This window comes from Urocampus carinirostris, chromosome 16 (genome assembly GCF_059441175.1).
Source record: "Urocampus carinirostris isolate Australia breed hairy pipefish chromosome 16, RoL_Ucar_1.0, whole genome shotgun sequence".
In the NCBI taxonomy this organism is placed as follows: Eukaryota; Metazoa; Chordata; class Actinopteri; order Syngnathiformes; family Syngnathidae; genus Urocampus; species Urocampus carinirostris.
In genome coordinates, this window is record NC_142364.1 from 9,698,389 (window position 1) to 9,821,722 (window position 123,334).

Consider the following 123,334-nt stretch of genomic DNA (forward strand, 5'->3'; position numbering starts at 1 on the left):
GCAAGCTGTTTGGATGTATTTTCATTTTGTTTCTGTCGCATTTTATGTTCGTTTTGCCGGAGATCAAAGAGATCAAAGCCAGGAGAGAAAGCTTACCATGTGTTGTGAGTCATCATTTGATTCATATTTAGTTTCTTTTGTCTTTTATTAGCATATTTGCTATTGGGAGTAATACAAAAGTAATTGAAAGTAATCAAGTCAAAGTAACCCTACCCAACCCTGTTTATCTCAGTTATCGCTAGTCTGGTCAGTGCAGTGGTTGATTATCAACCACTGGGCTGTAAATCGAACAAGTAGTTTTTAATTGAAAAGCAGATTAAGCCATAGAGTAGACCATGGGATAAGGCCTATCCGCCTTACAACCTTTGGACTTTATAGTGTGGAATAAGAAGTTGTTTCAACCCCTCATTATGGCATTTTCACCACGATTAAAACATCAAGCATTAATTATTCCCTGTGCAACTGGTCAACATCATATACAATCAGTGTTCTGGTTTGCCCGCGTCCCTGCGTCCTAGACGCATTATTTTCGCTGGGGACGCATCGTGTCAAATCAACTATTTTGACACGAAATTGTCATTATCATTTTTTAACAAAGATTTACCGCACTCCAAACTTTTTGTCAGGCAGATCCGCCATTGTTGTTTTGGTCTCACGGTTCGAGTTTTGTCATGGAGCACACTAAATTTTGGGGACCCATAGATCTCTGTTGGGACCCATAGATTTTTGAGCATGCGAGTAGAATAATACATTTTCTTATTCGAATTATTTATTCATTTTCTGCATTAAATTATTGTTGGTAACATACCGATTAAAAGGGATCACCACGAACCTGTCTTTTTTCATTTTCTCCTTTTATACTTCCTTTTTTTCTTAACTTCTTTATACAACAATCATTCGTAATATAATGCATCAAAGCAAGTGAGCCGTTTGAGAGCCGGCTCTTTTTAATGAGTTGAGTCGAAAAAGCCGGTTCTCTAAAAAGAGACGGACTTTCACTGCGCAACTCGAACTCGAGATCGGCGTGCAGACGAAAACTCGAACCGCGAGACCAAAACAACATCTGCCGGATCTGCCCGACGAAAAGTTTGGAGTGCGGTAAATCTTTGTTAAAAAATGATAATGACAATTTCGTGTCAAAAAAGTTGCGTCCCGGGGACGCACGTTGATTTGACACAATGCGTCCCCAGCAAAAATAATGCGTCTAAGACGCAGGGACGCGGGCAAACCAGAACACTGGGTTCATTAAACGCATGGATAGATGTTGACAAAGTCAAAGAAGCATTCCTATTCTTAGTCCCACCTGTAGTATTTTATTGACTGGTGTTTTATAAAATAAGTGCTGTGTAAATTGGACTTATTACCCATCAATCAGAGGGAAAATGGACAAACAATTCACACAAGAAACGTGAGACAGGAAAGGTAATACTAATCCGGCACTCTGCCAAACTTGAAAAAGACTTTGTGGTGCTTATCAAAGTCTCTTGTACTTCCTATTTCCCACATAGTGTAGCTCTAAAAAGCCCAACTTCGCACAATGATAAAGCCAATTGAAGATGAGAGACCTCCACGGTCTCGCTTTGCCTGAAAAAAATGACAAAAAATAAACTCAGGAAACACCTGCAGATGCGTGAAATCCAGCGCTCGACCAAAATAGATCCCCCTTGCCGGCGCGACTGGACCTTTCTGACCTTGCACCGAGCTGTCTGGTATTGCATAGTAACGGCAGAATGTCTGGCTGGCAAGAGATCATCTACGGTGGGCTCTTGAAGGCGCAACTCAAAAGAGATGTTCCTCTGTCCCTCTCAAAGAATACCGCACCTTATTTGTACTCCTATAGGATTACCAGCACGGTGCCGGCTCAGCTCCGTGCGAGCCTAAGCCTATCAGATGTTTACAAGTATGCATCAATGAGTCAACCTTATTTAAGCTCCAAGGCCTTCGCCAAAGAACGGAACCCGTTTTCTGGATGCCGCCATTCCTTGGGCATGGAGCAGTCAATGTGTCTATAGCTGATCCAGTTCTGGATCAGAGCATAGAGTGAGTACGATTGCAAGACAATTGCTAATGTGTGAATAAAAGAAAGTTTTATGCCATTGACCAGTTTCTTGTTTGGAAATGAAAATATTTTTGCCAGACACCAGACTAGCAACTAAAAACCTAGTAATGAAGAGTAATTACATACATTTTTTTGCCTTTTTTGCAAAGCTGAGAATCAGCAAAAGCAATTAAAGTGGATCTTAAGTAGAATTTTTTATAGAGCTTTTAAAAGTCGACCTCAATTCTTTCAATGCCCCTTCCTTGACCAGTTGTTGAGTCCTGATTATACTCTCATTAAATAAATCAAACCAATCAAATGAATTGAAATAAAAACACCATTTTGAAGTGGTAATTCTAAAATGGTTAATAGATTTTCGCTCACTTTGGCCTCATAATTTTGTCCAGGAAGATCGGTTCCCCTTTTGTAATCTGTATTGAAATTCATATAAAATGTTTCTGCAAAGTACTTTGATTCGTTGAGTACATAAATTACAAATGTGTATGCAAGTTGGAATAGAATGCATTTTTTTGGTCTTAACTATAAAAGTTATGTACTCTGTTAAGGGCACAAGTCTAGGAAAATTACTATTAATATTGTGAGAAAGTTATTTCGTTTCTATAAGGTAATTTTAAAAAAGGCCATGCATTCAGGAATCATTAGAAATCAACTGAAATATTAAAATCCTTTTATTATTTTTTTAATATTTCCAATTTTGTACTTTCTACTAGTGTACTTTTTATGATATTCTAAAAATTTGAGATGAGTTGATTTCCAGACATTTTGACATTCTAGTCTTTAATTGAATTACAGGGAAAAAATTAACTATCACATTCTAATTTTCTCAGACAGTTCTGTATACATTTGGAGAGGGGAAGAAATCAACTACCTAAAGAAATGTATATTTTTATCATGTTCAGTTCATCAAGATTGTTCAGATTGGAACATGTTTTTGGGAGTGACTGTCATGTAGCCGAAATAGCTGAATTTTCAGGACAAATAAAAACGGTCTACATAGATAAAGCATGTCAATCCGGCCCGCCATGGATTTCTGAGAATGTCCAAAAAATGAATAGAGTCTCTAGGTCATTTTTATCAAAAGTAATGATTTTTTAAAAGCGGTGTATAGTTTGTATAGCCTGGTGAGTTGGTTCAGGTGAAAAACTGAGTACACTGAACTGTTGAACTAAACCAGTTAAGTGTAAAACTGAAAAACAAAGCTAAAAATTTGGAGTCGGCATTCTTTTACAGTTCCGGCCCGCCTGAGAAACCCAGAGCCAAACTGAGTTTGACATCCCTGGTATAGATGATGACCTAAGTTCAGCTTCTGCCTGATTCTCACCCAAACTATGAGACTCCAGCTCACCTAACGAAGAACACAAATAGGGAATTTCACAATTCCTAGATGGAGGGGGTCTCGATACGGGAGACATAATCACAGTACAAAAAAACAAAAAGACATCTGATTACCGGTTTAAGCCCACACTAAGCTGCCGAGTGAATTCACGATCCGTTCTCACGCCTTGTGGTAACCCAAAGAGGATTTTGATCTCTACCCCTTTCAACTGTGTCACCATATGCTTCCAGGATAGCGTGGAGGTAGGATTCTCCCGATTCTCAGTCACGCTGATGGCTGAGCTCCCGGCGCTCTCTGACTGATGGCTGCTTGTCTCAGGGTGATTAATAGGCAGGAAGAGGAAAAACGTGGGCAGGGACGGCATCCTGTCTGTTTTTAATCGGGGCTGACCTCAACAGTAAACTCTTTGTAAACACGGAGGACGTCCGTGTACACGCGAGCATATGCACACGTGTGCATTTGGGAGGGGGTTGTACAGATTAGATACTGTGAATTAATGGCCCCGGGCTAGTAGCATCCTCAATGCTACCCTTTTGTCCCCACAGACCAGTAGAGGCGCCCGCCGCGACCGCATGCCCCGAGGGGGAGATGACGGGCCACCATGAAGCCACAGAAGAGAAAGAGACTCCTCAGAGAGAAGCAAGAGATGATTTTGAGATCGTTTAAAACTTAGATCGGTGTGTAAAATGGACAGTCGGAAGATCCATGGTGATAGTTGATACAGTGATCCTTCGCTATGATGCGGTTTTCTTCTCACGGTCTCCATCCGTCACTGATGTGTATCACACATTGTGTCTCTCAGCTAATAAGCAGGGTTGGGTAGGGTTACTTTGACTTGATTACTTTCAATTACTTTTGGATTACTCCAATACCAAATATGCTAATAAAAGACAAAAGAAACTAAATATGAATAAAATGATGACCCACAACACGTGGTAAGCTTTCTCTCCTGGCTTTGATCTCCGGCAAAACTAACATAAAATGCGACAGAAACAAAATGAAAATAAATCCAAACAGCTTGCCAACATCATTTTTGCCGTTCCGTGTATTCTGTTACTCCCCAAGCCTGCACAAAATTTAGTCATTTTATTCATATTTAGTTTCTTTTGTCTTTTATTAGCATATTTGGTATTGGAGTAATCCAAAAGTAATTAAAAGTAATCAAGTTGAAGTAACCCTACCCAACCCTGCTAATAAGTAAAGCAAAATGTACATTTATAGGAAATGGAAAAAAAATACAGGAAGTAACAACAAGACATGGATTCTTGCTTAAGGCCAATAATCACCATTTGGGTTTATTGCTCTTTCAGCGCCGATAATGACGACAATAATTTTTGGCATGGAAGAAGGTGAGGCTTGGTTTTAGGGTAAAAGAAGAGAATGCAAATTTTGGGGTGTAGAACAAGATGTGAATTTCCAGCATAGAAGAAAAGTGTCACGTGCAGATACAAAATATTTTTCATACATTCTTCATTAAGAAGCAATGTGTACGATGCAGCTTTTAATTTGAAATCTGATTTATCCAGTTTGGATGGAATGAAGCTTTAGGGAATCAAACTTGATATAAAAATGAATGTAACTATATTAGAGTCTAGAAAATACTGTAATTTTAGGGATCGGTTCTGACTAATCGATCGTAAATCTATTACAAAGGTGGAATTGACTGCCAAGACGTTTCCAGTTACTGAGTGTAGTGTACGTTTTCTGTGCGGGCTGGCTGGCAAAATTGTCGTGCACGTTGCCTGACTGCTGCACACTGTTGTACCAGGCATTGAATAAAACATGAGCATCTGCTGGAAAAAATAAGCATCTGTTGGTACAGGTGGACTTGAGTTGAGCAGTTCGAAAGTCACATGTTACTTATTTGGGCTTTGCCTAACAACAGTGTTCTGGTTTGCCCGCGTCCTTGCGTCCTAGACGCATCATTTTTGCAGGGGACGCATAGTCTCAAATCAACGTGCGTCTTTTTTGACACAAAATTGTCATTATTACTCGATTACATTTTTTTTTTTAAACAAAGATTTACCGCACTCCAAACTTTTGGTCAGGCGGATGTTGTTTTGGTCTCGCGGTTCGAGTTTTCGTCTGCACACCGATCTCGAGTTGTGTGGTGAAAAGTCCGTCTCTTTTTAGAGAACCGGCTTTTTCGGCGCAACTCAAGAGAACCGGCTCTCAAACGGCTCACTTGCTTTGATGCATTATATTACGAATTATGATGTTGTATAAAGAAGTTAGGGCAGCACGGCGGCGCAGTGGTTAGCGCTTGTGCGGCACAGTTCATGTCATGGGAACCTGTCGTGGGTTCAAATCCAGCTCCAGACTTCCTGTGCGGAGTTTGTATGTTCTCCCCGTGCTTGGGTGGGTTTCCTCCGGGCACTCCGGTTTCCTCCCACGTTCCAAAAACATGCATTTCAGGTGAATTGGCCGGTCCAAATTGTCCCTAGGTGTGAATGAGCGAACGAGTTGTCTGTCCCCGTGTGCCCTGCGATTGGCTGGCAACCAGTTCAGGGTGTCCCCTGCCCACTGCCTGGAATGGGCTCCAGCCCCCCCGCGACCCTAATGAGGATAAGCGGTACGGCTGAGATGAGATGAGATGAGATAAAGAAGTTAAGAAAAAAAGGAAGTATAAAAGGAGAAAATATTAAAAAAAAGGTTTGTGGTTATCCCTTTAATCGGTATATTACCAACAATAATTTGATGCAGAAAATGAATTAATAATTTGATGATTAAAACTGAATGAATATAAAGATTTTTATTATATATTTGTCACCGATTTACAATTTCAACCTCGATAACACTAAATTTTGGGGACCCATAGATTTTTGAGCATGCGAGTCTCCGGGACTCATCACTTTTCAGAGGTAAAATGAACACTGTAACAATGTCCTCTCCTTGTTTTTATGGGGATACGAGGTATCCCTAGCGATGATTGAGTGTTGATACATAACAATTGAAATTTGAAATCTCAGATCCGAACCACAGAAATCTGATAAATATGCACATTCACTTCTCCAACCCCCAGCCTGTGTTTACCTTCAAATTTCAGCACTTTATCCAATCAATCTCACTCCGCCGACATCTAAACCAATTAGATTTCACAGCCATCTGGTCTTCTAATGGAGATCGCACACGAAAGATGCAAAGGCTTGAGGTCGGAGGGGGGTGGGCTTATCTATTCAGCGAGCGGGAGACAAGCCTTTTGGATGCGAGGGCGGGGTGGCCAGGGAGGGGTTTACGCCAGAGGTTTGGTGAGTGTTTAGGGTGTCTGTGGCACGATGGGAAGGCCCACTCCCATTAGTCACACAGCATTATTCCCGACGGTACAACAATGGGCGACGGGCGGCGGGCGAACCCCAGCTGTCGCCCCAGTGAAAGAGCAGAAAAACAAGATTTAGGGCTGGACGCGTACGCGCACTCTGCTTTTGGGGGGGGGGTCCTGCACTCATTAATAGGGCAGCGGGCAAAGAAGAGGAGGGGGTTTTCCCCCACTGGCCCTTCCGCACATTTCCAGGCTGGTTGAGGCCTTTTCTTTCTCTTATTTCCAGGGAACCGTTGGCTCCTGTGGCGTAACGCTAAAAAGAGCACACCGGAGCTAGAGGAGGGACCCGGGCCACTGGTTGCCGGGTGCGGGGGCTGCTCAAAGGATGGAATTGAAATGGGGAAATATGCGGTGGACCCTCTTTCGAGCATGAAAATTGGGCAGGGTTTAAAAAGATGAGAAGTGCGTGGAGGAGTTGTTCTTCTACACTGTACAACCTAACAAACGTTCGAAGTCAGTCAAAACAGTACTGTGTTTCAGTAAACCGCAGGATGCACCAAACACACATACACCTTGGGGTAATTGCACGAAACCAAGATAAGGGATTAAGCCGGGATATGTTTGTTATTTTGGCGTTTAGCCTCAAATCAGTTGGATGAAAGCAGGTTCAATTTAGCTTGGCTCAGCTACTACGTTGATTTTTTTCTCTATAACCAGGCTAAGACTGGCAATTGTCTGAAAAATGAATGGGTTTTATAGCATTTCAATTACCTTTCTTAATATGTTGCATTATTATTAATTATCCAGCATTACATTTTTGCATATCAGCTAAATTGTCACCTCATTACGCAGTTGACTGTATAATTGCAACTTTTTATAGCCCTTCATGTAGTAAAATGTATTCCTTTAATGGAATGTGTTTGCTATGCCAACTAAGAATGCTTGTCAAATGGTCATCAGAGCTTTGATGACTACTTATATTATAGCTGTTCTAAAAAGAGACAGAAAAACTTGCAAAGATGGTATCAATAAAGGCTTCGACAAGTGTAGAAGAGTATGTAGAGGTCCAATTACCATGAATTGATTCCCTCATTTAAGAGAGAAAAGTTGATTCTGTATGAAGGATTCATGACATAAAACAAAAAAGTACTCCCGCCTGCGCAAACTACCCTGACAGAGATGTGCCCCCTGCACAATAGCATTGCCCTATATACATTGGTTGACTGCTGTTAAAAGTGTCGATAAAAATTGTTCAAACCTCATATTGTTAGAATATGATATAATGAAATTGTGAATGTATTTAATTGCTGTTAAAAGTGTCGATAAAAACTCTTATCGTTAGAATATGATATAATGAAATTGTGAATGTGTTTGATTGCTGTTAAAAATGTCGACAAAAATGGTTCAAACCTCATATTGTTAGAAAATGATATAATGAAATTGTGAATGTTTAATTGTTGTTAAAAGTGTCAAGAATTTTTTTTTCAAACCTCACATTGTTTATCTGCTGTTAAAAATGTCAATAAAATTGTTCAAACTAAAAAAAAAAAAAAAAAAAAAAAAAAAAAACTGTTTTTAATTCAAACACACAGCCTCAAACGCCCGGGTCACTATGCAAAATCTCACAAACACCCTGAATCTACACAATTCACATATAGGCAGTGTTGGGTAGGGTTACTTTAACTGGATTACTTTCAATTACTTTTGGATGATTCCAATACCAAATATGCTAATAAAAGACAAAAGAAAAGAAACTAAATATGAATACAATGACTAAATTTTGTGCAGGCTTGGAGAGTAACGGAACACATGGAACGGCAAAAATGATGTTGGCAAGCTGTTTGGATTTCTTTTCGTTTCGTTTCTGTCGCATTTTATGTTAATTTTGCCGGAGATCAAAGAGATCAAAGCCAGGAGAGAAAGCTTAACACGTGTTGTGAGTCATCATTTTATTCCTATTTAGTTTCTTTTGTCTTTTCTTAGCATATTTGGTATTGGAGTCATCCAAAAGTAATTGAAAGTAATCTAGTTAAAGTAACCCTACCCAACCATGCATATAGGTCACCTTCTTCACCTCGCTGTGGCTAAAATCGCCAAAAGATGGGAGACCTTCATCCCTGCCCCTTTGTTTCTACTCCCAAAATAAATGTTTTGATCCACTTACTTGCAGTCACCATTCCCGTTTGGGGCGGCTTCGCATTTCCCTCCATTTAAGCAGGACTCGGTGGGCAGTGAGCATTTAAGACCTGTTGAATGCACATAAAAACTTTATTTGGATTGAAAATATTATTTTACAATCAGTAAAAATCTTCACAGAAACACTCATTTCGCACTAATTATACAGTAATGCAATCAATTTAAAGTGTGGTGGAAGGTAAAGGACACAGGTGGGAGATAAAGGTGATGATGCGTGGCTTTTCTTATGGAGGGACCAGGGGCCACACTTTGGAGGGGGTGGGGGGGAAGTGGAGGTCTAAAAGCGCGCAGCAGCTGCTGGATTCAAACAGGGTACAAAAGAAATCAGTCCAGCACGAGCCATAAAACATTCTCCTCGTGCATTGTTTACCCCTCCACGCACACGCACACTCTCCCACACAACGGACAAAAGATGCCCCCCCCCGTCTCCCTCCCCCAAAGTCCCCTTTGGCGTCCCTCTGGCCCCAACACACACGCACCAACTTCTATTATCTTGCTCGTTATTCAAAACCGTTTCAATTCAAGACACTTTCAAAGACTTTCGCACACAGTAGTAAATACGCTTGTTGTATTATTTTAAAGCAAAAACTTCCCTTTTTATTGGTTAGTCGTTAGTGGGCACAAATGTGCTTTAATGAAATATGAATTGTGCACTTTTTGGTCACTTTTAATCACTTTTAAACGCGTTTCGTGAAGCAATAATGGCCTACTTGAAAAGTGCGCGTTGTAAGGTGCACCGACGCCCCTCGAACGCACCACACGCTCACCTGGCTTGTAATTGTATACAAATGGGGGGGGGGGTAGTTGATAAAAGAACCATTTTTTACCTTGTGAAACGATGAAAACGACTGAAAGGAGAAATGTTATCCTCGCAAAGAAGCGATACATTCCTCCTCTTCTACTTCACAAACTGCGCTTGAATTTCCCGTTGGGTTAGCATAGATCCAAGAGGGCGGGCGATGTGGGGGGGGGGGATGAGACTCCAGGTGAACGGAAAAGAAAACCGAAATAAAAAGTCCAAAAGTTCTCTTAAAATTTGCTCTTTTCCTCCCAGTAAATCCTCGAAGAGCAACGGAGTCAGGTCATTGATGTTAACTTTGAGAGAGCAAATCTTGTAATGAAGTGTCGAAACTGCTCCGTGCTGGCGGGCCCTCCCACTTAACCCCCCTCTTTTCCCCCCACTTAGCAGCTGGTGGGGTTTGAAGGGGGGTGTTGGGGGTGCTTCAACGTACAACCACTTGTTCGATTTTAAAATATATATTTTTTTTAATACCGATTATAATATTGTATTAATAACAATATTAAGTCCTGTCATGTTTATTTGTGACGCCCTTGATCGCAAGAAGTCTCAAAGGACTGCAAACTACAGACTATTATTACACCATCCCCTGATCTAAAACCTACATGAGGGCAAGGGAAAACTCAGTAAGCTAAAAATGAGGAAACTGTCATGATTACTCATGAATTCCACCTGTTCCCGCTCGATTGGCGCCAGCCGCGGCTGGCTTTCTGATTGGTTCCCCTGTCCTTCTTAAGCTCAGTCCTTTCACTTGCCTCTTGTCAGTCCGTCAGCAAACCTCTGTTGTTACAAGGCAAGCATTTTGAACCTGTGTCCCGCCTGTCCTGTTTTTTTCACCCGTTTTCCCACCTGTCCGTTCCTGATTTCCCAGTTTTCCCTTTTTTTGATCCTGACCACGTCTGCTCTCCCGTCCCGGCTTACGACCCGTTTTTGATCCTGTTAGGAATTTAATGTTAAACTGTACCATTTACCAAATCTTTCGAATTTGTTATCTGACTCCATTAAGCAAACACAACCTACATTCGCCCGTTTTTTGATGGAAAAATGAACCTGCATTTCCACGCGGGGGAAGATTTAATTTCTTAAACAATTTAACTAAGTGAACTCTATCGAATTAGCGGAATTAGAGTCGCTCGAGTCTCTGTCAAGCCTCCTCTCTCGATCTTCTGCTACTTTCTCTCGGCCCACGTTTTTTCCTGCAAGCTGATGTGCCGGATCCTCCCATGGGCGTGCCAGGAAAGCCCCCCACGTGCGCTCCATCATCTCGGAGAAGAGCGCCCTGATGTCTGAAAACTCCTAACAGCAGAGCGCTTATCAAAACAACTTCTCCAAACAATGCCAGCCGTCCTGCGTCAGAGCCCTGTTATAAACAGAACTAAACAAAACATTCCGCATTCGGATCAGCGTGACCTGAAGCCCACTCAGTGAAAATCTTCATTGCATTCAATACATGTAACTTGTATTTAATCGTATAAAATCCTTTATAGTAAAATGTATAAAATCCACGTTTTGCTCTCCTGTCCCAGCTATCGACCTGTTTTTCCGTCCCTGACACCGCCATCCCACGCTACAGAAGAACCACTTACGTATTCGGATCAAGATCTGATTGTGTAAGCGGCTTTCTTCCCGCGTCCAGCAAGCACTGAATCGCGGGCGCTGCCTGCCCTCTTTTTATCAATAAAACTTGTGGTCAACGTTACGCAGTTGGGTCCTGATTCTGTTCTGGTCCTAACAGAAACGAAGAAACCTTGAGAGGGGGCACATGAGGTAGTCCCTATTCAAGGAAATGAAAGTTGCAAGGGCTTTAACAAATAATAAACAGATATTGTCAACAGGAAATATAGGTCATTCATAAGCTATAGAATAGAAGTGTGTTTTAAGCCTAGATTTAAAGATTTCCTCTTGGCTCTTGGGATCCTTAGCTGAGCAGTATTTTCCAAGTAATTGCTCTGAGCAGGAACATAGGGGGGTATTAAGTCTGTAAGTTATGAGGGGGCAAATACTTGCATCATTTTGTATAATACCAACAGTGTCAGGACCAGAACGGGAACAGAACCCACTTGCGTGACGTTTACCACAAGTTTTATTGAAAGAGAGAGGAAGTGCTGCGCCCACGATCCAGTGCTGGGAAGCAAGTCGCTCTCGTATTCGGATTGTGATCCGAACACGAAAGTGGATCTTCCGTAGCGAGCGATGGCGGTGTCGGGGGGCGGAAAACTGGTCGGTAGCAGGACAGGAGAGCAAAAACGTGATCGGGGTCGGAAACGAGTCGTAAGCCGGAACGGGAGAGTAGACGTAGTCGGGATCAAAAACGTGTCGTAAGTCGGGACGAGAGGGCAGACGTGGTCGGGATCAAAACGGGTCATAGTTGGAGACAAACGGGAGCAAAAACGGGACAGGCGGGAGTCAGGGGTCGAAAAAGGCTTGCCTTGAAAAACAGAGGTTCGCAGACGGACTGACCACAGGGGATTGACAGGACTGGATTTAAATAGGGACAGGGAGCCAATCAGAACCCGCGGCGGTTGGCGCCAAATGAGCGGGCACATCATGACAAACAGAACACAATAAATAATCATAAAAAAGAACATTTTCAAATAGTAATTGTTGTCATGACTTAATTGAACTGAATTCAGAGAAAATTTTGAATTATAACCTAGTTTATTGCAGTTAATTTCAAATACCTACCAAAGAAATTGAAGGGACTTTAGCGCTTCCTAGTGGTAAAGAATTGTAATTTATTAAGGGAAAAAAAACATTTTGATTCAGGAACATGCATTTTTTTAATAGTCGTAGGTTGAGAAATTTGCATTTATTTGTCGAGAGGCTCATCTAGTAGGAGATGACATTACTGTACGCCATCTTGCTGCTACGGGTGCACAAAAGAATAAAATACCCGTCTTTTTTTCCTCTTCTTGCTTTTTTTCTTCCGACCTTTGTTCTCCTATTATATTTTTCTGTTTTTTTTTACTTCTTTTTTTTCTTTCTTTGGTCTTTCTTTCCCCCTTAATTCATATTTTCTTATTTCCTCTTTTTCATCTTTTTTTTCTCTCATTTTTCTTTTCCCCCCTTTTTATTTCTACGTTTGTCTTATTTCATTTGTCTTTCTTTTTCCTCTTGTCTCCATTTTATTTTCTCTCTCTCCAAACCATTTGTGCGTTGTGCTTGCTTCTAATACACTTTATAGCACAGGTGTCAAACTGGCGGCCCGCGGGCCAGATCAGGCCCGCTAAGCGATTGAATCCGGCCCGCGAGACAACACTCAGAGAAGCGCAAGATAAAAACAAGCTGCAGGTTGAAATATGTCAACTTGATGTTGCTAAAGAATGGTGCTTCTCACAAAGACACTGCACTTGTACTTATTTATCTCTCTCTGTCTCTCTCTCTCTCTCTCTTTCCACTCCTTTTTCTCCCACTCTCTGTCTCTTTCACTCTGTGTCTCTCTTTTTCTCTTCCTTTGTTGCTCTTTGTCTCTTTCTCTCTCTCTCTTTTTAACTTTTTTGCTCTAATTTCCTTTTTTTCCTTTTCTCTCTTTTCTCTTTCTCTCTTCCTACCCTTTGCGCTTTCTTTTCTCTTTTCTCTCCTTCTGTCTTTCTATTTCTTTTAGATTTCTTTCTTCCTCTCCCTTTCTTTCCCCCTCTCTCATGACTTCTCTTTTTATCTCTTTTGTTTCTCAGGCTCTCCCCCTCTCTCCCTTTCTTTGTCCCCCCTCTTTCTCTTATTTCTTTATCTCTCTTTTTCTTTCTCTTTAATCTACTGGTCCGGCCCCCAACAGAATGTTTGTTCTATCGTGTGGCCCCCGAGTTAAAATGAGTTTGACACCCCTGCTTTATAGTCATGGAAATGTATTTGTTCTCAAAATAGTAATAATGTCACCGACCAGGAACAGAGATGGGACCCAATAGCGTTTGTTTTACTCAATTTTTATTAAGAAAGAGAACATCCGATGATCGTCGGTCACGGGTATCAGATTGCAGGAACGTGTCGAGCGAAGGTAGTCGTTGACAGCGAGAAAACAGGTCGGTGGCCAGGACGGAGGAGGAAAACAGAAACAGGTCCAGAAAAGAGGTCAGCAACAGGTACCAGGCAGGAAACAGGGCAAAACAGGTCGAGGGCCGGGACAGAAGAGCAGGGCAGAAACGGGTCCAGAAACAGGTCAGCAACAGGTATCAGGCAGGAAACAGGGCAGGATAATGTCGGAGAATACAAAAGCTTGCCTAGCTGAGAGCATAGGTTTGCAGACGGTCTGACGGGTTCCTTTCGGAAGACGGGAGTTTAAAAAGAGTCCAACAGCCAATCAGGTCCTGTGGCTATATAGTTTTTTTTTTTTTAAATACAAAATGTATTTATCTATTTAAAATCTGATTGTAGTTCAGTTTAAGAGACCAAGCATCCAACAATATTTTTTTCGTCATGTTTATTTTAATGGCCCAGGGAGGCAAAAATATTATTCAGTACGAGGCCGGGGCCTGTGTTTTGGTACTTGTTGGCATGACTGCCCACTGGAGTGACGCCAATTTGGGGCAAGATTTGACATGACCCAACAAACTTTAGAATAACTCAGACATTAGTAAGGACTAGAATGTGGAAAAAGGATCAGATTACAATAGCTACTTAATGAATCCCTGTTACACTTTCCTAAATTTGAGAAACAATAAATTAGAATTTGCGACTGTGAGAAAATGACCTTGTGCAAACTTAGATCTAGAGCACAGGTGTCAAACAGGGGGCCCGTGGGCCAGATCAGCCCCGCTAAGGGATCGAATCCGGCCCGCGAGACAAGACTCAGAGAAGCGCAAGAGAAAAACAAGCTGCAGGTTGAAATAGGTCCACTTGATGTTGCCAAAGCCAGGTGCCTCGAACAAAGACACTGTACTTGTATTTCTTTCTCTCTCTCTCTCTCTCTCTCTCCCTCTCTCCCTCTTTTCCACCCCCTTCTCCCACTCTCTGTGTCTGTCTCTTTCACTCTCTGTGTCTCTCTTTTTCTCTTCCTTTGTTGCTCTTTGTCTCTTTCTCTCTCTGTGTCTTTTTAACCTTTTTTGCTCTAACTTCCTTTTTTCCTTTTCTCTTTCTCTCTTCCTACACTTTCTTTCTTTTCTCTTTTCGCTCCTTCTGTCTTTCTATTTCTCTTTGGATTTATTTCTCTCTCTCTCTCTTTCTTTCTCTCTCTCTCTCTTTCTTTTCCACCCCTTTTCTCCTACTCTCTCTCCGTCTCTTTCACTCTCTGTGTCTCTCTTTTTCTCTTCCTTTGTTGCTCTTTGTCTCTTTCTCTCTCTGTGTCTTTTAACCTTTTTTGCTCTAACTTCCTTTTTTCCTTTTCTCTTTCTCTCTTCCTACCCTTTCTTTCTTTTCTCTTTTCGCTCCTTCTGTCCTATTTCTCTTTGGATTTATTTCTCTCTCTCTCTCTCTTTCTTTCTCTCTCTCTCTCTCTCTCTCTTTCTTTTCCACCCCTTTTCTCCTACTCTCTCTCCGTCTCTTTCACTCTCTGTGTCTCTCTTTTTCTCTTCCTTTGTTGCTCTTTGTCTCTTTCTCTCTCTGTGTCTTTTAACCTCTTTTGCTCTAACTTCCTTTTTTCCTTTTCTCTTTCTCTCTTCCTACCCTTCGCACTTTCTTTTATCTTTTCTCTCCTTCTGTCTTTCTATTTCTCTTTGGATTTCTTTCTTCCTCTCCCATTCTTTTCCCCCTCTCTCACGACTTTTTATCTTTTGTTTCTCACGCTCTCTCCCTCTCTCTCTTTTTCTTTCTTTGTCTGACCCTCTCTCCTTTTCCCTCCCTCTTTCTCTTATTTCTTTATCTCTCTTTTTCTTTCTCTTTAATCGACTAGCACGGCCCCCGACAGAATGTTTGTTCTATCGTGTGGCCCCCGAGTTCAAATGACTTTGACACCCCTGACCTAGAGGTTATTCCTTATCATCGTCAACGTTTGTTACGAAAAAGAGAAATCTCAATGGGAGATGATTCAAACGGGTTTCTGAAAAAAACTCAGAATTACACAAATATAATGTTAATACACACAGTGAACCTTTCTATTGTTATTCGAAATGCAAACAGGGATTCAGAATCTACTTGTGTTTGTGGGAAAACAGCCCAATTCTAGATAAGAGAGTGAGAAAGTGCTCTTGGCTTTTATCAATACAGCCGTTGAGGCTTGGCCTGGGGCAAGCCTCCCCTGTTTGTTTTGTCTCAGGAGCCTAGATGCTTCAGAGGTTCTCAGGTGTGTCAGTTATCACCTTTGTCCATTGTGTATTGCATTTAAGCTATTTGCGTTTAAAACACTTTTGTTTTTTTGACCTTTTTGTCAAACATGCCCGGGCATTGCTGCGGCAAAGTCAGCCCCACGCGAGTAGTAATAAACAAATCAGAATCGGGATCACCTTTATTTTCATTGTATTTCTACAATGAGATTGCAGTTGCACTCTAGTTGCATGGAGAAAAATATATATAATGTATTCACCTCTAGTGTCAAGTACAGCGGAACCTCGGTTCTCGACCATAATCCGTTCCAGAACCCTGTTCGAAAACCGATTTGTTCAATCGCCGAAATTGTTTTTCCCATTAAAAGTAATGTAAAATCGTTTTAATCTGTTCTAACACCCTGAATGTTTACCATGAACGTAAACATGAAGCTAACCCAGGCTAATCGTACATTCGCGTTAGCGTAATCTTCCGTACAAAAGATTACGCTAACATGAACGTGTAAAAGTAAAAAAATCAGGTCGTTTCCACGTCATTTAGCACCCGGGTCTCCACAAAAAATGGTGAGCGGTTAAAGGATAAAGAAAAGAATTATGAATAGGATTTCTTACCTATGTGGTGGTCTGCAGAAGCCATGCTCTATTCCCTCGAAAGAAGGGAAACTCGCACACCTTCTTCATATTTTGCTATTATTTCTTTCTTAAGTGCAATAGTTGTACGCACTACTCATCTTTTTTCACCTGTAGCAACTTTGCTGCCTGCACCGACCTTCTTCGGAGGCATAATTAGGGGCTAAGACACTCCGTTCACCGATATTGAAAGCGAAAGCGAAAAGAAGCAAGTCTGCACGTGATAACAGTTCTTCACGAGGGGTGGGGGCAATCTACACCCGTACGCCGCTCAGCATCGCACCCTAGCGTACCGGCGTTCAAACTCCGATTTTTTTAAACAAAAAGCGAAGCAAGAATTTTTCGAAATTTTTGGTCGAGAACCAATTTGTTTGAACTGAGAGGCGTTCAAAAACCGAGGTTCCACTGTATCTCATCTCATCTCATCTCATTAGCTGCACCGCAGGGGGGTGCTGGAGCCCATCTCAGCAATCATCTGGCAGTGAGCAGGGGACACCCTGAACTGGTTGCCAGCCAATCGCAGGGCACACAGGGACAGACAACTCACTCGCTCATTCATACCTAGGGACAATTTGGACCGGCCAATCCACCTGAAATGCATGTCTTTGGAATGTGGGAGGAAACCGGAACGCCCGGAGGAAACCCACGCAAGCACGGGGAGAACATACAAACTCCGCACAGGTAGGCTGGTAGCTGGATTTGAACCCACACAGGAGGTTCCCAAGACCTTAGAACTGTGCCGCACACGCGCTTACCACTGCGCCGCCGTGCTGCCCACTTTCAAGTATTTACATCTGAAATAAGAACTACCTAAATTGTTAGGAATTAAGTATTAAAATGGATCGTTAACCAAATTGTTCGAATTAGTTATCTGACTCCATTAACCAAACACAACCTACATTCACCTAACAATGCGCGCTCATTTCTTCATGGAAAAGATGAACAAGAAAAGCCGACATTTTTACATAGGGGCAGATTTAATTTAATTAACAATTGAACTAAGTGAACTCCATCGAATACGGTCAAATTAGTGTCGTTGGAGTCTCTGGGCAGCCTCTTCTCTGAAGTCATCTCGCTTCTCCTCTCGGCCCACGTTTTTTCCGCAAGATGGTGTGCCGGCTCCTCCCATGGGCGCGCCAATGAAGCCCAATGTGAGCTCCACTACCTCGCCGCGATGTCTGGAAAACTCAAAACAGCGGAGAGTGTTTCTCAAAACAATGCCTGCCGTCCTCAGTCATCAGGGCCTTTCTGCGTCTGGATGCGCTGATTATCTTATCAGCCCTTCGTCCCGTTCCCGTTGTTCCTGTAAACATCATTCTCCACTAGGTTGCACTGACCTCGCACACCATCCCAGCCAGTGAATATCTTTTGCATTAAATGTAATTTGTATTTGATCGTACAAAAATCCTTAGTCAAATGTATAAAATCCTTTACTGTATAAATAACTGGGATACTGAACTTGAACCGGGTGAAATTGCAGTTAAAACTGTAACTGTCAATTTGACAGCAGAAGAATCTTCAATTGCTGTCAAGAACCAGAACTGGATCAGGACCCAAACGCGTGACGTTTCTCACGCAAGCCTTTTATTTCACAGGAAATGGGGAGTCATGCACATTAGACAACGGTCTGGCGTGGAAAGACAGGAAGCCAGAGACCGACGGGATCGATTCCAATTGCCCGAGTCGATATCGGACAGATGGGGTCGATACCGGACAGGATGGGACAGATCAGAATGCGGCTTTTTGCCTCATCATATTTTCTATTTACTGTGGCTTTTTGCCTTGCTTCATAGTTTTTTTTTGTGTGTATTGAGGGTGGACACTTTCCTTGAAAAGAACAATACTGTATTGTAAGGAGAGGAGTGTGTTATGAGCAGGGTTGGGTAGGGTTACTTTAACTTGATTACTTTCAATTACTTTTGGATTACTCCAATATCAAAAATGCTAATAAAAGACAAAGGAAACTAAATATGAATCAAATGATTACTCACAACACGTGGTAAGCTTTCTCTCCTGGCTTTGATCTCCGGCAAAACTAACATAAAATGCGACAGAAACAAAATGAAAAGAAATCCAAACAGCTTGCCAACATCATTTTTGCCGTTCCATGTATTCCGTTACTCCCCAAGCCTGCACAAAATTCTGTAATCTTATTCATATTTAGTTTCTTTTGTCTTTTATTAGCATATTTGGTATTGGAGTAATCCAAAAGTAATGGAAAGTAATCAAGTTAAAGTAACCCTACCCAACCCTGGTTATGAGAAACAATATGTTTCTAATTGTGTGTGTTTGTGTGTGTCTGTCTGTCATGGCAGGTCAGTGCTTGGCGTTGGCTCTTTGACTCTCACAGTTAAAAATTTCGGCTCTTTGTGTCAGACTTGTTCGCCTCCGCTGGGATAGATAATGGAACAGCATATCGAAAATAAACAGGACAAACAAGAAGGGAACGAAAACTGGAGAGAATAATAAACAGGACAAAAATAGAGGGGAACGAAACTGGAAACCGATATTAAACAGGACAAAAATAAACGGGAACAATACCGGACTGGAAATACCAACAGGAAAACAGGACCGAGTCAGAACCGACATCTTGTGGGGCAGAGGTTTGTTGACGGACTGACAAAGTAAGAGAGAGCGCACTGAGCTTAAAACGTCGGATAGCCAATCTGTTAATGAGCCGCAGCTGGCACCACATGGGCGGGGCCAATTGGGCGCCATGGCAACCGTGACAATTGCTCAAAGTTATGGAAATAAAGTCAAGTGTAAATAAGCAAACAAAGCAATGTAAAGCCTTTAGCTGTACAAAAATAAATGAAGTAAAGAAGTTTTCTGCGATAAAACACTGCTTCTGCCTGTTTTAGAATGAAGTCAAGAGTATCTAAAGTAGAACTAAACATAACTGGAATTACATTTGAATTAACCAAGAGCAATAACCAAAGTTTGGGTACAACGTGGACCAATCTGCTACTTGGGTTAATTCAGTGGTTCTCAAAAAGTGGGGTGGGGCTCCGTCAAGGCAGGAACTTTTTTTTTTTTTTAAATTTTCACAGAATAAAGTGCAATCGTACCTTCACTACAATAGTACTATTCTAGTACTGTTTCATGTAACTGAAACGAGAGATTAGGATCAAACATGACACCTTAGATTTTTGACCAAGTCACTTTGTGTGATTTTAGATTCGTCAAGGAATACTTTAAGTGACTTCCTCAATCAGAAAACTTCAGATGTCTCATCTACAATCCAATGGAATTTGCAAACGCTTGCAAAAAAACCCAAAAACTTAGCTTCGGCGTGTTTGCATTTGTATCTGTCCATAAAAGACAAAGAAGCACAGGAAGGCCCGTCTCCTTAATGTCCTCCGACACGCTCAAGCGCACCCTCTCACACTTTTAAAGGCGGCGGTGAGAAAGTGCAGGAAACGGGCTCTAATTCACAAGCCGGTGACAAGTGGCACGGAGAGGACAACTGGAGAAACACAAGATAAAAATGTCCTTTAAGCGTTTCCGCTTGGCGGGTCAGTTAAACTTGGAATATCGTCTGTAGCAGCCGTGTTGTTAGGCAGAGGGAAGAAACGCTACTGAAGTAGTTTTAGGTTAGGTGAGTGGTCAAATAAATAGAAGAGTTTAAATTAATTTGAACTAAACCTGGTCATTTAATCAACTTGAAACATTTAAGAGGTATTAGAGTAAAAGAACACTCTTATTTGATTTAAATCTGGGGTCTCAAACTCCATTGAGTTTGGGGCCGCTGAAGCTGTGATCCGGGTGAAGTTGGGCCAAATGCCGTTTTCCACAAAAACAGCGCTAATGAAAACATTCAGTGTTCTTAAAGGGACAGTGTAGGAAGACTTCAAACTACGGAGACTGAAAGTGAGCAAAAAGCACCCCTTTTCTTCCAATTTTTAGCCAGTCTTTCTCAAAGAGAGACAAAAGTAGGGAATTTTTTTAAAAGGACTGAAAAATAAGGAAGAAGAAACAAGAATAAAAAAGAAAAAAGGAAAGAAAGAAAAGAAAGAAATCAAAGAGAAAAAAAGACAAAAATAGGAAAAAAAATGATATGGACTTTAGTTTTTCTTTTCTTTTCCCTATTTTTCTCTTTTTTATTTATTTCATCTACATTTTCCTTTTTTCTTGAGTTTTTCTTTTCGTCTTTTTTTCTTTTTCTCTTTTTTGTTGTTGTTTTTTTCTTTTTCTTATTTCTCTTCTTTTCTAGAATAGAATAGAATAGAATAGAATAGAATAGAATAGAATATACAGTACCTTTATTGTCATTGTTACAAAAATGGGTTGAACATATTGTGACAACGAAATTGGGCGTGGCACTCCAGTTTCACATTTGACAGTGAGGATGAAAGAAAATAAAGAAGATAAAGTTATGATTTACACAATATTTACACAAGAAATGTGGGCATGTAGGATGTTACATACAGCTTTGGGATCGTATTAGTGCAATATGCGTTAAGTGCAAAAACATTCAACATTGTGCCAAAAATAGTCAACATTGTGTTCTAAAGTAATAATGTGCGTTTTAGTCACTTAGAGTCTCTGTACTTTAGTGCTTTTAGCACTCATTTTCGGTGGCAAGAGAACACAGCAACATCTAGTGGGAAAATAATACACACTGTCCTTTTAATTTTCATATCAAGGCGGGGTCCTCAAAACACCATCCTGGGGGCTGCAGGGGACACCCTGAACTGGGACCCCTGGTTCAAAGTGTTGAATGCCAAATCCTAATTTTGGTTGATATTGAAAGCCAAAAGATTCAAACCAAAAAAAAAGCAAGAATGTTACAAAAATACAAATATTACTGTAAAATAATGTGAACTAGAGAACTAAAAAACGTTCCACAATATTTTAAAAATAAAGCCTGGAATTCAAATAAAATGTCAATTGTCTCTCATTGGCTCTCTTGTCACATCAACAACCCAATTACAGGTTGTTTTTTTTAGAAACAGCAACATGTTTACATTTTTGGTCGAGCGATTTATTTAAGTTTATGTAAATTGTTGGTGTTGCCACAGTAGCAAACACAGATTAAACCTGGCATTGTCGTAGCAGCAAGATGGCCGACAATTAGAGTATGTCAGCACCCTCTAGGTGAGGCTCATATTATGTAAAATAAATGCAAATCTCTCAACCTAAGAATGATTAAAAGAAAGCATGTTTATAGTATAGTTCATGTACCGCATTTTCCGCACTATAAGGCGCACCTAAAAGCCTTTATTTTTTTCAAAAGCTGACCATGCGCCTTATAATACAGTGAGCCTTATATATGGATCAATATTAAGTTGCAAAGTCTTGCAACTAAGGCAAGCAGCCGCCGACTCGATTTTCCCCTGAAGGCGAAGTAGTCCGCGGTGTATGCTGGGATTTATATACCGGTGTTTCATTTCCTAACCAATGTGTCAATCATCATTTGAATCAGTCACTATTGGCTAAAGTTATTCGGAGGTAAAGGGGGCGGATCTTTTTTATCATTTACATGCTGGCATAGGCTAAAGGGGCGAAACAAAGCCTGCAATTGGCCGAAAAAGATGAATGTGAATAGCATGTTGGGTTGACGGCATAGAGAAAACAGTATTTTACTATTCTGTACTGTATTTGTAAATATTTTACTCTCCTGGATTTACTACACTTACGGATATAAGAGGACCATGGTTGCACATTATTTTTGAACACAACGACTTTGGTGAGCTACTCCGGCTATATATTTTCCCTGTATCTTGTTTCAGACTGAACTCGATGTTTCTGTGATAAGCGGTGCAGATAATGGATGGAATGGAGTGTCTATTTTTAAATTCAACTCAATTCCAAGTGTTTATTGTCATATGCACAGTAAAGTTGCGAGCGAAAAAGAAAATAGAAACTAAGGAATGGTTGGCATTTCTTGAATCCCAAGACCTTCCGAATGATATTTGGAACGATGCATTTGAGTGATTGGTGACATCGTACAGACACTGCGTCCGAACATGTCTGAGACACGTATTTGCTTCTTTGCAAGCTTTGTGAATATTAAGGGGGTAATAAGTTGGACTGAATTATGTCAACGTTCCCATTGTAGCGCCTTATAATCCGGTGCGCCTTATGTATGGAAAATATAGGACCAAAAACTATTTTTTTGGGGGTGCGCCCTATAACCCGGTGCGCCTTATGGTGCGGAAAATACGGTATTATTATTGAAATCTATGTTTTAGTTTTTAATAAATCAAGTTTATTTTAACACTAAGAATCGCTAAATAAAACACTGTGTCTCCATAATGGAAAATACCAAAAAGGGGAGAGGGGTTGAAAGGGGGGTTTACCCTCTATCAAGAGCACATGGCCCATAGATCGTATTTGACCAGATGGACTCCAATCACGGGCTATCTCATGTCCTCATCTTGTTTCGCTATTGTTTATTTTAAGAGTTATCTGATAGGAGGCCTGACTAGGGAGGTCAAGGCGGGCGTGGCCCACTACGGGACTCTTGGGGTGATGCCGGAGCGTGCCTGAGGAGGGTGAAATGGTGCCTAAGATTAGTGGAGTTTGGGGGGGCTTAATACCACCTCAGGAATCTCTCGTCGTGACCAATGTTGGGTGCGCAGGGTTGGGTAGGGTTACTTTAACTGGATTACTTTCAATGACTTTTGGATGACTCCAATACCAAATATGCTAATAAAAGACAAAAGAAACTAAATAGGAATAAAATGATGACTCACAACACGTGGTAAGCTTTCTCTCCTGGCTTTGATCTCTTTGATCTCCGGCAAAACCAGGGTTGGGTAGGGTTACTTTAACTGGATTACTTTCAATGACTTTTGGATGACTCCAATACCAAATATGCTAATAAAAGACAAAAGAAACTAAATAGGAAAAAAATGATGACTCACAACACGTGGTAAGCTTTCTCTCCTGGCTTTGATCTCTTTGATCTCCGGCAAAACCAGGGTTGGGTAGGGTTACTTTAACTGGATTACTTTCAATGACTTTTGGATGACTCCAATACCAAATATGCTAATAAAAGACAAAAGAAACTAAATAGGAATACAATGATGACTCACAACACGTGGTAAGCTTTCTCTCCTGGCTTTGATATCTTTGATCTCCGGCAAAACCAGGGTTGGGTAGGGTTACTTTAACTGGATTACTTTCAATGACTTTTGGATGACTCCAATACCAAATATGCTAATAAAAGACAAAAGAAACTAAATAGGAATACAATGATGACTCACAACACGTGGTAAGCTTTCTCTCCTGGCTTTGATATCTTTGATCTCCGGCAAAACCAGGGTTGGGTAGGGTTACTTTAACTGGATTACTTTCAATTACTTTTGGATGACTCCAATACCAAATATGCTAATAAAAGACAAAAGAAACTAAATATGAATAAAATGATGACTCACAAAACGTGGTAAGCTTTCTCTCCTGGCTTTGATCTCTTTGATCTTCGGCAAAACCAGGGTTGGGTAGGGTTACTTTAACTGGAATACTTTCAATGACTTTTGGATGACTCCAATACCAAATATGCTAATAAAAGACAAAATAAACTAAATATGAATAAAATGATGACTCACAACACGTGGTACGCTTTCTCTCCTGGCTTTGATCTCTTTGATCTCCGGCAAAACGCACATAAAATGCGACAGAAACAAAATGAAAATAAATCCAAACAGCTTGCCAACATCATTTTTGCCGTTCCGTGTATTCCGTTACTCCCCAAGCCTGCACAAAATGGAGTCATTTTATTCATATTTAGTTTCTTTTGTCTTTTATTAGCATATTTGGTATTGGAGTAATCCAAAAGTCATTGAAAGTAATCCAGTTAAAGTAACTATCAGGGATTGACATTATTAAGACTATTTAGTGGCTATATTTGCACAGATAAAATACATGTATATAGTTTAATTCTACATGACAAGAACTTACGTCCGTTCAGGATGGATTCCAAACCGAGAGAGGGAGTGGTTTATTTTTCGTCAGAGAAATCAGTACAGACAAGAACACGACTTGAAATAAAAGAATCCAAGATTGATAAACGTACAAGAGATATAATTACACTCATTGTTGAAATGTTGCTTTATGTGTGTGTGTGTATGAGAAACATTGTTTTTATATTTAGTAATATAAAAACAAGCTAATTACCTTGAGACAGAAATTCAAGAGATTTACATTGAAAACCTGAAAGTAACCCTACCCCACCCTGGGCACAGGTGATCCAATTCAGTCATCATGACACCATGCTATCAAGGCCACTTAGTTTGAATTTGTGATCACAAATCACTTCCTCCTCTCGAGTCCTCACGAATAAAATATGACATTTCAAGTTTTCTTCGGGCTCCGTCCCGCAAAACACGTTACTCGGTCGGGCTCGGGCTGGATTTTTTTAGGCCCGATCTAAGCTCTAATATTTACAGATGCGAAACTGAAGCTTTAAGGGTATTGGGTGCATGCTACATGCAGGGTTGGGTAGGGTTACTTTAACTTGATTACTTTCAATGACTTTTGGATGACTCCAATACCAAATATGCTAATAAAAGACAAAAGAAACTAAATATGAATAAAATGATGACTCACAACACGTGGTAAGCTTTCTCTCCTGGCTTTGATCTCTTAAATCTCCGGCAAAACTAACATAAAATGCGACGGAAACAAAATGAAAATAAATCCAAACAGCCTGCCAACATTATTTTTGCCGTTCCATGTGTTCCGTTACTCCCCAAGCCTGCACAAAATTGAGTCATTTTATTCATATTTAGTTTTATTTTGTCTTTTTTTTATCATATTTGGTATTGGAGTAATCCAAAAGTAATTGAAAGTAATCAAATTAAAGTAACCCTACTCAACCCTGTCCAGGATGCGTTACTAAAAAAGTCATTGGTTTTAGTTACGAATTATTTTATTTTGAAAGTAATTGTGTTACCGCCATATTACTGACACCTAGAAGTAGTACATAAAAGGCCTGGTGCTATGCAAATGCGCAACACCTAATTCTTAGTTAAAGAAGAAGAGGCAATGAACAATGACGGGTGGATTGTAAAAAATAAAGTTAAAAATGTAAAAAACAAAAAATTTAGGTCAGCGAGAGAGAGGCTCGGCCTGACCCCAACGTGACTGTCATGATTGCTGATTCAGGGCACCTGCGACTGCCCTGTTGGCGCCAACAGCCACGGGACCTGATTGGCTGTTGAACTCCTTTTAAACTCCCGTCTTCAGAAAGGAACCTGTCAGACCGTCCGCGAACCTATGCTCTCAGCTAGGCAAGCTTTTGTACTCTCCGACACTATCCTGCCCTGTTTCCTGCCTGATACCTGTTGCCGACCTCTTTTCTGGACTGGATTCTGTTTTGCTCCCCCGCCCAGGCCATCGACCTGTTTTCTCGCTGTCAACGACTACCCTCGCTCGCCATGGAAGTGCCACTTCCACGTTCCTGCTATCTGCTACCCGTGACCGACAATCATCGGATCGTGGACGCAAGCACTGCTCTCTTTCTTGATAAAAACTGAGTAAAACGAACGCTATTGGGTCCTGTCTCTGTTCCTGGTTTGTGACAGTGAAACCCCGACCCACATTTCGGATAGGGTCAGGTCGGGCTTAGGCTTAAGATCTTACCTCTAGGCTGAAAGTGGCAGACAAAACTAGAGGGCTTTCAGATGCGAACTCGGAATCTGATTTACTAAACACATAGCTTTCAATCACTTTAGTAGATTACCGCCCCTAGCCAGTCAGTTTGTGAAACCGGTGATGTTTCTCAAGGCCTTCTAGAGGGCTTTCAGACGTCAACTCGGAATCTGATTTACTAAACACATAGCTTTCGATCACTTTAGTAGATTACCGCCCCTAGCCAGTCAGTTTGTGAAACCGGTGATGTTTCTCAAGGCCTTCTAGAGGGCTTTCAGACACCAACTCGGAATCTGATTTACTAAACACATAGCTTTCGATCACTTTAGTGGATTACCGCCCCCTAGCCAGTCAGTTTGTGAAACCGGTGATATTCCTCAAGGCCTTCTGGAGGGCTTTCAGCTTTCAGACACCAACTCGGAATTTGATTTCCTAAACACATAGCTTTCGATCACTTTAGTAGATTACCGCCCCTAGCCAGTCAGTTTGTGAAACCGGTGATGTTTCTCAAGGCCTTCTAGAGGGCTTTCAGACACCAACTCGGAATCTGATTTACTAAACACATAGCTTTCGATCACTTTAGTGGATTACCGCCCCCTAGCCAGTCAGTTTGTGAAACCAGTGAAATTTCTCAAGGCCTTCTAGAGGGCTTTCAGACACCAACTCGGAATCTCATCTCATCTCATTAGCCGTACCGCTTATCCTCAGTAGGGTCGCGGGGGGCTGGAGCCCATCCCAGCAATCATCGGGCAGTGGGCAGGGGACACCCTGAACTGGTTGCCAGCCAATCGCAGGGCACACAGGGACAGACAACTCACTCGCTCATTCACACCTAGGGACAATTTGGACCGGCCAATTCACCAGAAATGCATGTTTTTGGAATGTGGGAGGAAACCGGAGTGCCCGGAGGAAACCCACGCAAGCACGGGGAGAACATACAAACTCCGCACAGAAAGTCTGGAGCTGGATTTTAACCCACGACAGGTTCCCATGACATGAACTGTGCCGCGCAAGCGCTAACCACTGCGCCGCCGTGCTGCCCCCAACTCGGAATCTGATTTACTAAACACATAGCTTTCTCAGGCAGTACGCCGGCGCGGTGGGTAACGCGTGTGCGGCACAGTTCTGAGGTCACGGGTTCAAATCCAGCTACCAACCTTCCTGTGCGGAGTTTGCATGTTCTCCGCATGCTTGCGTGGGTTTCCTCTGGGCACTGCAGTTTCCTCCCACATTCCAAAAACATGCATGTCTGGTTAATTGGCCGGTCCAAATTGTCCCTAGCTATGAATAAGCGAGCGAACTGTCTGTCCCTGTGTGCCCTGGCAACCAGTTCAGGGTGTCCCCTGCCCACTGCTCGGAGATGGCTGGGATGGGCTCCAGCACCCCCGCGACCCTGCTGTGGATAAGCGGTGCAGATAATGGATGGATGGATAGCTTTCTCAAAGACTGTTTCTGCAAGCAAGGGCCTTCAGAATTCTTTGTGAAGGCCTCCGGGTTGATTTCTGAGCCTGGCACTAACTAATGGCTGAAATGTGATGGGTTAAACGCTTAAATATGAAAGCACACATCAGGAGAAGTCGACGGGCAATTTTCATTTATTAAGTAAATATTGATGGAAAAAATATAATTAACATCACACGATTGAGATATTCTTCAGATAGGTTCGTCGTGGATGCTGAGACTCGGACTTAGCCTCTATTTCCACGATCATTAGCGGGTGAATGTTAAGACGCTCTAAATGAGAGATCCAGGCGGCCTCAGCTGTCCGTCGTATCACTTTCCGTCCAAATTGCGAGCGTGAGGACCCGACAACTGTCAGCTTGACCTTGCCTTTCCCTCCAGCGCCCTCACAACTCTCCCTGGACTCCGGAGGCAGGTCGGGACACATGGCCGCCGTTCACACGCTCACGGACTAAAAATAAGCACTAATTGAGGCTTAGGAGTAGATGCTCACCAAATGCATCCTCGATGGTTTGACTTCTAAGTCAAGTCATGTTGATGTGTGTAGCCCGGGGGTGTCAAACTCATTTTAACTCGGGGGGGGCACACGATAGAACAAACATTCTGTCGGTGGCCGGACTAGTAGATTGAAGAGGAAGAAAAAGAGAGATAAAGAAATAAGAGAAAGAGGGAGGGAAAAAGAGAGAGGGCGGGACAAAGAAAGAAAAAGAGAGAGAGCGTGAGAAACAAAAGATAAAAAGTCGTGAGAGAGGGGAAAAAAAATGGGAGAGGAAGAAAGAAATCCAAAGAGAAATAGAAAGAGAGAAGGAGAGAAAAGAGAAAAGAAAGTGTGAAGGGTAAGAAGAGAGAAAGAGAAAAGAGAGAAAAGGAAAAAAGGAAGTTAGAGCAAAAGAGGTTAAAAGAGTAAAGTCGGTAGAGTTTTTCGAGAACCGGCTTCTTTGGCTCGGCTCACTAAAAAGAACCGGCTCTTTCGGGTCCCAAACGGCTCCTCAGGTTGTTTTTGCTTCTTTAATCCCCATGTGACCAAATATTATGTCAAATTGTGCAAACAATTATTTAAAGGAAGGAGGGGAGGGAGTAGAACAAAGAAAAAAATACCAAAATGAAAAAGTATTAAAAAGCAGAGGAAAAAACGAAACAAAAGGAGAGAAAAAGAGAAAAAAAGAGCAGGTAAAATTCCGAAAAAAGGCCACAAGAAAAGAAAGAAGCAAATAAAGGGAAAAAAGGTAATAGAGAACAAAAAAGCAAGAAAAAACGGCTAGGAAAAAATAAACACTATGAGATTTTTTTTAAAAAGGAATTTTTAAAAAAGGAGAAAAAACAGGGAAAAAGAGGAAAAAGTTTGTGTTGCATTCAAATAATTTCCAATTATACCAAGTCAATCTTGTAGCCAACATTGTACTTCCACTAAAAAATGTGATTAAATACAGTTGTGTATCGTGCAACCGACAAAATAAGCCCCCAAAAATGTCAGTATTATGCGACAAAATAATATCAGGAATAAAAAAGAAATTTAAATCTTGTGCAAGAATTTTTGAGCAAACAAATGACGTTTGTAGTCCATAAAACCTTTTCAATAATACATTAGTCATGCATTGCCGGAAACTCAGCAAAACGTAACGTGATGTCAAGTTTTGGACATGTTTGATGATAATTTAGTTGCCACACTTGGGATTGCTGTTGCTCACTGTTGTTTCAAGCGTTGCTCACCGACTTTGTGTGAACGCTCAGACCCCTGGAAAATTACAGGGAACATTGTGGGTGTCATCAGCGTAATTATGGAAGTTGACTCTGTGTCTCCTGATGACATCCCCAATGGGAAGCATATACAGTTTAAAAAGTACTGGGCCTAAAATTGAACCTTGGGGAACCCCAGATGTCGTTTTATGGGTTGTGGAAGAGAATGCAAACTATACCTACAAAGAAAAAAACCATTCATCCATCCATCCAACCTTTATCTGCACCGCTTATCCACAGTAGGCTCGCGGGGGTGCTGAAGCCCATACCAGCTATCTTTGGGCAGTGGGCAGGGGACACCCTAAACTGGTTACCAGCCAGTCGCAGGGCACACAGAGACAGACAACTCACTCGCTCATTCACACCTAGGGACAATTTGGGCTGGCCATGCATGTTTTTGGAAGGTGGGAGGAAACCGGAGTACCTGGAGGAAACCCACACAAGCACGGGGAGAACATGCAAACTCCACACAGGAAGGCTGGTGCCTGGATGTGATCCTATTACCTCAGAACTGTGCCACTGTTCTGTCCAAAACCAATTTGATTGAATTAGTTTTATACTGACCAAAAATGGCTATGACCCATCCATCACTGGTGAGCTATTCAGATGTTTTTAGGGGGTTACCTGGTTCCCGCAGGAACCACGTTAAGTTCCATACAGTAACGTGATATTTTCCCGGAGTTAACAAACCAAATGCGACCTGCCAAAAAGGATTAGTGTTTCCTTTACTGTCGGCCCTCCCAGAACAGCGACCACCATGCTTTAATCAGATGCTCCTCAGGGGTCAAGGTTACCTTTCTCCACGGCGTCAGCTGGGTCGACCTCCTAACCCCATCTTCACCCCCGGCTCCCTGGTCGGCATGTGTCAGGCCCGGTTTTGTTTACTGGGCCGAGCATTTAGGGAGGTTAGGGTTTCAGCCGGGCAGCTGTTGGCACCATGTGCCTCATGCCGGCGTGGCAGGCCGACAGCACGCCAGGCAAACGCTTGGCACACCCCTCGGGGGATCCCCTTAAGGATCTTTGCTGGGGAAACTAGTGATATCACACTTCAACACTTTGACAGGAAGGAATGGTAAGAGTACTCATAAATTGCGTGATTATGTTTGCAGTTGAAAAAAAGACCAAGCCCATTATATATATATATATATATATATATATATATATATATATATATATATATATATATATATATATATATATATATATATATATATATATATATATATATATATCCAGCTCTGGAACCAGGGTTGGGTAGGGTTACTTTATCTTGATTACTTTCAATGACTTTTTGATTACTCCAATACCAAAATTGGGAAAAGGTTTTGTCTGCCACTTTCAGCCTAGAGGTAAGATCTTAAGCCTGAGCTTAAGCCTGACCTGACCCTATCTGAAATTCGGGCCAGATTGTCATATTAGGGTCAGGCCGAACTTCTTTCTCGCTGACTTTATTTTTTAATTTACTTTTTTGACTTTATTTTTCACTATCCACCCATCATTGTTCATTGTCCCTTCTTCTTTAACTAAGAATTAGGTGTTGCGCATTTGCGCAGCGCCAGGCCTTTCGTCTACTACTACTAGGTGTCAGTAATATGGCGGAAACACAATTACTTTCTGAATAAAATAATTCGTAACAGTAACCAATGACTTTTTTAGTAACGCACCCTGGACAGGGTTGGGTAGGGGTACTTTAACTGGATTACTTTCAATTACTTTTGGATGACTCCAATACCAAAAATGCTAATAAAAGACAAAAGAAACTAAATATGAATAAAATGATGACTCAAAACACGTGGTAAGCTTTCTCTCCTGGCTTTGATATCTTTGATCTCCGGCAAAACTAACATCAAATGCGACAGAAACAAAATGAAAATGAATCCGAACAGTTTGCCGACATCATTTTTGTTGTTCCATGTGTTAGGTATTGGAGTCATCCAAAAGTCATTGAAAGTAATCCAGTTAAAGTAACCCTACCCCACTCTGGGCACAGGTGATCCAAATCAGTCATCATGACACCATGCTATCAAGGCCACTTAGTTTGAATTTGTGATCACAAATCACTTCCTCCTCTCGAGTCCTCACGAATAAAATATGACATTTCAAGTTTTCTTCGGGCTCCGTCCCGCAAAACACATTACTCGGTCGGGTTCGGGCTAGATTTTTTTAGGCCCGATCTAAGCTCTAATAGTTACAGATGCGAAACTGAAGCTTTAAGGGTATTGGGTGCATGCTACATGCAGGGTTGGGTAGGGTTACTTTAACTTGATTACTTTCAATTACTTTTGGATTACTCCAATACCAAATATGCTAATAAAAGACAAAAGAAACTAAATATGAATAAAATGATGACTCACAACACGTGGTAAGCTTTCTCTCCTGGCTTTGATCTCTTAAATCTCCGGCAAAACGAACATAAAATGCGACAGAAACAAAATGAAAATAAATCCAAACAGCTTGCCAACATCATTTTTGCCGTTCCATGTATTCCGTTACTCCCCAAGCCTGCACAAAATGGAGTCATTTTATTCATATTTAGTTTTATTTTGTCTTTTATTAGCATATTTGGTATTGGAGTAATCCAAAAGTCATTGAAAGTAATCCAGTTAAAGTAACCCTACCCAACCCTGCCTGGAACTCACTGCCACCTGACCTTTGTATTTCTGTCACACAGTCCATTATTCCAATCCCAAAACCCACATTTTCAGACCCTATCCCAGGGGTGTCAAACTCATTTTAACTCGGGGGCCACACGATAGAACAAACATTCTGTCCGGGGCCGGACGAGTAGATTAAAGAGAAAGAAAAAGAGAGATCAAGAAATAAGAGAAAGAGGCGTTGACGTATAATACTAACATTTTAACATTTAACTTTTTCTTCTTTTTCCCATTTTTTTTTTCTATTTTTTTTAAATTCTTTTAAAAAAATCTCATTGTGATTATTCTTTCCTAGCTGTTACTTTTTTCTTTGTGTTCTCTACCGCCTTTTTTTCTGGCTTTTTTCTGAATTTTTCCTTCTTTTTTTCTCTTCCTTTTGTTTCTTTTGTCTCAGTTTTTCACTACTTTTTCATTTTGGTATTTTTTTCTTTTTCGTTCTATTCCCCCCCCTTCCTTTAAGTCATTTTGTGTGCAATTTTACATTATATTTGGCCGTGTAGGGATTAAAGAAGCAAAAAAAACCTGAAGAGCCGTTTGGGACCCGAAAGAGCCGGTTCTCTTCAGTGAGCCGAGCCGAAGAAGCCGGTTCTCGAAAAACTCGACTGACTTTACTTTTCAACTTCGTTCGACATTGACTTCAAAATACCGCATTTAGAACACAGCGTCAGGGGAACCCTTGTATTTTTACCTTCATGCACTGTAACTTTGACTTAATTCGCTTCTTAATGAGCAATTTCGAGCCCTGATTTTTGTGAGCCGGCTAGATTTTCTTGTGCGCTGAGAATGTGCAGGCAGTGCGCCATTGCATGATTGTTGTATGCTAAATGTGTTTATACAGCACTTTGAACGGCAATTTTTTGCATGAATAGTGCTTTATAATTTGATTTGATTTGATATATAATACTTAAAAGAGGTAAATAGCAAGAACAGGATAGAGTATTATGAAAAATCCATAGATGAGGGAAATTGGATCACTGTCAAGTTCGTCTGGATTTATTTGTTAAGAGTGCTTCTCGGAAATTAAGATGATATTCAGCCTAACTCAGTATTTAACGGTTGGTTTAAGATTGTAAGTTTTTGACACAGAATCACTAAAAGGCATATCTTGACTTCTTCTCAAACCGCCCACTGAACACGGGCCCCCCCCAAGGTTGTGTACTGAGCCCCCTGCTTTTTACTCTCTACACCTCCGACTGCTCACCGACCCACCCCACGAACACCATCATTAAGTTCGCCGACGATACCACCTTGATCGGCCTCATCTCTAAAGGCGACGACAGGGATGAGGCGGAGTCACTGTCAACGTGGTGTTCGGAAAACCACCTCATACTGAACACCACAAAAACAAAAGAACTGATACTGGACTTCAGAAGGAATGGCAGGAATCCAGCACCACTCATCATAAAAGGAGACTGTGTAGAGAAAATCCACTCCTTCAAATTTCTGGGTGTGCACATCTCCGACGACCTCTCCTGGTCTGCCAACTCCAGAGCGGTGGTAGGAAAGGCCCAGCAGCGACTGCATTTCCTGAGAGTGCTCAGGAAAAATCATCTAAAACAGCAGCTGCAGGTGTCCTTTTACAAAGCCACAGTGGAGAGCATTCTAGCGTACTGCATTACAATATGGTATGCTGGTTGCACAGCAGCAGACAGGAAAACGCTCCAGAGGGTCATCAAAACAGCCCAGAAAATCGTCGGTTGCTCTCTGCCCAGTCTGGAAGACATTGCCTGTTCTCGCTACCTCAGCAGAGCAGAAAACATCATCAAGGACTTTTCTCACCCCGACCACCACCTCTTCGACCTGCTGCCTTCCGGCAAGCGCTACAGGTCACACAAAAAAAAAACCAGACTCAGAGACAGTTTCTTCCCCAGAACCATTACCACCCTAAACAGACACCGCACAAAAAAACTGAAAAACTCTTGAAAAAACACTACCTGATACGAAGGTAAAATGGTACTCATGTCTATGTTTCTTGCACATGTTGACTGCACTGTGTTTACTGCTTACCTTGCACAATGTTTGACTATTTTTTTCCACTATGGTGACTATTCTTTGCACCAAATGCATATGTTGACTATTTTTTTGCACTATGATGACTATTTTTGCACCAAATGTATAATTGCACAAACCCTTACGATACAAAACTGTATTATGATACCAAACTGTATGTAACATCCTACATTTCTTGTGTAAATATTGTGTAAATCATAACTATAACCTTATCCTTCTTGTTTTATAACCTTATCTTCTCTGTTCCTTTACCTTCTTGGCTTTTTTACCTCACTGTGAATGTGTGAAACTGGAGTGTCATGCCCAATTTCATTGTCACAATATGTTAACCCATTTTGTAACAATGACAATAAAGGTATAGATAGATAGATAGATAGACAGATAGACAGATAGACAGACAGATAGACAGATAGATAGATAGATAGATAGATAGATAGATAGATAGATAGATAGATAGATGGATGGATGGATGGATAGATAGATAGATAGATAGATAGATAGATAGATGGATGGATGGATGGATAGATAGATAGATAGATAGATAGATAGATAGATAGATAGATAGATAGATAGATAGATAGATAGATAGATAGATAGATAGATAGATAGATAGATGGATAGATAGATAGATGGATAGATAGATAGATACTTTATTCATCCCCGTAGGGAAATTCACACTTCCAGCAGTCTACCCCGTTGTTTATTAACATGATGCCCTAGGGGTGCTTGTAGCGGAGTGGATGACGTCACGCCAGTCCAAAAGTTCGACATCCCTGCGGCAGATGGAAATCTTCTCTTTGTGAAAATCCAGGGATACACCACCTCGTGTTAGCAAGTCCGCCTCCTCTCCGATTCCCCCCGGCTTTCTAGTCTCTGTTTAGCGTCGTTGAAGCCGGATAGCTCCGGGTAGCTCCGGGTGGCTACACGTTAGCGTCCGGAATGCTAAACGTAAGCCACGTTTCCGCAAGACACAGCAACTGCGCTCCCTGTGCGCTTCGATGTTTTCCACCAGCACTCGATGATCTTATTTGGTCGTGAGTTCGCATTTACCATGATTACGGATGGTACCGAAGACTTCGCTAGCTCCGGCTCTTCTTCCACGATAGGCCCCTTCATCACGCCGGCACGAGAATTCTTCAGGGCAAGGAGTTGAAATTCCTTGAATACACGCATTTTTGTGCGCTAAAACCCATGTCCCATAGGATAGAAGTAATCCATAGTGTAGTTGTCAAAACGGGAAGAAAAAACACCGAAGATAGGAGCAGACAATAAAACAATAGGGCAGCTGCTGGAAAAGGCTTTTTCTATTCTATTCTATTCTATTCTAAAAACCAAGGGATCAAATGATAAAATATTTTCTATTTTCTTCTCACTGTCCACCTATTAGCAGTTATGGAGCGCCTGCAAGCAATCTGAGGCCGAGGATTTATTTTGGACCCCTCTGTGACAGAGTTGTCAGTGAAACAGGCAAAGCCACAAATGCCTTTCTGCGAGCCTCAAATCCTTTTCTTGACAGACGTGACATTATCTGCTGCTGTATGATGACTGAAGCACGTGCACGGACGTGGGAGTTCCTTGTCCACAACCGAGGACGCCAATCCAATTTCGGGCTACTGCTGAGCGCCAGCCGCCGGCCATCGAACAATGTCACAGTATCCATTTCCTGTCCGAATGACCTGAGGAGTAAACTAAATACCGTATTTTCCGCACTATAAGGCGCACCTAAAAGCCTTCATTCTTTTCAAAAGCTGACCATGCGCCTTATAATACAGTGCGCCTTATATATGGATCAATATTAAGTCGAAAAGTCTTGCAACTAACTTGCAGCCGCCGACTCGATTATCCCCCGAACGCCAAGTAGTCCGCGGTGTATGCTGGGATTTATTTACCGGCGTTTCATTGGCTAACCAATGTGTCAATCATCATTTGAATCCATCACTATTGGCTAAAGTTATTCGGAGGTAAAGGGGGCGGATCCTTTTAATCATTTACAGGCTGGCATAGGCTAAAGGGGCAAAACAAAGCCTGCAATTGGCCGAAAAAGATGAATGTGAATAGCATGTTTGGTTGACGACATAGAGAAAACAGTATTTTACTATTCTGTACTTTATTTGTAAATATTTTACTCTCCTGGATTTACTACACTCACGGATATAAGAGGACCATGGTTGCACATTATTATTGAACGCAATGACTTTGGTGAGATACTCCGGCTATATATTTTCCCTGTATCTTGTTTCGGACTGAACTCGATGTTTCTGTGATAAGCGGTGCAGATAATGGATGGAATGGAGTGTCTATTTTTAAATTCAACTCAATTCCGAGTGTTTATTGTCATATGCACAGTAAAGTTGCGAGCGAAAAAGAAAATAGAAACTAAGGAATGGTTGGCATTTCTCGAATCCCAAGACTTTAACCTTCCGAATGATGGAACGATGCATTTGAGTGACATCGTACGGACACCGCATCCGCACGTGTTCTCGACACGTATTTGCGTCTTTGAAAGCTTTGGGAATGTTAAGGGGGTAATAAGTTGGACTGAACTATCTGACTGTTTTGTCCACGTTCGCATTGTAGCGCCTTATCATCCGGTGCGCCTTATGTATGTCAAAAATAGGACCAAAAACTATTTTTTCGGGGTGCGCCCTATAACCCGGTGCGCCTTATAGTGCGGAAAATACGGTATGTTATGCATATTTGCATCGGCTCGCTACAGTTTAACTGTACGGGTCAGGTGTATCGACATTTCGTTCTGTGTGCATGGTTACAAAGAATGACAATTAAAGTCAATTCTATTTTATTCTATTCTCCTATTTACAGGGCCCATGATTCTGGACTCACCAAAGACTTCTCTTCAGCGCCATTCATCCCAATTGATGGAGTAGGGAAGATGTTTCTGCACAGGGTTCCCATGCTCCCTACACCCTGGGGAGTGGCAGGAACAGATGTGACGTCTGCAACTCCCACCGACAAGCTTCCAACCCCTCGCTTGTGTCCCTCGCCTTCTACTCGTCTCCCCGTTCTGCAGCTTGTAAAACAATCAATCTTCCGTATGGGAAAACGGGGCTTTCCGCCGCTGCCGACTTGCTCGAGAACTGTCTTTAATCGATAAGAAATGTGTCACGGAATGGAAGGGGTGACCGGACCAGAACGGAGGCAGGAGGCAGGAAGGGAGAACTCAATTGCGTGACGATCCAAAACTTTTATTTACCAAAATAAAAGTTGTCCATAACTCAGGGACAAGACAGAACAAACAGGTTTTAACAAAACGTGCAAACACAGGCTTCTTCCAACTCAACAAAACAGGACAAGGCATAACAGAACGGACAATGTGTATATAATGAGCCAGCACCCGCAAAGCCCACAATCCAGCCTTAAATAGCAGACACGCGATTAGTTGAACTGCTTCAGCTGGTGCCCAGGGGGCGGGGCAGACAAAATGAGATTATTGGTCATTTTGAGGTACATGTAATGTTCCCTCTAAGCTGCGCGCGTGCGCCATGGCGCACTACCCAGAGCATTTCTGCGCACAAGAAAACCTAGCCAGCTCACAAAAATCAGGGCTCGAAATTGCTAATTAAGAAGCAAATTAAGTCAAAGTGACAGCGCATGAAGGTAAAAATAAAAGGGTTCCCCTGACGCTGTGTTCCAAATGCGGTATTTTGAAGTCAAGGTCGAAGTAGAACGAAGTTGAGTAAAGTCAGTAGAGTTTTTCGAGAACCGGCTTCTTCGGCTCGGCTCACTAAAACGAACCGGCTCTTTCGGGTCCTAAACGGCTCTTCAGGTTGTTTTTGCTTCTTTCATCGCAACATGACCAGATATTATGTAAAATTATGCACAAAATGACTTAAAGGAAGGAGGGAATAGAACAAAAAAGAAAAAAAAATACCAAAATGAAAAAGTAGTGAAAAGGTGAGAAAAAAAGAAACAAAAGAAAGAGAAAAAAGAAGGAAAAATTCAGAAAAAAAACAAGAAAAAATAAATAAGCAAATAAAGGGAAAAAAGGTAATAGAGAACGAAAAAACAAGAAAAAAGTAACAGCTAGGAAAAAATAAACACAATGAGATTTTTTTTTAAATTGAATTTTAAAAAAGGAGGAAAAAACAGGGAAAAAGAGGGAAAAGGGTTGTTGCATTCAAATAATTTCTAATTAAGTCAATCTTGTTGCCAACATTGTACTTCCACTAAAAAACGTGATTAAATACAGTTGTGTATCGTGCAACCGACACAATAAGCCCCCAAAAATGTTCATATTATGCGACAAAATAATATCAGGAAAAAAAACAAAATGGATATCTTGTGAAAGAATTGTAAAAACAAACGACATTTGTAGGCCGTACAACCTTTGCAATCGTACATGAGTCAATTCATTCCAAAGTGAAAAATAATTTTGCATGGCCGGAAACTCAGCAAAATGTAAGTTGATGTCAAGTTTTGGACATGTTTGATAATGATTTAGTTGCCACACTTGGGATTGCTGTTGCTCACTGTTGTTTCAAGCGTTGCTCACCGACTTTGTGTGAACGCTCAGACCCCAGGAAAATGACAGGGAACATTGATTATAATCGGTTTTTCGTTAAAGTGCCTTCAACGCAAAAATAGCCTAACTCCTCTCTTTAATTTAAACCCCCCTTGATAAAAATGTTTATTTATTGTGTTGAGTGACGTACAGGGGCTTCCTTGGAAATGATTCAATGCCAAAAAGTGAAAACAAACTTCTCCTTTAAAAAATCTAAGTATTATATGATAATCGGGGTTGGGTAGGGTTACTTTAACTGGATTACTTTCAATGACTTTTGGATGACTCCAATACCAAATATGCTAATAAAAGACAAATGAAATTAAATATGAATAAAATGATGACTCACAACACGTGGTAAACTTTCTCTCCTGGCTTTGATCTCTTTGATCTCCGGCAAAACTAACATCAAATGCGACAGAAACAACTTTGGTGCGCGAGCCCCCTCTAGCGGTACTCAAAAGAATCGAGATATTTTGTTTATGGAGGATTTTCGATCGTAAGGTATATATATATATATATATATATATATATATATATATATATATATATATATATATATATATATATATATATATATATATATATATATATATATATATATATATATATATATATATATATATATATATATTTAAAAACTTTACAGATGTGAATCACTGCAGGGATCGGGTTATGTTATAGTTCAGAACCACAGTAAGAAATAATATACTTATAATAATAATATTTGAAGGGTGCGTCTTATAATCTGGCGCGCCTTATAGTCCAGAAAACAAAACAAAAAACTAAAAAAACTTCAGTAACCCGAAAATCTCGCGAGAAAAACGAGACGTGACTTGATCATAAGTCAGTGGACAAGAATACTTGCATCTTCGTGGGGCCCTGAGTAAAATTAGATTAAGGGCCCCCAATTACTTAGTAATTCGCATATCTACTAGTACTTGTTCCATGTTCTACTCCATGTAATTCTATACTTCTTGTACTTCCTTTGAAATCGATTTTCTAAAAAATTGGTTTTGAAACAATTAGAGCAAAAATAATATATTGGGACCCTGTTTTAAGTACTTTATTTGGTATTTAGTTTTAAAGTATTACTGTAGTTTTTTTAGTTTTTTTATTTTGTTTTCTGGATTATAAGGCGCACCAGATTATAAAACGCACCCTTTAAATATTATTATTATAAGCAGGGTTGGGTAGGGTTACTTTAACTTGATTACTTTCAATGACTTTTGGATGACTTCAATACCAAATATGCTAATAAAAGACAAAGGAAACTAAATAGAAATGAAATTATGACTCACAACACGTGGTTAGCTTTCTCTCCTGGCTTTGATCTCTTTGATCTCCGGCAAAACTAACATAAAATGAAAAGAAATCCAAACAGCTTACCAACATCATTTTTGCCGTTCCATGTATTCCGTTACTCCCCGAGCCTGCACAAAATTGAGTCATTTTATTCATATTTAGTTTCTTTTGTCTTCATTAGCATATTTGGTATTAGAGTAATCCAAAAGTCATAGAAAGTAATCCAGTTAAAGTAACCCTACCCAACCCTGCTTACAAATATGAGACACATTTATGGGTTTTGTAAAGCGAATGAGCAAAAAATGAGTAGTGTTTTTTAGCTAGCTATGTGGCTAGCTTTTTAGCTTTTTAGCTAGCTATCATCCTACATTTTTAGCTATTTAGCTAACTAGATACCTAGCTTTTTGAATGCAATCGAGCTAATATAATATATAGCTAATATCATCTTTTTCTGCTACTTATCAAGCTGAATTTTGGCCTCCTTTCTAGCTAGCCATCGAGCTTTGGTCTGGTTATTTTGACGGATTTCACTCTTTTAGCTAGCTAGCTCCCCTATTGTTTTTTTTTTTTTTTTTTACCAGAGTATGAACTTGACATTATTATTGTAATTTATATACTGTAAATTCCGGACTATAAGCCGCTACTTTTTTCCCTAACTTTCAACCCTGCGGCTTATTCAGTGATGCGGCTATTTATGTCATTTTTCTAGCGACCGCTAGCGGCGCTCGAGTGTTGCTACCATTAACTGCCCTGTCAAAGCTATATTATGATTATTAAAACTTTGAAAACTCTCTCTGTGTACCGTCTTTCTTTGTAAATATGTGTAACCCATGTATAATATGTATTTGCAACTGTATATTTTTCTCATGTATTTACTTTAGAGACTTATTCTCATATGTTTTCCACGTGTGAACGAAAAATGAGGGGCGGAACAAACGCGGGGGGCCGAGTTTAAGTGGGGATCTCTAAAGGTGAGGGACAGACAAGGAAAGAAGAGGGGGTAAAAAGTTGGTTAAATAAAAAGGAGTTGCGTGAGTAAATGTGTTCATCTGATATATTTTTTCCACCCTTAACTTTTGGAAATATACACTTTTTTCCTTTTTTCAACGGGACCCGGACTCTGCAGGTCTGCATCAAACCTTAAGTACAGGTATCATTTTCCGTTCATATTGCAGGCTGTGATTCTTGGACTGTGGACTTTAATGAAGGACATTTAGTTTTAATCGCGGGACTTGAAGTCGGGTTTGGGTTCATGCGGCTTATATACAGGTGCGGCTTGTGTATGTACGGTTTTCCTCTTAAAATGTGGTGGGTGCGGCTTATAATCAGGTGCGCTGTATAATAAATTCCGGAATTTACGGGTAATCATATTTGGCATTTGGATTCTATGTAAAACAAGTTACATATTTACATTTTCCATATTTTGCTTAAAATATTCCCGTTCCCACAAAAGTATTTGATATGGCTGATGTTGTGTTTTATTTGTTATTTTTTGCTGTCTTTGAGCTCCGTACAGCCCTTTGAGACTTTTTGTGATGAATACAAATAAATATCACGTGACTTGTTTTTCTGAAGACATTCTTTTTCCGAAGTTCTGTAGTTTTTTTGTAGTGTTACTGTAGTTTTATTTTTGTATTATTTTTGTAGACATCCCAAGGTCATTTTTAAGTAGTATTTCTAGTATTTCTTTAGTACTTTTGTACTAAATAAACGGGAACAGTACCGGACAGGGAATACCAACAGGAAACAGCACCGAGTCAAAACCCACGTCTTGCGGGGCAGAGGTTCATTGACGGACTCACAAGAGCACTGAGCTTACACAGACGGAAAGCCAAACTGTCAATGAAACTGGCGCCACACGGGCGGGGCCAATTGAGCGCCATGGCAAACATGACAGTTATTGTAATTTTATTTTTCTAGTATTTTTGTAAACCTCCCGAAGTCATTTTTAAGTAGTATTTCCATAGTAGTATTTTTTTTCAAGTATTTCTTTAGTACTTTTGTTGTATTTCACAAGTAGATTTGTTGTAAATCTGTAGTATTTTTGTATTATTACAGTAGTTTTATGAATATAGTATCTTTGTAGTATTACTGTAGTATTAGTTTTTTTTAGTATTTTGTACTATTTCTGCTGTATTTTGTAGTACTTCCATATAAGAATGTTTGTTGTATATCTGTAGTATTTTTGTAGTACAGTGTTAAGTAGATACGGGCGGGGCCGATTAAGCACCATGGCAACCGTGACAGTTATTGTAGTTTTATTTTTGTAGTATTTTTGTGATATTTCCATAGGAGAGATTTGCAGTATTTCTGTTGTAAACCTCTTGTAGTGGTATTTTTGGAGTAATATTTCTCTCGTAGTTTTTTATATTATAGTATTATGTATGGTATTTTTTTTTTAGTTTTTCAGTAGAAGTATAATTGATGTATTTCCAAAGCAGTATTTTACAAGAATTTTTGTCGTATTTCTCGAGGAAATAATTCTGTAGTAGTACTTTGTGATATGGTATTACTGTACTATAGTAGTATTTTTGTAGTAATTCTATACTATTTTTATTTTCGGAATGAAAGCAAAATAATATATGAGATCCTGTTTTTAAGCACTATATTTGATATTTAGTTTTATAGTATTGTGTAGTATTTCTATAGTAGTATTTTTGTCATATTTAATTGGAATATTTGTTTGTATGTAATATAAAAAGGCAAAATCCATTTTTTTCTCATTTTTTTTCTATAGTTTTCAAAAAAACCCAAATTTCAAACTCAGTGCTTCATGTGAGGGTTGAACTCTCGACCTTCAGATTAGGACAATGACGTGCTACCTGCTGCGCCATTGAAGCTGTGACTATTTTGAAAAACTTCTAAAGTGAAATCCATTTTTTTCTCATTTTTTTTCTATAGTTTTCAAAAAACCCAAATTTGGAACTCAGTGCTTCATGTGAGGGTTGAACTCGCGACCTTCAGATTAGGACAATGACGTGCTACCTGCTGCGCCATTGAAGCTGTGACTGTTGTGAAAAACTGCTAAAGTGAAATCCATTTTTTTCTCATTTTTTTTCTATAGTTTTCCAAAAACCCAAATTTGGAACTCAGTGCTTCATGTGAGGGTTGAACTCACGACCTTCAGATTAGGACAATGACGTGCTACCTGCTGCGCCATTGAAGCTGTGACTATTTGGAAAAACTGCTAAAGTGAAATCCATTTTTTTCTTATTTTTTTCCTATAGTTTTCAAAAAACCCAAATTAGTAACTCAGTGCTTCATGTGAGGATTGAACTCACGACCTTCAGATTAGGACAATGACGTGCTACCTGCTGCGCCATTGAAGCTGTGACTATTTTGTAAAACTTCTAAAGTGAAATCCATTTTTTTCTCATTTTTTTTCTATAGTTTTCAAAAAACCCAAATTAGTAACTCAGTGCTTCATGTGAGGATTGAACTCACGACCTTCAGATTAGGACAATGACGTGCTACCTGCTGCGCCATTGAAGCTGTGACTATTTTGAAAAACTTCTAAAGTGAAATCCATTTTTTTCTCATTTTTTTTCTATAGTTTTCAAAAAACCCAAATTTGGAACTCAGTGCTTCATGTGAGGGTTGAACTCACGACCTTCAGATTAGGACAATGACATGCTACCTGCTGCGCCATTGAAGCTGTGACTGTTGTGAAAAACTGCTAAAGTCAAATCCATTTTTTTCTCATTTTTTTTCTATAGTTTTCCAAAAACCCGAATTTGAAACTCAGTGCTTCATGTGAGGGTTGAACTCACGACCTTCAGATTAGGACAATGACGTGCTACCTGCTGCGCCATTGAAGCTGTGACTATTTTAAAAAACTTCTAAAGTGAAATCCATTTTTTTCTCATTTTTTTTCTATAGTTTTCAAAAAACCCAAATTTGGAACTCAGTGCTTCATGTGAGGGTTGAACTCACGACCTTCAGATTAGGACAATGACGCGCTACCTGCTTCGCCAATGAAGCTGTGATTATTTGGAAAAACTGCTAAAGTGAAATCCATTTTTTTCTCATTTTTTTCTATTATTTTCAAAAAACCCAAGTTTGGAACTCAGTGCTTCATGTGAGGTTTGAACTCACGACCTTCAGATTATGAGACTGATGCGCTACCTGCTTCGCCAATGAAGCTGTGACTATTTGGAAAAACTGCTAAAGTGAAATCCATTTTTTTCTCATTTTTTTCTTATAGTTTTCAAAAAACCCAAATTTGGAACTCAGTGCTTCATTTAAGGTTGAACTCACGACCTTCAGATTATGAGACTGACGCGCTACCTGCTACGCCAAGGAATCTCTGACTATTTGGAAAAACTGCTAAAGTGAAATCCATTTTTTTCTCATTTTTTTTCTATAGTTTTCAAAAAACCCAAATTTGGAAATCAGTGCTTCATGTGAGGGTTGAACTCACGACCTTCAGATTAGGACAATGACGTGCTACCTGCTGCGCCATTGAAGCTGTGACTATTTAGAAAAACTGCTAAAGTGAAAACCATTTTTTTCCTCATTTTTATTTATAGTTTTCAAAAAACCCAAATTAGTAACTCAGTGCTTCATGTGAGGATTGAACTCACGACCTTCAGATTTGGACAATGACGTGCTACCTGCTGCGCCATTGAAGCTGTGACTATTATGTAAAACTTCTAAAGTGAAATCCATTTTTTTCTCATTTTTTTCTATAGTTTTCAAAAAACCCAAATTAGTAACTCAGTGCTTCATGTGAGGATTGAACTCACGACCTTCAGATTAGGACAATGACGTGCTACCTGCTGCGCCATTGAAGCTGTGACTATTTGGAAAAACTGCTAAAGTGAAATCCATTTCTTTCTCATTTTTTTCTATAGTTTTCAAAAGACCCAAATTAGGAACTCAGTGCTTCATGTGAGGGTTGAACTCACGACCTTCAGATTATGAGACTGACGCGCTACCTGCTGCGCCATTGAAGCTGTGACTATTTGGATAAACTGCTATGGTCAAATCCATTTTTTTCTCATTTTTTTTCTATAGTTTTCAAAAAACCCAAATTTGGAACTCAGTGCTTCATGTGAGGGTTGAACTCACAACCTTCAGATTAGGACAATGACACGCTACCTGCTTCGCCATTGAAGCTGTGACTATTTTGAAAAACTTCTAAAGTGAAATCCATTTTTTTCTTATTTTTTTCCTATAGTTTTCAAAAAACCCAAACTTGGAACTCAGTGCTTCATGTGAGGGTTGAACTCACAACCTTCAGATTAGGACAATGACACGCTACCTGCTTCGCCAATGAAGCTGTGACTATTTGGAAAAACTGCTCAAGTCAAATCCATTTTTTTCTCATTTTTTTCTATTATTTTCAAAAAACCCAAATTTGGAACTCAGTGCTTCATGTGAGGGTTGAACTCACAACCTTCAGATTAGGACAATGACACGCTACCTGCTTCGCCAATGAAGCTGTGACTATTTGGAAAAACTGCTCAAGTCAAATCCATTTTTTTCTCATTTTTTTTCTATTATTTTCAAAAAACCCAAAATTGGAACTCAGTGCTTCATGTGAGAATTGAACTCACGAGCTTCAGATTATGAGACTGACGCGCTACCTGCTTCGCCAATGAAGCTGTGACTATTTGGAAAAACTGCTCAAGTCAAATCCATTTTTTTCTCATTTTTTTCTATTATTTTCAAAAAACCCAAATTTGGAACTCAGTGCTTCATGTGAGGGTTGAACTCACGACCTTCAGATTAGGACAATGGCGTGCTACCTGCTTCGCCAATGAAGCTGTGACTATTTGGAAAAACTGCTCAAGTCAAATCCATTTTTTTCTCATTTTTTTTCTATTATTTTCAAAAAACCCAAAATTGGAACTCAGTGCTTCATGTGAGAATTGAACTCACGAGCTTCAGATTATGAGACTGACGCGCTACATGCTTCACCAATGAAGCTGTGACTATTTGGAAAAACTGCTCAAGTCAAATCCATTTTTTTCTCATTTTTTTTTGTATCATTTTCAAAAAATCCAAATTTGGAACTCAGTGCTTCATGTGAGGATTGAACTCACGACCTTCAGATTATGAGACTGACGCGCTACCTGCTGCGCCATTGAAGCTGTGACTATTTGGAAAAACTGCTAAAGTGAAATCCATTTTTTTCTTATTTTTTTCCTATAGTTTTCAAAAAACCCAAATTAGTAACTCAGTGCTTCATGTGAGGATTGAACTCACGACCTTCAGATTAGGACAATGACGTGCTACCTGCTGCGCCATTGAAGCTGTGACTATTTTGTAAAACTTCTAAAGTGAAATCCATTTTTTTCTCATTTTTTTTCTATAGTTTTCAAAAAACCCAAATTTGGAACTCAGTGCTTCATGTGAGGATTGAACTCACGACCTTCAGATTATGAGACTGACGCGCTACCTGCTGCGCCATTGAAGCTGTGACTGTTGTGAAAAACTGCTAAAGTCAAATCCATTTTTTTCTCATTTTTTTTCTATAGTTTTCCAAAAACCCGAATTTGGAACTCAGTGCTTCATGTGAGGGTTGAACTCACGACCTTCAGATTAGGACAATGACGTGCTACCTGCTGCGCCATTGAAGCTGTGACTATTTTAAAAAACTTCTAAAGTGAAATCCATTTTTTTCTCATTTTTTTTCTATAGTTTTCAAAAAACCCAAAATTGGAACTCAGTGCTTCATGTGAGGGTTGAACTCACGACCTTCAGATTAGGACAATGACGCGCTACCTGCTTCGCCAATGAAGCTGTGATTATTTGGAAAAACTGCTAAAGTGAAATCCATTTTTTTCTCATTTTTTTCTATTATTTTCAAAAAACCCAAGTTTGGAACTCAGTGCTTCATGTGAGGTTTGAACTCACGACCTTCAGATTATGAGACTGATGCGCTACCTGCTTCGCCAATGAAGCTGTGACTATTTGGAAAAACTGCTAAAGTGAAATCCATTTTTTTCTCATTTTTTTCTTATAGTTTTCAAAAAACCCAAATTTGGAACTCAGTGCTTCATTTAAGGTTGAACTCACGACCTTCAGATTATGAGACTGACGCGCTACCTGCTACGCCAAGGAATCTCTGACTATTTGGAAAAACTGCTAAAGTGAAATCCATTTTTTTCTCATTTTTTTTCTATAGTTTTCAAAAAACCCAAATTAGTAACTCAGTGCTTCATGTGAGGATTGAACTCACGACCTTCAGATTAGGACAATGACGTGCTACCTGCTGCGCCATTGAAGCTGTGACTATTTGGAAAAACTGCTAAAGTGAAATCCATTTCTTTCTCATTTTTTTCTATAGTTTTCAAAAGACCCAAATTAGGAACTCAGTGCTTCATGTGAGGGTTGAACTCACGACCTTCAGATTATGAGACTGACGCGCTACCTGCTGCGCCATTGAAGCTGTGACTATTTGGATAAACTGCTATGGTCAAATCCATTTTTTTCTCATTTTTTTTCTATAGTTTTCAAAAAACCCAAATTTGGAACTCAGTGCTTCATGTGAGGGTTGAACTCTCGACCTTCAGATTAGGACAATGACATGCTACCTGCTGCGCCATTGAAGCTGTGACTATTTTGAAAAACTTCTAAAGTGAAATCCATTTTTTTCTTATTTTTTTCCTATAGTTTTCAAAAAACCCAAACTTGGAACTCAGTGCTTCATGTGAGGGTTGAACTCACAACCTTCAGATTAGGACAATGACACGCTACCTGCTTCGCCAATGAAGCTGTGACTATTTGGAAAAACTGCTCAAGTCAAATCCATTTTTTTCTCATTTTTTTCTATTATTTTCAAAAAACCCAAATTTGGAACTCAGTGCTTCATGTGAGGGTTGAACTCACAACCTTCAGATTAGGACAATGACACGCTACCTGCTTCGCCAATGAAGCTGTGACTATTTGGAAAAACTGCTCAAGTCAAATCCATTTTTTTCTCATTTTTTTTCTATTATTTTCAAAAAACCCAAATTTGGAACTCAGTGCTTCATGTGAGGGTTGAACTCACAACCTTCAGATTAGGACAATGGCGTGCTACCTGCTTCGCCAATGAAGCTGTGACTATTTGGAAAAACTGCTCAAGTCAAATCCATTTTTTTCTCATTTTTTTTCTATTATTTTCAAAAAACCCAAAATTGGAACTCAGTGCTTCATGTGAGAATTGAACTCACGAGCTTCAGATTATGAGACTGACGCGCTACCTGCTTCGCCAATGAAGCTGTGACTATTTGGAAAAACTGCTCAAGTCAAATCCATTTTTTTCTCATTTTTTTCTATTATTTTCAAAAAACCCAAATTTGGAACTCAGTGCTTCATGTGAGGGTTGAACTCACGACCTTCAGATTAGGACAATGGCGTGCTACCTGCTTCGCCAATGAAGCTGTGACTATTTGGAAAAACTGCTCAAGTCAAATCCATTTTTTTCTCATTTTTTTTCTATTATTTTCAAAAAACCCAAAATTGGAACTCAGTGCTTCATGTGAGAATTGAACTCACGAGCTTCAGATTATGAGACTGACGCGCTACCTGCTTCGCCAATGAAGCTGTGACTATTTGGAAAAACTGCTCAAGTGAAATCCATTTTTTTCCCATTTTTTTTTGTATTATTTTCAAAAAACCCAAATTTGGAACTCAGTGCTTCATGTGAGCGTTGAACTCACGACCTTCAGATTATGAGACTGACGCGCAACCTGCTTCGCCAAAGAAGCTGTGACTCTTTGGAAAAACTGCTCAAGTCAAATCCATTTTTTTCTCATTTTTTTTCTATTATTTTCAAAAAACCCAAATTTGGAAGTCAGTGCTTCATGTGAGAATTGAACTCACGACCTTCAGATTACGAGACTGACGCGCAACCTGCTTCGCCAATGAAGCTGTGACTATTTGGAAAAACTGCTCAAGTCAAATCCATTTTTTTCTCTTTTTTTTTTCTATTATTTTCAAAAAACCCAAATTTGGAACTCAGTCCTTCATGTGAGAATTGAACTCACGACCTTCAGATTATGAGACTGACGCGCTACCTGCTTCGCCAATGAAGCTGTGACTATTTGGAAAAACTGCTCAAGTCAAATCCATTTTTTTCTCATTTTTTTCTATTATTTTCAAAAAACCCAAATTTGGAACTCAGTGCTTCATGTGAGGGTTGAACTCACGACCTTCAGATTATGAGACTGACGCGCTACCTGCTTCGCCAATGAAGCTGTGACTATTTGGAAAAACTGCTCAAGTGAAATCCATTTTTTTCTCATTTTTTTTCTATTATTTTCAAAAAACCCAAATCTGGAACTCAGTGCTTCATGTGAGAATTGAACTCACGACCTTCAGATTACGGGACTGACGCGCAACCTGCTTCGCCAATGAGGCTGCGACTATTTGGAAAAACTGCTCAAGTCAAATCCATTTTTTTCTCATTTTTTTCTATTATTTTCAAAAAACCCAAATTTGGAACTCAGTGCTTCATGTGAGGGTTGAACTTACAACCTTCAGATTAGGACAATGACGCGCTACCTGCTTCGCCAATGAAGCTTTGACTATTTGGAAAAACTGCTCAAGTCAAATCCATTTTTTTCTCATTTTTTTTCTATTATTTTCAGAAAACCCAAATCTGGAACTCAGTGCTTCATGTGAGGGTTGAACTCACGACCTTCAGATTATGAGACTGACGCGCAACCTGCTTCGCCAATGAAGCTGTGACTATTTGGAAAAACTGCTCAAGTCAAATCCATTTTTTTCTCATTTTTTTTCTATTATTTTCAAAAAACCCAAATTTGGAACTCAGTGCTTCATGTGAGAATTGAACTCACGAACTTCGGATTATGAGACTGACGCGCCACCTGCTTCGCCAATGAAGCTGTGACTATTTGGAAAAACTGCTCAAGTCAAATCCATTTTTTTCTCATTTTTTTCTATTATTTTCAAAAAAACCAAATTTGGAACCTAGTGCTTCATGTGAGGGTTGAACTCACAACCTTCAGATTATGAGACTGACGCGCTACCTGCTTCGCCAATGAAGCTGTGACTATTTGGAAAAACTGCTCAAGTCAAATCCATTTTTTTCTCATTTTTTTTCTATTATTTTCAAAAAACCCAAATTTGGAACTCAGTGCTTCATGTGAGAATTGAAATCACGACCTTCAGATTATGAGACTGACGCGCTACCTGCTTCGCCAATGAAGCTGTGACTATTTGGAAAAACTGCTCAAGTCAAATCCATTTTTTTCTCATTTTTTTCTATTATTTTCATAAAACCCAAATTTGGAACTCAGTGCTTCATGTGAGGGTTGAACTCACGACCTTCAGATTATGAGACTGACGCGCTACCTGCTTCGCCAATGAAGCTGTGACTATTTGGAAAAACTGCTCAAGTCAAATCCATTTTTTTCTCATTTTTTTTCTATTATTTTCAAAAAACCCAAATTTGGAACTCAGTGCTTCATGTGAGAATTGAACTCACGACCTTCAGATTACGAGACTGACGCGCAACCTGCTTCGCCAATGAAGCTGTGACTATTTGGAAAAACTGCTCAAGTCAAATCCATTTTTTTCTCATTTTCTTTCTATTATTTTCAAAAAACCCAAATTTGGAACTCAGTGCTTCATGTGAGAATTGAACTCACGACCTTCAGATTATGAGACTGACGCCCTACCTGCTTCGCCAATGAAGCTGTGACTATTTGGAAAAACTGCTCAAGTGAAATCCATTTTTTTCTCATTTTTTTTTGTATTATTTTCAAAAAACCCAAATTTGGAACTCAGTGCTTCATGTGAGAATTGAACTCACGACCTTCAGATTATGAGACTGACGCCCTACCTGCTTCGCCAATGAAGCTGTGACTATTTGGAAAAACTGCTCAAGTCAAATCCATTTTTTTCTCATTTTTTTCTATTATTTTCAAAAAACCCAAATTTGGAACTCAGTGCTTCATGTGAGGGTTGAACTCACGACCTTCAGATTACGAGACTGACGCGCAACCTGCTTCGCCAATGAAGCTGTGACTATTTGGAAAAACTGCTCAAGTCAAATCCATTTTTTTCTCATTTTTTTTCTATTATTTTCAAAAAACCCAAATTTGGAACCTAGTGCTTCATGTGAGGGTTGAACTCACAACCTTCAGATTATGAGACTGACGCGCTACCTGCTTCGCCAATGAAGCTGTGACTATTTGGAAAAACTGCTCAAGTCAAATCCATTTTTTTCTCATTTTTTTTCTATTATTTTCAAAAAACCCGAATTTGGAACTCAGTGCTTCATGTGAGGGTTGAACTCACGACCTTCAGATTATGAGACTGACGCGCTACCTGCTTCGCCAATGAAGCTGTGACTATTTGGAAAAACTGCTCAAGTGAAATCCATTTTTTTCTCATTTTTTTTTGTATTATTTTCAAAAAACCCAAATTTGGAACTCAGTGCTTCATGTGAGGGTTGAACTCACGACCTTCAGATTACGAGACTGACGCGCAACCTGCTTCGCCAATGAAGCTGTGACTATTTGGAAAAACTGCTCAAGTCAAATCCATTTTTTTCTCATTTTTTTTCTATTATTTTCAAAAAACCCAAATCTGGAACTCAGTGCTTCATGTGAGAATTGAACTCACAACCTTCAGATTACGAGACTGATGCGCAACCTGCTTCGCCAATGAAGCTGTGACTATTTGGAAAAACTGCTCAAGTCAAATCCATTTTTTTCTCATTTTTTTTCTATTATTTTCAAAAAACCCAAATCTGGAACTCAGTGCTTCATGTGAGAATTGAACTCACGACCTTCAGATTACGAGACTGACGCGCTACCTGCTTCACCAATGAAGCTGTGACTATTTGGAAAAACTGCTCAAGTCAAATCCATTTTTTTCTCATTTTTTTTCTATTATTTTCAAAAAACCCAAATTTGGAACTCAGTGCTTCATGTGAGAATTGAACTCACGACCTTCAGATTATGAGACTGACGCGCTACCTGCTTCGCCAATGAAGCTGTGACTATTTGGAAAAACTGCTCAAGTCAAATCCATTTTTTTCTCATTTTTTTTCTATTATTTTCAAAAAACCCAAATTTGGAACTCAGTGCTTCATGTGAGAATTGAACTCACGACCTTCAGATTATGAGACTGACGCGCTACCTGCTTCGCCAATGAAGCTGTGACTATTTGGAAAAACTGCTCAAGTCAAATCCATTTTTTTCTCATTTTTTTCTATTATTTTCATAAAACCCAAATTTGGAACTCAGTGCTTCATGTGAGGGTTGAACTCACGACCTTCAGATTATGAGACTGACGCGCTACCTGCTTCGCCAATGAAGCTGTGACTATTTGGAAAAACTGCTCAAGTCAAATCCATTTTTTTCTCATTTTTTTTCTATTATTTTCAAAAAACCCAAATTTGGAACTCAGTGCTTCATGTGAGAATTGAACTCACGACCTTCAGATTATGAGACTGACGCCCTACCTGCTTCGCCAATGAAGCTGTGACTATTTGGAAAAACTGCTCAAGTGAAATCCATTTTTTTCTCATTTTTTTTCTATTATTTTCAAAAAACCCAAATTTGGAACTCAGTGCTTCATGTGAGAATTGAACTCACGACCTTCAGATTACGAGACTGACGCGCAACCTGCTTCGCCAATGAAGCTGTGACTATTTGGAAAAACTGCTCAAGTCAAATCCATTTTTTTCTCATTTTCTTTCTATTATTTTCAAAAAACCCAAATTTGGAACTCAGTGCTTCATGTGAGAATTGAACTCACGACCTTCAGATTATGAGACTGACGCCCTACCTGCTTCGCCAATGAAGCTGTGACTATTTGGAAAAACTGCTCAAGTGAAATCCATTTTTTTCTCATTTTTTTCTATTATTTTCAAAAAACCCAAATTTGGAACTCAGTGCTTCATGTGAGGGTTGAACTCACGACCTTCAGATTACGAGACTGACGCGCAACCTGCTTCGCCAATGAAGCTGTGACTATTTGGAAAAACTGCTCAAGTCAAATCCATTTTTTTCTCATTTTTTTTCTATTATTTTCAAAAAACCCAAATTTGGAACTCAGTGCTTCATGTGAGAATTGAACTCACGACCTTCAGATTATGAGACTGACGCGCTACCTACTTCGCCAATAAACCTGTGACTATTTGGAAAAACTGCTCAAGTCAAATCCATTTTTTTCTCATTTTTTTTCTATTATTTTCAGAAAACCCAAATATGGAACTCAGTGCTTCATGTGAGGGTTGAACTCACGACCTTCAGATTATGAGACTGACGCGCTACCTGCTTCGCCAATGAAGCTGTGACTATTTGGAAAAACTGCTCAAGTCAAATCCATTTTTTTCTCATTTTTTTCTATTATTTTCAAAAAACCCAAATTTGGAACTCAGTGCTTCATGTGAGAATTGAACTCACGACCTTCAGATTACGAGACTGACGCGCTACCTACTTCGCCAATAAACCTGTGACTATTTGGAAAAACTGCTCAAGTCAAATCCATTTTTTTCTCATTTTTTTCTATTATTTTCAAAAAACCCAAGTTTGGAACTCAGTGCTTCATATGAGAATTGATATCACGACCTTCAGATTATGAGACTGACGCGCAACCTGCTTCGCCAATGAAGCTGTGACTATTTGGAAAAACTGCTCAAGTCAAATCCATTTTTTTCTCATTTTTTTTCTATTATTTTCAGAAAACCCAAATCTGGAACTCAGTGCTTCATGTGAGGGTTGAACTCACAACCTTCAGATTATGAGACTGACGCGCTACCTGCTTCGCCAATGAAGCTGTGACTATTTGGAAAAACTGCTCAAGTCAAATCCATTTTTTTCTCATTTTTTTCTATTATTTTCATAAAACCCAAATTTGGAACTCAGTGCTTCATGTGAGGGTTGAACTCACGACCTTCAGATTATGAGACTGACGCGCTACCTGCTTCGCCAATGAAGCTGTGACTATTTGGAAAAACTGCTCAAGTCAAATCCATTTTTTTCTCATTTTTTTTCTATTATTTTCAAAAAACCCAAATTTGGAACTCAGTGCTTCATGTGAGAATTGAACTCACGACCTTCAGATTATGAGACTGACGCCCTACCTGCTTCGCCAATGAAGCTGTGACTATTTGGAAAAACTGCTCAAGTGAAATCCATTTTTTTCTCATTTTTTTTCTATTATTTTCAAAAAACCCAAATTTGGAACTCAGTGCTTCATGTGAGAATTGAACTCACGACCTTCAGATTACGAGACTGACGCGCAACCTGCTTCGCCAATGAAGCTGTGACTATTTGGAAAAACTGCTCAAGTCAAATCCATTTTTTTCTCATTTTCTTTCTATTATTTTCAAAAAACCCAAATTTGGAACTCAGTGCTTCATGTGAGAATTGAACTCACGACCTTCAGATTATGAGACTGACGCCCTACCTGCTTCGCCAATGAAGCTGTGACTATTTGGAAAAACTGCTCAAGTGAAATCCATTTTTTTCTCATTTTTTTCTATTATTTTCAAAAAACCCAAATTTGGAACTCAGTGCTTCATGTGAGGGTTGAACTCACGACCTTCAGATTACGAGACTGACGCGCAACCTGCTTCGCCAATGAAGCTGTGACTATTTGGAAAAACTGCTCAAGTCAAATCCATTTTTTTCTCATTTTTTTTCTATTATTTTCAAAAAACCCAAATTTGGAACTCAGTGCTTCATGTGAGAATTGAACTCACGACCTTCAGATTATGAGACTGACGCGCTACCTACTTCGCCAATAAACCTGTGACTATTTGAAAAAACTGCTCAAGTCAAATCCATTTTTTTCTCATTTTTTTCTATTATTTTCAAAAAACCCAAGTTTGGAACTCAGTGCTTCATATGAGAATTGATATCACGACCTTCAGATTATGAGACTGACGCGCAACCTGCTTCGCCAATGAAGCTGTGACTATTTAGAAAAACTGCTCAAGTCAAATCCATTTTTTTCTCATTTTTTTTCTATTATTTTCAAAAAACCCAAATTTGGAACTCAGTGCTTCATGTGAGGGTTGAACTCACGACCTTCAGATTATGAGACTGACGCGCTACCTGCTTCGCCAATGAAGCTGTGACTATTTGGAAAAACTGCTCAAGTCAAATCCATTTTTTTCTCATTTTTTTCTATTATTTTCAAAAAACCCAAATTTGGAACTCAGTGCCTAATGTGAGAATTGAACTCACGACCTTCAGATTATGAGACTGACGCGCTACCTGCTTCGCCAATGAAGCTGTGACTATTTGGAAAAACTGCTCAAGTCAAATCCATTTTTTTCTCATTTTTTTCTATTATTTTCAAAAAACCCAAGTTTGGAACTCAGTGCTTCATATGAGAATTGATATCACGACCTTCAGATTATGAGACTGACGCGCAACCTGCTTCGCCAATGAAGCTGTGACTATTTGGAAAAACTGCTCAAGTCAAATCCATTTTTTTCTCATTTTTTTTCTATTATTTTCAGAAAACCCGAATCTGGAACTCAGTGCTTCATGTGAGGGTTGAACTCACGACCTTCAGATTATGAGACTGACGCGCTACCTGCTTCGCCAATGAAGCTGTGACTATTTGGAAAAACTGCTCAAGTCAAATCCATTTTTTTCTCATTTTTTTCTATTATTTTCAAAAAACCCAAATTTGGAACTCAGTGCTTCATGTGAGAATTGAACTCACGACCTTCAGATTACGAGACTGACGCGCTACCTACTTCGCCAATAAACCTGTGACTATTTGGAAAAACTGCTCAAGTCAAATCCATTTTTTTCTCATTTTTTTCTATTATTTTCAAAAAACCCAAGTTTGGAACTCAGTGCTTCATATGAGAATTGATATCACGACCTTCAGATTATGAGACTGACGCGCAACCTGCTTCGCCAATGAAGCTGTGACTATTTGGAAAAACTGCTCAAGTCAAATCCATTTTTTTCTCATTTTTTTTCTATTATTTTCAGAAAACCCAAATCTGGAACTCAGTGCTTCATGTGAGGGTTGAACTCACAACCTTCAGATTATGAGACTGACGCGCTACCTGCTTCGCCAATGAAGCTGTGACTATTTGGAAAAACTGCTCAAGTCAAATCCATTTTTTTCTCATTTTTTTTCTATTATTTTCAAAAAACCCAAATTTGGAACTCAGTGCTTCATGTGAGAATTGAACTCACGACCTTCGGATTATGAGACTGACGCGCCACCTGCTTCGCCAATGAAGCTGTGACTATTTGGAAAAACTGCTCAAGTCAAATCCATTTTTTTCTCATTTTTTTCTATTATTTTCAAAAAAACCAAATTTGGAACTCAGTGCTTCATGTGAGGGTTGAACTCACAACCTTCAGATTTTGAGACTGACGCGCTACCTGCTTCGCCAATGAAGCTGTGACTATTTGGAAAAACTGCTCAAGTGAAATCCATTTTTTTCTCATTTTTTTCTATTATTTTCAAAAAACCCAAATTTGGAACTCAGTGCTTCATGTGAGGGTTGAACTCACAACCTTCAGATTATGAGACTGACGCGCTACCTGCTTCGCCAATGAAGCTGTGACTATTTGGAAAAACTGCTCAAGTCAAATCCATTTTTTTCTCATTTTTTTCTATTATTTTCAAAAAACCCAAATTTGGAACTCAGTGCCTAATGTGAGAATTGAACTCACGACCTTCAGATTATGAGACTGACGCGCTACCTGCTTCGCCAATGAAGCTGTGACTATTTGGAAAAACTGCTCAAGTCAAATCCATTTTTTTCTCATTTTTTTCTATTATTTTCAAAAAACCCAAGTTTGGAACTCAGTGCTTCATATGAGAATTGATATCACGACCTTCAGATTATGAGACTGACGCGCAACCTGCTTCGCCAATGAAGCTGTGACTATTTGGAAAAACTGCTCAAGTCAAATCCATTTTTTTCTCATTTTTTTTCTATTATTTTCAGAAAACCCGAATCTGGAACTCAGTGCTTCATGTGAGGGTTGAACTCACGACCTTCAGATTATGAGACTGACGCGCTACCTGCTTCGCCAATGAAGCTGTGACTATTTGGAAAAACTGCTCAAGTCAAATCCATTTTTTTCTCATTTTTTTCTATTATTTTCAAAAAACCCAAATTTGGAACTCAGTGCTTCATGTGAGAATTGAACTCACGACCTTCAGATTACGAGACTGACGCGCTACCTACTTCGCCAATAAACCTGTGACTATTTGGAAAAACTGCTCAAGTCAAATCCATTTTTTTCTCATTTTTTTCTATTATTTTCAAAAAACCCAAGTTTGGAACTCAGTGCTTCATATGAGAATTGATATCACGACCTTCAGATTATGAGACTGACGCGCAACCTGCTTCGCCAATGAAGCTGTGACTATTTGGAAAAACTGCTCAAGTCAAATCCATTTTTTTCTCATTTTTTTTCTATTATTTTCAGAAAACCCAAATCTGGAACTCAGTGCTTCATGTGAGGGTTGAACTCACAACCTTCAGATTATGAGACTGACGCGCTACCTGCTTCGCCAATGAAGCTGTGACTATTTGGAAAAACTGCTCAAGTCAAATCCATTTTTTTCTCATTTTTTTTCTATTATTTTCAAAAAACCCAAATTTGGAACTCAGTGCTTCATGTGAGAATTGAACTCACGACCTTCGGATTATGAGACTGACGCGCCACCTGCTTCGCCAATGAAGCTGTGACTATTTGGAAAAACTGCTCAAGTCAAATCCATTTTTTTCTCATTTTTTTCTATTATTTTCAAAAAAACCAAATTTGGAACTCAGTGCTTCATGTGAGGGTTGAACTCACAACCTTCAGATTTTGAGACTGACGCGCTACCTGCTTCGCCAATGAAGCTGTGACTATTTGGAAAAACTGCTCAAGTGAAATCCATTTTTTTCTCATTTTTTTCTATTATTTTCAAAAAACCCAAATTTGGAACTCAGTGCTTCATGTGAGGGTTGAACTCACAACCTTCAGATTATGAGACTGACGCGCTACCTGCTTCGCCAATGAAGCTGTGACTATTTGGAAAAACTGCTCAAGTCAAATCCATTTTTTTCTCATTTTTTTCTATTATTTTCAAAAAACCCAAATTTGGAACTCAGTGCCTAATGTGAGAATTGAACTCACGACCTTCAGATTATGAGACTGACGCGCTACCTGCTTCGCCAATGAAGCTGTGACTATTTGGAAAAACTGCTCAAGTGAAATCCATTTTTTTCTCATTTTTTTTCTATTATTTTCAAAAAACCAAATTTGGAACTCAGTGCTTCATGTGAGAATTAAACTCACGACCTTCAGATTACGAGACTGACGCGCAACCTGCTTCGCCAATGAAGCTGTGACTATTTGGAAAAACTGCTCAAGTCAAATCCATTTTTTTCTCATTTTTTTTCTATTATTTTCAAAAAACCCAAATTTGGAACTCAGTGCTTCATGTGAGAATTGAACTCACGACATTCAGATTATGAGACTGACGCGCTACCTGCTTCGCCAATGAAGCTGTGACTATTTGGAAAAACTGCTCAAGTCAAATCCATTTTTTTCTCATTTTTTTTTTGTATTATTTTCAAAAAACCCAAATTTGGAACTCAGTGCTTCATGTGAGGGTTGAACTCACGACCTTCAGATTATGAGACTGACGCGCAACCTGCTTCGCCAATGAAGCTGTGACTATTTGGAAAAACTGCTCAAGTCAAATCCATTTTTTTCTCATTTTTTTTCTATTATTTTCAAAAAACCCAAATTTGGAACTCAGTGCTTCATGTGAGAATTGAACTCACGACCTTCAGATTACGAGACTGACGCGCAACCTGCTTCGCCAATGAAGCTGTGACTATTTGGAAAAACTGCTCAAGTCAAATCCATTTTTTTCTCATTTTTTTTCTATTATTTTCAAAAAACCCAAATTTGGAACTCAGTGCTTCATGTGAGGGTTGAACTCACAACCTTCAGATTAGGACAATGACGCGCTACCTGCTTCGCCAATGAAGCTGTGACTATTTGGAAAAACTGCTCAAGTCAAATCCATTTTTTTCTCATTTTTTTCTATTATTTTCAAAAAACCCAAATTTGGAACTCAGTGCTTCATGTGAGGGTTGAACTCACAACCTTCAGATTAGGACAATGACACGCTACCTGCTTCGCCAATGAAGCTGTGACTATTTGGAAAAACTGCTCAAGTCAAATCCATTTTTTTCTCATTTTTTTTCTATTATTTTCAAAAAACCCAAATTTGGAACTCAGTGCTTCATGTGAGGGTTGAACTCACAACCTTCAGATTAGGACAATGGCGTGCTACCTGCTTCGCCAATGAAGCTGTGACTATTTGGAAAAACTGCTCAAGTCAAATCCATTTTTTTCTCATTTTTTTTCTATTATTTTCAAAAAACCCAAAATTGGAACTCAGTGCTTCATGTGAGAATTGAACTCACGAGCTTCAGATTATGAGACTGACGCGCTACCTGCTTCGCCAATGAAGCTGTGACTATTTAGAAAAACTGCTCAAGTCAAATCCATTTTTTTCTCATTTTTTTCTATTATTTTCAAAAAACCCAAATTTGGAACTCACGACCTTCAGATTAGGACAATGGCGTGCTACCTGCTTCGCCAATGAAGCTGTGACTATTTGGAAAAACTGCTCAAGTCAAATCCATTTTTTTCTCATTTTTTTTCTATTATTTTCAAAAAACCCAAAATTGGAACTCAGTGCTTCATGTGAGAATTGAACTCACGAGCTTCAGATTATGAGACTGACGCGCAACCTGCTTCGCCAAAGAAGCTGTGACTCTTTGGAAAAACTGCTCAAGTCAAATCCATTTTTTTCTCATTTTTTTTCTATTATTTTCAAAAAACCCAAATTTGGAAGTCAGTGCTTCATGTGAGAATTGAACTCACGACCTTCAGATTATGAGACTGACGCGCTACCTGCTTCGCCAATGAAGCTGTGACTATTTGGAAAAACTGCTCAAGTGAAATCCATTTTTTTCTCATTTTTTTTCTATTATTTTCAAAAAACCCAAATTTGGAACTCAGTGCTTCATGTGAGAATTGAACTCACGACCTTCAGATTACGAGACTGACGCGCAACCTGCTTCGCCAATGAAGCTGTGACTATTTGGAAAAACTGCTCAAGTCAAATCCATTTTTTTCTCATTTTCTTTCTATTATTTTCAAAAAACCCAAATTTGGAACTCAGTGCTTCATGTGAGAATTGAACTCACGACCTTCAGATTATGAGACTGACGCCCTACCTGCTTCGCCAATGAAGCTGTGACTATTTGGAAAAACTGCTCAAGTGAAATCCATTTTTTTCTCATTTTTTTCTATTATTTTCAAAAAACCCAAATTTGGAACTCAGTGCTTCATGTGAGGGTTGAACTCACGACCTTCAGATTACGAGACTGACGCGCAACCTGCTTCGCCAATGAAGCTGTGACTATTTGGAAAAACTGCTCAAGTCAAATCCATTTTTTTCTCATTTTTTTTCTATTATTTTCAAAAAACCCAAATTTGGAACTCAGTGCTTCATGTGAGAATTGAACTCACGACCTTCAGATTATGAGACTGACGCGCTACCTACTTCGCCAATAAACCTGTGACTATTTGAAAAAACTGCTCAAGTCAAATCCATTTTTTTCTCATTTTTTTCTATTATTTTCAAAAAACCCAAGTTTGGAACTCAGTGCTTCATATGAGAATTGATATCACGACCTTCAGATTATGAGACTGACGCGCAACCTGCTTCGCCAATGAAGCTGTGACTATTTAGAAAAACTGCTCAAGTCAAATCCATTTTTTTCTCATTTTTTTTCTATTATTTTCAAAAAACCCAAATTTGGAACTCAGTGCTTCATGTGAGGGTTGAACTCACGACCTTCAGATTATGAGACTGACGCGCTACCTGCTTCGCCAATGAAGCTGTGACTATTTGGAAAAACTGCTCAAGTGAAATCCATTTTTTTCTCATTTTTTTTTGTATTATTTTCAAAAAACCCAAATTTGGAACTCAGTGCTTCATGTGAGGATTGAACTCACGACCTTCAGATTATGAGACTGACGCGCTACCTGCTTCGCCAATGAAGCTGTGACTATTTGGAAAAACTGCTCAAGTGAAATCCATTTTTTTCTCATTTTTTTTTGTATTATTTTCAAAAAACCCAAATTTGGAACTCAGTGCTTCATGTGAGGGTTGAACTCACAACCTTCAGATTAGGACAATGACACGCTACCTGCTTCGCCAATGAAGCTGTGACTATTTGGAAAAACTGCTCAAGTCAAATCCATTTTTTTCTCATTTTTTTTCTATTATTTTCAAAAAACCCAAATTTGGAACTCAGTGCTTCATGTGAGGGTTGAACTCACAACCTTCAGATTAGGACAATGGCGTGCTACCTGCTTCGCCAATGAAGCTGTGACTATTTGGAAAAACTGCTCAAGTCAAATCCATTTTTTTCTCATTTTTTTTCTATTATTTTCAAAAAACCCAAAATTGGAACTCAGTGCTTCATGTGAGAATTGAACTCACGAGCTTCAGATTATGAGACTGACGCGCTACCTGCTTCGCCAATGAAGCTGTGACTATTTAGAAAAACTGCTCAAGTCAAATCCATTTTTTTCTCATTTTTTTCTATTATTTTCAAAAAACCCAAATTTGGAACTCACGACCTTCAGATTAGGACAATGGCGTGCTACCTGCTTCGCCAATGAAGCTGTGACTATTTGGAAAAACTGCTCAAGTCAAATCCATTTTTTTCTCATTTTTTTTCTATTATTTTCAAAAAACCCAAAATTGGAACTCAGTGCTTCATGTGAGAATTGAACTCACGAGCTTCAGATTATGAGACTGACGCGCAACCTGCTTCGCCAAAGAAGCTGTGACTCTTTGGAAAAACTGCTCAAGTCAAATCCATTTTTTTCTCATTTTTTTTCTATTATTTTCAAAAAACCCAAATTTGGAAGTCAGTGCTTCATGTGAGAATTGAACTCACGACCTTCAGATTATGAGACTGACGCGCTACCTGCTTCGCCAATGAAGCTGTGACTATTTGGAAAAACTGCTCAAGTCAAATCCATTTTTTTCTCATTTTTTTCTATTATTTTCAAAAAACCCAAATTTGGAACTCAGTGCTTCATGTGAGGGTTGAACTCACGACCTTCAGATTATGAGACTGACGCGCTACCTGCTTCGCCAATGAAGCTGTGACTATTTGGAAAAACTGCTCAAGTGAAATTCATTTTTTTCTCATTTTTTTTTGTATTATTTTCAAAAAACCCAAATTTGGAACTCAGTGCTTCATGTGAGGATTGAACTCACGACCTTCAGATTATGAGACTGACGCGCTACCTGCTTCGCCAATGAAGCTGTGACTATTTGGAAAAACTGCTCAAGTCAAATCCATTTTTTTCTCATTTTTTTTCTATTATTTTCAAAAAACCCAAATTTGGAACTCAGTGCTTCATGTGAGGGTTGAACTCACGACCTTCAGATTATGAGACTGACGCGCAACCTGCTTCGCCAATGAAGCTTTGACTATTTGGAAAAACTGCTCAAGTCAAATCCATTTTTTTCTCATTTTTTTTCTATTATTTTCAAAAAACCCAAATTTGGAACTCAGTGCTTCATGTGAGGGTTGAACTCACGACCTTCAGATTATGAGACTGACGCGCAACCTGCTTCGCCAATGAAGCTGTGACTATTTGGAAAAACTGCTCAAGTCAAATCCATTTTTTTCTCATTTTTTTTCTATTATTTTCAGAAAACCCAAATCTGGAACTCAGTGCTTCATGTGAGGGTTGAACTCACGACCTTCAGATTATGAGACTGACGCGCAACCTGCTTCGCCAATGAAGCTGTGACTATTTGGAAAAACTGCTCAAGTCAAATCCATTTTTTCTCATTTTTTTTCTATTATTTTCAAAAAACCCAAATTTGGAACTCAGTGCTTCATGTGAGAATTGAACTCACGAACTTCGGATTATGAGACTGACGCGCCACCTGCTTCGCCAATGAAGCTGTGACTATTTGGAAAAACTGCTCAAGTCAAATCCATTTTTTTCTCATTTTTTTCTATTATTTTCAAAAAAACCAAATTTGGAACCTAGTGCTTCATGTGAGGGTTGAACTCACAACCTTCAGATTATGAGACTGACGCGCTACCTGCTTCGCCAATGAAGCTGTGACTATTTGGAAAAACTGCTCAAGTCAAATCCATTTTTTCTCATTTTTTTTCTATTATTTTCAAAAAACCCAAATTTGGAACTCAGTGCTTCATGTGAGGGTTGAACTCACGACCTTCAGATTATGAGACTGACGCGCTACCTGCTTCGCCAATGAAGCTGTGACTATTTGGAAAAACTTCTCAAGTGAAATCCATTTTTTTCTCATTTTTTTTTGTATTATTTTCAAAAAACCCAAATTTGGAACTCAGTGCTTCATGTGAGGGTTGAACTCACGACCTTCAGATTATGAGACTGACGCGCTACCTGCTTCGCCAATGAAGCTGTGACTATTTGGAAAAACTGCTCAAGTGAAATCCATTTTTTTCTCATTTTTTTTCTATTATTTTCAAAAAACCCAAATTTGGAACTCAGTGCTTCATGTGAGAATTGAACTCACGACCTTCAGATTACGAGACTGACGCGCAACCTGCTTCGCCAATGAAGCTGTGACTATTTGGAAAAACTGCTCAAGTCAAATCCATTTTTTTCTCATTTTTTTTCTATTATTTTCAAAAAACCCAAATTTGGAACTCAGTGCTTCATGTGAGGGTTGAACTCACAACCTTCAGATTATGAGACTGACGCGCTACCTGCTTCGCCAATGAAGCTGTGACTATTTGGAAAAACTGCTCAAGTCAAATCCATTTTTTTCTCATTTTTTTTCTATTATTTTCAAAAAACCCAAATTTGGAACTCAGTGCTTCATGTGAGAATTGAACTCACGACCTTCAGATTATGAGACTGACGCGCTACCTGCTTCGCCAATGAAGCTGTGACTATTTGGAAAAACTGCTCAAGTCAAATCCATTTTTTTCTCATTTTTTTTCTATTATTTTCAAAAAACCCAAATTTGGAACTCAGTGCTTCATGTGAGAATTGAACTCACGACCTTCAGATTATGAGACTGACGCGCTACCTGCTTCGCCAATGAAGCTGTGACTATTTGGAAAAACTGCTCAAGTCAAATCCATTTTTTTCTCATTTTTTTCTATTATTTTCAAAAAACCCAAATTTGGAACACAGTGCTTCATGTGAGAATTGAACTCACGACCTTCAGATTATGAGACTGACGCGCTACCTGCTTCGCCAATGAAGCTGTGACTATTTGGAAAAACTGCTCAAGTCAAATTCATTTTTTTCTCATTTTTTTCTATTATTTTCATAAAACCCAAATTTGGAACTCAGTGCTTCATGTGAGGGTTGAACTCACGACCTTCAGATTATGAGACTGACGCGCTACCTGCTGCGCCAATGAAGCTGTGACTATTTGGAAAAACTACTCAATTCAAATCCATTTTTTTCTCATTTTTTTTCTATTATTTTCAAAAAACCCAAATTTGGAACTCAGTGCTTCATGTGAGAATTGAACTCACGACCTTCAGATTATGAGACTGACGCGCTACCTGCTTCGCCAATGAAGCTGTGACTATTTGGAAAAACTGCTCAAGTCAAATCCATTTTTTTCTCATTTTTTTCTATTATTTTCATAAAACCCAAATTTGGAACTCAGTGCTTCATGTGAGAATTGAACTCACGACCTTCAGATTACGAGACTGACGCGCAACCTGCTTCGCCAATGAAGCTGTGACTATTTGGAAAAACTGCTCAAGTCAAATCCATTTTTTTCTCATTTTTTTTCTATTATTTTCAAAAAACCCAAATTTGGAACTCAGTGCTTCATGTGAGAATTGAACTCACGACCTTCAGATTATGAGACTGACGCGCTACCTGCTTCGCCAATGAAGCTTTGACTATTTGGAAAAACTGCTCAAGTCAAATCCATTTTTTTCTCATTTTTTTTCTATTATTTTCAAAAAACCCATATTTGGAACTCAGTGCTTCATGTGAGGGTTGAACTCACAACCTTCAGATTAGGACAATGACGCGCTACCTGCTTCGCCAATGAAGCTTTGACTATTTGGAAAAACTGCTCAAGTCAAATCCATTTTTTTCTCATTTTTTTTCTATTATTTTCAAAAAACCCAAATTTGGAACTCAGTGCTTCATGTGAGGGTTGAACTCACGACCTTCAGATTATGAGACTGACGCGCAACCTGCTTCGCCAATGAAGCTGTGACTATTTGGAAAAACTGCTCAAGTCAAATCCATTTTTTTCTCATTTTTTTTCTATTATTTTCAGAAAACCCAAATCTGGAACTCAGTGCTTCATGTGAGGGTTGAACTCACGACCTTCAGATTATGAGACTGACGCGCAACCTGCTTCGCCAATGAAGCTGTGACTATTTGGAAAAACTGCTCAAGTCAAATCCATTTTTTCTCATTTTTTTTCTATTATTTTCAAAAAACCCAAATTTGGAACTCAGTGCTTCATGTGAGAATTGAACTCACGAACTTCGGATTATGAGACTGACGCGCCACCTGCTTCGCCAATGAAGCTGTGACTATTTGGAAAAACTGCTCAAGTCAAATCCATTTTTTTCTCATTTTTTTCTATTATTTTCAAAAAAACCAAATTTGGAACCTAGTGCTTCATGTGAGGGTTGAACTCACAACCTTCAGATTATGAGACTGACGCGCTACCTGCTTCGCCAATGAAGCTGTGACTATTTGGAAAAACTGCTCAAGTCAAATCCATTTTTTCTCATTTTTTTTCTATTATTTTCAAAAAACCCAAATTTGGAACTCAGTGCTTCATGTGAGAATTGAACTCACGACCTTCAGATTATGAGACTGACGCGCTACCTGCTTCGCCAATGAAGCTGTGACTATTTGACAAAACTGCTCAAGTCAAATCCATTTTTTTCTCATTTTTTTCTATTATTTTCAAAAAACCCAAATTTGGAACTCAGTGCTTCATGTGAGAATTGAACTCACGACCTTCAGATTACGAGACTGACGCGCAACCTGCTTCGCCAATGAAGCTGTGACTATTTTGAAAAACTTCTAAAGTGAAATCCATTTTTTTCTTATTTTTTTCCTATAGTTTTCAAAAAACCCAAACTTGGAACTCAGTGCTTCATGTGAGGGTTGAACTCACAACCTTCAGATTAGGACAATGACGCGCTACCTGCTTCGCCAATGAAGCTGTGACTATTTGGAAAAACTGCTCAAGTCAAATCCATTTTTTTCTCATTTTTTTCTATTATTTTCAAAAAACCCAAATTTGGAACTCAGTGCTTCATGTGAGGGTTGAACTCACAACCTTCAGATTAGGACAATGGCGTGCTACCTGCTTCGCCAATGAAGCTGTGACTATTTGGAAAAACTGCTCAAGTCAAATCCATTTTTTTCTCATTTTTTTTCTATTATTTTCAAAAAACCCAAAATTGGAACTCAGTGCTTCATGTGAGAATTGAACTCACGACCTTCAGATTATGAGACTGACGCGCAACCTGCTTCGCCAAAGAAGCTGTGACTCTTTGGAAAAACTGCTCAAGTCAAATCCATTTTTTTCTCATTTTTTTTCTATTATTTTCAAAAAACCCAAATTTGGAAGTCAGTGCTTCATGTGAGAATTGAACTCACGACCTTCAGATTATGAGACTGACGCGCTACCTGCTTCGCCAATGAAGCTGTGACTATTTGGAAAAACTGCTCAAGTCAAATCCATTTTTTTCTCATTTTTTTCTATTATTTTCAAAAAACCCAAATTTGGAACTCAGTGCTTCATGTGAGGGTTGAACTCACGACCTTCAGATTATGAGACTGACGCGCTACCTGCTTCGCCAATGAAGCTGTGACTATTTGGAAAAACTGCTCAAGTGAAATCCATTTTTTTCTCATTTTTTTTTGTATTATTTTCAAAAAACCCAAATTTGGAACTCAGTGCTTCATGTGAGGGTTGAACTCACGACCTTCAGATTATGAGACTGACGCGCTACCTGCTTCGCCAATGAAGCTGTGACTATTTGGAAAAACTGCTCAAGTCAAATCCATTTTTTTCTCATTTTTTTTCTATTATTTTCAAAAAACCCAAATTTGGAACTCAGTGCTTCATGTGAGGGTTGAACTCACGACCTTCAGATTATGAGACTGACGCGCAACCTGCTTCGCCAATGAAGCTTTGACTATTTGGAAAAACTGCTCAAGTCAAATCCATTTTTTTCTCATTTTTTTTCTATTATTTTCAAAAAACCCAAATTTGGAACTCAGTGCTTCATGTGAGGGTTGAACTCACAACCTTCAGATTAGGACAATGACGCGCTACCTGCTTCGCCAATGAAGCTTTGACTATTTGGAAAAACTGCTCAAGTCAAATCCATTTTTTTCTCATTTTTTTTCTATTATTTTCAAAAAACCCAAATTTGGAACTCAGTGCTTCATGTGAGGGTTGAACTCACGACCTTCAGATTATGAGACTGACGCGCAACCTGCTTCGCCAATGAAGCTGTGACTATTTGGAAAAACTGCTCAAGTCAAATCCATTTTTTTCTCATTTTTTTTCTATTATTTTCAGAAAACCCAAATCTGGAACTCAGTGCTTCATGTGAGGGTTGAACTCACGACCTTCAGATTATGAGACTGACGCGCAACCTGCTTCGCCAATGAAGCTGTGACTATTTGGAAAAACTGCTCAAGTCAAATCCATTTTTTCTCATTTTTTTTCTATTATTTTCAAAAAACCCAAATTTGGAACTCAGTGCTTCATGTGAGAATTGAACTCACGAACTTCGGATTATGAGACTGACGCGCCACCTGCTTCGCCAATGAAGCTGTGACTATTTGGAAAAACTGCTCAAGTCAAATCCATTTTTTTCTCATTTTTTTCTATTATTTTCAAAAAAACCAAATTTGGAACCTAGTGCTTCATGTGAGGGTTGAACTCACAACCTTCAGATTATGAGACTGACGCGCTACCTGCTTCGCCAATGAAGCTGTGACTATTTGGAAAAACTGCTCAAGTCAAATCCATTTTTTCTCATTTTTTTTCTATTATTTTCAAAAAACCCAAATTTGGAACTCAGTGCTTCATGTGAGGGTTGAACTCACGACCTTCAGATTATGAGACTGACGCGCTACCTGCTTCGCCAATGAAGCTGTGACTATTTGGAAAAACTTCTCAAGTGAAATCCATTTTTTTCTCATTTTTTTTTGTATTATTTTCAAAAAACCCAAATTTGGAACTCAGTGCTTCATGTGAGGGTTGAACTGACGACCTTCAGATTATGAGACTGACGCGCTACCTGCTTCGCCAATGAAGCTGTGACTATTTGGAAAAACTGCTCAAGTGAAATCCATTTTTTTCTCATTTTTTTTCTATTATTTTCAAAAAACCCAAATTTGGAACTCAGTGCTTCATGTGAGAATTGAACTCACGACCTTCAGATTACGAGACTGACGCGCAACCTGCTTCGCCAATGAAGCTGTGACTATTTGGAAAGACTGCTCAAGTCAAATCCATTTTTTTCTCATTTTTTTTCTATTATTTTCAAAAAACCCAAATTTGGAACTCAGTGCTTCATGTGAGGGTTGAACTCACAACCTTCAGATTATGAGACTGACGCGCTACCTGCTTCGCCAATGAAGCTGTGACTATTTGGAAAAACTGCTCAAGTCAAATCCATTTTTTTCTCATTTTTTTTCTATTATTTTCAAAAAACCCAAATTTGGAACTCAGTGCTTCATGTGAGAATTGAACTCACGACCTTCAGATTATGAGACTGACGCGCTACCTGCTTCGCCAATGAAGCTGTGACTATTTGGAAAAACTGCTCAAGTCAAATCCATTTTTTTCTCATTTTTTTTCTATTATTTTCAAAAAACCCAAATTTGGAACTCAGTGCTTCATGTGAGGGTTGAACTCACGACCTTCAGATTATGAGACTGACGCGCTACCAGCTGCGCCAATGAAGCTGTGACTATTTGGAAAAACTGCTCAAGTCAAATCCATTTTTTTCTCATTTTTTTTCTATTATTTTCAAAAAACCGAAATTTGGAACTCAGTGCTTCATGTGAGAATTGAACTCACGACCTTCAGATTATGAGACTGACGCGCTACCTGCTTCGCCAATGAAGCTGTGACTATTTGGAAAAACTGCTCAAGTCAAATTCATTTTTTTCTCATTTTTTTCTATTATTTTCATAAAACCCAAATTTGGAACTCAGTGCTTCATGTGAGGGTTGAACTCACGACCTTCAGATTATGAGACTGACGCGCTACCTGCTTCGCCAATGAAGCTGTGACTATTGCGAAAAACTGCTAAAGTGAAATCCATTTTTTTCTCATTTTTTTTCTATTATTTTCAAAAAACCCAAATTTGGAACTCAGTGCTTCATGTGAGAATTGAACTCACGACCTTCAGATTACGAGACTGACGCGCAACCTGCTTCGCCAATGAAGCTGTGACTATTTGGAAAAACTGCTCAAGTCAAATCCATTTTTTTCTCATTTTTTTCTATTATTTTCATAAAACCCAAATTTGGAACTCAGTGCTTCATGTGAGAATTGAACTCACGACCTTCAGATTATGAGACTGACGCGCTACCTGCTTCGCCAATGAAGCTGTGACTATTTGGAAAAACTGCTCAAGTCAAATCCATTTTTTTCTCATTTTTTTTCTATTATTTTCAAAAAACCCAAATTTGGAACTCAGTGCTTCATGTGAGAATTGAACTCACGACCTTCAGATTACGAGACTGACGCGCAACCTGCTTCGCCAATGAAGCTGTGACTATTTGGAAAAACTGCTCAAGTCAAATCCATTTTTTTCTCATTTTTTTTCTATTATTTTCAAAAAACCCAAATTTGGAACTCAGTGCTTCATGTGAGAATTGAACTCACGACCTTCAGATTATGAGACTGACGCGCTACCTGCTTCGCCAATGAAGCTGTGACTATTTGGAAAAACTGCTCAAGTCAAATCCATTTTTTTCTCATTTTTTTTCTATTATTTTCAAAAAACCCAAATTTGGAACTCAGTGCTTCATGTGAGGGTTGAACTCACGACCTTCAGATTATGAGACTGACGCGCTACCAGCTGCGCCAATGAAGCTGTGACTATTTGGAAAAACTGCTCAAGTCAAATCCATTTTTTTCTCATTTTTTTTCTATTATTTTCAAAAAACCCAAATTTGGAACTCAGTGCTTCATGTGAGAATTGAACTCACGACCTTCAGATTATGAGACTGACGCGCTACCTGCTTCGCCAATGAAGCTGTGACTATTTGGAAAAACTGCTCAAGTCAAATCCATTTTTTTCTCATTTTTTTCTATTATTTTCATAAAACCCAAATTTGGAACTCAGTGCTTCATGTGAGGGTTGAACTCACGACCTTCAGATTATGAGACTGACGCGCTACCTGCTGCGCCAATGAAGCTGTGTCTATTTGGAAAAACTGCTCAAGTCAAATCCATTTTTTTCTCATTTTTTTTTCTATTATTTTCAAAAAACCCAAATTTGGAACTCAGTGCTTCATGTGAGGGTTGAACTCACGACCTTCAGATTATGAGACTGACGCGCTACCTGCTTCGCCAATGAAGCTGTGACTATTGCGAAAAACTGCTAAAGTGAAATCCATTTTTTTCTCATTTTTTTCTATTATCTTCAAAAAACCCAAATTTGGACCTCAGTGCTTCATGTGAGGGTTGAACTCACGACCTTCAGATTACGAGACTGACGCGCAACCTGCTTCGCCAATGAAGCTGTGACTATTTGGAAAAACTGCTCAAGTCAAATCCATTTTTTTCTCATTTTTTTTCTATTATTTTCAAAAAACCCAAATTTGGAACTCAGTGCTTCATGTGAGAATTGAACTCACGACCTTCAGATTATGAGACTGACGCGCTACCTGCTTCGCCAATGAAGCTGTGACTATTTGGAAAAACTGCTCAAGTCAAATCCATTTTTTTCTCATTTTTTTCTATTATTTTCAAAAAACCCAAATTTGGAACTCAGTGCTTCATGTGAGGGTTGAACTCACGACCTTCAGATTATGAGACTGACGCGCTACCTGCTGCGCCAATGAAGCTGTGACTATTTGGAAAAACTACTCAAGTCAAATCCATTTTTTTCTCATTTTTTTTCTATTATTTTCAAAAAACCCAAATTTGGAACTCAGTGCTTCATGTGAGAATTGAACTCACGACCTTCAGATTATGAGACTGACGCGCTACCTGCTTCGCCAATGAAGCTGTGACTATTTGGAAAAACTGCTCAAGTCAAATCCATTTTTTTCTCATTTTTTTTCTATTATTTTCATAAAACCCAAATTTGGAACTCAGTGCTTCATGTGAGGGTTGAACTTACGACCTTCAGATTATGAGACTGACGCGCTACCTGCTTCGCCAATGAAGCTGTGACTATTTGGAAAAACTGCTCAAGTCAAATCCATTTTTTTCTCATTTTTTTTCTATTATTTTCAAAAAACCCAAATTTGGAACTCAGTGCTTCATGTGAGAATTGAACTCACGACCTTCAGATTACGAGACTGACGCGCAACCTGCTTCGCCAATGAAGCTGTGACTATTTGGAAAAACTGCTCAAGTCAAATCCATTTTTTTCTCATTTTTTTCTATTATTTTCATAAAACCCAAATTTGGAACTCAGTGCTTCATGTGAGGGTTGAACTCACGACCTTCAGATTATGAGACTGACGCGCTACCTGCTTCACCAATGAAGCTGTGACTATTTGGAAAAACTGCTCAAGTCAAATCCATTTTTTTCTCATTTTTTTCTATTATTTTCAAAAAACCCAAATTTGGAACTCAGTGCTTCATGTGAGAATTGAACTCACGACTTTCAGATTATGAGACTGACGCGCTACCTGCTTCGCCAATGAAGCTGTGACTATTCGGAAAAACTGCTCAAGTCAAATCCATTTTTTTCTCATTTTTTTTCTATTATTTTCAAAAAACCCAAATTTGGAACTCAGTGCTTCATGTGAGGGTTGAACTCACGACCTTCAGATTATGAGACTGACGCGCTACCTGCTTCACCAATGAAGCTGTGACTATTTGGAAAAACTGCTCAAGTCAAATCCATTTTTTTCTCATTTTTTTTCTATTATTTTCAAAAAACCCAAATCTGGAACTCAGTGCTTCATGTGAGAATTGAACTCACAACCTTCAGATTACGAGACTGATGCGCAACCTGCTTCGCCAATGAAGCTGTGACTATTTGGAAAAACTGCTCAAGTCAAATCCATTTTTTTCTCATTTTTTTTCTATTATTTTCAAAAAACCCAAATCTGGAACTCAGTGCTTCATGTGAGAATTGAACTCACGACCTTCAGATTACGAGACTGACGCGCTACCTGCTTCACCAATGAAGCTGTGACTATTTGGAAAAACTGCTCAAGTCAAATCCATTTTTTTCTCATTTTTTTTCTATTATTTTCAAAAAACCCAAATCTGGAACTCAGTGCTTCATGTGAGAATTGAACTCACGACCTTCAGATTACGAGACTGACGCGCAACCTGCTTCGCCAATGAAGCTGTGACTATATGGAAAAACTGCTCAAGTCAAATCCATTTTTTTCTCATTTTTTTTCTATTATTTTCAAAAAACCCAAATTTGGAACTCAGTGCTTCATGTGAGAATTGAACTCACGACCTTCAGATTATGAGACTGACGCGCTACCTGCTTCGCCAATGAAGCTGTGACTATTTGGAAAAACTGCTCAAGTCAAATCCATTTTTTTCTCATTTTTTTTCTATTATTTTCAAAAAACCCAAATTTGGAACTCAGTGCTTCATGTGAGAATTGAACTCACGACCTTCAGATTATGAGACTGACGCGCTACCTGCTTCGCCAATGAAGCTGTGACTATTTGGAAAAACTGCTCAAGTCAAATCCATTTTTTTCTCATTTTTTTTCTATTATTTTCAAAAAACCCAAATTTAGAACTCAGTGCTTCATGTGAGGGTTGAACTCACGACCTTCAGATTATGAGACTGACGCGCTACCTGCTTCGCCAATGAAGCTGTGACTATTTGGAAAAACTGCTCAAGTCAAATCCATTTTTTTCTCATTTTTTTCTATTATTTTCTAAAAACCCAAATTTGGAACTCAGTGCTTCATGTGAGAATTGAACTCACGACCTTCAGATTATGAGACTGACGCGCTACCTGCTTCGCCAATGAAGCTGTGACTATTTGGAAAAACTGCTCAAGTCAAATCCATTTTTTTCTCATTTTTTTTCTATTATTTTCAAAAAACCCAAATTTAGAACTCAGTGCTTCATGTGAGGGTTGAACTCACGACCTTCAGATTATGAGACTGACGCGCTACCTGCTTCGCCAATGAAGCTGTGACTATTTGGAAAAACTGCTCAAGTCAAATCCATTTTTTTCTCATTTTTTTCTATTATTTTCTAAAAACCCAAATTTGGAACTCAGTGCTTCATGTGAGAATTGAACTCACGACCTTCAGATTATGAGACTGACGCGCTACCTGCTTCGCCAATGAAGCTGTGACTATTTGGAAAAACTGCTCAAGTCAAATCCATTTTTTTCTCATTTTTTTTCTATTATTTTCAAAAAACCCAAATTTGGAACTCAGTGCTTCATGTGAGGGTTGAACTCACGACCTTCAGATTATGAGACTGACGCGCTACCTGCTTCGCCAATGAAGCTGTGACTATTTGGAAAAACTGCTCAAGTCAAATCCATTTTTTTCTCATTTTTTTCTATTATTTTCTAAAAACCCAAATTTGGAACTCAGTGCTTCATGTGAGAATTGAACTCACGACCTTCAGATTATGAGACTGACGCGCTACCTGCTTCGCCAATGAAGCTGTGACTATTTGGAAAAACTGCTCAAGTCAAATCCATTTTTTTCTCATTTTTTTTCTATTATTTTCAAAAAACCCAAATTTGGAACTCAGTGCTTCATGTGAGGGTTGAACTCACGACTTTCAGATTATGAGACTGACGCGCTACCTGCTTCGCCAATGAAGCTGTGACTATTTGGAAAAACTGCTCAAGTCAAATCCATTTTTTTCTCATTTTTTTTCTATTATTTTCAAAAAACCCAAATTTGGAACTCAGTGCTTCATGTGAGGGTTGAACTCACGACCTTCAGATTATGAGACTGACGCGCTACCTGCTTCGCCAATGAAGCTGTGACTATTTGGAAAAACTGCTCAAGTCAAATCCATTTTTTTCTCATTTTTTTCTATTATTTTCAAAAAACCCAAATATGGAACTCAGTGCTTCATGTGAGGGTCGAACCCACGACCTTCAGATTATGAGACTGACGCGCTACCTGCTGCGCCATTGAAGCTGTGACTATTAGGAAAAACTGCTCAAGTCAAATCCATTTTTTTCTCATTTTTTTTCTATTATTTTCATAAAACCCAAATTTGGAACTCAGTGCTTCATGTGAGGGTTGAACTTACGACCTTCAGATTATGAGACTGACGCGCTACCTGCTTCGCCAATGAAGCTGTGACTATTTGGAAAAACTGCTCAAGTCAAATCCATTTTTTTCTCATTTTTTTTCTATTATTTTCAAAAAACCCAAATTTGGAACTCAGTGCTTCATGTGAAAATTGAACTCACGACCTTCAGATTACGAGACTGACGCGCAACCTGCTTCGCCAATGAAGCTGTGACTATTTGGAAAAACTGCTCAAGTCAAATCCATTTTTTTCTCATTTTTTTCTATTATTTTCATAAAACCCAAATTTGGAACTCAGTGCTTCATGTGAGGGTTGAACTCACGACCTTCAGATTATGAGACTGACGCGCTACCTGCTGCGCCAATGAAGCTGTGACTATTTGGAAAAACTACTCAAGTCAAATCCATTTTTTTCTCATTTTTTTTCTATTATTTTCAAAAAACCCAAATTTGGAACTCAGTGCTTCATGTGAGAATTGAACTCACGACCTTCAGATTATGAGACTGACGCGCTACCTGCTTCGCCAATGAAGCTGTGACTATTTGGAAAAACTGCTCAAGTCAAATCCATTTTTTTCTCATTTTTTTTCTATTATTTTCATAAAACCCAAATTTGGAACTCAGTGCTTCATGTGAGGGTTGAACTCACGACCTTCAGATTATGAGACTGACGCGCTACCTGCTTCGCCAATGAAGCTGTGACTATTTGGAAAAACTGCTCAAGTCAAATCCATTTTTTTCTCATTTTTTTTCTATTATTTTCAAAAAACCCAAATTTGGAACTCAGTGCTTCATGTGAGAATTGAACTCACGACCTTCAGATTACGAGACTGACGCGCAACCTGCTTCGCCAATGAAGCTGTGACTATTTGGAAAAACTGCTCAAGTCAAATCAATTTTTTTCTCATTTTTTTCTATTATTTTCATAAAACCCAAATTTGGAACTCAGTGCTTCATGTGAGGGTTGAACTCACGACCTTCAAATTATGAGACTGACGCGCTACCTGCTTCGCCAATGAAGCTGTGACTATTTGGAAAAACTGCTCAAGTCAAATCCATTTTTTTCTCATTTTTTTTCTATTATTTTCAAAAAACCCAAATTTGGAACTCAGTGCTTCATGTGAGAATTGAACTCACGACCTTCAGATTACGAGACTGACGCGCAACCTGCTTCGCCAATGAAGCTGTGACTATTTGGAAAAACTGCTCAAGTCAAATCCATTTTTTTCTCATTTTCTTTCTATTATTTTCAAAAAACCCAAATTTGGAACTCAGTGCTTCATGTGAGAATTGAACTCACGACCTTCAGATTATGAGACTGACGCGCTACCTGCTTCGCCAATGAAGCTGTGACTATTTGGAAAAACTGCTCAAGTCAAATCCATTTTTTTCTCATTTTTTTCCATTATTTTCTAAAAACCCAAATTTTGGAACTCAGTGCTTCATGTGAGAATTGAACTCACGACCTTCAGATTATGAGACTGACGCGCTACCTGCTTCGCCAATGAAGCTGTGACTATTTGGAAAAACTGCTCAAGTCAAATCCATTTTTTTCTCATTTTTTTCTATTATTTTCAAAAAACCCAAATTTGGAACTCAGTGCTTCATGTGAGAATTGAACTCACGACTTTCAGATTATGAGACTGACGCGCTACCTGCTTCGCCAATGAAGCTGTGACTATTCGGAAAAACTGCTCAAGTCAAATCCATTTTTTTCTCATTTTTTTTCTATTATTTTCAAAAAACCCAAATTTGGAACTCAGTGCTTCATGTGAGGGTTGAACTCACGACCTTCAGATTATGAGACTGACGCGCTACCTGCTTCACCAATGAAGCTGTGACTATTTGGAAAAACTGCTCAAGTCAAATCCATTTTTTTCTCATTTTTTTCTATTATTTTCAAAAAACCCAAATTTGGAACTCAGTGCTTCATGTGAGAATTGAACTCACGACTTTCAGATTATGAGACTGACGCGCTACCTGCTTCGCCAATGAAGCTGTGACTATTCGGAAAAACTGCTCAAGTCAAATCCATTTTTTTCTCATTTTTTTTCTATTATTTTCAAAAAACCCAAATTTGGAACTCAGTGCTTCATGTGAGGGTTGAACTCACGACCTTCAGATTATGAGACTGACGCGCTACCTGCTTCACCAATGAAGCTGTGACTATTTGGAAAAACTGCTCAAGTCAAATCCATTTTTTTCTCATTTTTTTTCTATTATTTTCAAAAAACCCAAATCTGGAACTCAGTGCTTCATGTGAGAATTGAACTCACAACCTTCAGATTACGAGACTGATGCGCAACCTGCTTCGCCAATGAAGCTGTGACTATTTGGAAAAACTGCTCAAGTCAAATCCATTTTTTTCTCATTTTTTTTCTATTATTTTCAAAAAACCCAAATCTGGAACTCAGTGCTTCATGTGAGAATTGAACTCACGACCTTCAGATTACGAGACTGACGCGCTACCTGCTTCACCAATGAAGCTGTGACTATTTGGAAAAACTGCTCAAGTCAAATCCATTTTTTTCTCATTTTTTTTCTATTATTTTCAAAAAACCCAAATCTGGAACTCAGTGCTTCATGTGAGAATTGAACTCACGACCTTCAGATTACGAGACTGACGCGCAACCTGCTTCGCCAATGAAGCTGTGACTATTTGGAAAAACTGCTCAAGTCAAATCCATTTTTTTCTCATTTTTTTTCTATTATTTTCAAAAAACCCAAATTTGGAACTCAGTGCTTCATGTGAGGGTTGAACTCACGACCTTCAGATTAGGACAATGACGTGCTACCTGCTGCGCCATTGAAGCTGTGACTATTTTGTAAAACTTCTAAAGTGAAATCCATTTTTTTCTCATTTTTTTTCTATAGTTTTCAAAAAACCCAAATTTGGAACTCAGTGCTTCATGTGAGGGTTGAACTCACGACCTTCAGATTACGAGACTGACGCGCTACCTGCTTCGCCAATGAAGCTGTGACTATTTGGAAAAACTGCTCAAGTCAAATCCATTTTTTTCTCATTTTTTTTCTATTATTTTCAAAAAACCCAAATATGGAACTCAGTGCTTCATGTGAGGGTCGAACCCACGACCTTCAGATTATGAGACTGACGCGCTACCTGCTTCGCCAATGAAGCTGTGACTATTTGGAAAAACTGCTCAAGTCAAATCCATTTTTTTCTCATTTTTTTTCTATTATTTTCAAAAAACCCAAATTTGGAACTCAGTGCTTCATGTGAGAATTGAACTCACGACCTTCAGATTATGAGACTGACGCGCCACCTGCTTCACCAATGAAGCTATGACTATTTGGAAAAACTGCTCAAGTCAAATCCATTTTTTTCTCATTTTTTTTCTATTATTTTCAATAAACCCAAATTTGGAACTCAGTGCTTCATGTGAGGATTGAACTCACGACCTTCAGATTATGAGACTGACGCGCTACCTGCTTCGCCAATGAAGCTGTGACTATTTGGAAAAACTGCTCAAGTCAAATCCATTTTTTTCTCATTTTTTTTCTATTATTTTCAAAAAACTCAAATTTGGAACTCAGTGCTTCATGTGAGGGTTGAACTCACGACCTTCAGATTATGAGACTGACGCGCTACGTGCTTCGCCAATGAAGCTGTGACTATTTGGAAAAACTGCTCAAGTCAAATCCATTTTTTTCTCATTTTTTTTCTATTATTTTCAAAAAACCCAAATTTGGAACTCAGTGCTTCATGTGAGGTTTGAACTCACGACCTTCAGATTATGAGACTGACGCGCAACCTGCTTCGCCAATGAAGCTGTGACTATTTGGAAAAACTGCTCAAGTCAAATCCATTTTTTTCTCATTTTTTTTCTATTATTTTCAAAAAACCCAAATTTGGAACTCAGTGCTTCATGTGAGAATTGAACTCACGACCTTCAGATTATGAGACTGACGCGCCACCTGCTTCACCAATGAAGCTGTGACTATTTGGAAAAAGTGCTCAAGTCAAATCCATTTTTTTCTCATTTTTTTTCTATTATTTTCAAAAAACCCAAATTTGGAACTCAGTGCTTCATGTGAGGGTTGAACTCACGACCTTCAGATTATGAGACTGACGCGCTACCTGCTTCGCCAATGAAGCTGTGACTATTTGGAAAAACTGCTCAAGTGAAATCCATTTTTTTCTCATTTTTTTTTGTATTATTTTCAAAAAACCCAAATTTGGAACTCAGTGCTTCATGTGAGGGTTGAACTCACGACCTTCAGATTATGAGACTGACGCGCTACCTGCTTCGCCAATGAAGCTGTGACTATTTGGCAAAACTGCTCAAGTCAAATCCATTTTTTTCTCATTTTTTTTCTATTATTTTCAAAAAACCAAAATTTGGAACTCAATGCTTCATGTGAGGGTTGAACTCACGACCTTCAGATTATGAGACTGACGCGCTACCTGCTTCGCCAATGAAGCTGTGACTATTTGGAAAAACTGCTCAAGTCAAATCCTTTTTTTTCTCATTTTTTTTCTATTATTTTCAAAAAACCCAAATTTGGAACTCAGTGCTTCATGTGAGGGTTGAACTCACGACCTTCAAATTATGAGACTGACGCGCAACCTGCTTCGCCAATGAAGCTGTGACTATTTGGAAAAACTGCTCAAGTCAAATCCATTTTTTTCTCATTTTTTTTCTATTATTTTCAAAAAACCCAAATTTGGAACTCAGTGCTTCATGTGAGAATTGAACTCACGACCTTCAGATTACGAGACTGACGCGCAACCTGCTTCGCCAATGAAGCTGTGACTATTTGGAAAAACTGCTCAAGTCAAATCCATATTTTTCTCTTTTTTTTTTCTATTATTTTCAAAAAACCCAAATTTGGAACTCAGTGCTTCATGTGAGGGTTGAACTCACGACCTTCAGATTATGAGACTGACGCGCTACCTGCTTCGCCAATGAAGCTGTGACTATTTGGAAAAACTGCTAAAGTGAAATCCATTTTTTTCTTATTTTTTTCTATTATTTTCAAAAAACCCAAATTTGGAACTCAGTGCTTCATGTGAGGGTTGAACTCACGACCTTCAGATTATGAGACTGACGCTTAACCTGCTTCGCCAATGAAGCTGTGACTATTTGTAAAAACTGCTCAAGTGAAATCCATTTTTTTCTCATTTTTTTTTGTATTATTTTCAAAAAACCCAAATTTGGAACTCAGTGCTTCATGTGAGGGTCGAACCCACGACCTTCAGATTATGAGACTGACGCGCCACCTGCTTCACCAATGAAGCTGTGACTATTTGGAAAAACTGCTCAAGTCATATCCATTTTTTTCTCATTTTTTTTCTATTATTTTCAAAAAACCCAAATTTGGAACTCAGTGCTTCATGTGAGGGTTGAACTCACGACCTTCAGATTATAAGACTGACGCGGTACCTGCTTCGCCAATGAAGCTGTGACTATTTGGAAAAACTGCTAAAGTGAAATCGATTTTTTTCTCATTTTTTTTCTATTGTTTTCAAAAAACCCAAATTTGGAACACAGTGCTTCATGTGAGAATTGAACTCACGACCTTTAGATTAAGAGACTGACGCGCTACCTGCTTCGCCAATGAAGCTGTGACTATTTGGAAAAACTGCTCAAGTCAAATCCATTTTTTTCATTTTTTTCTATTATTTTCAAAAAACCCAAATTTGGAACTCAGTGCTTCATGTGAGGATTGAACTCACGACCTTCAGATTATGAGACTGACGCGCTACCTGCTTCGCCAATGAAGCTGTGACTATTTGGAAAAACTGCTCAAATCAAATCCATTTTTTTCTCATTTTTTTTCTATTATTTTCAAGAAACCCAAATTTGGAACTCAGTGCTTCATGTGAGGGTTGAACTCACGACCTTCAGATTATGAGACTGACGCGGAACCTGCTTCGCCAATGAAGCTGTGACTATTTGGAAAAACTGCTCAAGTCAAATCCATTTTTTTCTCATTTTTTTTCTATTATTTTCAAAAAACCCAAATTTGGAACTCAGTGCTTCATGTGGGAATTGAACTCACGACCTTCAGATTATGAGACTGACGCGCTACCTGCTTCGCCAATGAAGCTGTGACTATTTGGAAAAACTGCTCAAGTCAAATCCATTTTTTTCTCATTTTTTTCTATTATTTTCAAAAAACCCAAATTTGGAACTCAGTGCTTCATGTGAGAATTGAACTCACGACCTTCAGATTATGAGACTGACGCGCTACCTGCTTCGCCAATGAAGCTGTGACTATTTGGAAAAACTGCTCAAGTCAAATCCAATTTTTTCTCATTTTTTTCTATTATTTTCAAAAAACCAAAATTTGGAACTCAGTGCTTCATGTGAGGGTTGAACTCACGACCTTCAGATTATGAGACTGACGCGCTACCTGCTTCGCCAATGAAGCTGTGACTATTTGGAAAAACTGCTCAAGTCAAATCCATTTTTTTCTCATTTTTTTCTATTATTTTCAAAAAACCCAAATTTGGAACTCAGTGCTTCATGTGAGAATTGAACTCACGACCTTCAGATTACGAGACTGACGCGCTACCTGCTTCGCCAATGAAGCTGTGACTATTTGGAAAAACTGCTCAAGTCAAATCCATTTTTTTCTCATTTTTTTTCTATTATTTTCAAAAAACCCAAATTTGGAACTCAGTGCTTCATGTGAGAATTGAACTCACGACCTTCAGATTACGAGACTGACGCGCAACCTGCTTCGCCAATGAAGCTGTGACTATTTGGAAAAACTGCTCAGGTCAAATCCATTTTTTTCTCATTTTTTTTCTATTATTTTCAAAAAACCCAAATTTGGAACTCAGTGCTTCATGTGAGGGTTGAACTCACGACCTTCAGATTAAGAGACTGACGCGCTACCTGCTTCGCCAATGAAGCTGTGACTATTTGGAAAAACTGCTCAAGTCAAATCCATTTTTTTCTCATTTTTTTTCTATTGTTTTCAAAAAACCCAAATTTGGAACTCAGTGCTTCATGTGAGGGTTGAACTCACGACCTTCAGATTATGAGACTGACGCGCTACCTGCTTCGCCAATGAAGCTGTGACTATTTGGAAAAACTGCTCAAGTCAAATCCATTTTTTTCTCATTTTTTTTCTATTATTTTCAAAAAACCCAAATTTGGAACTCAGTGCTTCATGTGAGGGTTGAACTCACGACCTTCAGATTATGAGACTGACGCGCTACCTGCTTCACCAATGAAGCTGTGACTATTTGGAAAAACTGCTCAAGTCAAATCCATTTTTTTCTCATTTTTTTTCTATTGTTTTCAAAAAACCCAAATTTGGAACTCAGTGCTTCATGTGAGGGTTGAACTCACGACCTTCAGATTATGAGACTGATGCGCTACCTGCTTCGCCAATGAAGCTGTGACTAATTGGGAAAACTGCTCAAGTCAAATCCATTTTTTTCTCATTTTTTTCTATTATTTTCAAAAGACCCAAATTTGGAACTCAGTGCTTCATGTGAGAATTGAACTCACGACCTTCAGATTATGAGACTGACGCGCTACCTGCTTCGCCAATGAAGCTGTGACTATTTGGAAAAACTGCTCAAGTCAAATCCATTTTTTTCTCATTTTTTTCTATTATTTTCAAAAAACCCAAATTTGGAACTCAGTGCTTCATGTGAGGGTTGAACTCACGACCTTCAGATTATGAGACTGACGCGCAACCTGCTTCGCCAATGAAGCTGTGACTATTTGGAAAAACTGCTCAGGTCAAATCCATTTTTTTCTCATTTTTTTTCTATTATTTTCAAAAAACCCAAATTTGGAACTCAGTGCTTCATGTGAGGGTTGAACTCACGACCTTCAGATTAAGAGACTGACGCGCTACCTGCTTCGCCAATGAAGCTGTGACTATTTGGAAAAACTGCTCAAGTCAAATCCATTTTTTTCTCATTTTTTTTCTATTGTTTTCAAAAAACCCAAATTTGGAACTCAGTGCTTCATGTGAGGGTTGAACTCACGACCTTCAGATTATGAGACTGACGCGCTACCTGCTTCGCCAATGAAGCTGTGACTATTTGGAAAAACTGCTCAAGTCAAATCCATTTTTTTCTCATTTTTTTTCTATTATTTTCAAAAAACCCAAATTTGGAACTCAGTGCTTCATGTGAGGGTTGAACTCACGACCTTCAGATTATGAGACTGACGCGCTACCTGCTTCGCCAATGAAGCTGTGACTATTTGGAAAAACTGCTCAAGTCAAATCCATTTTTGTCTCATTTTTTTTCTATTGTTTTCAAAAAACCCAAATTTGGAACTCAGTGCTTCATGTGAGGGTTGAACTCACGACCTTCAGATTATGAGACTGACGCGCTACCTGCTTCGCCAATGAAGCTGTGACTATTTGGAAAAACTGCTCAAGTCAAATCCATTTTTTTCTCATTTTTTTTCTATTATTTTCAAAAAACTCAAATTTGGAACTCAGTGCTTCATGTGAGGGTTGAACTCACGACCTTCAGATTATGAGACTGACGCGCTACGTGCTTCGCCGATGAAGCTGTTACTATTTGGAAAAACTGCTCAAGTCAAATCCATTTTTTTCTCATTTTTTTTCTATTATTTTCAAAAAACCCAAATTTGGAACTCAGTGCTTCATGTGAGGTTTGAACTCACGACCTTCAGATTATGAGACTGACGCGCAACCTGCTTCGCCAATGAAGCTGTGACTATTTGGAAAAACTGCTCAAGTCAAATCCATTTTTTTCTCATTTTTTTTCTATTATTTTCAAAAAACCCAAATTTGGAACTCAGTGCTTCATGTGAGAGTTGAACTCACGACCTTCAGATTATGAGACTGACGCGCCACCTGCTTCGCCAATGAAGCTGTGACTATTTGCAAAAACTGCTCAAGTCAAATCCATTTTTTTCTCATTTTTTTTCTATTGTTTTCAAAAAACCCAAATTTGGAACTCAGTGCTTCATGTGAGGGTTGAACTCACGACCTTCAGATTATGAGACTGACGCGCTACCTGCTTCGCCAATGAAGCTGTGACTATTTGGAAAAACTGCTCAAGTCAAATCCATTTTTTTCTCATTTTTTTTCTATTGTTTTCAAAAAACCCAAATTTGGAACTCAGTGCTTCATGTGAGAATTGAACTCACGACCTTCAGATTATGAGACTGACGCGCCACCTGCTTCACCAATGAAGCTGTGACTATTTGGAAAAACTGCTCAAGTCAAATCCAGTTTTTTCTCATTTTTTTTCTATTATTTTCAAAAAACCCAAATTTGGAACTCAGTGCTTCATGTGAGGGTTGAACTCACGACCTTCAGATTATGAGACTGACGCGCTACCTGCTTCGCCAATGAAGCTGTGACTATTTGGAAAAACTGCTCAAGTCAAATCCATTTTTTTCTCATTTTTTTTCTATTGTTTTCAAAAAACCCAAATTTGGAACTCAGTGCTTCATGTGAGGGTTGAACTCACGACCTTCAGATTATGAGACTGACGCGCTACCTGCTTCGCCAATGAAGCTGTGACTATTTGGAAAAACTGCTCAAGTCAAATCCATTTTTTTCTCATTTTTTTTCTATTATTTTCAAAAAACCCAAATTTGGAACTCAGTGCTTCATGTGAGGGTTGAACTCACGACCTTCAGATTATGAGACTGACGCGCTACCTGCTTCGCCAATGAAGCTGTGACTATTTGGAAAAACTGCTCAAGTCAAATCCATTTTTTTCTCATTTTTTTTCTATTATTTTCAAAAAACCCAAATATGGAACTCAGTGCTTCATGTGAGGGTCGAACCCACGACCTTCAGATTATGAGACTGACGCGCTACCTGCTTCGCCAATGAAGCTGTGACTATTTGGAAAAACTGCTCAAGTGAAATCCATTTTTTTCTCATATTTTTTTGTATTATTTTCAAAAAACCCAAATTTGGAACTCACGACCTTCAGATTATGAGACTGACGCGCAACCTGCTTCGCCAATGAAGCTGTGACTATTTGGAAAAACTGCTCAAGTCAAATCCATTTTTTTCTCATTTTTTTTCTATTATTTTCAAAAAACCCAAATTTGGAACTCAGTGCTTCATGTGAGAATTGAACTCACGACCTTCAGATTATGAGACTGACGCGCCACCTGCTTCACCAATGAAGCTGTGACTATTTGGAAAAACTGCTCAAGTCAAATCCATTTTTTTCTCATTTTTTTTCTATTGTTTTCAAAAAACCCAAATTTGGAACTCAGTGCTTCATGTGAGGGTTGAACTCACGACCTTCAGATTATGAGACTGACGCGCTACCTGCTTCGCCAATGAAGCTGTGACTATTTGGAAAAACTGCTCAAGTGAAATCCATTTTTTTCTCATTTTTTTTTGTATTATTTTCAAAAAACCCAAATTTGGAACTCAGTGCTTCATGTGAGGGTTGAACTCACGACCTTCAGATTATGAGACTGACGCGCTACCTGCTTCGCCAATGAAGCTGTGACTATTTGGCAAAACTGCTCAAGTCAAATCCATTTTTTTCTCATTTTTTTTCTATTATTTTCAAAAAACCCAAATTTGGAACTCAATGCTTCATGTGAGGGTTGAACTCACGACCTTCAGATTATGAGACTGACGCGCAACCTGCTTCGCCAATGAAGCTGTGACTATTTGGAAAAACTGCTCAAGTCAAATCCATTTTTTTCTCATTTTTTTTCTATTATTTTCAAAAAACCCAAATTTGGAACTCAGTGCTTCATGTGAGAATTGAACTCACGACCTTCAGATTACGAGACTGACGCGCAACCTGCTTCGCCAATGAAGCTGTGACTATTTGGAAAAACTGCTCAAGTCAAATCCATATTTTTCTCTTTTTTTTTTCTATTATTTTCAAAAAACCCAAATTTGGAACTCAGTGCTTCATGTGAGGGTTGAACTCACGACCTTCAGATTATGAGACTGACGCGCTACCTGCTTCGCCAATGAAGCTGTGACTATTTGGAAAAACTGCTCAAGTCAAATCCATTTTTTTCTCATTTTTTTTCTATTATTTTCAAAAAACCCAAATGTGGAACTCAGTGCTTCATGTGAGGGTTGAACTCACGACCTTCAGATTATGAGACTGACGCGCTACCTGCTTCGCCAATGAAGCTGTGACTATTTGGTAAAACTGCTAAAGTGAAATCCATTTTTTTCTTATTTTTTTCTATTATTTTCAAAAAACCCAAATTTGGAACTCAGTGTTTGATGTGAGGATTGAACTCACGACCTTCAGATTAGGAGACTGACGCGCTACCTGCTTCGCCAATGAAGCTGTGACTATTTGGAAAAACTGCTAAAGTGAAATCCATTTTTTTCTTATTTTTTTCTATTATTTTCAAAAAACCCAAATTTGGAACTTAGTGCTTCATGTGAGGGTTGAACTCACGACCTTCAGATTATGAGACTGACGCTTAACCTGCTTCGCCAATGAAGCTGTGACTATTTGGAAAAACTGCTCAAGTCAAATCCATTTTTTTCTCATTTTTTTTCTATTATTTTCAAAAAACCCAAATTTGGAACTCAGTGCTTCATGTGAGAATTGAACTCCCGACCTTCAGATTATGAGACTAACGCGCCACCTGCTTCACCAATGAAGCTGTGACTATTTGGAAAAACTGCTCAAGTCAAATCCATTTTTTTCTCATTTTTTTCTATTATTTTCAAAAAACCCAAATATGGAACTCAGTGCTTCATGTGAGGGTCGAACCCACGACCTTCAGATTATGAGACTGACGCGCCACCTGCTTCACCAATGAAGCTGTGACTATTTGGAAAAACTGCTCAAGTCATATCCATTTTTTTCTCATTTTTTTTCTATTATTTTCAAAAAACCCAAATTTGGAACTCAGTGCTTCATGTGAGAATTGAACTCACGACCTTCAGATTATGAGACTGACGCGCCACCTGCTTCACCAATGAAGCTGTGACTATTTGGAAAAACTGCTCAAGTCAAATCCAGTTTTTTCTCATTTTTTTTCTATTATTTTCAAAAAACCCAAATTTGGAACTCAGTGCTTCATGTGAGGGTTGAACTCACGACCTTCAGATTATGAGACTGACGCGCTACCTGCTTCGCCAATGAAGCTGTGACTATTTGGAAAAACTGCTCAAGTCAAATCCATTTTTTTCTCATTTTTTTTCTATTATTTTCAAAAAACCCAAATTTGGAACTCAGTGCTTCATGTGAGGGTTGAACTCACGACCTTCAGATTATGAGACTGACGCGCAACCTGCTTCGCCAATGAAGCTGTGACTATTTGGAAAAACTGCTCAAGTCAAATCCATTTTTTTCTCATTTTTTTTCTATTATTTTCAAAAAACCCAAATTTGGAACTCAGTGCTTCATGTGAGAATTGAACTCACGACCTTCAGATTACGAGACTGACGCGCAACCTGCTTCACCAATGAAGCTGTGACTATTTGGAAAAACTGCTCAAGTCAAATCCATTTTTTTCTCATTTTTTTTCTATTATTTTCAAAAAACCCAAATTTGGAAATCAGTGCTTCATGTGAGGGTTGAACTCACGACCTTCAGATTATGAGACTGACGCGCTACCTGCTTCGCCAATGAAGCTGTGACTATTTGGAAAAACTGCTCAAGTCAAATCCATTTTTTTCTCATTTTTTTTCTATTATTTTCAAAAAACCCAAATTTGGAAATCAGTGCTTCATGTGAGGGTTGAACTCACGACCTTCAGATTACGAGACTGACGCGCAACCTGCTTCGCCAATGAAGCTGTGACTATTTGGAAAAACTGCTCAAGTCAAATCCATTTTTTTCTCATTTTTTTTCTATTATTTTCAAAAAACCCAAATTTGGAAATCAGTGCTTCATGTGAGGGTTGAACTCACGACCTTCAGATTATGAGACTGACGCGCTACCTGCTTCGCCAATGAAGCTGTGACTATTTGGAAAAACTGCTCAAGTCAAATCCATTTTTTTCTCATTTTTTTTCTATTATTTTCAAAAAACCCAAATTTGGAAATCAGTGCTTCATGTGAGGGTTGAACTCACGACCTTCAGATTATGAGACTGACGCGCTACCTGCTTCGCCAATGAAGCTGTGACTATGTGGAAAAACTGCTAAAGTGAAATCCATTTTTTTCTCATTTTTTTCTATTATTTTCAAAAAACCCAAATTTGGAACTCAGTGTTTCATGTGAGGATTGAACTCACGACCTTCAGATTAGGAGACTGACGCGCTACCTGCTTCGCCAATGAAGCTGTGACTATTTGGAAAAACTGCTCAAGTGAAATCCATTTTTTTTTAATTTTTTTCTATTATTTTCAAAAAACCCAAATTTGGAACTCAGTGCTTCATGTGAGGGTCGAACCCACGACCTTCAGATTATGAGACTGACGCGCTACCTGCTTCGCCAATGAAGCTGAGACTATTTGGAAAAACTGCTCAAGTGAAATCCATTTTTTTCTCATTTTTTTTTGTATTATTTTCAAAAAACCCAAATTTGGAACTCAGTGCTTCATGTGAGGATTGAACTCACGACCTTCAGATTATGAGACTGACGCGCAACCTGCTTCGCCAATGAAGCTGTGACTATTTGGAAAAACTGCTCAAGTCAAATCCATTTTTTTCTCATTTTTTTTCTATTATTTTCAAAAAACCCAAATTTGGAACTCAGTGCTTCATGTGAGAATTGAACTCACGACCTTCAGATTATGAGACTGACGCGCCACCTGCTTCACCAATGAAGCTGTGACTATTTGGAAAAACTGCTCAAGTCAAATCCATTTTTTTCTCATTTTTTTTCTATTATTTTCAAAAAACCCAAATTTGGAACTCAGTGCTTCATGTGAGGGTTGAACTCACGACCTTCAGATTATGAGACTGACGCGCTACCTGCTTCGCCAATGAAGCTGTGACTATTTGGAAAAACTGCTCAAGTCAAATCCATTTTTTTCTCATTTTTTTTCTATTATTTTCAAAAAACTCAAATTTGGAACTCAGTGCTTCATGTGAGGGTTGAACTCACGACCTTTAGATTATGAGACTGACGCGCTACGTGCTTCGCCAATGAAGCTGTGACTATTTGGAAAAACTGCTCAAGTCAAATCCATTTTTTTCTCATTTTTTTTCTATTATTTTCAAAAAACCCAAATTTGGAACTCAGTGCTTCATGTGAGGTTTGAACTCACGACCTTCAGATTATGAGACTGACGCGCAACCTGCTTCGCCAATGAAGCTGTGACTATTTGGAAAAACTGCTCAAGTCAAATCCATTTTTTTCTCATTTTTTTTCTATTATTTTCAAAAAACCCAAATTTGGAACTCAGTGCTTCATGTGAGAATTGAACTCACGACCTTCAGATTATGAGACTGACGCGCCACCTGCTTCACCAATGAAGCTGTGACTATTTGGAAAAACTGCTCAAGTCAAATCCATTTTTTTCTCATTTTTTTTCTATTATTTTCAAAAAACCCAAATTTGGAACTCAGTGCTTCATGTGAGGGTTGAACTCACGACCTTCAGATTATGAGACTGACGCGCTACCTGCTTCGCCAATGAAGCTGTGACTATTTGGAAAAACTGCTCAAGTCAAATCCTTTTTTTTCTCATTTTTTTTCTATTATTTTCAAAAAACCCAAATTTCGAACTCAGTGCTTCATGTGAGGGTTGAACTCACGACCTTCAGATTATGAGACTGACGCGCAACCTGCTTCGCCAATGAAGCTGTGACTATTTGGAAAAACTGCTCAAGTCAAATCCATTTTTTTCTCATTTTTTTTCTATTATTTTCAAAAAACCCAAATTTGGAACTCAGTGCTTCATGTGAGAGTTGAACTCACGACCTTCAGATTACGAGACTGACGCGCAACCTGCTTCGCCAATGAAGCTGTGACTATTTGGAAAAACTGCTCAAGTCAAATCCATATTTTTCTCTTTTTTTTTCTATTATTTTCAAAAAACCCAAATTTGGAACTCAGTGCTTCATGTGAGGGTTGAACTCACGACCTTCAGATTATGAGACTGACGCGCTACCTGCTTCGCCAATGAAGCTGTGACTATTTGGAAAAACTGCTCAAGTCAAATCCATTTTTTTCTCATTTTTTTTCTATTATTTTCAAAAAACCCAAATGTGGAACTCAGTGCTTCATGTGAGGGTTGAACTCATGACCTTCAGATTATGAGACTGACGCGCTACCTGCTTCGCCAATGAAGCTGTGACTATTTGGAAAAACTGCTAAAGTGAAATCCATTTTTTTCTTATTTTTTTCTATTATTTTCAAAAAACCCAAATTTGGAACTCAGTGTTTCATGTGAGGATTGAACTCACGACCTTCAGATTAGGAGACTGACGCGCTACCTGCTTCGCCAATGAAGCTGTGACTATTTGGAAAAACTGCTCAAGTCAAATCCATTTTTTTCTCATTTTTTTTCTATTATTTTCAAAAAACCCAAATTTGGAACTCAGTGCTTCATGTGAGAATTGAACTCCCGACCTTCAGATTATGAGACTAACGCGCCACCTGCTTCACCAATGAAGCTGTGACTATTTGGAAAAACTGCTCAAGTCAAATCCATTTTTTTCTCATTTTTTTTCTATTATTTTCAAAAAACCCAAATATGGAACTCAGTGCTTCATGTGAGGGTCGAACCCACGACCTTCAGATTATGAGACTGACGCGCCACCTGCTTCACCAATGAAGCTGTGACTATTTGGAAAAACTGCTCAAGTCAAATCCATTTTTTTCTCATTTTTTTTCTATTATTTTCAAAAAACCCAAATTTGGAACTCAGTGCTTCATGTGAGAATTGAACTCACGACCTTCAGATTATGAGACTGACGCGCCACCTGCTTCACCAATGAAGCTGTGACTATTTGGAAAAACTGCTCAAGTCAAATCCAGTTTTTTCTCATTTTTTTTCTATTATTTTCAAAAAACCCAAATTTGGAACTCAGTGCTTCATGTGAGGGTTGAACTCACGACCTTCAGATTATGAGACTGACGCGCTACCTGCTTCGCCAATGAAGCTGTGACTATTTGGAAAAACTGCTCAAGTCAAATCCATTTTTTTCTCATTTTTTTTCTATTATTTTCAAAAAACCCGAATTTGGAACTCAGTGCTTCATGTGAGGGTTGAACTCACGACCTTCAGATTATGAGACTGACGCGCTACCTGCTTCGCCAATGAAGCTGTGACTATTTGGAAAAACTGCTCAAGTCAAATCCATTTTTTTCTCATTTTTTTTCTATTATTTTCAAAAAACCCAAATTTGGAAATCAGTGCTTCATGTGAGGGTTGAACTCACGACCTTCAGATTATGAGACTGACGCGCTACCTGCTTCGCCAATGAAGCTGTGACTATTTGGAAAAACTGCTCAAGTCAAATCCATGTTTTTCTCATTTTTTTTCTATTGTTTTCAAAAAACCCAAATTTGGAACTCAGTGCTTCATGTGAGGGTTGAATTCACGACCTTCAGATTTTGAGACTGACGCGCTACCTGCTTCGCCAATGAAGCTGTGACTATTTGGAAAAACTGCTCAAGTCAAATCCATTTTTTTCTCATTTTTTTTCTATTATTTTCAAAAAACCCAAATTTGGAACTCAGTGCTTCATGTGAGAATTGAACTCACGACCTTCAGATTATGAGACTGACGTGTCACCTGCTTCACCAATGAAGCTGTGACTATTTGGAAAAACTGCTCAAGTCAAATCCATTTTTTTCTCATTTTTTTTCTATTATTTTCAAAAAACCCAAATTTGGAACTCAGTGCTTCATGTGAGGGTTGAACTCACGACCTTCAGATTATGAGACTGACGCGCTACCTGCTTCGCCAATGAAGCTGTGACTATTTGGAAAAACTGCTCAAGTCAAATCCATTTTTTTCTCATTTTTTTTCTATTATTTTCAAAAAACCCAAATTTGGAACTCAGTGCTTCATGTGAGGGTTGAACTCACGACCTTCAGATTATGAGACTGACGCGCAACCTGCTTCGCCAATGAAGCTGTGACTATTTGGAAAAACTGCTCAAGTCAAATCCATTTTTTTCTCATTTTTTTTCTATTATTTTCAAAAAACCCAAATTTGGAACTCAGTGCTTCATGTGAGGGTTGAACTCACGACCTTCAGATTATGAGACTGACGCGCTACCTGCTTCGCCAATGAAGCTGTGACTATTTGGAAAAACTGCTCAAGTCAAATCCATTTTTTTCTCATTTTTTTTCTATTATTTTCAAAAAACCCAAATTTGGAACTCAGTGCTTCATGTGAGGGTTGAACTCACGACCTTCAGATTATGAGACTGACGCGCTACCTGCTTCGCCAATGAAGCTGTGACTATTAGGAAAAACTGCTCAAGTGAAATCCATTTTTTTCTCATTTTTTTTTGTATTATTTTCAAAAAACCCAAATTTGGAACTCAGTGCTTCATGTGAGGATTGAACTCACGACCTTCAGATTATGAGACTGACGCGCAACCTGCTTCGCCAATGAAGCTGTGACTATTTGGAAAAACTGCTCAAGTCAAATCCATTTTTTTCTCATTTTTTTTCTATTATTTTCAAAAAACCCAAATTTGGAACTCAGTGCTTCATATGAGAATTGAACTCACGACCTTCAGATTATGAGACTGACGCGCCACCTGCTTCACCAATGAAGCTGTGACTATTTGGAAAAACTGCTCAAGTCAAATCCATTTTTTTCTCATTTTTTTTCTATTATTTTCAAAAAACCCAAATTTGGAACTCAGTGCTTCATGTGAGGGTTGAACTCACGACCTTCAGATTATGAGACTGACGCGCTACCTGCTTCGCCAATGAAGCTGTGACTATTTGGAAAAACTGCTCAAATCAAATCCATTTTTTTCTCATTTTTTTTCTATTATTTTCAAAAAACCCAAATTTGGAACTCAGTGCTTCATGTGAGGGTTGAACTCACAACCTTCAGATTATGAGACTGACGCGCTACCTGCTTCGCCAATGAAGCTGTGACTATCTGGAAAAACTGCTCAAGTCAAATCCATTTTTTTCTCATTTTTTTCTATTATTTTCAAAAAACCCAAATTTGGAACTCAGTGCTTCATGTGAGGGTTGAACTCACGACCTTCAGATTATGAGACTGACGCACTACCTGCTTCGCCAATGAAGCTGTGACTATTTGGAAAAACTGCTCAAGTCAAATCCATTTTTTTCTCATTTTTTTTCTATTATTTTAAAAAAACCCAAATTTGGAAATCAGTGCTTCATGTGAGGGTTGAACTCACGACCTTCAGATTATGAGACTGACGCGCTACCTGCTTCGCCAATGAAGCTGTGACTATTTGGAAAAACTGCTCAAGTCAAATCCATTTTTTTCTCATTTTTTTTCTATTATTTTCAAAAAACCCAAATTTGGAACTCAGTGCTTCATGTGAGGGTTGAACTCACGACCTTCAGATTAGGAGACTGACGCGCTACCTGCTTCGCCAATGAAGCTGTGACTATTTGGAAAAACTGCTAAAGTGAAATCCATTTTTTTTTTTTTTCTATTATTTTCAAAAAACCCAAATTTGGAACTCAGTGCTTCATGTGAGGGTCGAACCCACGACCTTCAGATTATGAGACTGACGCGCTACCTGCTTCGCCAATGAAGCTGTGTCTATTTGGAAAAACTGCTCAAGTGAAATCCATTTTTTTCTCATTTTTTTTTGTATTATTTTCAAAAAACCCAAATCTGGAACTCAGTGCTTCATGTGAGAATTGAACTCACGACCTTCAGATTATGAGACTGACGCGCTACCTGCTTCGCCAATGAAGCTGTGACTATTTGGAAAAACTGCTCAAGTCAAATCCATTTTTTTCTCATTTTTTTTCTATTATTTTCAAAAAACCCAAATTTGGAACTCAGTGCTTCATGTGAGGGTTGAACTCACGACCTTCAGATTATGAGACTGACGCGCTATCTGCTTCGCCAATGAAGCTGTGACTATTTGGAAAAACTGCTCAAGTCAAATCCATGTTTTTCTCATTTTTTTTCTATTGTTTTCAAAAAACCCAAATTTGGAACTCAGTGCTTCATGTGAGGGTTGAATTCACGACCTTCAGATTATGAGACTGACGCGCTACCTGCTTCGCCAATGAAGCTGTGACTATTTGGAAAAACTGCTCAAGTCAAATCCATTTTTTTCTCATTTTTTTTCTATTATTTTCAAAAAACCCAAATTTGGAACTCAGTGCTTCATGTGAGAATTGAACTCACGACCTTCAGATTATGAGACTGACGTGCCACCTGCTTCACCAATGAAGCTGTGACTATTTGGAAAAACTGCTCAAGTCAAATCCATTTTTTTCTCATTTTTTTTCTATTATTTTCAAAAAACCCAAATTTGGAACTCAGTGCTTCATGTGAGGGTTGAACTCACGACCTTCAGATTATGAGACTGACGCGCAACCTGCTTCGCCAATGAAGCTGTGACTATTTGGAAAAACTGCTCAAGTCAAATCCATTTTTTTCTCATTTTTTTTCTATTATTTTCAAAAAACCCAAATTTGGAACTCAGTGCTTCATGTGAGGGTTGAACTCACGACCTTCAGATTATGAGACTGACGCGCCACCTGCTTCACCAACGAAGCTGTGACTATTTGGAAAAACTGCTCAAGTGAAATTCATTTTTTTCTCATTTTTTTTTCTATTATTTTCAAAAAACCCAAATTTGGAACTCAGTGCTTCATGTGAGGGTTGAACTCACGACCTTCAGATTATGAGACTGACGCGCTACCTGCTTCGCCAATGAAGCTGTGACTATTTGGAAAAACTGCTCAAGTCAAATCCATTTTTTTCTCATTTTTTTTCTATTATTTTCAAAAAACCCAAATTTGGAACTCAGTGCTTCATGTGAGAATTGAACTCACGACCTTCAGATTACGAGACTGACGCGCAACCTGCTTCACCAATGAAGCTGTGACTATTTGGAAAAACTGCTCAAGTCAAATCCATTTTTTTCTCATTTTTTTTCTATTATTTTCAAAAAACCCAAATTTGGAACTCAGTGCTTCATGTGAGGGTTGAACTCACGACCTTCAGATTATGAGACTGACGCGCTACCTGCTTCGCCAATGAAGCTGTGACTATTTAGAAAAACTGCTCAAGTCAAATCCATTTTTTTCTCATTTTTTTCTATTATTTTCAAAAAACCCAAATTTGGAACTCAGTGCTTCATGTGAGGGTTGAACTCACGACCTTCAGATTATGAGACTGACGCGCTACCTGCTTCGCCAATGAAGCTGTGACTATTTGGAAAAACTGCTCAAGTCAAATCCATTTTTTTCTCATTTTTTTTCTATTATTTTCAAAAAACCCAAATTTGGAACTCAGTGCTTCATGTGAGGGTTGAACTCACGACCTTCAGATTATGAGACTGACGCGCCACCTGCTTCACCAATGAAGCTGTGACTATTTGGAAAAACTGCTCAAGTGAAATCCATTTTTTTCTCATTTTTTTTTCTATTATTTTCAAAAAACCCAAATTTGGAACTCAGTGCTTCATGTGAGGGTTGAACTCACGACCTTCAGATTATGAGACTGACGCGCTACCTGCTTCGCCAATGAAGCTGTGACTATTTGGAAAAACTGCTCAAGTGAAATCCATTTTTTTCTCATTTTTTTTCTATTGTTTTCAAAAAACCCAAATTTGGAACTCAGTGCTTCATGTGAGGGTTGAACTCACGACCTTCAGATTATGAGACTGACGCGCTACCTGCTTCGCCAATGAAGCTGTGACTATTTGGAAAAACTGCTCAAGTCAAATCCATTTTTTTCTCATTTTTTTTCTATTATTTTCAAAAAACCCAAATTTCGAACTCAGTGCTTCATGTGAGGGTGGAACTCACGACCTTCAGATTATGAGACTGACGCGCTACCTGCTTCGCCAATGAAGCTGTGACTATTTGGAAAAACTGCTCAAGTCAAATCCATTTTTTTCTCATTTTTTTTCTATTATTTTCAAAATCCCAAATTTGGAACTCAGTGCTTCATGTGAGGGTTGAACTCACGACCTTCAGATTATGAGACTGACGCGCCACCTGCTTCACCAACGAAGCTGTGACTATTTGGAAAAACTGCTCAAGTGAAATTCATTTTTTTCTCATTTTTTTTTCTATTATTTTCAAAAAACCCAAATTTGGAACTCAGTGCTTCATGTGAGGGTTGAACTCACGACCTTCAGATTATGAGACTGACGCGCTACCTGCTTCGCCAATGAAGCTGTGACTATTTGGAAAAACTGCTCAAGTGAAATCCATTTTTTTCTCATTTTTTTTCTATTGTTTTCAAAAAACCCAAATTTGGAACTCAGTGCTTCATGTGAGGGTTGAACTCACGACCTTCAGATTATGAGACTGACGCGCTACCTGCTTCGCCAATGAAGCTGTGACTATTTGGAAAAACTGCTCAAGTCAAATCCATTTTTTTCTCATTTTTTTTCTATTATTTTCAAAAAACCCAAATTTGGAACTCAGTGCTTCATGTGAGGGTTGAACTCACGACCTTCAGATTATGAGACTGACGCGCTACCTGCTTCGCCAATGAAGCTGTGACTATTTAGAAAAACTGCTCAAGTCAAATCCATTTTTTTCTCATTTTTTTCTATTATTTTCAAAAAACCCAAATTTGGAACTCAGTGCTTCATGTGAGGGTTGAACTCACGACCTTCAGATTATGAGACTGACGCGCTACCTGCTTCGCCAATGAAGCTGTGACTATTTGGAAAAACTGCTCAAGTCAAATCCATTTTTTTCTCATTTTTTTTCTATTATTTTCAAAAAACCCAAATTTGGAACTCAGTGCTTCATGTGAGGGTTGAACTCACGACCTTCAGATTATGAGACTGACGCGCCACCTGCTTCACCAATGAAGCTGTGACTATTTGGAAAAACTGCTCAAGTGAAATCCATTTTTTTCTCATTTTTTTTTCTATTATTTTCAAAAAACCCAAATTTGGAACTCAGTGCTTCATGTGAGGGTTGAACTCACGACCTTCAGATTATGAGACTGACGCGCTACCTGCTTCGCCAATGAAGCTGTGACTATTTGGAAAAACTGCTCAAGTGAAATCCATTTTTTTCTCATTTTTTTTCTATTGTTTTCAAAAAACCCAAATTTGGAACTCAGTGCTTCATGTGAGGGTTGAACTCACGACCTTCAGATTATGAGACTGACGCGCTACCTGCTTCGCCAATGAAGCTGTGACTATTTGGAAAAACTGCTCAAGTCAAATCCATTTTTTTCTCATTTTTTTTCTATTATTTTCAAAAAACCCAAATTTCGAACTCAGTGCTTCATGTGAGGGTGGAACTCACGACCTTCAGATTATGAGACTGACGCGCTACCTGCTTCGCCAATGAAGCTGTGACTATTTGGAAAAACTGCTCAAGTCAAATCCATTTTTTTCTCATTTTTTTTCTATTATTTTCAAAAAACCCAAATATGGAACTCAGTGCTTCATGTGAAGGTCGAACCCACGACCTTCAGATTATGAGACTGACGCGCTACCTGCTTCGCCAATGAAGCTGTGACTATTTGGAAAAACTGCTCAAGTGAAATCCATTTTTTTCTCATTTTTTTTTGTATTATTTTCAAAAAACCCAAATTTGGAACTCAGTGCTTCATGTGAGGGTTGAACTCACGACCTTCAGATTATGAGACTGACGCGCTACCTGCTTCGCCAATGAAGCTGTGACTATTTGGAAAAACTGCTAAAGTGAAATCCATTTTTTTTTTTTTTTTTCTATTATTTTCAAAAAACCCAAATTTGGAACTCAGTGCTTCATGTGAGGATTGAACTCACGACCTTCAGATTATGAGACTGACGCGCAACCTGCTTCGCCAATGAAGCTGTGACTATTTGGAAAAACTGCTCAAGTCAAATCCATTTTTTTCTCATTTTTTTTCTATTATTTTCAAAAAACCCAAATTTGGAACTCAGTGCTTCATGTGAGAATTCAACTCACGACCTTCAGATTACGAGACTGACGCGCCACCTGCTTCACCAATGAAGCTGTGACTATTTGGGAAAACTGCTCAAGTCAAATCCATTTTTTTCTCATTTTTTTTCTATTATTTTCAAAAAACCCAAATTTGGAACTCAGTGCTTCATGTGAGGGTTGAACTCACCACCTTCAGATTATGAGACTGACGCGCCACCTGCTTCACCAATGAAGCTGTGACTATTTGGAAAAACTGCTCAAGTGAAATCCATTTTTTTCTCATTTTTTTTTGTATTATTTTCAAAAAATCCAAATTTGGAACTCAGTGCTTCATGTGAGGATTGAACTCACGACCTTCAGATTATGAGACTGACGCACTACCTGCTTCGCCAATGAAGCTGTGACTATTTGGAAAAACTGCTCAAGTCAAATCCATTTTTTTCTCATTTTTTTTTCTATTATTTTCAAAAAACCCAAATTTGGAACTCAGTGCTTCATGTGAGGATTGAACTCACGACCTTCAGATTATGAGACTGACGTGCTACCTGCTTCGCCAATGAAGCTGTGACTATTTGGAAAAACTGCTCAAATCAAATCCATTTTTTTCTCATTTTTTTTCTATTATTTTCAAAAAACCCAAATTTGGAACTCAGTGCTTCATGTGAGGATTGAACTGACGACCTTCAGATTATGAGACTGACGCGCAACCTGCTTCGCCAATGAAGCTGTGACTATTTGGAAAAACTGCTCAAGTCAAATCCATTTTTTTCTCATTTTTTTGTATTATTTTCAAAAAACCCAAATTTGGAACTCAGTGCTTCATGTGAGAATTGAACTCACGACCTTCAGATTACGAGACTGACGCGCAACCTGCTTCGCCAATGAAGCTGTGACTATTTGGAAAAACTGCTCAAGTCAAATCCATTTTTTTCTCATTTTTTTTCTATTATTTTCAAAAAACCCAAATTTGGAACTCAGTGCTTCATGTGAGAATTGAACTCACGACCTTCAGATTATGAGACTGATGCGCTACCTGCTTCGCCAATGAAGCTGTGACTATTTTGAAAAACTGCTCAAGTGAAATCCATTTTTTTCTCATTTTTTTTGTATTATTTTCAAAAAACCCAAATTTGGAACTCAGTGCTTCATGTGAGGATTGAACTCACGAACTTCAGATTATGAGACTGACGCGCAACCTGCTTCGCCAATGAAGCTGTGACTATTTGGAAAAACTGCTCAAGTCAAATCCATTTTTTTCTCATTTTTTTTTCTATTATTTTCAAAAAACCCAAATTTGGAGCTCAGTGCTTCATGTGAGAATTGAACTCACGACCTTCAGATTACGAGACTGACGCGCAACCTGCTACGCCAATGAAGCTGTGACTATTTGGAAAAACTGCTCAAGTCAAATCCATTTTTTTCTCATTTTTTTTCTATTATTTTCAAAAAACCCAAATTTGGAACTCAGTGATTCATGTGAGAATTGAACTCACGACCTTCAGATTATGAGTCTGACGCACTACCTGCTTCGCCAATGAAGCTGTGACTATTTGGAAAAACTGCTCAAGTCAAATCCATTTTTTTCTCATTTTTTTTCTATTATTTTCAAAAAACACAAATTTGGAACTTAGTGCTTCATGTGAGAATTGAACTCACGACCTTCAGATTACGAGACTGACGCGCAACCTGCTTCGCCAATGAAGCTGTGACTATTTGGAAAAACTGCTCAAGTCAAATCCATTTTTTTCTCATTTTTTTTCTATTATTTTCAAAAAACCCAAATTTAGAACTCAGTGCTTCATGTGAGAATTGAACTCACGACCTTCAGATTATGAGACTGATGCGCAACCTGCTTCGCCAATGAAGCTGTGACTATTTGGAAAAACTGCTCAAGTCAAATCCATTTTTTTCTCATTTTTTTTCTATTATTTTCAAAAAACCCAAATTTGGAACTCAGTGCTTCATGTGAGAATTGAACTCACGACCTTCAGATTACGAGACTGACGCGCAACCTGCTTCGCCAATGAAGCTGTGAATATTTGGAAAAACTGCTCAATTCAAATCCATTTTTTTCTCATTTTTTTTCTATTATTTTCAAAAAACCCAAATTTGGAACTCAGTGCTTCATGTGAGGGTTGAACTCACGACCTTCAGATTATGAGACTGACACGCTACCTGCTTCGCCAATGAAGCTGTGACTATTTGGAAAAACTGCTCAAGTCAAATCCATTTTTTTCTCATTTTTTTTGTATTATTTTCAAAAAACCCAAATTTGGAACTCAGTGCTTCATGTGAGGGTTGAACTCACAACCTTCAGATTATGAGACTGACGCGCAACCTGCTTCGCCAATGAAGCTGTGACTGTTTGGAAAAACTGCTCAAGCCAAATCCATTTTTTTCTCATTTTTTTTCTATTATTTTCAAAAAACCCAAATTTGGAACTCAGTGCTTCATGTGAGAATTGAACTCACGACCTTCAGATTACGAGACTGACGCGCAACCTGCTTCGCCAATGAAGCTGTGACTATTTGGAAAAACTGCTCAAGTCAAATCCATTTTTTTCTCATTTTTTTTCTATTATTTTCAAAAAACCCAAATCTGGAACTCAGTGCTTCATGTGAGAATTGAACTCACGACCTTCAGATTATGAGACTGACGCGCTACCTGCTTCGCCAATGAAGCTGTGACTTTTTGGAAAAACTGCTCAAGTCAAATCCATTTTTTTCTCATTTTTTTTCTATTATTTTCAAAAAACCCAAATTTGGAACTCAGTGCTTCATGTGAGAATTGAACTCACGACCTTCAGATTACGAGACTGACGCGCAACCTGCTTCGCCAATGAAGCTGTGACTATTTGGAAAAACTGCTCAAGTCAAATCCATTTTTTTCTCATTTTTTTTCTATTATTTTCAAAAAACCCAAATTTGGAACTCAGTGCTTCATGTGAGGATTGAACTCACGAACTTCAGATTATGAGACTGACGCGCAACCTGCTTCGCCAATGAAGCTGTGACTATTTGGAAAAACTGCTCAAGTCAAATCCATTTTTTTCTCATTTTTTTTTCTATTATTTTCAAAAAACCCAAATTTGGAGCTCAGTGCTTCATGTGAGAATTGAACTCACGACCTTCAGATTACGAGACTGACGCGCAACCTGCTTCGCCAATGAAGCTGTGACTATTTGGAAAAACTGCTCAAGTCAAATCCATTTTTTTCTCATTTTTTTTCTATTATTTTCAAAAAACCCAAATTTGGAACTCAGTGATTCATGTGAGAATTGAACTCACGACCTTCAGATTATGAGTCTGACGCACTACCTGCTTCGCCAATGAAGCTGTGACTATTTGGAAAAACTGCTCAAGTCAAATCCATTTTTTTCTCATTTTTTTTCTATTATTTTCAAAAAACACAAATTTGGAACTCAGTGCTTCATGTGAGAATTGAACTCACGACCTTCAGATTACGAGACTGACGCGCAACCTGCTTCGCCAATGAAGCTGTGACTATTTGGAAAAACTGCTCAAGTCAAATCCATTTTTTTCTCATTTTTTTTCTATTATTTTCAAAAAACCCAAATTTAGAACTCAGTGCTTCATGTGAGAATTGAACTCACGACCTTCAGATTATGAGACTGATGCGCAACCTGCTTCGCCAATGAAGCTGTGACTATTTGGAAAAACTGCTCAAGTCAAATCCATTTTTTTCTCATTTTTTTTCTATTATTTTCAAAAAACCCAAATATGGAACTCAGTGCTTCATGTGAGAATTGAACTCACGACCTTCAGATTACGAGACTGACGCGCAACCTGCTTCGCCAATGAAGCTGTGAATATTTGGAAAAACTGCTCAAGTCAAATCCATTTTTTTCTCATTTTTTTTCTATTATTTTCAAAAAACCCAAATTTGGAACTCAGTGCTTCATGTGAGAATTGAACTCACGACCTTCAGATTATGAGACTGACGCGCTACATGCTTTGCCAATGAAGCTGTGACTATTTGGAAAAACTGCTCAAGTCAAATCCATTTTTTTCTCATTTTTTTCTATTATTTTCAAAAAACCCAAATTTGGAACTCAGTGCTTCATGTGAGGGTTGAACTCACGACCTTCAGATTATGAGACTGACACGCTACCTGCTTCGCCAATGAAGCTGTGACTATTTGGAAAAACTGCTCAAGTCAAATCCATTTTTTTCTCATTTTTTTTGTATTATTTTCAAAAAACCCAAATTTGGAACTCAGTGCTTCATGTGAGGGTTGAACTCACAACCTTCAGATTATGAGACTGACGCGCAACCTGCTTCGCCAATGAAGCTGTGACTGTTTGGAAAAACTGCTCAAGCCAAATCCATTTTTTTCTCATTTTTTTTCTATTATTTTCAAAAAACCCAAATTTGGAACTCAGTGCTTCATGTGAGAATTGAACTCACGACCTTCAGATTACGAGACTGACGCGCAACCTGCTTCGCCAATGAAGCTGTGACTATTTGGAAAAACTGCTCAAGTCAAATCCATTTTTTTCTCATTTTTTTTCTATTATTTTCAAAAAACCCAAATCTGGAACTCAGTGCTTCATGTGAGAATTGAACTCACGACCTTCAGATTATGAGACTGACGCGCTACCTGCTTCGCCAATGAAGCTGTGACTTTTTGGAAAAACTGCTCAAGTCAAATCCATTTTTTTCTCATTTTTTTTCTATTATTTTCAAAAAACCCAAATTTGGAACTCAGTGCTTCATGTGAGAATTGAACTCACGACCTTCAGATTACGAGACTGACGCGCAACCTGCTTCGCCAATGAAGCTGTGACTATTTGGAAAAACTGCTCAAGTCAAATCCATTTTTTTCTCATTTTTTTTCTATTATTTTCAAAAAACCCAAATTTGGAACTCAGTGCTTCATGTGAGAATTGAACTCACGACCTTCAGATTACGAGACTGACGCGCAACCTGCTTCGCCAATGAAGCTGTGACTAATTGGAAAAACTGCTCAAGTCAAATCCATTTTTTTCTCATTTTTTTCTATTATTTTCAAAAAACACAAATTTGGAACTCAGTGCTTTATGTGAGAATCGAACTCACGACCTTCAGATTACGAGAATGACGCGCTACCTGCTTCGCCAATGAAGCTGTGACTATTTGGAAAAACTGCTCAAGTCAAATCCATTTTTTTCTCATTTTTTTTCTATTATTTTCAAAAAACCCAAATTTGGAACTCAGTGCTTCATGTGAGAATTGAACTCACGACCTTCAGATTACGAGACTGACGCGCAACCTGCTTCGCCAATGAAGCTGTGACTATTTGGAAAAACTGCTCAAGTCAAATCCATTTTTTTCTCATTTTTTTTCTATTATTTTCAAAAAACCCAAATTTGGAACTCAGTGCTTCATGTGAGAATTGAACTCACGACCTTCAGATTACGAGACTGACGCGCAACCTGCTTCGCCAATGAAGCTGTGACTATTTGGAAAAACTGCTCAAGTCAAATCCATTTTTTTCTCATTTTTTTCTATTATTTTCAAAAAACCCAAATTTGGAACTCAGTGCTTCATGTGAGAATTGAACTCACGACCTTCAGATTATGAGACTGACGCGCTACCTGCTTCGCCAATGAAGCTGTGACTATTTGGAAAAACTGCTCAAGTCAAATCCATTTTTTTCTCATTTTTTTTCTATTATTTTCAAAAAACCCAAATTTGGAACTCAGTGCTTCATGTGAGAATTGAACTCACAACCTTCAGATTACGAGACTGACGCGCAACCTGCTTCACCAATGAAGCTGTGACTATTTGGAAAAACTGCTCAAGTCAAATCCATTTTTTTCTCATTTTTTTCTATTATTTTCAAAAAACCCAAATTTGGAACTCAGTGCTTCATGTGAGAATTGAACTCACGACTTTCAGATTATGAGACTGACGCGCTACCTGCTTCGCCAATGAAGCTGTGACTATTTGGAAAAACTGCTCAAGTGAAATCCATTTTTTCTCATTTTTTTTTGTATTATTTTCAAAAAACCCAAATTTGGAACTCAGTGTTTTATGTGAGGATTGAACTCACGACCTTCAGATTATGAGACTGACGCGCAACCTGCTTCGCCAATGAAGCTGTGACTATTTGGAAAAACTGCTCAAGTCAAATCCATTTTTTTCTCATTTTTTTTCTATTATTTTCAAAAAACCCAAATTTGGAACTCAGTGCTTCATGTGAGAATTGAACTCACGACCTTCAGATTATGAGACTGACGCGCTACCTGCTTCGCCAATGAAGCTGTGACTATTTGGAAAAACTGCTCAAGTCAAATCCATTTTTTTCTCATTTTTTTTCTATTATTTTCAAAAAACCCAAATTTGGAACTCAGTGCTTCATGTGAGAATTGAACTCACAACCTTCAGATTACGAGACTGACGCGCAACCTGCTTCGCCAATGAAGCTGTGACTATTTGGAAAAACTGCTCAAGTCAAATCCATTTTTTTCTCATTTTTTTCTATTATTTTCAAAAAACCCAAATTTGGAACTCAGTGCTTCATGTGAGAATTGAACTCACGACTTTCAGATTATGAGACTGACGCGCTACCTGCTTCGCCAATGAAGCTGTGACTATTTGGAAAAACTGCTCAAGTGAAATCCATTTTTTCTCATTTTTTTTTGTATTATTTTCAAAAAACCCAAATTTGGAACTCAGTGCTTCATGTGAGAATTGAACTCACGACCTTCAGATTATGAGACTGACGCGCTACCTGCTTCGCCAATGAAGCTGTGACTATTTGGAAAAACTGCTCAAGTCAAATCCATTTTTTTCTCATTTTTTTCTATTATTTTCAAAAAACCCAAATTTGGAACTCAGTGCTTCATGTGAGGGTTGAACTCACAACCTTCAGATTATGAGACTGACGCGCTACCTGCTTCGCCAATGAAGCTGTGACTATTTGGAAAATCTGCTCAAGTCAAATCCATTTTTTTCTCATTTTTTTTCTATTATTTTCAAAAAAACCCAAATTTGGAACTCAGTGCTTCATGTGATGGTTGAACTCACGACCTTTAGATTATGAGACTGACGCGCTACCTGCTTCGCCAATGAAGCTGTGACTATTTGGAAAAACTGCTCAAGTGAAATCCATTTTTTTCTCTTTTTTTTTTTGTATTATTTTCAAAAAACCCAAATTTGGAACTCAGTGCTTCATGTGAGGATTGAACTGACGACCTTCAGATTATGAGACTGACGCGCAACCTGCTTCGCCAATGAAGCTGTGACTATTTGGAAAAACTGCTCAAGTGAAATCCATTTTTTTCTCATTTTTTTTTGTATTATTTTCAAAAAACCCAAATTTGGAACTCAGTGCTTCATGTGAGGATTGAACTCAAGACCTTCAGATTATGAGACTGACGCGCTACCTGCTTCGCCAATGAAGCTGTGACTATTTGGAAAAACTGCTCAAGTGAAATCCATTTTTTTCTCATTTTTTTTTGTATTATTTTCAAAAAACCCAAATTTGGAACTCAGTGCTTCATGTGAGAATTGAACTCACGACCTTCAGATTACGAGACTGACACGCAACCTGCTTCGCCAATGAAGCTGTGACTATTTGGAAAAACTGCTCAAGTCAAATCCATTTTTTTCTCATTTTTTTTCTATTATTTTCAAAAAACCCAAATTTGGAACTCAGTGCTTCATGTGAGGGTTGAACTCACGACCTTCAGATTATGAGACTGACGCGCTACCTGCTTCGCCAATGAAGCTGTGACTATTTGGAAAAACTGCTCAAGTCAAATCCATTTTTTTCTCATTTTTTTTCTATTGTTTTCAAAAAACCCAAAAATGGAACTCAGTGCTTCATGTGAGGGTTGAACTCACAACCTTCAGAATATGAGACTGACGCGCTACCTGCTTCGCCAATGAAGCTGTGACTATTTGGAAAAACTGCTCAAGTGAAATCAATTTTTTTCTCATTTTTTTTTGTATTATTTTCAAAAAACCCAAATTTGGAACTCAGTGCTTCATGTGAGGATTGAACTCACGACCTTCAGATTACGAGACTGACGCGCTACCTGCTTCGCCAATGAAGCTGTGACTATTTGGAAAAACTGCTCAAGTGAAATCCATTTTTTTCTCATTTTTTTTTGTATTATTTTCAAAAAACCCAAATTTGGAACTCAGTGCTTCATGTGAGGGTTGAACTCACAAACTTCAGATTAGGACAATGACACGCTACCTGCTTCGCCAATGAAGCTGTGACTATTTGGAAAAACTGCTCAAGTCAAATCCATTTTTTTCTCATTTTTTTTCTATTATTTTCAAAAAACCCAAATTTGGAACTCAGTGCTTCATGTGAGGGTTGAACTCACGACCTTCAGATTATGAGACTGACGCGCTACCTGCTTCGCCAATGAAGCTGTGACTATTTGGAAAAACTGCTCAAGTCAAATCCATTTTTTTCTCATTTTTTTTTTGTATTATTTTCAAAAAACCCAAATTTGGAAGTCAGTGCTTCATGTGAGGATTGAACTCACGACCTTCAGATTATGAGACTGACGCGCAACCTGCTTCGCCAATGAAGCTGTGACTATTTGGAAAAACTGCTCAAGTCAAATCAATTTTTTTCTCATTTTTTTTCTATTATTTTCAAAAAACCCAAATCTGGAACTCAGTGCTTCATGTGAGAATTCAACTCACGACCTTCAGATTACGAGACTGACGCGCAACCTGCTTCGCCAATGAAGCTGTGACTATTTGGAAAAACTGCTCAAGTAAAATCCATTTTTTTCTCATTTTTTTTCTATTATTTTCAAAAAACCCAAATTTGGAACTCAGTGCTTCATGTGAGAATTGAACTCACGACCTTCAGATTATGAGACTGACGCGCTACCTGCTTCGCCAATGAAGCTGTGACTATTTGGAAAAACTGCTCAAGTCAAATCCATTTTTTTCTCATTTTTTTTCTATTATTTTCAAAAAACCCAAATCTGGAACTCAGTGCTTCATGTGAGAATTCAACTCACGACCTTCAGATTACGAGACTGACGCGCAACCTGCTTCGCCAATGAAGCTGTGACTATTTGGAAAAACTGCTCAAGTGAAATCCATTTTTTTCTCAATTTTTTTTGTATTATTTTCAAAAAACCCAAATTTGGAACTCAGTGCTTCATGTGAGGATTGAACTCACGACCTTCAGATTATGAGACTGACGCGCTACCTGCTTCGCCAATGAAGCTATGACTATTTGGAAAAACTGCTCAAGTGAAATCCATTTTTTTCTCATTTTTTTTTGTATTATTTTCAAAAAACCCAAATTTGGAACTCAGTGCTTCATGTGAGGATTGAACTCACGACCTTCAGATTATGAGACTGACGCGCAACCTGCTTCGCCAATGAAGCTGTGACTATTTGGAAAAACTGCTCAAGTCAAATCCATTTTTTTCTCATTTTTTTTCTCTTTTTTTCAAAAAACCCAAATTTTTGAACTCAGTGCTTCATGTGAGAATTGAACTCACGACCTTCAGATTATGAGACTGACGCACTACCTGCTTCGCCAATGAAGCTGTGACTATTTGGAAAAACTGCTCAAGTCAAATCCATTTTTTTCTCATTTTTTTTCTATTATTTTCAAAAAACCCAAATTTGGAACTCAGTGCTTCATGTGAGGGTTGAACTCACAACCTTCAGATTATGAGACTGACGCGCTACCTGCTTCGCCAATGAAGCTGTGACTATTTGGAAAAACTGCTCAAGTGAAATCCATTTTTTTCTCATTTTTTTTTGTATTATTTTCAAAAAACCCAAATTTGGAACTCAGTGCTTCATGTGAGGATTGAACTCACGACCTTCAGATTATGAGACTGACGCGCAACCTGCTTCGCCAATGAAGCTGTGACTATTTGGAAAAACTGCTCAAGTCAAATCCATTTTTTTCTCATTTTTTTCTCTTATTTTCAAAAAACCCAAATTTGGAACTCAGTGCTTCATGTGAGAATTGAACTCACGACATTCAGATTACGAGACTGACGTGCAACCTGCTTCGCCAATGAAGCTGTGACTATTTGGAAAAACTGCTCAAGTCAAATCCATTTTTTTCTCATTTTTTTCTATTATTTTCAAAAAACCCAAAATTGGAACTCAGTGCTTCATGTGAGGGTTGAACTCACGACCTTCAGATTACGAGACTGACGCGCAACTTGCTTCGCCAATGAAGCTGAGACTATTTGGAAAATCTGCTCAAGTCAAATCAATTTTTTTCTCATTTTTTTTCTATTATTTTCAAAAAACCCAAATTTGGAACTCAGTGCTTCATGTGAGAATTGAACTCACGACCTTCAGATTATGAGACTGACGCACTACCTGCTTCGCCAATGAAGCTGTGACTATTTGGAAAAACTGCTCAAGTCAAATCCATTTTTTTCTCATTTTTTTCTATTATTTTCAAAAAACCCAAATTTGGAACTCAGTGCTTCATGTGAGGGTTAAACTCACGACCTTCAGATTATGAGACTGACGCGCTACCTGCTTCGCCAATGAAGCTGTGACTATTTGGGTAAACTGCTCAAGTCAAATCCATTTTTTTCTCATTTTTTTTCTATTATTTTCAAAAAACCCAAATTTGGAACTCAGTGCTTCATGTGAGGGTTGAACTCACGACCTTTAGATTATGAGACTGACGCGCTACCTGCTTCGCCAATGAAGCTGTGACTATTTGGAAAAACTGCTCAAGTGAAATCCATTTTTTTCTCATTTTTTTTTGTATTATTTTCAAAAAACCCAAATTTGGAACTCAGTGCTTCATGTGAGGATTGAAATCACGACCTTCAGATTATGAGACTGACGCGCTACCTGCTTCGCCAATGAAGCTGTGACTATTTGGCAAAACTGCTCAAGTGAAATCCATTTTTTTCTCATTTTTTTTTGTATTATTTTCAAAAAACCCAAATTTGGAACTCAGTGCTTCATGTGAGGGTTGAACTCACGACCTTCAGATTATGAGACTGACGCGCAACCTGCTTCGCCAATGAAGCTGTGACTATTTGGAAAAACTGCTCAAGTCAAATCCATTTTTTTCTCATTTTTTTCTCTTATTTTCAAAAAACCCAAATTTGGAACTCAGTGCTTCATGTGAGAATTGAACTCACGACATTCAGATTACGAGACTGACGTGCAACCTGCTTCGCCAATGAAGCTGTGACTATTTGGAAAAACTGCTCAAGTCAAATCCATTTTTTTCTCATTTTTTTCTATTATTTTCAAAAAACCCAAATTTGGAACTCAGTGCTTCATGTGAGGGTTGAACTCACGACCTTCAGATTATGAGACTGACGCGCTACCTGCTTCGCCAATGAAGCTGTGACTATTTGGAAAAACTACTCAAGTCAAATCCATTTTTTTCTCATTTTTTTTCTATTATTTTCAAAAAACCCAAATTTGGAACTCAGTGCTTCATGTGAGAATTGAACTCACGACCTTCAGATTATGAGACTGACGCACTACCTGCTTCGCCAATGAAGCTGTGACTATTTGGAAAAACTGCTCAAGTCAAATCCATTTTTTTCTCATTTTTTTCTATTATTTTCAAAAAACCCAAATTTGGAACTCAGTGCTTCATGTGAGGGTTAAACTCACGACCTTCAGATTATGAGACTGACGCGCTACCTGCTTCGCCAATGAAGCTGTGACTATTTGGGTAAACTGCTCAAGTCAAATCCATTTTTTTCTCATTTTTTTTCTATTATTTTCAAAAAACCCAAATTTGGAACTCAGTGCTTCATGTGAGGGTTGAACTCACGACCTTTAGATTATGAGACTGACGCGCTACCTGCTTCGCCAATGAAGCTGTGACTATTTGGAAAAACTGCTCAAGTGAAATCCATTTTTTTCTCATTTTTTTTTGTATTATTTTCAAAAAACCCAAATTTGGAACTCAGTGCTTCATGTGAGGATTGAACTCACGACCTTCAGATTATGAGACTGACGCGCTACCTGCTTCGCCAATGAAGCTGTGACTATTTGGCAAAACTGCTCAAGTGAAATCCATTTTTTTCTCATTTTTTTTTGTATTATTTTCAAAAAACCCAAATTTGGAACTCAGTGCTTCATGTGAGGGTTGAACTCACGACCTTCAGATTATGAGACTGACGCGCAACCTGCTTCGCCAATGAAGCTGTGACTATTTGGAAAAACTGCTCAAGTCAAATCCATTTTTTTCTCATTTTTTTCTCTTATTTTCAAAAAACCCAAATTTGGAACTCAGTGCTTCATGTGAGAATTGAACTCACGACATTCAGATTACGAGACTGACGTGCAACCTGCTTCGCCAATGAAGCTGTGACTATTTGGAAAAACTGCTCAGGTCAAATCCATTTTTTTCTCATTTTTTTCTATTATTTTCAAAAAACCCAAATTTGGAACTCAGTGCTTCATGTGAGGGTTGAACTCACGACCTTCAGATTATGAGACTGACGCGCTACCTGCTTCGCCAATGAAGCTGTGACTATTTGGAAAAACTGCTCAAGTCAAATCCATTTTTTTCTCATTTTTTTTCTATTATTTTCAAAAAACCCAAAATTGGAACTCAGTGTTTCATGTGAGGATTGAACTCACGACCTTCAGATTAAGAGACTGACGCGCTACCTGCTTCGCCAATGAAGCTGTGACTATTTGGAAAAACTGCTCAAGTCAAATCCATTTTTTTCTCATTTTTTTTTCTATTGTTTTCAAAAAACCCAAATTTGGAACTCAGTGCTTCATGTGAGGGTTGAAATCACGACCTTCAGATTATGAGACTGACGCGCTACCTGCTTCGCCAATGAAGCTGTGACTATTTGGAAAAACTGCTCAAGTCAAATCCATTTTTTTCTCATTTTTTTTCTATTATTTTCAAAAAACCCAAATTTGGAACTCAGTGCTTCATGTGAGGGTTGAACTCACGACCTTCAGATTATGAGACTGACGCGCTACCTGCTTCGCCAATGAAGCTGTGACTATTTGGAAAAACTGCTCAAGTGAAATAAATTTTTTTCTCATTTTTTTTGTATTATTTTCAAAAAACCCAAATTTGGAACTCAGTGCTTCATGTGAGGATTGAACTCACGACCTTCAGTATATGAGACTGACGCGCAACCTGCTTCGCCAATGAAGCTGTGACTATTTGGAAAAACTGCTCAAGTCAAATCCATTTTTTTCTCATTTTTTTTCTATTATTTTCAAAAAACCCAAATTTGGAACTCAGTGCTTCATGTGAGAATTGAACTCACGACCTTCAGATTACGAGACTGACGCGCAACCTGCTTCGCCAATGAAGCTGATACTATTTGGAAAATCTGCTCAAGTCAAATCAATTTTTTTCTCATTTTTTTTCTATTATTTTCAAAAAACCGAAATTTGGAACTCAGTGCTTCATGTGAGAATTGAACTCACGACCTTCAGATTATGAGACTGACGCACTACCTGCTTCGCCAATGAAGCTGGGACTATTTGGAAAAACTGCTCAAGTCAAATCCATTTTTTTCTCATTTTTTTCTATTATTTTCAAAAAACCCAAATTTGGAACTCAGTGCTTCATGTGAGGGTTGAACTCACAACCTTCAGATTATGAGACTGACGCGCTACCTGCTTCGCCAATGAAGCTGTGACTATTTGGAAAATCTGCTCAAGTCAAATCCATTTTTTTCTCATTTTTTTTCTATTATTTTCAAAAAAAACCAAATTTGGAACTCAGTGCTTCATGTGATGGTTGAACTCACGACCTTTAGATTATGAGACTGACGCGCTACCTGCTTCGCCAATGAAGCTGTGACTATTTGGAAAAACTGCTCAAGTGAAATCCATTTTTTTCTCTTTTTTTTTTGTATTATTTTCAAAAAACCCAAATTTGGAACTCAGTGCTTCATGTGAGGATTGAACTCACGACCTTCAGATTATGAGACTGACGCGCTACCTGCTTCGCCAATGAAGCTGTGACTATTTGGAAAAACTGCTCAAGTGAAATCCATTTTTTTCTCATTTTTTTTTGTATTATTTTCAAAAAACCCAAATTTGGAACTCAGTGCTTCATGTGAGGATTGAACTCACGACCTTCAGTATATGAGACTGACGCGCAACCTGCTTCGCCAATGAAGCTGTGACTATTTGGAAAAACTGCTCAAGTCAAATCCATTTTTTTCTCATTTTTTTTCTATTATTTTCAAAAAACCCAAATTTGGAACTCAGTGCTTCATGTGAGGATGGAACTCACGACCTTCAGATTATGAGACTGACGCGCAACCTGCTTCGCCAATGAAGCTGTGACTATTTGGAAAAACTGCTCAAGTGAAATCCATTTTTTTCTCAATTTTTTTTGTATTATTTTCAAAAAACCCAAATTTGGAACTCAGTGCTTCATGTGAGGATTGAACTCACGACCTTCAGATTATGAGACTGACGCGCTATCTGCTTCGCCAATGAAGCTGTGACTATTTGGAAAAACTGCTCAAGTGAAATCCATTTTTTCTCATTTTTTTTTGTATTATTTTCGAAAAACCCAAATTTGGAACTCAGTGCTTCATGTGAGGGTTGAACTCACAAACTTCAGATTAGGACAATGACACGCTACCTGCTTCGCCAATGAAGCTGTGACTATTTGGAAAAACTGCTCAAGTCAAATCCATTTTTTTCTCATTTTTTTTTTGTATTATTTTCAAAAAACCCAAATTTGGAACTCAGTGCTTCATGTGAGGATTGAACTCACGACCTTCAGATTATGAGACTGACGCGCAACCTGCTTCGCCAATGAAGCTGTGACTATTTGGAAAAACTGCTCAAGTCAAATCAATTTTTTTCTCATTTTTTTTCTATTATTTTCAAAAAACCCAAATCTGGAACTCAGTGCTTCATGTGAGAATTCAACTCACGACCTTCAGATTACGAGACTGACGCGCAACCTGCTTCGCCAATGAAGCTGTGACTATTTGGAAAAACTGCTCAAGTAAAATCCATTTTTTTCTCATTTTTTTTCTATTATTTTCAAAAAACCCAAATTTGGAACTCAGTGCTTCATGTGAGAATTGAACTCACGACCTTCAGATTATGAGACTGACGCGCTACCTGCTTCGCCAATGAAGCTGTGACTATTTGGAAAAACTGCTCAAGTCAAATCCATTTTTTTCTCATTTTTTTTCTATTATTTTCAAAAAACCCAAATTTGGAACTCAGTGCTTCATGTGAGGATTGAACTCACGACCTTCAGATTATGAGACTGACGCGCTACCTGCTTCGCCAATGAAGCTGTGACTATTTGGAAAAACTGCTCAAGTGAAATCCATTTTTTTCTCATTTTTTTTTGTATTATTTTCAAAAAACCCAAATTTGGAACTCAGTGCTTCATGTGAGGATTGAACTCACGACCTTCAGATTATGAGACTGACACGCAACCTGCTTCGCCAATGAAGCTGTGACTATTTGGAAAAACTGCTCAAGTCAAATCCATTTTTTTCTCATTTTTTTTCTCTTTTTTTCAAAAAACCCAAATTTTTGAACTCAGTGCTTCATGTGAGAATTGAACTCACGACCTTCAGATTATGAGACTGACGCGCAACCTGCTTCGCCAATGAAGCTGTGACTATTTGGAAAATCTGCTCAAGTCAAATCCATTTTTTTCTCATTTTTTTTCTATTATTTTCAAAAAACCCAAATTTGGAACTCAGTGCTTCATGTGAGAATTGAACTCACGACCTTCAGATTATGAGACTGACGCACTACCTGCTTCGCCAATGAAGCTGTGACAATTTGGAAAAACTGCTCAAGTCAAATCCATTTTTTTCTCATTTTTTTCTATTATTTTCAAAAAACCCAAATTTGGAACTCAGTGCTTCATGTGAGGGTTGAACTCACGACCTTCAGATTATGAGACTGACGCGCTACCTGCTTCGCCAATGAAGCTGTGACTATTTGGAAAAACTGCTCAAGTCAAATCCATTTTTTTCTCATTTTTTTCTATTATTTTCAAAAATCCCAAATTTGGAACTCAGTGCTTCATGTGAGGGTTGAACTCACGACCTTCAGATTATGAGACTGACGCGCTACCTGCTTCGCCAATGAAGCTGTGACTATTTGGAAAATCTGCTCAAGTCAAATCCATTTTTTTCTCATTTTTTTCTCTTATTTTCAAAAAACCCAAATTTGGAACTCAGTGCTTCATGTGAGAATTGAACTCACGACATTCAGATTACGAGACTGACGTGCAACCTGCTTCGCCAATGAAGCTGTGACTATTTGGAAAAACTGCTCAAGTCAAATCCATTTTTTTCTCATTTTTTTCTATTATTTTCAAAAAACCCAAATTTGGAACTCAGTGCTTCATGTGAGGGTTGAACTCACGACCTTCAGTATATGAGACTGACGCGCAACCTGCTTCGCCAATGAAGCTGTGACTATTTGGAAAAACTGCTCAAGTCAAATCCATTTTTTTCTCATTTTTTTTCTATTATTTTCAAAAAACCCAAATTTGGAACTCAGTGCTTCATGTGAGGATGGAACTCACGACCTTCAGATTATGAGACTGACGCGCAACCTGCTTCGCCAATGAAGCTGTGACTATTTGGAAAAACTGCTCAAGTGAAATCCATTTTTTTCTCATTTTTTTTTGTATTATTTTCAAAAAACCCAAATTTGGAACTCAGTGCTTCATGTGAGGATTGAACTCACGACCTTCAGATTATGAGACTGACGCGCTACCTGCTTCGCCAATGAAGCTGTGACTATTTGGAAAAACTGCTCAAGTGAAATCCATTTTTTTCTCATTTTTTTTTGTATTATTTTCAAAAAACCCAAATTTGGAACTCAGTGCTTCATGTGAGGGTTGAACTCACAAACTTCAGATTAGGACAATGACACGCTACCTGCTTCGCCAATGAAGCTGTGACTATTTGGAAAAACTGCTCAAGTCAAATCCATTTTTTTCTCATTTTTTTTCTATTATTTTCAAAAAACCCAAATTTGGAACTCAGTGCTTCATGTGAGGGTTGAACTCACGACCTTCAGATTATGAGACTGACGCGCTACCTGCTTCGCCAATGAAGCTGTGACTATTTGGAAAAACTGCTCAAGTCAAATCCATTTTTTTCTCATTTTTTTTTTGTATTATTTTCAAAAAACCCAAATTTGGAACTCAGTGCTTCATGTGAGGATTGAACTCACGACCTTCAGATTATGAGACTGACGCGCAACCTGCTTCGCCAATGAAGCTGTGACTATTTGGAAAAACTGCTCAAGTCAAATCAATTTTTTTCTCATTTTTTTTCTATTATTTTCAAAAAACCCAAATCTGGAACTCAGTGCTTCATGTGAGAATTCAACTCACGACCTTCAGATTACGAGACTGACGCGCTACCTGCTTCGCCAATGAAGCTGTGACTATTTGGAAAAACTGCTCAAGTGAAATCCATTTTTTTCTCATTTTTTTTCTATTATTTTCAAAAAACCCAAATTTGGAACTCAGTGCTTCATGTGAGAATTGAACTCACGACCTTCAGATTATGAGACTGACGCGCAACCTGCTTCGCCAATGAAGCTGTGACTATTTGGAAAAACTGCTCAAGTGAAATCCATTTTTTTCTCATTTTTTTTTGTATTATTTTCAAAAAACCCAAATTTGGAACTCAGTGCTTCATGTGAGGATTGAACTCACGACCTTCAGATTATGAGACTGACGCGCTACCTGCTTCGCCAATGAAGCTGTGACTATTTGGAAAAACTGCTCAAGTGAAATCCATTTTTTTCTCATTTTTTTTTGTATTATTTTCAAAAAACCCAAATTTGGAACTCAGTGCTTCATGTGAGGGTTGAACTCACAAACTTCAGATTAGGACAATGACACGCTACCTGCTTCGCCAATGAAGCTGTGACTATTTGGAAAAACTGCTCAAGTCAAATCCATTTTTTTCTCATTTTTTTTCTATTATTTTCAAAAAACCCAAATTTGGAACTCAGTGCTTCATGTGAGGGTTGAACTCACGACCTTCAGATTATGAGACTGACGCGCTACCTGCTTCGCCAATGAAGCTGTGACTATTTGGAAAAACTGCTCAAGTCAAATCCATTTTTTTCTCATTTTTTTTTTGTATTATTTTCAAAAAACCCAAATTTGGAACTCAGTGCTTCATGTGAGGATTGAACTCACGACCTTCAGATTATGAGACTGACGCGCAACCTGCTTCGCCAATGAAGCTGTGACTATTTGGAAAAACTGCTCAAGTCAAATCAATTTTTTTCTCATTTTTTTTCTATTATTTTCAAAAAACCCAAATCTGGAACTCAGTGCTTCATGTGAGAATTCAACTCACGACCTTCAGATTACGAGACTGACGCGCTACCTGCTTCGCCAATGAAGCTGTGACTATTTGGAAAAACTGCTCAAGTGAAATCCATTTTTTTCTCATTTTTTTTCTATTATTTTCAAAAAACCCAAATTTGGAACTCAGTGCTTCATGTGAGAATTGAACTCACGACCTTCAGATTATGAGACTGACGCACTACCTGCTTCGCCAATGAAGCTGTGACAATTTGGAAAAACTGCTCAAGTCAAATCCATTTTTTTCTCATTTTTTTCTATTATTTTCAAAAAACCCAAATTTGGAACTCAGTGCTTCATGTGAGGGTTGAACTCACGACCTTCAGATTATGAGACTGACGCGCTACCTGCTTCGCCAATGAAGCTGTGACTATTTGGAAAAACTGCTCAAGTCAAATCCATTTTTTTCTCATTTTTTTCTATTATTTTCAAAAAACCCAAATTTGGAACTCAGTGCTTCATGTGAGGGTTGAACTCACGACCTTCAGATTATGAGACTGACGCGCTACCTGCTTCGCCAATGAAGCTGTGACTATTTGGAAAATCTGCTCAAGTCAAATCCATTTTTTTCTCATTTTTTTCTCTTATTTTCAAAAAACCCAAATTTGGAACTCAGTGCTTCATGTGAGAATTGAACTCACGACATTCAGATTACGAGACTGACGTGCAACCTGCTTCGCCAATGAAGCTGTGACTATTTGGAAAAACTGCTCAAGTCAAATCCATTTTTTTCTCATTTTTTTCTATTATTTTCAAAAAACCCAAATTTGGAACTCAGTGCTTCATGTGAGGGTTGAACTCACGACCTTCAGTATATGAGACTGACGCGCAACCTGCTTCGCCAATGAAGCTGTGACTATTTGGAAAAACTGCTCAAGTCAAATCCATTTTTTTCTCATTTTTTTTCTATTATTTTCAAAAAACCCAAATTTGGAACTCAGTGCTTCATGTGAGGATGGAACTCACGACCTTCAGATTATGAGACTGACGCGCAACCTGCTTCGCCAATGAAGCTGTGACTATTTGGAAAAACTGCTCAAGTGAAATCCATTTTTTTCTCATTTTTTTTTGTATTATTTTCAAAAAACCCAAATTTGGAACTCAGTGCTTCATGTGAGGATTGAACTCACGACCTTCAGATTATGAGACTGACGCGCTACCTGCTTCGCCAATGAAGCTGTGACTATTTGGAAAAACTGCTCAAGTGAAATCCATTTTTTTCTCATTTTTTTTTGTATTATTTTCAAAAAACCCAAATTTGGAACTCAGTGCTTCATGTGAGGGTTGAACTCACAAACTTCAGATTAGGACAATGACACGCTACCTGCTTCGCCAATGAAGCTGTGACTATTTGGAAAAACTGCTCAAGTCAAATCCATTTTTTTCTCATTTTTTTTCTATTATTTTCAAAAAACCCAAATTTGGAACTCAGTGCTTCATGTGAGGGTTGAACTCACGACCTTCAGATTATGAGACTGACGCGCTACCTGCTTCGCCAATGAAGCTGTGACTATTTGGAAAAACTGCTCAAGTCAAATCCATTTTTTTCTCATTTTTTTTTTGTATTATTTTCAAAAAACCCAAATTTGGAACTCAGTGCTTCATGTGAGGATTGAACTCACGACCTTCAGATTATGAGACTGACGCGCAACCTGCTTCGCCAATGAAGCTGTGACTATTTGGAAAAACTGCTCAAGTCAAATCAATTTTTTTCTCATTTTTTTTCTATTATTTTCAAAAAACCCAAATCTGGAACTCAGTGCTTCATGTGAGAATTCAACTCACGACCTTCAGATTACGAGACTGACGCGCTACCTGCTTCGCCAATGAAGCTGTGACTATTTGGAAAAACTGCTCAAGTGAAATCCATTTTTTTCTCATTTTTTTTCTATTATTTTCAAAAAACCCAAATTTGGAACTCAGTGCTTCATGTGAGAATTGAACTCACGACCTTCAGATTATGAGACTGACGCGCTACCTGCTTCGCCAATGAAGCTGTGACTATTTGGAAAAACTGCTCAAGTCAAATCCATTTTTTTCTCATTTTTTTTCTATTATTTTCAAAAAACCCAAATCTGGAACTCAGTGCTTCATGTGAGAATTCAACTCACGACCTTCAGATTACGAGACTGACGCGCTACCTGCTTCGCCAATGAAGCTGTGACTATTTGGAAAAACTGCTCAAGTGAAATCCATTTTTTTCTCATTTTTTTTTTGTATTATTTTCAAAAAACCCAAATTTGGAACTCAGTGCTTCATGTGAGGATTGAACTCACGACCTTCAGATTATGAGACTGACGCGCAACCTGCTTCGCCAATGAAGCTGTGACTATTTGGAAAAACTGCTCAAGTGAAATCCATTTTTTTCTCATTTTTTTTTGTATTATTTTCAAAAAACCCAAATTTGGAACTCAGTGCTTCATGTGAGGATTGAACTCACGACCTTCAGATTATGAGACTGACGCGCTACCTGCTTCGCCAATGAAGCTGTGACTATTTGGAAAAACTGCTCAAGTGAAATCCATTTTTTTCTCATTTTTTTTTTGTATTATTTTCAAAAAACCCAAATTTGGAACTCAGTGCTTCATGTGAGGATTGAACTCACGACCTTCAGATTATGAGACTGACGCGCAACCTGCTTCGCCAATGAAGCTGTGACTATTTGGAAAAACTGCTCAAGTGAAATCCATTTTTTTCTCATTTTTTTTTGTATTATTTTCAAAAAACCCAAATTTGGAACTCAGTGCTTCATGTGAGGATTGAACTCACGACCTTCAGATTATGAGACTGACGCGCTACCTGCTTCGCCAATGAAGCTGTGACTATTTGGAAAAACTGCTCAAGTGAAATCCATTTTTTTCTCATTTTTTTTTGTATTATTTTCAAAAAACCCAAATTTGGAACTCAGTGCTTCATGTGAGGATTGAACTCACGACCTTCAGATTATGAGACTGACGCGCAACCTGCTTCGCCAATGAAGCTGTGACTATTTGGAAAAACTGCTCAAGTCAAATCCATTTTTTTCTCATTTTTTTCTATTATTTTCAAAAAACCCAAATTTGGAACTCAGTGCTTCATGTGAGGGTTGAACTCACGACCTTCAGATTATGAGACTGACGCGCTACCTGCTTCGCCAATGAAGCTGTGACTATTTGGAAAAACTGCTCAAGTCAAATCCATTTTTTTCTCATTTTTTTCTATTATTTTCAAAAAACCCAAATTTGGAACTCAGTGCTTCATGTGAGGGTTGAACTCACGACCTTCAGATTATGAGACTGACGCGCTACCTGCTTCGCCAATGAAGCTGTGACTATTTGGAAAATCTGCTCAAGTCAAATCCATTTTTTTCTAATTTTTTTCTCTTATTTTCAAAAAACCCAAATTTGGAACTCAGTGCTTCATGTGAGAATTGAACTCACGACATTCAGATTACGAGACTGACGTGCAACCTGCTTCGCCAATGAAGCTGTGACTATTTGGAAAAACTGCTCAAGTCAAATCCATTTTTTTCTCATTTTTTTCTATTATTTTCAAAAAACCCAAATTTGGAACTCAGTGCTTCATGTGAGGGTTGAACTCACGACCTTCAGATTATGAGACTGACGCGCTACCTGCTTCGCCAATGAAGCTGTGACTATTTGGAAAAACTACTCAAGTCAAATCCATTTTTTTCTCATTTTTTTTCTATTATTTTCAAAAAACCCCAAATTTGGAACTCAGTGCTTCATGTGAGGATTGAACTCACGACCTTCAGATTATGAGACTGACGCGCTACCTGCTTCGCCAATGAAGCTGTGACTATTTGGAAAAACTGCTCAAGTCAAATCCATTTTTTTCTCTTTTTTTCTATTATTTTCAAAAAACGCAAAATTGGAACTCAGTGCTTCATGTGAGGGTTGAACTCACGACCTTCAGATTAAGAGACTGACGCGCTACCTGCTTCGCCAATGAAGCTGTGACTATTTGGAAAAACTGCTCAAGTCAAATCCATTTTTTTCTCATTTTTTTTTCTATTGTTTTCAAAAAACCCAAATTTGGAACTCAGTGCTTCATGTGAGGGTTGAAATCACGACCTTCAGATTATGAGACTGACGCGCTACCTGCTTCGCCAATGAAACTGTGACTATTTGGAAAAACTGCTCAAGTGAAATCAATTTTTTTCTCATTTTTTTTGTATTATTTTCAAAAAACCCAAATTTGGAACTCAGTGCTTCATGTGAGAATTGAACTCACGACCTTCAGTATATGAGACTGACGCGCAACCTGCTTCGCCAATGAAGCTGTGACTATTTGGAAAAACTGCTCAAGTCAAATCCATTTTTTTCTCATTTTTTTTCTATTATTTTCAAAAAACCCAAATTTGGAACTCAGTGCTTCATGTGAGAATTGAACTCACGACCTTCAAATTACGAGACTGACGCGCAACTTGCTTCGCCAATGAAACTGAGACTATTTGGAAAATCTGCTCAAGTCAAATCAATTTTTTTCTCATTTTTTTTCTATTATTTTCAAAAAACCCAAATTTGGAACTCAGTGCTTCATGTGAGAATTGAACTCACGACCTTCAGATTATGAGACTGACGCACTACCTGCTTCGCCAATGAAGCTGTGACTATTTGGAAAAACTGCTCAAGTCAAATCCATTTTTTTCTCATTTTTTTCTATTATTTTCAAAAAACCCAAATTTGGAACTCAGTGCTTCATGTGAGGGTTGAACTCACGACCTTCAGATTATGAGACTGACGCACTACCTGCTTCGCCAATGAAGCTTTGACTATTTGGGTAAACTGCTCAAGTCAAATCCATTTTTTTCTCATTTTTTTTCTATAGTTTTCAAAAAACCCAAATTTGGACCTCAGTGCTTCATGTGAGGGTTGAACTCACGACCTTCAGATTATGAGACTGACGCGCTACCTGCTTCGCCAATGAAGCTGTGACTATTTGGAAAAACTGCTCAAGTGAAATCCATTTTTTTCTCATTTTTTTTTGTATTATTTTCAAAAAACCCAAATTTGGAACTCAGTGCTTCATGTGAGGGTTGAACTCACGACCTTCAGATTATGAGACTGACGCGCTACCTGCTTCGCCAATGAAGCTGTGACTATTTGGCAAAACTGCTCAAGTGAAATCCATTTTTTTCTCATTTTTTTTTGTATTATTTTCAAAAAACCCAAATTTGGAACTCAGTGCTTCATGTGAGGGTTGAACTCACGACCTTCAGATTATGAGACTGACGCGCAACCTGCTTCGCCAATGAAGCTGTGACTATTTGGAAAAACTGCTCAAGTCAAATCCATTTTTTTCTCATTTTTTTCTCTTATTTTCAAAAAACCCAAATTTGGAACTCAGTGCTTCATGTGAGAATTGAACTCACGACATTCAGATTACGAGACTGACGTGCAACCTGCTTCGCCAATGAAGCTGTGACTATTTGGAAAAACTGCTCAAGTCAAATCCATTTTTTTCTCATTTTTTTCTATTATTTTCAAAAAACCCAAATTTGGAACTCAGTGCTTCATGTGAGGGTTGAACTCACGACCTTCAGATTATGAGACTGACGCGCAACCTGCTTCGCCAATGAAGCTGTGACTATTTGGAAAAACTACTCAAGTCAAATCCATTTTTTTCTCATTTTTTTTCTATTATTTTCAAAAAACCCCAAATTTGGAACTCAGTGCTTCATGTGAGGGTTGAAATCACGACCTTCAGATTATGAGACTGACGCGCTACCTGCTTCGCCAATGAAGCTGTGACTATTTGGAAAAACTGCTCAAGTCAAATCCATTTTTTTCTCATTTTTTTTCTATTATTTTCAAAAAACCCAAATTTGGAACTCAGTGCTTCATGTGAGGGTTGAACTCACGACCTTCAGATTATGAGACTGACGCGCTACCTGCTTCGCCAATGAAGCTGTGACTATTTGGAAAAACTGCTCAAGTCAAATCCATTTTTTTCTCATTTTTTTTCTATTGTTTTCAAAAAACCCAAATTTGGAACTCAGTGCTTCATGTGAGGGTTGAACTCACAACCTTCAGATTATGAGACTGACGCGCTACCTGCTTCGCCAATGAAGCTGTGACTATTTGGAAAAACTGCTCAAGTCAAATCCATTTTTTTCTCATTTTTTTTTCTATTGTTTTCAAAAAACCCAAATTTGGAACTCAGTGCTTCATGTGAGGGTTGAAATCACGACCTTCAGATTATGAGACTGACGCGCTACCTGCTTCGCCAATGAAGCTGTGACTATTTGGAAAAACTGCTCAAGTGAAATCAATTTTTTTCTCATTTTTTTTCTATTATTTTCAAAAAACCCAAATTTGGAACTCAGTGCTTCATGTGAGAATTGAACTCACGACCTTCAGATTACGAGACTGACGCGCAACTTGCTTCGCCAATGAAGCTGAGACTATTTGGAAAATCTGCTCAAGTCAAATCCATTTTTTTCTCATTTTTTTTCTATTATTTTCAAAAAACCCAAATTTGGAACTCAGTGCTTCATGTGAGAATTGAACTCACGACCTTCAGATTATGAGACTGACGCACTACCTGCTTCGCCAATGAAGCTGTGACTATTTGGAAAAACTGCTCAAGTCAAATCCATTTTTTTCTCATTTTTTTCTATTATTTTCAAAAAACCCAAATTTGGAACTCAGTGCTTCATGTGAGGGTTGAACTCACGACCTTCAGATTATGAGACTGACGCGCTACCTGCTTCGCCAATGAAGCTGTGACTATTTGGAAAAACTGCTCAAGTCAAATCCATTTTTTTCTCATTTTTTTCTATTATTTTCAAAAAACCCAAATTTGGAACTCAGTGCTTCATGTGAGGGTTGAACTCACAACCTTCAGATTATGAGACTGACGCGCTACCTGCTTCGCCAATGAAGCTGTGACTATTTGGAAAATCTGCTCAAGTCAAATCCATTTTTTTCTCATTTTTTTTCTATTATTTTCAAAAAACCCAAATTTGGAACTCAGTGCTTCATGTGAGGGTTGAACTCACAACCTTCAGATTATGAGACTGACGCGCTACCTGCTTCGCCAATGAAGCTGTGACTATTTGGGTAAACTGCTCAAGTCAAATCCATTTTTTTCTCATTTTTTTTCTATTATTTTCAAAAAACCCAAATTTGGAACTCAGTGCTTCATGTGAGGGTTGAACTCACAACCTTCAGATTATGAGACTGACGCGCTACCTGCTTCGCCAATGAAGCTGTGACTATTTGGAAAAACTGCTCAAGTGAAATCCATTTTTTTCTCTTTTTTTTTTGTATTATTTTCAAAAAACCCAAATTTGGAACTCAGTGCTTCATGTGAGGATTGAACTCACGACCTTCAGATTATGAGACTGACGCGCAACCTGCTTCGCCAATGAAGCTGTGACTATTTGGAAAAACTGCTCAAGTCAAATCCATTTTTTTCTCATTTTTTTCTCTTATTTTCAAAAAACCCAAATTTGGAACTCAGTGCTTCATGTGAGAATTGAACTCACGACATTCAGATTACGAGACTGACGTGCAACCTGCTTCGCCAATGAAGCTGTGACTATTTGGAAAAACTGCTCAAGTCAAATCCATTTTTTTCTCATTTTTTTCTATTATTTTCAAAAAACCCAAATTTGGAACTCAGTGCTTCATGTGAGGGTTGAACTCACGACCTTCAGATTATGAGACTGACGCGCTACCTGCTTCGCCAATGAAGCTGTGACTATTTGGAAAAACTACTCAAGTCAAATCCATTTTTTTCTCATTTTTTTTCTATTATTTTCAAAAAACCCCAAATTTGGAACTCAGTGCTTCATGTGAGGGTTGAACTCACGACCTTCAGATTGTGAGACTGACGCGCTACCTGCTTCGCCAATGAAGCTGTGACTATTTGGAAAAAC

At 38.5% G+C, this 123,334-nt stretch overlaps 1 protein-coding gene and 50 non-coding genes across 51 annotated transcripts in view; all 51 read right to left on the minus strand.

Moving 5' to 3' along the window:
* The window catches only part of LOC148350167 (neurogenic locus notch homolog protein 1-like), a 60,767-nt gene extending 50,795 nt beyond the window's left edge, over nt 1-9,972 (minus strand). The window contains exons 1-2 of the mRNA XM_088355558.1: nt 9,678-9,972; nt 8,819-8,900 (exon numbers count right to left, since the gene is read on the minus strand). Of these exons, the coding sequence (XP_088211684.1) occupies nt 8,819-8,900; nt 9,678-9,738 (143 nt within the window). The 5' untranslated portion in view covers nt 9,739-9,972. The remainder of the gene's footprint in view (nt 1-8,818; nt 8,901-9,677) is intronic.
* A 38,570-nt stretch (nt 9,973-48,542) lies between these two features.
* trnat-cgu (transfer RNA threonine (anticodon CGU)) lies at nt 48,543-48,615 on the minus strand. Its single transcript has one exon. It is a non-coding gene; the product is annotated as a tRNA-Thr (tRNA).
* Nucleotides 48,616-50,169: 1,554 nt separating this feature from the next.
* On the minus strand, nt 50,170-50,242 carry trnat-cgu (transfer RNA threonine (anticodon CGU)). Its single transcript has one exon. It is a non-coding gene; the product is annotated as a tRNA-Thr (tRNA).
* Nucleotides 50,243-52,288: 2,046 nt separating this feature from the next.
* trnat-cgu (transfer RNA threonine (anticodon CGU)) lies at nt 52,289-52,361 on the minus strand. The gene has a single exon. It is a non-coding gene; the product is annotated as a tRNA-Thr (tRNA).
* Nucleotides 52,362-53,914: 1,553 nt separating this feature from the next.
* On the minus strand, nt 53,915-53,987 carry trnat-cgu (transfer RNA threonine (anticodon CGU)). Its single transcript has one exon. It is a non-coding gene; the product is annotated as a tRNA-Thr (tRNA).
* A 2,039-nt stretch (nt 53,988-56,026) lies between these two features.
* Nucleotides 56,027-56,099, minus strand: trnal-caa (transfer RNA leucine (anticodon CAA)). The gene has a single exon. It is a non-coding gene; the product is annotated as a tRNA-Leu (tRNA).
* A 1,388-nt stretch (nt 56,100-57,487) lies between these two features.
* Nucleotides 57,488-57,560, minus strand: trnal-caa (transfer RNA leucine (anticodon CAA)). The gene has a single exon. It is a non-coding gene; the product is annotated as a tRNA-Leu (tRNA).
* A 904-nt stretch (nt 57,561-58,464) lies between these two features.
* Nucleotides 58,465-58,537, minus strand: trnat-cgu (transfer RNA threonine (anticodon CGU)). The gene has a single exon. It is a non-coding gene; the product is annotated as a tRNA-Thr (tRNA).
* Nucleotides 58,538-59,741: 1,204 nt separating this feature from the next.
* On the minus strand, nt 59,742-59,814 carry trnat-cgu (transfer RNA threonine (anticodon CGU)). The gene has a single exon. It is a non-coding gene; the product is annotated as a tRNA-Thr (tRNA).
* A 3,485-nt stretch (nt 59,815-63,299) lies between these two features.
* Nucleotides 63,300-63,372, minus strand: trnat-cgu (transfer RNA threonine (anticodon CGU)). The gene has a single exon. It is a non-coding gene; the product is annotated as a tRNA-Thr (tRNA).
* A 740-nt stretch (nt 63,373-64,112) lies between these two features.
* Nucleotides 64,113-64,185, minus strand: trnam-cau (transfer RNA methionine (anticodon CAU)). The gene has a single exon. It is a non-coding gene; the product is annotated as a tRNA-Met (tRNA).
* A 252-nt stretch (nt 64,186-64,437) lies between these two features.
* trnat-cgu (transfer RNA threonine (anticodon CGU)) lies at nt 64,438-64,510 on the minus strand. Its single transcript has one exon. It is a non-coding gene; the product is annotated as a tRNA-Thr (tRNA).
* Nucleotides 64,511-65,737: 1,227 nt separating this feature from the next.
* trnat-cgu (transfer RNA threonine (anticodon CGU)) lies at nt 65,738-65,810 on the minus strand. The gene has a single exon. It is a non-coding gene; the product is annotated as a tRNA-Thr (tRNA).
* Nucleotides 65,811-68,179: 2,369 nt separating this feature from the next.
* On the minus strand, nt 68,180-68,252 carry trnat-cgu (transfer RNA threonine (anticodon CGU)). The gene has a single exon. It is a non-coding gene; the product is annotated as a tRNA-Thr (tRNA).
* Nucleotides 68,253-68,668: 416 nt separating this feature from the next.
* trnam-cau (transfer RNA methionine (anticodon CAU)) lies at nt 68,669-68,741 on the minus strand. The gene has a single exon. It is a non-coding gene; the product is annotated as a tRNA-Met (tRNA).
* A 415-nt stretch (nt 68,742-69,156) lies between these two features.
* Nucleotides 69,157-69,229, minus strand: trnat-cgu (transfer RNA threonine (anticodon CGU)). Its single transcript has one exon. It is a non-coding gene; the product is annotated as a tRNA-Thr (tRNA).
* A 252-nt stretch (nt 69,230-69,481) lies between these two features.
* trnat-cgu (transfer RNA threonine (anticodon CGU)) lies at nt 69,482-69,554 on the minus strand. The gene has a single exon. It is a non-coding gene; the product is annotated as a tRNA-Thr (tRNA).
* A 253-nt stretch (nt 69,555-69,807) lies between these two features.
* Nucleotides 69,808-69,880, minus strand: trnam-cau (transfer RNA methionine (anticodon CAU)). The gene has a single exon. It is a non-coding gene; the product is annotated as a tRNA-Met (tRNA).
* A 252-nt stretch (nt 69,881-70,132) lies between these two features.
* trnam-cau (transfer RNA methionine (anticodon CAU)) lies at nt 70,133-70,205 on the minus strand. The gene has a single exon. It is a non-coding gene; the product is annotated as a tRNA-Met (tRNA).
* Nucleotides 70,206-70,783: 578 nt separating this feature from the next.
* Nucleotides 70,784-70,856, minus strand: trnam-cau (transfer RNA methionine (anticodon CAU)). The gene has a single exon. It is a non-coding gene; the product is annotated as a tRNA-Met (tRNA).
* A 416-nt stretch (nt 70,857-71,272) lies between these two features.
* trnat-cgu (transfer RNA threonine (anticodon CGU)) lies at nt 71,273-71,345 on the minus strand. Its single transcript has one exon. It is a non-coding gene; the product is annotated as a tRNA-Thr (tRNA).
* Nucleotides 71,346-72,248: 903 nt separating this feature from the next.
* Nucleotides 72,249-72,321, minus strand: trnat-cgu (transfer RNA threonine (anticodon CGU)). Its single transcript has one exon. It is a non-coding gene; the product is annotated as a tRNA-Thr (tRNA).
* Nucleotides 72,322-74,525: 2,204 nt separating this feature from the next.
* trnam-cau (transfer RNA methionine (anticodon CAU)) lies at nt 74,526-74,598 on the minus strand. Its single transcript has one exon. It is a non-coding gene; the product is annotated as a tRNA-Met (tRNA).
* A 416-nt stretch (nt 74,599-75,014) lies between these two features.
* On the minus strand, nt 75,015-75,087 carry trnat-cgu (transfer RNA threonine (anticodon CGU)). Its single transcript has one exon. It is a non-coding gene; the product is annotated as a tRNA-Thr (tRNA).
* Nucleotides 75,088-75,339: 252 nt separating this feature from the next.
* trnat-cgu (transfer RNA threonine (anticodon CGU)) lies at nt 75,340-75,412 on the minus strand. The gene has a single exon. It is a non-coding gene; the product is annotated as a tRNA-Thr (tRNA).
* A 1,392-nt stretch (nt 75,413-76,804) lies between these two features.
* Nucleotides 76,805-76,877, minus strand: trnat-cgu (transfer RNA threonine (anticodon CGU)). The gene has a single exon. It is a non-coding gene; the product is annotated as a tRNA-Thr (tRNA).
* Nucleotides 76,878-77,130: 253 nt separating this feature from the next.
* Nucleotides 77,131-77,203, minus strand: trnat-cgu (transfer RNA threonine (anticodon CGU)). The gene has a single exon. It is a non-coding gene; the product is annotated as a tRNA-Thr (tRNA).
* Nucleotides 77,204-78,924: 1,721 nt separating this feature from the next.
* On the minus strand, nt 78,925-78,997 carry trnat-cgu (transfer RNA threonine (anticodon CGU)). Its single transcript has one exon. It is a non-coding gene; the product is annotated as a tRNA-Thr (tRNA).
* Nucleotides 78,998-79,577: 580 nt separating this feature from the next.
* Nucleotides 79,578-79,650, minus strand: trnai-uau (transfer RNA isoleucine (anticodon UAU)). Its single transcript has one exon. It is a non-coding gene; the product is annotated as a tRNA-Ile (tRNA).
* Nucleotides 79,651-80,712: 1,062 nt separating this feature from the next.
* On the minus strand, nt 80,713-80,785 carry trnat-cgu (transfer RNA threonine (anticodon CGU)). Its single transcript has one exon. It is a non-coding gene; the product is annotated as a tRNA-Thr (tRNA).
* Nucleotides 80,786-80,875: 90 nt separating this feature from the next.
* On the minus strand, nt 80,876-80,948 carry trnat-cgu (transfer RNA threonine (anticodon CGU)). The gene has a single exon. It is a non-coding gene; the product is annotated as a tRNA-Thr (tRNA).
* A 3,977-nt stretch (nt 80,949-84,925) lies between these two features.
* On the minus strand, nt 84,926-84,998 carry trnat-cgu (transfer RNA threonine (anticodon CGU)). Its single transcript has one exon. It is a non-coding gene; the product is annotated as a tRNA-Thr (tRNA).
* Nucleotides 84,999-87,367: 2,369 nt separating this feature from the next.
* Nucleotides 87,368-87,440, minus strand: trnar-ccu (transfer RNA arginine (anticodon CCU)). Its single transcript has one exon. It is a non-coding gene; the product is annotated as a tRNA-Arg (tRNA).
* Nucleotides 87,441-89,485: 2,045 nt separating this feature from the next.
* On the minus strand, nt 89,486-89,558 carry trnar-ccu (transfer RNA arginine (anticodon CCU)). The gene has a single exon. It is a non-coding gene; the product is annotated as a tRNA-Arg (tRNA).
* Nucleotides 89,559-92,582: 3,024 nt separating this feature from the next.
* On the minus strand, nt 92,583-92,655 carry trnar-ccu (transfer RNA arginine (anticodon CCU)). Its single transcript has one exon. It is a non-coding gene; the product is annotated as a tRNA-Arg (tRNA).
* A 5,303-nt stretch (nt 92,656-97,958) lies between these two features.
* On the minus strand, nt 97,959-98,031 carry trnat-cgu (transfer RNA threonine (anticodon CGU)). The gene has a single exon. It is a non-coding gene; the product is annotated as a tRNA-Thr (tRNA).
* A 417-nt stretch (nt 98,032-98,448) lies between these two features.
* trnat-cgu (transfer RNA threonine (anticodon CGU)) lies at nt 98,449-98,521 on the minus strand. The gene has a single exon. It is a non-coding gene; the product is annotated as a tRNA-Thr (tRNA).
* A 253-nt stretch (nt 98,522-98,774) lies between these two features.
* trnat-cgu (transfer RNA threonine (anticodon CGU)) lies at nt 98,775-98,847 on the minus strand. Its single transcript has one exon. It is a non-coding gene; the product is annotated as a tRNA-Thr (tRNA).
* A 253-nt stretch (nt 98,848-99,100) lies between these two features.
* trnat-cgu (transfer RNA threonine (anticodon CGU)) lies at nt 99,101-99,173 on the minus strand. The gene has a single exon. It is a non-coding gene; the product is annotated as a tRNA-Thr (tRNA).
* A 416-nt stretch (nt 99,174-99,589) lies between these two features.
* On the minus strand, nt 99,590-99,662 carry trnat-cgu (transfer RNA threonine (anticodon CGU)). The gene has a single exon. It is a non-coding gene; the product is annotated as a tRNA-Thr (tRNA).
* Nucleotides 99,663-99,915: 253 nt separating this feature from the next.
* Nucleotides 99,916-99,988, minus strand: trnat-cgu (transfer RNA threonine (anticodon CGU)). Its single transcript has one exon. It is a non-coding gene; the product is annotated as a tRNA-Thr (tRNA).
* Nucleotides 99,989-100,242: 254 nt separating this feature from the next.
* trnat-cgu (transfer RNA threonine (anticodon CGU)) lies at nt 100,243-100,315 on the minus strand. The gene has a single exon. It is a non-coding gene; the product is annotated as a tRNA-Thr (tRNA).
* Nucleotides 100,316-100,568: 253 nt separating this feature from the next.
* On the minus strand, nt 100,569-100,641 carry trnat-cgu (transfer RNA threonine (anticodon CGU)). The gene has a single exon. It is a non-coding gene; the product is annotated as a tRNA-Thr (tRNA).
* Nucleotides 100,642-100,894: 253 nt separating this feature from the next.
* On the minus strand, nt 100,895-100,967 carry trnat-cgu (transfer RNA threonine (anticodon CGU)). Its single transcript has one exon. It is a non-coding gene; the product is annotated as a tRNA-Thr (tRNA).
* A 578-nt stretch (nt 100,968-101,545) lies between these two features.
* Nucleotides 101,546-101,618, minus strand: trnat-cgu (transfer RNA threonine (anticodon CGU)). Its single transcript has one exon. It is a non-coding gene; the product is annotated as a tRNA-Thr (tRNA).
* Nucleotides 101,619-101,871: 253 nt separating this feature from the next.
* On the minus strand, nt 101,872-101,944 carry trnat-cgu (transfer RNA threonine (anticodon CGU)). Its single transcript has one exon. It is a non-coding gene; the product is annotated as a tRNA-Thr (tRNA).
* A 90-nt stretch (nt 101,945-102,034) lies between these two features.
* Nucleotides 102,035-102,107, minus strand: trnat-cgu (transfer RNA threonine (anticodon CGU)). The gene has a single exon. It is a non-coding gene; the product is annotated as a tRNA-Thr (tRNA).
* Nucleotides 102,108-102,359: 252 nt separating this feature from the next.
* trnat-cgu (transfer RNA threonine (anticodon CGU)) lies at nt 102,360-102,432 on the minus strand. The gene has a single exon. It is a non-coding gene; the product is annotated as a tRNA-Thr (tRNA).
* Nucleotides 102,433-102,522: 90 nt separating this feature from the next.
* trnat-cgu (transfer RNA threonine (anticodon CGU)) lies at nt 102,523-102,595 on the minus strand. Its single transcript has one exon. It is a non-coding gene; the product is annotated as a tRNA-Thr (tRNA).
* Nucleotides 102,596-105,132: 2,537 nt separating this feature from the next.
* trnat-cgu (transfer RNA threonine (anticodon CGU)) lies at nt 105,133-105,205 on the minus strand. The gene has a single exon. It is a non-coding gene; the product is annotated as a tRNA-Thr (tRNA).
* A 5,147-nt stretch (nt 105,206-110,352) lies between these two features.
* Nucleotides 110,353-110,425, minus strand: trnat-cgu (transfer RNA threonine (anticodon CGU)). Its single transcript has one exon. It is a non-coding gene; the product is annotated as a tRNA-Thr (tRNA).
* Nucleotides 110,426-123,334: the final 12,909 nt, after the last annotated feature.